The sequence below is a fragment of the Medicago truncatula genome, chromosome 4 (assembly GCF_003473485.1).
Source record: "Medicago truncatula cultivar Jemalong A17 chromosome 4, MtrunA17r5.0-ANR, whole genome shotgun sequence".
Classification (NCBI taxonomy): Eukaryota; Viridiplantae; Streptophyta; class Magnoliopsida; order Fabales; family Fabaceae; genus Medicago; species Medicago truncatula.
In genome coordinates this window covers 17,758,547-17,902,725 of record NC_053045.1, presented here as the reverse complement: position 1 = coordinate 17,902,725, position 144,179 = coordinate 17,758,547, and the positions used below count along the sequence as shown (strand labels likewise).

The 144,179-nt window shown below is 34.7% G+C and overlaps 13 protein-coding genes across 17 annotated transcripts; 3 read left to right on the top strand and 10 right to left on the bottom strand.

Moving 5' to 3' along the window:
* Positions 1-6,111: 6,111 nt before the first annotated feature.
* Positions 6,112-8,498, bottom strand: LOC25479436 (CASP-like protein 1C1). The gene is made up of 3 exons (XM_013588140.3): positions 8,198-8,498; positions 7,824-7,926; positions 6,112-6,792 (listed from the first exon to the last, which is right to left on the bottom strand). The coding sequence occupies exons 1-3, from the start codon at positions 8,350-8,352 to the stop codon at positions 6,559-6,561; spliced, it is 492 nt and encodes a 163-aa protein (XP_013443594.1). The 5' UTR covers positions 8,353-8,498; the 3' UTR covers positions 6,112-6,558.
* Positions 8,499-13,989: 5,491 nt separating this feature from the next.
* LOC25479437 (riboflavin synthase) lies at positions 13,990-15,006 on the top strand. The gene has a single exon (XM_013588141.3). It carries the CDS (start codon positions 14,014-14,016, stop codon positions 14,800-14,802), a length of 789 nt encoding a protein of 262 aa, XP_013443595.2. The 5' UTR covers positions 13,990-14,013; the 3' UTR covers positions 14,803-15,006.
* A 1,697-nt stretch (positions 15,007-16,703) lies between these two features.
* LOC25479438 (uncharacterized) lies at positions 16,704-19,021 on the top strand. Of its 3 annotated transcripts, none has more exons than XM_039833738.1 (4): positions 16,704-16,914; positions 17,037-17,238; positions 17,329-17,445; positions 18,089-19,021. In XM_039833738.1, the coding sequence occupies exons 2-4, from the start codon at positions 17,055-17,057 to the stop codon at positions 18,823-18,825; spliced, it is 1,038 nt and encodes a 345-aa protein (XP_039689672.1). In that variant the 5' UTR covers positions 16,704-16,914; positions 17,037-17,054; the 3' UTR covers positions 18,826-19,021. The 3 variants fall into 3 exon arrangements, with proteins under 3 accessions (XP_039689672.1, XP_024630623.1, XP_013443596.1); XM_024774855.2 differs by having other exon boundaries at positions 16,704-16,915; positions 17,034-17,238; XM_013588142.3 differs by having other exon boundaries at positions 16,704-16,915; positions 17,021-17,238.
* Positions 19,022-21,206: 2,185 nt separating this feature from the next.
* LOC25479439 (transcription factor SPT20 homolog) lies at positions 21,207-26,904 on the bottom strand. Its single transcript, XM_013588143.3, has 2 exons — positions 26,214-26,904; positions 21,207-22,192 (listed from the first exon to the last, which is right to left on the bottom strand). The coding sequence occupies exons 1-2, from the start codon at positions 26,639-26,641 to the stop codon at positions 21,556-21,558; spliced, it is 1,065 nt and encodes a 354-aa protein (XP_013443597.1). The 5' UTR covers positions 26,642-26,904; the 3' UTR covers positions 21,207-21,555.
* Positions 26,905-28,461: 1,557 nt separating this feature from the next.
* Positions 28,462-28,896, bottom strand: LOC120579912 (uncharacterized). The gene has a single exon (XM_039832673.1). The coding sequence runs from the start codon at positions 28,894-28,896 to the stop codon at positions 28,462-28,464; it is 435 nt and encodes a 144-aa protein (XP_039688607.1).
* Positions 28,897-29,897: 1,001 nt separating this feature from the next.
* Positions 29,898-30,788, bottom strand: LOC112418483 (glutathione S-transferase T3). The gene has a single exon (XM_024774860.2). It carries the CDS (start codon positions 30,786-30,788, stop codon positions 29,898-29,900), a length of 891 nt encoding a protein of 296 aa, XP_024630628.2.
* Positions 30,789-47,863: 17,075 nt separating this feature from the next.
* Positions 47,864-51,907, top strand: LOC25479443 (embryogenesis-associated protein EMB8). The gene is made up of 7 exons (XM_013588147.3): positions 47,864-48,391; positions 48,693-48,821; positions 48,899-49,173; positions 49,259-49,356; positions 49,458-49,552; positions 50,445-50,498; positions 51,386-51,907. The coding sequence occupies exons 1-7, from the start codon at positions 47,948-47,950 to the stop codon at positions 51,590-51,592; spliced, it is 1,302 nt and encodes a 433-aa protein (XP_013443601.1). The 5' UTR covers positions 47,864-47,947; the 3' UTR covers positions 51,593-51,907.
* A 19,013-nt stretch (positions 51,908-70,920) lies between these two features.
* LOC25480542 (DNA topoisomerase 1 alpha) lies at positions 70,921-78,266 on the bottom strand. Its single transcript, XM_013586996.3, has 16 exons — positions 78,101-78,266; positions 76,521-77,748; positions 76,180-76,374; positions 74,825-74,905; positions 74,332-74,391; positions 74,108-74,202; positions 73,828-73,984; positions 73,586-73,711; positions 73,139-73,219; positions 72,877-72,967; positions 72,668-72,801; positions 72,137-72,205; positions 71,961-72,050; positions 71,726-71,829; positions 71,471-71,639; positions 70,921-71,257 (listed from the first exon to the last, which is right to left on the bottom strand). Exons 2-16 carry the CDS (start codon positions 77,736-77,738, stop codon positions 71,189-71,191), a joined length of 2,739 nt encoding a protein of 912 aa, XP_013442450.1. The 5' UTR covers positions 77,739-77,748; positions 78,101-78,266; the 3' UTR covers positions 70,921-71,188.
* Positions 78,267-81,948: 3,682 nt separating this feature from the next.
* Positions 81,949-86,872, bottom strand: LOC25480543 (maltose excess protein 1, chloroplastic). Its single transcript, XM_013586997.3, has 9 exons — positions 86,541-86,872; positions 86,291-86,455; positions 85,323-85,613; positions 85,136-85,225; positions 83,974-84,075; positions 83,751-83,869; positions 83,181-83,243; positions 83,019-83,080; positions 81,949-82,394 (listed from the first exon to the last, which is right to left on the bottom strand). Exons 1-9 carry the CDS (start codon positions 86,772-86,774, stop codon positions 82,306-82,308), a joined length of 1,215 nt encoding a protein of 404 aa, XP_013442451.1. The 5' UTR covers positions 86,775-86,872; the 3' UTR covers positions 81,949-82,305.
* A 2,883-nt stretch (positions 86,873-89,755) lies between these two features.
* On the bottom strand, positions 89,756-94,872 carry LOC25480544 (RNA polymerase sigma factor sigA). Its single transcript, XM_013586998.3, has 10 exons — positions 94,533-94,872; positions 93,624-94,372; positions 92,717-92,915; positions 92,526-92,618; positions 91,950-92,078; positions 91,808-91,861; positions 91,631-91,708; positions 91,432-91,494; positions 90,749-90,861; positions 89,756-90,216 (listed from the first exon to the last, which is right to left on the bottom strand). The coding sequence occupies exons 2-10, from the start codon at positions 94,298-94,300 to the stop codon at positions 90,108-90,110; spliced, it is 1,515 nt and encodes a 504-aa protein (XP_013442452.1). The 5' UTR covers positions 94,301-94,372; positions 94,533-94,872; the 3' UTR covers positions 89,756-90,107.
* A 3,763-nt stretch (positions 94,873-98,635) lies between these two features.
* Positions 98,636-102,334, bottom strand: LOC25480545 (cell number regulator 6). 3 transcript variants are annotated; one of them, XM_013586999.3, is made up of 5 exons: positions 102,185-102,334; positions 101,968-102,081; positions 101,056-101,170; positions 100,671-100,948; positions 98,636-99,066 (listed from the first exon to the last, which is right to left on the bottom strand). In XM_013586999.3, the coding sequence occupies exons 2-5, from the start codon at positions 102,079-102,081 to the stop codon at positions 98,839-98,841; spliced, it is 735 nt and encodes a 244-aa protein (XP_013442453.1). In that variant the 5' UTR covers positions 102,185-102,334; the 3' UTR covers positions 98,636-98,838. The 3 variants fall into 3 exon arrangements, with proteins under 3 accessions (XP_013442453.1, XP_024630252.1, XP_039689683.1); XM_024774484.2 differs by having other exon boundaries at positions 102,180-102,332; XM_039833749.1 differs by having other exon boundaries at positions 102,175-102,282.
* Positions 102,335-104,966: 2,632 nt separating this feature from the next.
* LOC120579857 (uncharacterized) lies at positions 104,967-106,374 on the bottom strand. Its single transcript, XM_039832565.1, has 2 exons — positions 105,575-106,374; positions 104,967-105,257 (listed from the first exon to the last, which is right to left on the bottom strand). The coding sequence occupies exons 1-2, from the start codon at positions 106,203-106,205 to the stop codon at positions 105,223-105,225; spliced, it is 666 nt and encodes a 221-aa protein (XP_039688499.1). The 5' UTR covers positions 106,206-106,374; the 3' UTR covers positions 104,967-105,222.
* Positions 106,375-138,378: 32,004 nt separating this feature from the next.
* On the bottom strand, positions 138,379-139,270 carry LOC25479446 (peroxisomal membrane protein 11B). Its single transcript, XM_024774861.2, has one exon. It carries the CDS (start codon positions 139,159-139,161, stop codon positions 138,457-138,459), a length of 705 nt encoding a protein of 234 aa, XP_024630629.2. The 5' UTR covers positions 139,162-139,270; the 3' UTR covers positions 138,379-138,456.
* Positions 139,271-144,179: the final 4,909 nt, after the last annotated feature.

Genomic DNA, 144,179 nt, shown 5'->3' with positions numbered 1-144,179 from the left:
GAAGGACTACTCGCTATACAAAGTTATTAGACCTTTTATACAAAGTAAAGCAACACAAGGACTCATTAGACCCTTTATACAAAGTTATTTCTTTCATAAAAACACCCCTAGATGATTAGGATGAAGTCCCTACACTTGGAAATAAGTTTGGAAACAATTTGGTTTAAGAAAAATGCATTTTAAAAGTTTCTGGTCAGGCAAAATCGTAGCCCGATTTTTCCCCATCGTAGTACGAGTTTTTTCGTGCTGAAACACCCCAAAACCTGGTCAAAATCGTAGTCCGATTTCTGCCTGACAGACAACATCAGATTTTCCAATTTTCACGTTTTCGCGCGTAAAATCCAAACTGTTAACCCGTTTTCGATGCCGTTTTCGCCTACGCGCTCCTGACATTTAGCTCTATAATAATCTACAGAAAAATTCAAGTTTCAACCACCCAAAAATCGGTTTCCAGAACCTCACATAATCACTTATTTGCAAAAACGTTTAGACACCGACTTTTCAAGCAAAAATCCAAATTTTCATCAACCCAAACCCCAAAACTGATTGGAACATTGCGATATGAATAACCTATGATCTGAACACCAAATGTTCACAAATTCAATGGATTTTCTATTCTATTAACAACCAATTACAAAACCTAATTCCCAAATTCACAAATTTACAAACAACAACATGCTACACTCAATTTCAGAATTATACAACCTAAGATTAGAGAAAGTTAATCCCACCCTTACGTTAACTCAATAGTTTACCTACTCTTTCAACAATCAACTTTGCAAATTATCCCTAATTCTTATAACATCAAAACTAATAAAACAACAACATGTTAAACCCCTTTTTAGAATCATACAACCCATTATTGGAGAAAGCTAGTCCCACCCTTACCTTAGATTAGATGGTTTCAGACTCTACAAGCTTACTTCTCTTCTCTTTCTCTGACTTCTCACTTTCTCCATTTTCGCCCAAAAAAACAGTTTGCACGCATTCTAATTTTTCTAATTCTGACTCTCTCTCCTTTATATAAATCCTTAACCTACTTATTTTCCCTTAAAACTTATATTCTACACCCCCGACTCTACGTTATTTTATTTTGACTTCTCCCTTCATTTTAATTGAATTCTCATTTATTCCTCAATCATCATCAATATTCCATTTTCTCAATAACAAAACAATACTCAAGCATAAGCAACATCAATAATAGTATTAATGCAAACTTCGCCTAATGAATATCAATGAATTAAATAGAAATTGAAAGTTTGGGTGTTACACTTACATATGAAACCATTATATTTACATATCTAAAGTTTGGTATTTGGTGCAGAAAATTCAGGTTTACACGTCTTTGACTTCTTGGCCAATTCATCCTTAGAGAGGTTCTCTTTGCTATTCAGAAGGGAAAACCAGGTGCATTTTCTCCTCGAAGACCAGAGTTCTTGAAAAATTAGAAATCAAGCTTGGAGTTCTTGGCTTATCTAGAAGGTATAAGTTATATCTCCTTTCAACTAATCTCACTTTTCACCTTGAGAAACAGAAATAAAGAAGAATATGTGGCCTTAATGTGTCAAACAAATTTGTTAACTTAACAGTGTATTTTCTAGATTTATCGATACATGTCTAAAAGTAAATATTCACTAATATATGTCATTTAATTCCATGCAAGGCTACTGTACGTCCAGATCTGTTGTTGCTAAATTTTGATCTGAAGCAATCTATACCAAATTCATGAAGCAATGGAATTGGAAACTTCAAGAGTATTTTGCTTTGAGGTAATTCTTATCTTTAATATGGTCATAACTTTATAAGAATACGTGAATTATTAGTGATATGAATTTCATATCTTCAATTGCCTTAGGTTTCAGGAAATAGCAGGGTCTTTAGATTCTGTGCTGACAACATCTAGTCATGTCTCCGTTCAAAATTTAGATCCCGGTGAAGTAAATTATCAGGACTTAACGCTAAAATCAAGTGTAACTCTGTTGGAGAGTTTGAGATTGTGTTGGAGAGAAGAAAATGGTTGTGTAGTAGCTTACTGGCAGGACAGGTATTTCTTTTCAACAACAGCTTGGAGAGCTAGGAAGTAATTAAGACTAATTTTCAAGCAAGAAGAAGAAGAGAATATTATAAAGAAGAAAAATATGATATGAAGTGAAGAAATGATGGGTAGAGTTTTGAGGGTTTTAATTTTTCTTTTTGTTTTTCTTTGTTTGAAGAAAGAGTTTACGAATATGATACTGAGTATTCATTTCATCATTGTCAATTTAGAGATACTTTTATTTTCCTACTTGACTGTTGTAACACCCCGTTTTCTCAATATAAAAATTTCTAAACATTTTATCAGAGTATTCAACATAAACGGGATATCACATACAAAAAGTAGTCTAAAATTAGTTAAATAACAATTTAACTTTAACAAATATTTCAAACGTTGCAGCGGAATTTAGTTCGTAATCCATAAATCAGTTTGGCACGTAGGCCCCATCAAAATATCTCAAATGAGTTAAATCAACTTCACAAAACATCATAATTGTTCAACATCATAAAACATAAACATGATAGTCACGTAAGAGAATGAAGCATGTAAATAACCCCATCCCGTTACGTATCAGAGCGACCTAGACGAAACAGTGAAGACAAGGCCACTCACGACGACAACTGCACACTAAGCACGATCACCTGCAAGTTACCCATACGAAGGGCAACATTTTCAAGCAGAAGGGGTGAGATTTCATAACAAAATAATGTTAATCAAAGTAATTCGAATCATAATTAACATTAAGATCACAATCATTCATAAATAACTTTGCATATTCAAATGACAAGTATCACGTATTCACATTTCAATCGTCATCAACAACATGGCATTATGGACATGACAATGTGACAATGCTCTTAGACTCCTTATATGCATGTGGTACCAATCGTCATCATAAGTATTAATATACTTTAATCGTGCGGAGGACAAAGCTCCTATAAATCGTGCGGAGGACAAAGCTCCTAATAATCGTGGTGAGGACTAAGCTCAATGAAATGCTATGCATGGACTCTTATGAACAAATCACCGTAATCAACATATCAACATGCATCCAATAATTTGGAGCTAAACGTCATCATTTCATCGTATGAATACAATATGCACTTAGTTAAATAACAACAGCAGCATAATCAAGTCACATAACAGGATGATATCATTATATCAATAGCACATCAATTGCATCATAATTAAACCTTCATATCTTACATAATTGCACAATACATTAATCATACTCAATTAAATTTCAACATATCTTAAACAGTTTTGCAGACTGCATTAAACGTCATCATTAGGTCTCATTACCATAAGGGGGTTCACTCTTGGTCCAAACGTGCGACACAGATCGCACAAGCACTCAAGACACTCAAAGCTGGAAGTGCTCGCGAGGCGAGAGTTCTTACTCGCCATGGCGAGTACCAAACAATTCCCAAACTAAAGTTGTTCTGGGTCCAATCTTGCCCAACATTCATTCCTAATCACTACTAGGTATGTTCAGGCACTCAAAGGCACTCAAGGTCCAACTAAAAAGGTCGAAACACAAAATCTAACATGCTCTCTGCCTTAGCTCGCTATGGCGAGTAAGGTTGCTCGCTATGGCGAGCGATACCAAAGGAACTCGCGAGGCGAAGGGAAAGGGCTCGCGTGGCGAGCGATGAAGATCATCACTCGCGAGGCAAGGATCATAGCTCGTCGTGGCGAGCGATAAATGTCGCTACGGCCAGGCTTCCTATTTTCACAAAAATCCGACGATTCACATGGTTCTAAGCCTAGTATTGATTCCAAAGTTTGTCCTAAACATTATCTAAGGTCCATAAACACTTTCTACAGCAATCTAATCAATTCCTACCGTTTAATTATCAATTTTAGGGATTTGACCTAGTTTTCGTTTTCTCCAATTATATCCTAATTCTTGCTAACTAATCATCAGAATTACATTCAATTAACAATACTGGGTTATTAGTCTCACCCTTACCTTAATTTGCAGAAATCGCAGCTCTCTCCCTCTTGGTTTCTCTTCTCTTGGCTTTTTCTCCCTTTTCTCCAAAAACGTACGTACAACAATGTTTTTCTAAAGCTAGGTCTAACCCTTTTATATCTCCTCTTAATTACTTATCTTATCTCACTTTCTCCCCCAAAACTATCTAAAATATCAAAACAGCCCTCAACTAAATATTTTATATTATTTTCAAATCTTTATTTTATTTAATAATAAAATAAATCCCTTAATCTTATCAAATCTTCCGAAACTCATAACTTCCGAAACTCATAACTTATCACAACATCAACCAAACCATCGATATAGTCGTAAATCATTTCAAATCATATCATAATCATGCATATATTATATAAATATAATATAATCGCCTAAACTCGATTAAATAAACAATTAACGAAAGTGGGCGTTACAACTGCTACTCATTTTGTTCTTCCTGAACTCCTATACTCTAGCATGTATGGTACTTGAATGTATAATACTTTGAACTTACCCTTAACTCTAATCCAAAACTATCTTAACTTAGAAATGTTGTGTTGTGAAAGTGACTCAAAATTGGAGAAATTGAGTTTGCTGAAGCTGTCAAAATCGGAGCACGATCTGGCAAAATCGGAGCACGGTTTAGCGTAGTCAGAAAAATAAAACGTATTTTTGGGCCTGATTTTGTTCCAATTTATGAGGGATTCTTTTACTATAAATATAGTTTTTGTATCAGTGTAAACCTTGAGATAGAGGGGGCTGAAACAAGGGTTTAGAAAGACAACAATAAAACTAGGGTTTGTATAGAGTTTGTCTCTTTGGCAACAAAAATTAGGGTTTGAGGGTTGATTCACCTTGGGAAACACTATTAGGATTAAGTCTCTTGGTTACGGGAAGAGATTGGGGCTTTGGGTAGATTAGGCAGGAGACTTATTCCTGTAACTCATTGACATCTCTTTTGTAACGTTACTCATCATATAGTGAAACGGAGGGCTGCTCTCTCCCCCAGACTAGGTCAATTTGGATTGAACTGGGTCAACAAATTCTTTTGTGATCTCTCTTCCTTTTCTCTCGCTGTTGTTTTCTACTTTTGGCTTGTGTTTATAATTTTTCCATACACTTTGATTTTCGTTGCCTGATTATTACTTGCTCCACACATCAAGTTTGTTATTGGTGTGTTTTCTCATCGAATTCGCAACAATTGTCGCCCACCGTGGGGCAAGGGTCAAAGGATAATCAAGTACAATGGGTTCGAAGTGGGATATTGAGAAGTTTACCGGAGATAACGATTTTGGGTTATGGAAGGTAAAGGTGGAAGCGGTTTTAATACAGCAAAAGTGTGAGAAAGCTTTGAAGGGTGAAGGTTCGTTACTGGTCACCATGTCACGAGTGGAGATGACCGAGATGGTGGACAAGGCCATGAGTGTCATTGTCTTGTGCCTCGGGAATAAAGTTTAGAGAGAAGTAGCAAAGGAAACAACCGCGCCATCGATGTGGTCAAAGTTCGAATATTTGTATATGACAAAGTCTTTGGCTCACCGGCAAGTCCTAAAGCAACAACTTTACTCATTCAAGATGGTAAAGTCAAAGGCCATCATGGATCTTCTTGTGGAATTCAACAAAATCATTGGTGATTTGGAGAACATTGAGGTGCGTCTTGAGGATGTGGGTGCTCTGATGGTGTGGTGTTGTTTGGAGGATGAAGATGATGTGTCTCACCTTGGGATTGATGCCTAGTGGAGCGGTGGTCGTCTGGAGAGACGTTAAACACTCAACATCAGCCTAGAGAGGCGAGGGTAAGAATACTCATGATCAGTCTGGAGAGGCGGAGGCAACAATACTCTTTAATTTGCTCATTTCATGAATATATGCTCTTTTCATGAATCAAGACCTTGTAAGACTTTGATAAATATTTATAATGTTCGTGCAATATTCCTTAATTTGCTCATTTTTCCTTTGAAACAATAATTTTTACAACATATGTTATTCAAAGATAAGTTTATATAAGAAAGAGAAGTTTTGGTGTAACATTTATTCTTCCAAATTTACTTTTCACTTAAACTTTTTTACAATTTTATCCCTCCTTACAATAAAATAACATATGTTTTTAAATAATCGGATAAAATTTCACGACTTCTATTACTTTAATCACTTAAAGAGAAAAAACCGACACATTTATACTTGCTTTGACGTCTGATGCTTATAAAGGTATAATCAAAAAAGAAAATATTCACATCAAAATCTTCTATCTTCTTCATCTATAAATAGATATAAATATAGATAAAAAAAAATTGCAAAATATCACTTGAGTGATGAATGTGGCAACTACAAAATAGGTTGTAAGTCGGTATTGAAGGTGATTTTTCATCATCAAACGCTAAACACTGACCAAAGATTCAAGATTTTTTTTTTTTTTTAAGAAGTTAAACTAACTCCCTCAAATTGGCATCAGGGAGAATCGAATCTGAGACCTTGAGGAGGAGCACACTTCCAGATTCCAAACCAATATCACTAGACCAACCAAAGTGAGTTCAAAGGTCCAAGATGCTGCTCAAGTTTTTCTCAAAAGGAGAGGGTCAAGGACAGTATGAATGGAATGCAACAGAAGAATCAAATATATAATGACTCCGATGAAACTAGCGACTAAAGCTCCTGTCATGTGATTGCAAAATTTGGGAACTGAACCACAAATCGGTAGCCAAGCAGCATAATTGTTTCCATTCTTTGCCACTTGAGCTATAGCCAAAGCTGCAGAGATGCTTGAGATAAGTAACATTGTCAACACCTGCTCAGAAAAATCAATTAAAGCAATAAGTAATATTGTAGTTCCATAACCATAATTAGTATTTCTTTTTCGTTTTTTTCATTTCATTGGAGATGATATTTTTTTTAACACGTCAAACAATAAACTTGGATACATCTCTCAGCCAAAAAATCATACATTGGTTAGTCACACATTGGGAGTATAATCTTTTCCTATAGACTCAATCTCCATCGAGACATAACTAGTATTCTAATAGGTTTTTATTAGAATCATTATTTGATTATATGTATATCCCTCTATAATATTAACGATTTTCGATTTATTCTTCTGTAAAAAACATTGTTTAGATTCCAACCATGTAATTTGAAATTTTTTTGTTTTAGACCTTCATGAATTTTGACTGTACAAAATTGATAATATGACAAGAGGTAAACCAAAATATCGATGATATAGCAGGGGGTAAACCGAAATTCTCTCAAATTACATGGGGCGAAAGTACCTTAAATTTTGTAATTTGATATCATGAAGGTCCAAAATCAAACAATCTTTAAATTAAAGGGTTGAAATCTAAATAAATTTTTTTACGGGGATAAATCGGAAGTCGCTAATACTACATAGGAAAACATATATTAACCCTTTTATATGATCAAACATATATTTATTGATGAGAGGGTTTTATTTTTTAAAGATTTAAGGCCGGTGACGGAGTGAAGATGATGAATTTTTTTTTATTAGTTATTTTGGGTTTTTTAATAAAATAAAATAAAAACTAATTAAATTATATTTTTCTCAGTTGAACATACAACATACGACGTCAGCATTTAACAGCCATGTATGAACTCTTTAACATAGTTGGATGGAAAATACTAACTATGCGCAAATAATATATAACTTAAATGGTCAATTTGATTTAAAAAACACAAGGAACAAATATGTTTCAAATGTTTAAACTTAACATAGCGGATGATGGAAGTTACAAGTTTTAACGATTTCTGAAACAAAACTTGTACACAAAATCTTGCATGATAAAGAGGTTAACTTTATGACATTACCATATCCATGGCGACCACAAGTCGCCAGAGCAAGCTTTCTGCTGGAAGAAAGAGGACGAAAAATCCATAGACAGTTACAATAGAGTTTGCAATCACAAAGTACCTAGAAAGTAGGAATTGTTTGATCAGTTTAGAGATGAATTAAGGAAACAATTTTGTTGAACCAAAGAAATTAGTTAGTTACACATATATGCTATGGATACGGACACGGACACTGGACTAGACACGGACACTGACACGTCAACACAATTTAAAAAAATGACATAATTCAGTGTAATTACAAATGTCGGTGTCGTATTGATATCGGACACGTGTGTCGTGTCCGACACTCGTATCCAACACCGGGACACGCCTAATCCGAGGAGTTCACTTACTTGAAGGCAGGAGAGTTGGTATATTTTGCTTCAAAGGAAACAGTGAAAAAGCTAGCTTTTTCATGGCTAGAAACCATGACAACTACTGCAGACAAGGTGGCCGAGAAGGCCAAGAATCTTAGCAATAGGTGGCAGATTCTACCAGTCTTGGCCATGGATTTCACAAAATTGGTGCAAACAATGAATCCTTTGTTCAAGGAAAAGTTAAATATTTAAAAGATGAAATAATTGGAAAATTTTCAAGATGCTGAGGTAGATAAGATGTCTATTGGGACCAGGGTTAGTGTGTTAGGAAGGAAAATAAAGGATTGTGCCGTTAAATTAGTACATTTTTGTGTTGTGTTAGGTGAAATTCTGATGTCTATGCCACCGTCCAATAATGTTTTTCTTCTTTTTTTTTCCTTCTTGTTTCTTGCTGCTGTGTCAACTCCTTAATTGGAGTGTATGTAAGAAATACCATTTTAATCTTGAAAATGTTAGATTAGTTTCTTGTCCTTTTCAGTTGTATTTACTTCATTGTGGAAATTTGTTAAGATACTGGTAAAACATAAAGCGCAAACTTTACAACCTATATTACCTAAACTTCAGCTACCTTCTTAGAAAACTGTTGTTCACACTTGTTACAGGCTTGAAGAACACGTAAAATACTAAAATACCCCTTTTAAAGTTAAATGCTGAGGAAAAATAAAACCGACTGCAGTTAACTATCAAGGAAAATCTCTCAGCAGTTAACTGCCGAAACAATTTTTAAAAAGAAAACTCCTTCGGCACTTAAGTACTGAAGAGCATGAATATTGATTTTTTTCATAACTTTTCCAAACACACTCATATCGTAGCACAAAAAAAGGAACCGACGTTCCACCACTTCATATCTACGTGTGACTTCCCAATCATCTTAGTGATAGAACTTCATCTAGAATTGCATGTGGATGAAAAGCTACAGCTTCAAGAGATCTTTACCACTCGTGTGAGCAGTTTGGGCAAAATCCATCTGATTGTCATCAAGGTCGGTATCTGTAACGCCCTATTTCTATTAAAGCGATAAAATACGTGAATAATATAAATATTCAAAAATAGACGTTGCGTCGTCAAAAAAAACCAAATTGATATGCATATATAAAAATTCTCAAAAGTTGTAGCGGATATAAATCATACACCTCAAATGTATACACGCCATGAAATTAAGATACAACATCATAAAAGTTCTCCAAATCCCGACAAATGGGCAAATCTCCACAATGTAAATAAATTCAAAATAAACAATCTAGAATAATCATAAGACATCCTAGATCAGAGCTTATTCTAAGACTCTAAGGAAACGATAACGGAGATAGCTCCCGCTATCCAAGCAACTCACCAAAGCAACTAATCCTGCACTTCGTCTACCCATCCATACAGACGGGTAGGCGGTCAAAACCACTTAGGGTAAGCTTTACATCAATCATAATCCACATAAACAGTTTGACACAAATGAATCAAATCAAGTATCAATTCATTAATCATGAGCAATTAATTTCCAAATACACATTCATGCAACAATTCCAATTATCACAAGTATGTATTCATCAAACACACTTATCATCAACAGTCATCATTCACATGCAACAAATAAGACTCATGCCAATATGATATGAGCCTATTCCCGACACATATATGCATGTGGTACCAAATCACCTCAAGGTCGTCACCCATGATGCAACAAAAACATCATATGTAAGATTTCACACCCGTCTTACATTATCACCGAAGTAAAAGAGTATCCCTCCTTTACAACATCAAGACTCAACATGACTATGATGCATGGACATACAAGCAAAGACTCGACAATGCAAAATCACCTCATAATATTCACAGCAATATAAAGGATAACCTCCAAATATATTGATCACCTCAACAACAATTGCATTATCAAGTATTTACGTCCACACAACAATCAAGTTATAATTCAATTAAGAGTCATCATCACATTATCATCATAATCGTCAATATCATTCAACCTCACTACATAATATAGTTTCATCACTCCAAGTATTTCTCATATTCAAATTAAAGAGAAAATATAACAAGTCATGATAAATATCATATCCAACACCTAACAATTCATTCACACATCTTCATTTAGTCACATAAGGCTAATCACGAAAGATTTATAAGGTAATTGGCTTAAGGAACCATTTTTGATAAAGTTCGTATCAAGCGGCAAAACGGCCAACATTGATAATTTTCGAAACAAGGTAACCTATTTAAGTTTGAAAACTCACAAATCAATTTTAATCAATCATGTAGTCATGAGCTTAAGCCACTTACGAACTATTAAACATTAGTTCAAAGATTAGTTCAAGTTCGTATGAGAAAATCCCAAGTTCACATTTTCCACATTCCCACCCGAAAATCAAGTTTGACATGATTAAGACATAAAACCGACTTTACAAGCCTTGCCTAAGTCCACATGAACTGTAGACCAAACTTGTAATCCCTTTTAGTTCACAAAAGTTCATTTCCGACAAAATCCGAAATTATCAAAAATTCAAGTTTCAACCAAAATAAAAAATCCCAAATTTGAATGAGTAAATCATGTTCCAGTAGGTTTAGGAGTACAAACAGAGATTAAACAAGTTGAAAGAAATATTTTACAAAGCTCGGACTGGTCCCCTAAAGCCCGGAACGAAAAATTAAAAATTGCTGAAACTGGGCTTGTTCGCTTAAGCGACCATCCGTTCGCTTAAGCGACCAAGTTCCAGAAGCTTACAGTAGCTGTTCGCTTAAGCGACCGAGTTCCAGAACCTGTTGTGATTGTTCGCTTACGTGTTTGCTTAGCGTTCGCTTAAGCGAACAGTCATCAGTTCTGCAGAAAAACTTACGGGTTTCAACCCTTTTTCACCCAAAATTTCCAATTTTGATCTCCTCATGCCCAATCATGTTTCCAAAGTTTGTTTACAGGTCATAGCACTTATAATGGCTCTCAAGAACACATCAAACATGACAACAATTGCCATTTAAACATAATTCACCAAATCAACCCATTTTTACAAAACCAACAACAACAACTTACTTCACATCATCAAATCATGATTTATGAACACCCAAGCTATGAATCATCAACAACAATATCTCTTAACAACAAAAACATCAATTAAACATGATTATCATCACAATTGAACTATAACATAGCACAATTCAACATTTAGAGCACAATTCACAATATAACATTTTCACATACTATGAACATCCAATTTCACCAACAAAAATTCAATTATCACAAATTTCATGTACTCAAACATATCAACATAACAAGAGCACGGATTTCAACAACTAAGAGCAAAATAATCACTTATTCAATTAAGCACTTAAGCATGCAATTAGGGAAAATTACAACTAATTGATTATGATTGAAATCTAACCCCCTTACCTTAATTAGCAATAATCCTAACAAAAGTTTCAATTTAGCTCCTAGATTCTCTATCACATCTTGGATCTTCAAACTTTTCTCCCTTTTAACCATTTTTCTCTTCTCTTGAACTTTCTCTTTTTACCTCTCCCAAAATTCTTATGAAATGAAATGAAAACCTATTTTCTCTAAAAACAATGGTTTATATAGGCTCTTCTCAAATGGGCTTAACCCTAATGCCTTAGTGGGCTTAACTCACTCATCCACAATTCTAAAATGTTTATACTCACTTAACGGTAAAATAATAACAACGATCACTTACCGGCTCACAACTAATTACCACACTATTAACTTAGTGAAATAATGGTTCTCACTTGAAACATTAAAAATAATCCTCACCATGAATATACTAAATTACCCTTACTCACAAAATGACTAAATTACCCTTCAAACACGAAAACACATAAAAATGCATCCAACGATAAATAATCACACACAAACACATAAAAACACATTAAAACAATTAAAAATAATTCTAGCGAAAATCGGGAAGTTACAACTCTCCCCCTAAGTGGCACTCTCTCTCTGATTCTAGCGAAAATAATTCTACTCTCTGATTCCTAAGTGGCACTCTCTCTCTCTCTCTCTAGTCACTGAAACCATGTCTCACCTTGTAAGACATGTGGTTTTATGTGGCTAAAATTACAGTTTATTGTTGAAGACAAAAATTTTATTTGATATTTTAAAGTTACAAACATCTTATATTTGTTTTACATTATGAGAAATATTTCATTGAGAATGTTCATGATACAAAGAAGAAAGTTCTGATCTTACAAGTGAAGGAAATATCCTCATCAAAACAAAAGAGCAAAAAAACTGAAGATTAGAAAAACACAAGAAGATGGGTTGAATTGTGGTTTCTTTTTCTTCTCCTAAAACTGAAGTCACTGTTCAACCTGATAGAGTTCAGCTTCTGAAGTAGTGTTCAGAATTTAGTTGCAGCGGATAAGTAAAGAGGGAGGGAGGGAGGGAGGGAGGGGGGGGAGAGAGAGAGAGAGAGAGAGAGAGAGAGAGAGAGAGAGACACAAAGCAATTTATAGTGGTTCCTTCCACAATCCGGAAGTAGTTCACTCCCCCTTGCACTTCCAAGGAGAGTTCACTAAAATCAATATATGATTACAATTGCTCAAGCTCAAAAGCAGGAGACTTCAAACTACTCAAGCACAACTGCAAGAGGTTTCCTATGCTCAAGAACAAAATCAAGAGACTTCCTATGCTCAAGCGCAACTGCAAGAGACTTCTATTCAAATAGAATTACAGATAACAATGTTTGAGGTTAAACACTTGATATACAATCAGTGGTGTTCACAATACAAATCATATAAGACTCTTAAGACTCTAGAATTTATAAGATATGAAAGTTGTTAAGGAATTCTAAATGAACTTTGATGTGAAACAATTTCAGCAGAGGTTTGGCTCTTGTAAAATTGTGTGAGTCTCTCATTAAAATCTTTAAGTCTTCACTCATTTATATAGAGGTGTGAGAGGAACGTTGCAGATTGCGAGCACATCAAAAAGAGTCGTTGTTGAAGCTTGATAATCACCAAGGATTTGTTGATTGATTTGGATATTGTCCTAAGAGAGAACAATTTCAAATCCATTCATTGTATAGATAATTACCAGCGTAGTCACAATTGTTGTCTTGTACTGTTGTAGTCACAACTGTTGTGGTTGTACAATTGTACCATTGTCCTTTTCTAACGCTCTTCAATGGTTAAGCATCTAATGCCTTCAAGTTCATTAAATATTCGTCTATGTGAGCTTAGCTTAGTTGACAAGGACAATGCATAATATGTAAGGTCCGAAGTTCGAATCCCGGAAAAAAAAAAAAAAAGTTTATTAAATATCTATATTGGTGAACTGATTAAATTGTTTTTATATTTTAATTTGAGAAACTAATTTACTTTTCATGAATTTAAAAGACTAAATATAGAAAATTACTTTTAAGAAAAACTATTCAAAATTATTTTTCATTTGAATAAGTTTTTAGATTCTTTTTATGAATCTATAACAAATATATAAAAGCTTTAAAAAATATTTTTTTAATAGAATAAATAACGATTGTTTTTTGAAAACTTATACACATAAATGAATGAACATAGTTCAAATTTCAATTACGACATTTTTGTCGATTGAACTATGATTTATAAATGAAAATAAAAATATATTTTTAAATTTACACACACAAATAAATTTATATAACATTTTACCTAATAATTTCGACATTTTTATCCAGAAAATAGTGATTTTGTTTTTATAAAATGATCTTTATTTATTTTTTAATGGTAAAATAAGTGATATTTTCTTTAATGAAAATGTATTTTCCAATAATAATAAAATAAAAACGGTTACTCGTCGGGCACAGCACATGACAACAACACAAATGGCTGCTTCATCTTGTTCTCGTCTTACCTTAACCCACAGATTCCATAATTCCCAAATCACCCCTCATCTTCGATTCAAACCATCTCCTCTGCGCTTCTTCCTTCCATCATCATCTTCTACTCGAAAATCCATTCACCGTCCCATTCAATGTCTCTTTACCGGCCTCGTAGAAGAAATGGGTACCGTCAAGAAACTCGGAGCGGCCTCAAACGGCGGTTTCGACTTAAAGGTGGAGGCAAAGACGGTTCTTGACGGCGTCAGTCTCGGAGACAGCATCGCCGTCAACGGTACATGTCTCACCGTGACGGAATTCGACACAAAAGCTTCTGATTTTACAGTTGGGTTGGCTCCGGAGACACTAAGGAAGACTTCTCTGATTGAATTGGAACCGGGATCGCCAGTGAATCTTGAAAGATCAGTAACACCGGTTACTCGAATGGGTGGGCATTTCGTACAGGGTCACGTGGATGGCACGGGGGAGATTGTTTCTATGGTTCCTGAAAGGGATTCTTTGTGGATTAAGGTTAGGGTTAATAAGGTGGATTTGCTTAAGTATATTGTACCTAAAGGGTTCATTGCTGTGGATGGGACTAGTTTGACTGTGGTTGATGTTTTTGATGATGAAGCTTGTTTCAATTTCATGTTGGTTGCTTACACTCAGAGCAAGATTGTTATTCCTTTGAAGAATGTTGGACAAAAGGTTAATCTTGAAGTTGATATTCTTGGCAAGTATGTGGAGAGGCTTCTCCGAACTAATGCTTATGCTAGCTAGATGATTGATTGAGATCATGTTATGAACTATAATTGGAGATTCTCAAATGTATGGTTTTTGTTTATTACTAAATCTGGTTTTCATCTTTGTGATTCAATCTATCCTCTTTGTTTCATTTACTAGTTGTTTAACGTTAGAAATGGTAAAGCTTCAATAAGATTAGAAGCTGCTTTTGATGATTATAGTAATGTGTGATTGTTGAGATTACTTTGATCTTGAAGAGACTGAATACCCTCGTATAATTGTGGTTCCTTTCACTATCTTCTTTGTAGAAATAGAACTAAGCTCAATAAAACAAAAACAATACTTTTTATTGTTATAAGATAAAATAAAACTCAAACAATTTTTTTCGAGCTTTAGAGGTCGACGGTGATTAGGATTCTTCGAATCTCCTCGGTCTTCTTTGTCAGATTAATAATTGATAAAAGATGGGTTGATTTTGAAACCATTAAGCTATATTTGAATTGATGGAATAGAATAGTAACTAATTATATTCCATTGTTTAGATTTGTTAAAAATGAAGAGTGGAATGGTACGTAATAGAACTAATTATGCTCTAAGAAATGTAGTAAGTTACCTTCTAAGGATCATACATAGATAAGTCATTGGTCTTATTTCTATTTATAGTCTAATTAGATACAATTAGGGCTTATTTGTGCGTATGGGTCTAAAATTATTACGTTCGGAACAATTGAAATTTTTTTAAGACTTAAATCATAACTCAATAAAGAAATTGCATTAATAAATTCCAACAAATAAACATAGGTTCATCTTAGAACTTTAATAAGAGAGTGTTTATTATAGGTTCTTGTCATTTTTTTAAATGATTTTTTTATGGTTCTTAACTAAATTTACCATGATTTCCTTAAAGTTTGTAATATAAAAAAAAAAAAAAAAAGTATATCTTTATTAAAAAAACATACAAATACCACATAAAAAATGTACTAAGCTTTGTAAAGAGTTGTTGGTATCCACCCATTCAAGAGTGAATGTTACTCCACAATCCCATTATTTGCCAACACTAGTGACTTTTTGGACAAAGAAAGAAATATGCAGGCTAGTTAGAGGGCATTGAACATCACGTATGAATCCTCCATGTTAGTATTTTTTAAACTAAGATACCATCAAGAATTTTAGTTTAAAATTTTCTGCAACTTTGTTGTGATGTGGTTCCGGGGTTAATGAAGATATCAATCATCTCTTTTTGCATTGTAATTTTTTTGGATTAATTTGGCATATTGTTTTGCAATGGTTAGGTGTCGTTCATGCGAGTCCAACAATCATTACCGATCATTTTATGTCAATTTGGTCATTTATGAGGATTTTCTAAACATCACCTGTCAACTCTGCATCTCTTTTGATTATCTTGTGTTTGTGTAATTTGGAGTGATAGAAACAACCAGATTTTTAAGCATAAGAAGCACTCTTTATTTAAGGTGTTTGACAAAATTAAGTTTCAGACGTTTTGGTGATTGAAAGCGAAGTGTGCTACTTTCTCTTTTGATTACCATTCTTGGTGGTTTTGAAAACTATTAATTAGTTTGTATCTTCTTTCTCCTTTTGGTCCTTTTTTGAACTTTGTAACTTGTTGACTTATCCTTATTTCCTGACACACCTTGTGCTGGAAAATCTAGGCGTTTTGGTAAAAATAAATTGGTGTTCGAACCACGATTCTTGCATATATTATGCATTATCCTTAACAACTGAGCTAAGCTCACGGAGACGGCGTTTTAGTAATCTAATCTAATATCATTAGCTTCTTTAAAAAAAAAAAACTATTTTTTTTAGGGGAAATATAATATAATTTTTGTTTTGAGTGGAATATGTTGATTGAATTCAATTTTAGGAGCAATCGACATATGAATAAATTTTTTACCGGCTATACTAATTCATTTTATCCTTTTCATTTTGTCCTCTTTTTCTTTTTGCGAAATCCACCCCTCTCTCTCACACTTTCTCTCACTACCCACATTCAGATACCTTGACTCAGTTGGTTAGCCGCACATCACAAAAACCCTTTTCCGTTTTCCTCTATTGAACGAACATGCCTCCATCCACCACTCTCCACCACGCTTGCGCCACCGTGTATTCCTAGACCATCGCCGTTCTACAGGCACGTCATTTCTCTCTTTCTTCTAACTTTTATTACTTGTATCTTCTAACCCTTTTTTGATTTATTTATTTTGTAATGAAATTCAAGTGTTATCGTTTTAAATAGATTTTGTGTGTAGGTTGTTTTTGTGTGTAATAAAATGAAAATGAAAGCACAAAGCAGCAGCAATGGGTCTAGGGTTCATAAAAATGGAGAAGAAGGACCAACATGGATTATTATTGCTGCTGGTGCTTTGTTGAGTACATTGTCTATTCGTCTTGGTTACAAGTTGAAACAAGCTATTGACTCAAAGCCCCCTCCACCCAAGCATGAGAATCTCAAAGGTACCATTGGACTGTCTTAGTTATCTAAAAGCTAATTTGTTCTTTGTCTTGATTCTGAGATTAAATTAAATTAAATATTCCTAACTTCAGGAAATGGAAAATCCTCCAACATAAGGAAACCTTCACCTTCAGATTGCTTTAATGGATATTCCCAAATGCAAGATAATAGTAATAATAATAATCATGCCTTCTTCACTTGCAATTCAGGTCTGTTGTTGTTTAGTTTCTTTCTCTTATAATTTTTATTATCTACTGCGTTTTATAGTGATGTGATATCTCGGTAGTGGTTTGCAAATCAACTTATCTATCTGTACTCATAAAGTAGGGTGGTCGATGAGAATTCCAAATCGAATAATTGCAATGTGGTGGATGATAAAACGTTTTAACATGTCATCTCTTTTGTTTACCAACAAAGACATGCAAATATATGCATCTATGAAGCACGGATACGGACACTGACACGCCGACACCGCTAATAATTTGAGAAAATTACATAATTCAGTGTAATTACAAGTGTCAGTTTTGTGTTGGTGGGTGTCGGACACGACACATGTCGGACACCTGGACACGCCTAATCCGAGGAGTGTCCGTGCTTCATATGTATAGTATAGCGCATACATTTTAAGATGCTAACCTTGAATTTACTTATTCTTGAATGTGTATGAGATTGGTGTCTGATAAAACCCTGTCTACATTGTACTAGAGTTATTCACAGTTAATTAGTAAATTATTATATTTATTTTTAGAAATCATTGTTGATAGTAGTTTTTGTGGTCTGCATTTTATGTGACATATAATTTCATTACGGTGCCATTTTTCTGGCTTAGATTGTGTATGTGATGATGGACAGGAACTGGAGGTTCTATGGAACTAAAGCGTGCACAAAGTGAACAGATGTTGAGTGAATTCAATGGGGCACTCCCTTTGGTGACTGTTCCTCCTGCTGAGTTTAGCAAAGAAAATGGTGTTGTCTGGGCTTGCTCTCCTGATCGTCTTGAACTGCCTTCAAAGCCATTTCATCTTTCAAACTGCTCGGATTCACCATGTGTATCAGAATCTGGTTCTGATATTTTCAGTAAGCGGGAAGTCATACAGAAATTGCGCCAACAATTGAAGAGAAGAGATGATATGATACTAGAGATGCAAGATCAAATGGCTGAATTGCAAAATTCACTCAATGCCCAGCTCGGACTTTCTTCTCATTTGCAATTGCAGCTTGAAGCTGCAAACAGGGACTTATTTGACTCCGAGAGAGAGATCCAACGGCTAAGGAAAGCAATTGCAGATCACTGTGTTGGATATGTCCCCCATGACAAATCATCTACAGGAACAGCTTGGTCTGTTGACACTAGAAACGGCAATCCAAATGGGCATCTTGATGGGGATAATAATTTGGACACCCATGAAAAAACAAAGGATGAGGAAGAGCGAATTGAGATGCTGAAAAGGCAAGTGGGAGAATTGAAGGAGGCGATAGAAGGAAAGGAATACTTGCTCCAGAGCTACAAGGAGCAAAAGTCCGAACTCTCTCTGAAGGTCAAAGAATTGCAGCAGAGATTGGATTCTCAGCTGCCTAATATTTTGTAGAGTTTGTGAATACTTTTCGTTTTTAGTGTCTTCCCTCATTCTTTATTTTCTCACTGTAATTAGCTCAACTTTGATTGTTTGATATAATTTCAAAAGTTTGTGCGGTGTGGTGAACTTGAGGGCTGCATATTCAAAACGGCGAGATGAATGCGTATTGCTCCATGAAATAGAAAATGTTACTCCTATGACGTCCTAAGGACACTTGTTAGTATTTTCCTTTTCCTTAATATTTCTTAAGAGTAAATTATGCATGTCCCACACCTAAATTTAGACATTTTTCTAATCTTATACAAAATACAGTTAACCTGTTTACAAAACAAAATGAGCTTGTACCTTACTCGTTTGGTTTCTGTTAGTCCAAATCTTGGTAGAAGGGGTAAAACTAATGTGTATCCCATTTAAAGGAGTCAGTAAATGATATCATTTTACTACACATTGATTTATCTTTGGAAAAAAATAAACGCAGATTAAAATTTATCAATTTTCAATCATTATATTCCATGCTTTTTTTTTTTTTTTTTTTATAATCTAATGGTTATTTTTATTGGAGCGATTGTATAATCAGCAATTATCTCTAAATAACGAGGTTAAAATGTGAAGTTGTAAGTTTCTTTTTAAATTTTCATTAGTTTTGAACCTGACTAGGCCATCGTCAAAAGGCTTAAATGAAAAATTTGATAGTTTCTTCTATGCTAAATTGTCCTCATGTTGATACTATTTTGGTGACATTGACTTTGTAGTGGATGTGGGAGATGTTAAGTTACCTGTCTTGGAAATTTGATTGTTCCTGTTATGAATATTGGGATAGAGTTGAAGATAGACTTTGTATGAGAAATAGGTTTGATAGGTTGATGTAAAGGAACAATCATCATGTTCCATATTGAAATATTGAATAGAAGATAGTGAAATGAATCCAAGTGGTGCTCTTGTATACTCCATTAGGTCTCGAATGTAAGAAAAGATTCATTTTTAAGGTTCATTCAATAAATAATATATATGGTCTATAATATAAATCGAATGCATCATTTATTCAATGAATTTTTTTTTGGCTTTTGCACCGATTTCCGACCCACCAAATGGTGGGCGACTAATCCGGCTCATGCGTAAAGGCATGCGCACTGGTCAAACGTTGTTTCCTAGAAATCGAACCTGGTATTCCCCGGATACTTTCTTGGAAGGAGCTCCTTGCCATTGGAGCCCAAGCAACCTAATTATTTATTCAATAAATTTGTACAATGAATCTTTTCTTATATTCGAGACATGAGGAAATAGAGCTATCGGAGCATTAACTACTAACCATTTACCATTTAAAAAAAAAAAACTGTAATGCACATGTAGTGAATGATTGAGTGAGGAGGCTTATACAATAAGAGGTATCATGAGGTATCTCCTTTTTTTGGTACAATATGTAATGTATCTTTAACTATTACATCGCAGAATGTTATTTATCTTTAAATCTTTAATATATTCCCCTTTTGCCATCTAGAATCCCCAACCTCTCACGTGAAAATTAAGAGCGCATGAACATTTTATAGACATAAACTAATACTTGCACGCATCTTATCATGCTTTACACTGTTGAGCCTTACTTTACTGGGAAAGCAAACATTAATCTATAAACAAATTCTGCTTAAACTGCAATGTTATTGATAACCCCTAATGACACCTTTGCCAAGTAATAAACCACCGTTTTAATCCTTAAAAATGTAGACATTTGAGAAAGAATGATTGATTTAGTCCTGTAAATTATAAGTATCGATAGTTAATTACTTTTCCAAATTTGATGCAACAGTTTTAAAGGTTTTACGATCTAACTGCATTCAATAAATGATTGAATCCTTTGATTTTTTAAAAAGATTTTTTTAAGTGACAAAATTGACTGATATTCTTTTTAGAGATTATTAAATAATTTATATTTCATAAATCTTGAAGATTAAATTATCGACATTTTCTCCCTAAATAAGGCGTTTAGGAGTTACGAACCGATTGGATCAGGAGATAACTCTTGAATTTAGTTTAGGAGAAGAAATGCCACCGAAAACATACAATAGCCAAGTCTATTTCGGGTGCAGTTATGGTGCATAAGAAAATCCTTATGCACCCTGCATAAATCTAGAAATGGTTTTGGAGTACAAATCACAGAAACCATTTCCACAGCAAAATGGTTTTAGCATACTTTTATACAAAACATACTATGATATATGCAGGGTGCTGGAAACCATTAAGTACATCTAATGATTTTGAAATACAACTCACAGAAACCATTTCTAGATTTATGCAGGGATTTCCTTATGCACCATAACCGCAAGCCGTCAATTTCACCCTAGCGATCAAACAACTAAATCCCAACTAAATCCGCACCATCTATAGTTGATATAGCATTTTTACCAAAATAAATGGTGGTATAGAATGGTGAAAGTAGAGTTTCCCAGAAAAATTTAAGATGTACACTTTGACTGAATATTTGTGCTTATATAACACTGCTTTTGGACCTAATGATCCAATCCAACCATGTGAGTGCTAACACTAGGCTAATAGCATAAACTTGCTATTCATCCAATCTAATATTGGTTCAATAGATTTTACTTCAGCCCCTGTAAATTTAGAAATAGTAATCGCAAGAATATTAACTTGCAGATACACATGAAAATGCTTTTTTTTTTTTTTTTTATAAAGGATAGTGATCCTTACACATAATTCAAGCTATCCCGAATAGCTTATTCAAGCATCTCATCTAGCATTCAAATCAAATTCACCAACCTCACGCCAGCCATCGGGCGTGCCAGTGTCACCATTTTCAGCTTCGTCGTTCAAGAAATCCTCAGATGGCTCCTTCTCATCTCTCTGTGCATTGTTTCCCCATCCATTCATCATCTCACCGTGATCCTGATCTCCCATGTCATGGCCAACAATCCCAATATCACTCCCTTGGGATCCAAGTGCACTCCCTCTTATGGGGGCTCGAGACATCATTTCAGCATGAGACTGTGAATCAGCCCTTGCCTGCTGCTCTGCTTGATACATTGCTGCCATCCGTAGTTTAGCCTCGTGGGCTTCACGACCAGCCTTCTCCCTGGATTCTAATTCAGCTCTTAATTCGATCAGTGCCCGTTTTTCCTCTTGGAGAAGTGCCTGTTCAATCATTAGTCTCTCCTCAGACCGAAATTCTCCCAAACTTCTCTTTTGCGATATTATGTTGAAGGCAAGTGCTTGCTTCTCAAAAGTTGCGGTAAACTCAGCAATTTTAGCAGCAATATTATTATCCCACTGCTGGGACCTTGAAAGCATCTGGCCAGTTGTGTCGGAATCAAGTATCCTATCATCCTCTTCGGCTTCATAATCTGCCACAACATGATATGGCAATAATCTGCAGAAGGAAAATTTAGGCAAATAAATGTAAGAGCAAACTTCATTTGCATTAGACTCAACAAAGCAATATTTTGTTGTTTACAAATGATACACTCAGATTTGTAAGAGCATATTTCAATGAAACACAATCAGGATTAAAAAAAAAACAAAAAACATATACAGCTATAATGGAGATACATACATAACAGTTAATAAGAAGTTGCACATACCTAGAAAAAGAAATTCACAGGATGAATTAAATCACACAAAAGTTACCGATACACTAGTTTTTATAAGGAGCACAGCTCATTAATGTACTCACAAATGTGTGTGTGTGTGTGTGTGTGCGCACGCATACTTGTTATAAGCACATAAAGTCCCCCCTATGAAATCCATTGGGACAATGTACTAAAGTTTATGCACCACGCATTTGCAGTATATTGATAACCCAGTAGAATTCCAGATTGATTTATAATATGGAAAATGTCAGCAAGTGCCCAAGGGCATTGTTTAAGGATTCAAAAGAAGTAACTTTTACATAGATAATTGTGAATTATTACTTTTGTCTGTGTTTGACTTGTATTTCCAAGACAAAATTTGCTTTTATGGGTTGCTTAAACAATGCCCTTAGGGCACTTGTTAGCATCACCCTTATAATACATTACCTTAAATCATCTATTAGTCCCATTTCCATTGAGTGAAATAAATTAACACAGCAATTGCCATATTGTAGAGTAAGGATTATATTTGATAGAACATGATATTATAGGCATTGCAAAACTACATCTAAGTAAAGCAGATACACAAAGTAAAATTATGAGTAAGGACATGGGAACAGATAATAACTTCACGGCATGGTCCTCAAACATAAATATATAGAGAAATTTTCAATGTTACTAGAAACAGGGTTAATGACAAGGAAAGTACAGTTGGAACACTGGATAACATGTTTTAAACAATTCTAAAAGCAGAGGAAATAACATCACACTGTGTCGAACACACAAACCAAAGGCTCAACATTAAATATATAGGACGAAAAGGACAGCTTGTAATCACATAAAATGGGGAAAGCAACATACAAGAATTCTGCAAAGCAGATGCGTAGCAAATCCAAATAAGAAGCAGGTTTCAGTGAAAGAAACTGCCAGTGAAGAGATAGAATTTGTATTCGGTCCACAAAACTAACACTGAATAACATTTAGATGCATAGATCTGATTGGGATATAAGCATATAATAACAAAAACATCAACTGGGGGTGCTTTTTGTTTTTTTGAGGGGAACTAGGGGTGTATTTCGAATAGCTTATTTGAGCTTATCTAATGGCATAAGCACTTGTGCAAGAATTTACGAAAATAGCTTATGACATGTTCATAAGCTGTTTTCAACTTATTTCAATAAATTACTCATGATATGCAAAACTGAAAACATATACAACTTGCATAAAAACAGTTTTAACCACATTTCTTCTTTGATTATAGAGATAATTTATATATAAGCACTTATATGATAAAATGATAAATACTTGTTCAATAAACACTTAAGTTAGTTTCCCAATGCACCCTACATTTTTAATCTTCCATCTACTTATATAAATGATCAACATTACTTAAACTATCTTTGTTAATCTATGTTGTTACAAACGGCAAATAGCACTGTGTACCCACAAGTCTTGTCACGTAACAAAAACGAGTGGTGCTAACTATGCGGGAAGAAGACAAAAGAAAAAGTCCAAATTAAAATTGCTTGTTTCCTTGAATTCTGTTGGTATTTCCAAGTATGTTTGCTTAAGAGTTGTGACGTGACTATTATTTTTAATTATGAATATGTCATGAAATGAGAAAATTATTTCATTTTTCAGAAATTATGTGATATTAGTATTAATTTTATAGTAATTCCGAAATTTATCAAATAGTGGTCGTCCCGCTCCCAGCTATCCCGGTTTTGGGTTTGGCTGCTCTGTTCTGATATCCGGGATTGACAACATAGTTTCTAATCCTAGCTAAGGTTAAGAAGAACTACAAATAACATCTCACACAAAATCAATACGATGAAGTAAAAGTTTTCCTATTTGAAATTAATTCGCAGAAAAATAGTATCTTAGAATTTAAGTTGGGCCTAATTCAACCATAAAAAATCGGCTCATAAGGTGAGGGATGCCTCCCGCTTATAACTCAATTTCAGGCCTTATCTCATCCAATTTGGGACTCTTCACAATTCTCAATCAATATTTTTACTTGTTGGGACGGTGAAATCTATTTAGAAACGGGAATTTGACGATGCAAAGGTTGGTTTTGAACAAGCTGTAGTCACCAAATGACCAGTGTGAGACACCTGGCAACCAGCAGCTAGAGGTAGTCCAAATACTAATACTAATGAAATACAATTGACAGATTGACTTGCCTTTTACCCTCAAGAAGAAAACCATAACTAACTAAACATTGCATAAAACAACAACAAAAACAACAAAACCCTAAAAGAATTATTTGACAGAGAACAACAGGCGTGTCAAAGAAATGGGTCCATAACATGTATACAATGAAATCAATATTTCATTTGAGCACCCCACAAGACTGACAAACACTTATATTTTGCGCAACATATTTCATCTGATTCTCCCAAGGTTATTCCAGAAATTCAAAAAGCTTATCCTCATTGATCAGTGAAACATACTATTTACAACCCCTTATCTCAAAAAGGAAATAACAAAATGTAAAGTTTGATCAACAAAATTACTATAATATAATGAGTAATCCATACATTCAATTTTCTCACAATGGAAGTACAAAACAGTGATATCACTGGAAAAAATTTATCTACTAGGGGACAAAATATACTGTCCAAAGGACTTATTTATAATACACCACCAGTATGTGTCAAACAATCCTAATATTTGTATGATTCTGATAGATAATTAAAATTATATTGTTTAAAAAACGCTGTCTTCTGGCTTTTTACAAGGACGTGTAAAAAAGTTCCAATGTGCATCAACAACCACCGCTCCATTTACTCATCACAATGTGAGATGGCATGCATAGGTCATTCTGAATATTACTTATTTAAGTTTCACTCAAATATTAAACTGTAAACAAACTGATGCAGTGTTATTAATAGCTTCTTTCAATAGCAAGGGCATTCTTTCATTCAGAGACTATTAACTTGATGGAAATAGAATGAAAAAGCATCTTGAGAGAACTAAGTCTGAGTCTCAAAAAGAACATCAAAAAATGCTGCAACAAGCAAGTGATTGCAATGCCACGGACAAAATTTGAGGTAAATCACTAAGTTTATGTTTGGGAGTTGGGTTTTCGAGGGGAGGACTATGGAATAAGTTTATATTTTAGTATATAGTTGAAATATTAAAGAATTTAAAGAATAACATGATAAATAATCATATAACAATTCAATCACACTTAAATAATTTTTAGAAACAACATATAGTTTCCCTAATTTAAAAAGGAAAAATAAGCCCTCCCTCCCTCCCATCCAAAACCCACCATCATAAATGCCATATAAGGAAACATATATTATACGTCAATATAAAAACATCACAAAGACAATTAATTAAAAAAATTCATCTTTTATAAACAATATAATAAGCTTATTTATTTAAAGTTGTTTATATGGAGGGCTAATCTTCTTAACTCATAATAAAGTAGTTAGTTTCAGAGTGGTAGTATCAACCTATGAACTACGGATGTAGACATGGACACTTACAAGTCAACACCGATGATATTTTTTAAAAAATGACATAATTCAATGTAATTATATGTGTCTGACACCAGGACACACCTAATCTGAGAAGTGTAGAGGAAATTACTAATGACATAATTCAATGTAATTATATGTGTATGACACCAAACACGCCTAATCTGAGGAGTGATGAAAATAGTAATGACATAATTCAATGTAATTATATTTTACACCAGGAAACGCCTAATCTGAGGAGTGTAGATGAAATTACTGAATTCTAAGGTTAGCATAGATGTGACAATTTCATATTAATTAGGAAAAGTAAGCAAAAACATTAGTATAATATTACCTCTCGCAGGCATCTTCAAGAGAAGAAAAGGGTCGCTTGAAATCCGGGTGACAGACCCGCCAAGCGTCTTGATAAGCCATCTGGAGCTCCATTTGATTACCGGGTCGGATCATCTTTTGCTGTTGCTGCTGCTGGTGGTTTGAATTAGGGTTCTGGTGTAAATTAAGAATGGGATTGGAATTAGGGTTAGGGTTAGGGTTTTGTTGAAGATTGAGAGGCGGTCTTATGGGACGCAAGTGAGCGTCAATGTTGGATGGGAATCGAGAAATCGCAGCTGCTTGCTGTTGTTGTTGCTGCTGCTTTTGCAATTGCTGTAAGAGCATAAAATGTTGTTGTTGTTGTTGTCGCTGTTGTTCTTGAATCAATAGTTGTTGTTGTTGTTGCTGTTGTTGCTGCTGTTGCTGATGAAGTGCCTTTGCTTCTTCCATTTTTTTTCTAAATCTTGAGAAAATTCCGTGTGTGTGTGTTGCGATCCCCTTTTTCGAACGAATGAACCAAGAGATGGAGAGAGAGAGAGAGAGAGAGAGAGAGAGAGATGAAAAGACAATAAATGAGTGTTTTTGTCTGTCTCTTTCTCTACAAAATCAAATCTTTCTTGTTCCTCTCATCTCATCTCATCCTGCAATGCAATCAGCAGTCTATGTGTGTTACTGTTTTTCGCTAGTGCAAGAGGAACCAAATCACTCAGGTCGGACTCTTCAATAAGCGGGTGTATTAGATCATGATTCTAAGGGATTTTAAAAGACTTTTTTATTAAAAAAAGTTTTGTGTTATTCAATCAAGATTCTTTGTCATTTAAAAAAAGAGTCTTGTGGTATTCAATCAAGACTCTTAATCACTTAAAAAAAGTCTAGTGGTATTCAAAATCATTCAAATTTCGAAAGATTGTTTAATAAATCAGATTTTGATGGATTTTGTGGGATTTTCTAGTGAAATTTTAGCATGAAAAAGTCTTTCATAAAAATATGAGATTTCTTATGATTGTTTTTTTATTTTAAGATTTTACAATCTCTCCCTCTCTCTCCTCCCTTCTCTATTACTCTCTATTTTCCTCTCCTCTCTCTCTCTCTCTCTCTCTCTCTCTCTCTCTCTCTCCCCTTCCTTCTCTCTCTCTCTCTCTCTAACTCTCCCGTAAAAAACATCTCTCTAGCTCTCTCGTAAAAAACCTCTCTCTCTGATTCCTTCACTCTCTCTCTCTCTAGCTCTAGCTCTAGCTCTCCCGTAAAAAATAAAATAAAATAAATAAAAGAGTCTTTATTGAGATTTTGTGAAAGAGAGTGTGTTATGATATTTTTTTCAATTATTTCTTAAAATTCATAAAATCGGTTGAAATCTCTTGAAATCCATAAAATCATTTCAAATCCTTTAAAATCTTATGAATTAAATCCATTGAAATCCTTAATAATCTTTTAAAATCATCAAAGTCATCAGAATCTTGCAAAGTCTTTTAAAATCCTCAAGACTTTTTTAAACAAAAATTGTCCTTTAAAATCCTAATCCAATACACCCCCTAAGACCATGTACAATGGCAAAATATTTTCAATACCCTTCAACACCCACTTTTTCGATTCCCAACACTCCACATCATTTTCTCTCTCATAATACAATACCCATTCAATTTTTACCTCTCCACCTTTTATTCCTTATTCTTATTTAATTTTATATTTTTGTTTTTATAATTACCTAAAATTATCGATTATAATTAAATTAAAATAATACAATTAACTATTAATTTTTTAGTTTTTTTTTGGAAAAACAAAATTTTGTAAAATAATTTATTTTTATTTTCTTAACTTAAAATGCGACACACAAATAACTTAAAATGCAAGACAACAAACCAAACACGCGACACACAGATAACTTAAAATGGAAGACAACAAACTAAGCATACAACACACAAGTAATTTATTTAGTACGATACAAATCATCTTCAATCACTATACATTCCAAACTTTGTCCATATGTGCTTCACTAGATCTGCTTGCAATTCGTGATGAACATTTGGATCACGCAACTCGGATCTAGCACGCACATGATTTGCAAAAGTGGGTAACACCTCGGTGGAGTATGGTTGCGGTGTACTTGATTCACTTCCCTCAGATTGCTCAAAATCGGTCCAATGTTGAGCATATGTATCTCGTTCATCCTCAACAATCACATTATGTAATATGATGCATGACCTCATGATGATACCCAAATCGGCTATGTCCCACAAGCGAGCTGGTTCACGGATGATTTTAAATCGAGCTTAAAACACTCCAAAAGCACGTTCAATGTCCTTCCGACATGCCTCCTGATGTTTTGCAAATAACTTATCGGGTTCACTTTGAGGAAGTTGAATCGATTTGACGAAAGTTGGATAAGAAGGGTAGATACCATCAGCTAGATAGTATGTCATATTATAGGGACGTTGATTCACAAAGTAATTCACCCTTGGAGCCTTTCCCTGTTCCACATCATCAAACACTGGTGACCGGTCTAGAACGTTTATATCGTTCAACGTTCCCGGACATCCAAAAAAGGCATGCCAGATCCGTAGATCATGAGATGCAACTGCTTCAAGAATAACTGTGGTGGTTCCCTCATCCCCCCTGGTGAATTGACCTTCCCATCCTTTAGGACAATTTTTCCACTCCCAGTGCATGCAGTCAATACTCCCAATCATCCCTGGGAACCCCCGCATTTCACTAACATGTAGTATTTTTTGCAGGTCATCTTGGGTTGGTGCTCTCAAGTACACTTGCTCATACAGTCGTATGATTCCTTTGCAGAATCTAAGTAAGCACTCCAATGTTGTACTACTTCATATTTTGATGTATTCATCGACCGCATCTGCTGCCACACCATATGCTAACATTCGCATTGCTGTGGTACATTTTGCTAACGGTGATATACCTTCTTTATTGGCTGCATCAACTCGTTGGGTGAAGTAGTTATCACTACTTGAAAGGTCTCCAACGATTCGAAGGAAAACGTGTTTTTGCATCCGGTACCGACGACGAAACATTGCATCGTCGTATGTAGGCTCATTGGCAAAGTAGTCGTCAATTAGTCTTTGGTTTGCCGCTGCATAATCTCTATTAAAATATTTTCTAGTAAGAGATGCACTACCTTCCTCTAATTTTTTTCGACGCTGAATAAATCGGTTGACGATATAAGTGTCTTCAACATCACGTTTTTGGAAGTAGGTTTCGATATCAAAAGGGTCCATTGAGAGTTTTTTTTTGGAAGTAGATATGAATGAGATTTGTGAAATTGGAAGTAGATATGAATGAGATTTGTGAAATTAGAAGTAGATATAAGTCCCTATATATAAGTAAATTGTGTGGTGGAGACTGACGGATTTGAAATAAGTTATTGTATTGTATTAAAGCAAAAAGTGGAGATAATTATTAAAGCAAGCAAATAGTATGTGAAATAATGGGCACACAGTGGGCATAATTATTAAAGCAAATAATATGTCAAATAAGTCACGGGGGACTAGACAACACTAGGGGCTATCACTGAGGACTAGACAACACTGACATTTATTAAAGTAAACATTGGGGACTAGACAACACTAACACTTATTAAAGTAAACATTGGGGATTAGACAACACTGACAATTATTAAAATAAACATTGGGAACTAGACAACACTGACAATTTTGACCGAATACAAACAAATATTTGACTGAAATTAATTTCAAAACAGCTCACACTCCAACTCCTCCAACCGCGCTTTTTTCCGGTCATCAAGATGCTCTTCGGAACTTAACTTTACATACAGTTTCATTTTCTTCAATCTGTTTTTCTCCTGTTGATTCGAGTTGAACTCTTTCAATTGTTCAATCTCTTGCACCTTGATTTCTTTGAATTGAACCCACTCCTTTTCCACCTGCTCCAAGCCATCAGCGTCCTTACTTTTCTTTTTACCTTTTAATTTAGTTGCCTCCCTACCCATTGGACGAGCACTAGATCCTACAGAGTCCTCGTGAGATCTCTTAGATCCACTACTTCCTGACCCAACATTTCCTCCCATTTGACTACCATAACGTGGTTGATCACGGAGAGCGCGCCATTCTTCTTTTAAAGTAAATTGAACATTCTTCCCACATGCAAATAATTCCTGCACTTTTACCAAAACATCATCTTCCGACCAACCGCTTCCTTGCAAACGCTTAGCACTTTCATAAGCACCAATCCATTTATTTATTACTTTGCTCGTATAATTAAAACGGTTTCGGCAAGCAATTATATCACGCGGAGGATCGAATGAGCAATGCTCATTGCAATACTCAACAATTTTACCCCAATATGCTTCACTTGTCTGGTTTCTCCCGACAACGCTGCATGTTCCAAATTTTATCCATCCACTAATTAGCACCAGATTTTGTTCGGTGTTCCATCCTGGTTGCGGATTTCTCTTGCTCTTAGGAGTTGTATCCTCTGCAATTGGAATGACTTCATTAGCTCTTGTCATTCCACCACGATTTATTTGTGTTGAATATTCAGGATATTCACCAACACTTTGAAAATTTTCATTCATCATTGGCATATAACCATTAAATGGTGGTGTCTGAGATGGATATCCCATCATAGATCTCTGATATGGATTAAAGTTGTTGGGAAAAGAGGATGGGTGATTGAAATTTGATGCAAATCCAAAATTATGCATGTTTTGAGAATGTTGATTGGAAAATTGATTTGGATTTTGAGGATTTTGGTTGGGAAATTGATTTGGGTTTTGAAGATGTTGGTTGGGAAATTGATTTGGGTGTTGATAATTGTTGGGATTTTGATAGCCAAATGGGTAATCAGAAGAATTTTGGGTGTTAAATTGATTATTATTGGGATCCATTTCACTAAACAAAGACTAAAACTTCAAAAGAATGGCTAATTATAAGATTAAGAGAGTGAAAAATATGATTTTTTTTCTGTGTGCAAATCAAATGATCCAAGTCTCTATTTATAGAGAGAGAGAGAGAAAAATTACGAATTTTGGTGAAAAAAAAAATTCATTTGCAATGAAATAATTGAGTCCAAATTATTAAGAAGATAAAAATCCAGCCAGCCAATCAAAATGCACCACGTGTCCTGCATTATCCAAAAAAAGCTTCTCTCTCCGCGTCTTTCTTTCCGCGACGCGCCCTGTCGGCGCGTGTGCTGCACGCGCTCAACTTGGCAAATGAAAACGCGCCGCGTGGCCCCCTCCGTCAGATTTTCAACTAGTTGAAACATTTCATCACCTCTCTCCTCTTTCCTCATTTTCAATAGCCCCCTCCAATGGTTTCAACTACTTAAATTTGCTTTCAATACCCCCATTGGGGGTGGTCTAAGACAAACCCTCTTCCTTTTGTCTTGTGCACTAGTTAAGAAAATGAAATTTGCCGAGTAATATCTCAAATTCGTCCTTGAATTTACCAATCAGCCAAATTTGTCCATGAATTTTACGAAATATCTATTTAGTTTCCGAATTTACAAAATGTCAATCAAATCAGTCCCTCCGTTAAGTTGGTCTGTTGACGTGTACCGTTGACCTCTTACAAGGCTTACCACGTTAGATGTCACGCAAGCAGGGACCAAATTGATTGATTTACGTAAAATTGTCAAGGACCAAATTGATTGATTTTCATAAAATTGCCAAGGACCAAATTGATTGATTTTCAAAAAATTGTGAAATTCCCAGCGGCTCTTTCTCATTAACGACTCTTTCTTCCCAAATTATATAATTTCGAACCCTAATGTTATAATTTGTCACCTAGAGTTCAAAATCCTCAAAATTTCTTCCATGAATTGATGTCAAGTTCTTCCCCAATTCAAAAAACTTAAAACTCTAATTTTTTTTATTCCATTCGAAATTCAAAAATCAGTGGTCATTGTTGAACATTTGGTGTTTAGAAATGATGGGTGGTGGGCGTACGTGCAAAAACAGTTACAACAGTCGATCTTCATCTTCAAACTCAATGTACAATGATGATGTGAGAGAGCTTCAATGTTGGTGTCCTAAAATTTGTGTTGTAAGAAAATTCAACATTGTCAATAACCCAGGAAGGCCTTTCTATGCATGCCCTCTGCCAAAGGTTTGTTTAACAGTGGTTATGTGATGTGTGAATGGTTTGTTTAAATAGTACTGATTTTGTCTTTTGATTGTATAGGATGATGGTGAAAATTGTAAATTTTTTGTGTGGGTTGATGAAGTTGAAGAACTAGGTTAGTTTAAAACAATGGTGCTGGTCATGGAAGAAATGCAAGGTTGATGAAGAAGCCAAAGGATAGTGTCAGCGAAGAGGTTTTGAGGGCAAGGTTGATGGATAAAGTTGATTGTGTAGGAAGTGAGCTTAGGTTGATTAAGATATTGATAGGAGTAATTTGTTTGATTGAGTTGTTTAAAATGTTATTGTATTGTGCCAAGTTTGTGTAATGTAGTAATGAAAAAAGGTTGTCAATGAATGAATCAACCCTTCTGTCAAAAAATTTCAATCAAATTGGTCATTCTATTGTATGTCTATCCATCATATCGATCCCTAAATTAGTGAAAATACCATCAAATAAGTCCTTAAATTTTCACAATATAAATCACTGTGATCATTGGTGCATACATTTGCTGAACAAAGTAAAAAGTAAAAGACAGACACTTTGATTATAAAAAGACAGACATTTGCATACCATCATAAGTCATACATTTGATGTTCATATGTCATTACATAGCCAAAAAAATAACATTACATAGCCATCAAGTCATTTGATATTCTTAAGTCATTACATATCCAAAAAAACATAAATTAAACAAGTCCAAAAAGCATTAATGAAACTAATCCAAAAACATAATTTAAACAAGCATCACTACTTTGGAAATCTTGGAGTTGGGATAAACTCCATGTATTGGGGTTGTGTGGAAGTGGATGACCCGAAATTTGGATTTGGAACTCTAATAAATCCAGGAGCAGTTGGATTTTGTGGAGCAGGACCCCTCAGTGGTGTTTGTTTATGCCTGTCATTTAAAATCACTGGTCTTCTCATGCCATATTTCCTTGTACTCATTCCCTGAAATAAAATCAATCAAATCAGACCTTAAATTATAACGTTATCCATCAAATCAGACTATATTACGCGAAATTTGCCCTTGACACACTAAAGAAGGCTAAAACACACTAGTAAAAAGCCAAAATGCCCCTCGACAGTTACCTGCCACCAGTTTCATTTTCCTCGGCAATTAACTGTCGTCGGTTCCAATTTCCTCAGCACTTAAGTGTAACACCCCGTTTTTCCAACTTGAAAATCTTTGCATAAAATCAGAATAAACAACTAAAACAGGATGTCACACTACTTTCAAATATAAATAGAATAAAATTACTATTTATTCAAAACACTTCATGTCATCGATTTAAATCTCATTGCAGCGGAAAACATTAATTAAACATCGTAATGGCACAACGACCTCAACATAAATAACTTATTAAAATCCAATCCAAGTGAATCTTCAACATAAATTCATAGCAATTATGTAACACATGGAAAACAAGTAAGATCCTCATCCTGTTACGTATCAGAGGGATCCTAAGACGACGCGTGAGAGAGTCAACTCACTTCAACAACTATCCTTGGTTATCTGCATGTTACCCACGTAGAGGCAACATTCAAACAGAAGGGGTGAGATTTCACATTCAGTAATAATAAGCATATAATTCATCAAATGAATTTAACAACATAGACAACATCAATTAATAACATTAATTCTTTATATAGTTCTTCATTAACAACTCATTGATAAATGACAACTTAACAACAACGACAATGCGACAACAACGACTTCAACTCGACAATGCAACTACAACATATTAATCATGCATGTGGTACCAACCAGGGCATCAAGCCCTCAACATATAAATCATAAATATACTCACAGGGCATCAAGCCCCCTACTTATAGAGCAAATAGGCTCACAGGGCATCAAGCCCTCAACTTAAATGAGTATGCATGGACTCCGCAACCAACAACTTAAACGACATTCAACAACTTATACAACTCCAATATCTTGGGACAACAACTTACAACTTTGACCAACACTTGCAACTTAATGATATTAATAATCAACAACAACAAAAGACAGCAACATCAACAACTTACAACATACAACAACTGATAATAACAACTTGAATGATATGAACATTAATATCTCTACATCATACAATTTCCACATAATATATGTATCTCAAATTAACCAACAACATTAATCATTTTAATTCAGACTCTCTGTAAGGCTATACCTTTATAAACAACTTCCATTTCTACCCCAAAGGCCAACTCATAACATCACGTGTGACAAAGATCGCAAGAACCCTAAGTAAGGCTGACTGCCACTGAGTAACTCGCGAGGCGAGCCACTCTACTCGCTATGGCGAGTTCAACAAAAAGGCTACTCGCTATGGCGAACAAGGTTGCCGTGGCGAGCTAAAACTGATGGCTTTCGGGAGTTTGACATTTTTCACTAAAAAAAATTCCATTTTTAACTTCCCTATGCCCAAACATAATCCAAAAACTTGCCTAATCATTCCTAAACATGTTAAGGCAATCATCTAAAACTTGACCCAAAACGTTAATCCACAAAATCATGTTTTTCTCACTGGGTAACTCGCGAGGCGAGAGGAATTACTCGCTAGGCGAGTGATGAATGTCAGCTCTACGGGCAGAATGCAGTTTTCACAAAAACTCACCTATTTCCACAACCCTAACCTTAAAACTGATTCTAATCATTGTTCTATGAATAACCTAAGGTTTGGACATTATTTCTACATCAATTCAACAGATTCCTACTCTTAATTAATCAATTTCCAACTCCTAAACCTAATCCTCAAATCCCCAAAACTACAACCTACAACTTGTTAAATTCAATTTTCAGAATTATATCACTTAGAATTAGAGAAAGTTAGTCTCACCCTTACGTTAATTCAATGGTTTACCTACTCTTTCAATAATCAATTTTGCAAATAAACCCTAATTTCTATAACTTTTTTTTTTTTTATAAAGCTAGAATATTATAAAAGAAACAAGGAGAGGCCTGAACCTTAGTACATCAGAAAACAAAAGAAACAAACAGAAACAGCAAAAGAAAAACACCAAACGGAAAGGGCAATCAACTCAAGCTCATCCTAGCATTAGATAACCCTAAGTTGTCCCTAGTAAGTAAAGCATGAAGAAAAATAGGGGGGGAAGGCCACCATTGGGAGGAGAACAATGAAAGTCCTTGACCATTTTTAGCTAAAGCGTCTGCAACCATGTTCCCTTCTCTGTGAATATGCACCCAAGAACAGTTGATGTTGTTACAAAACGTCAAGCAATTTTGCCATCTAATTCTCATCTGCCAAGGAATCCCAACCTGCTTATGAAAAGCAGTTACCACCTTCAGAGAATCAGTTTCTAAACATATATCAGTTAAGCACATCTCCATAGCTTTCTCAATGGCTCTCATACAGGCACAAAATTCAGCTCAATAGCAGAAGCATGCCCAATATTACTAGAAATGGCTCCTAAAAAAGTCATGTTGGAGTCTCTGATCACCACCCCTATAGAACCACAGGGAATGGTACCTGCAGAAGAACCATCACAGTTAAATTTGACGGTGTCAGCCCCAGGAGGATTCCAAGCAATATCTTGCAAGTGTCTGACCCTTCTGGCTTTGATGGGAATATTAAAAAGTGTCGATATTTTGTAGTCTTGCATAGAGTAGGCACCATGAGCCAAACATAAATTGTAACTAAGCTTCACTTCTGCAAGCATTGTATTGAACATGGTTGTCACCGAAGTCTTCTTATTATGAAAATATCTTTGGTTTCTCTCCATCCAAATTATCCAGATTATGTGAATGATGGCTGAATTAATAACTTGTTGGACCATTTTGCTTCCCACCCCCAATCTACCCATTAGGAGAGTAGTACAATTGGAGTAGTTTAACTGTTGATCAGTCCCTTTACTAAGCCATTCCCATAGTTGAGAAGTAACAGAGCATTCTAAAAAGATGTGTTGAGAAGTTTCACATTGCTTCATACAAAAGTAACAAATGGAAACAATGTTAAACCCCTTTTTAGAATCATACAACCCATTATTAGAGAAAGCTAGCCCCACCCTTACCTTAGATTAATCGATCGAAAGCTTCTCCTCTCTGGTTCTCCTCTTCTCTTGGTTTTCTCCCTTTTTCTCTAAAAATAGGTTTCACGTGAAAAACTATCTGACCTTAGTTTCTCCTATTTATTTCCTCAACCTACTTTATCTTATTTCCACTTAATCCACTAAACTCTTCTAAATTCCAAAACAGCCCCTCAACTCAATATTATTTTATTTTCAAATCTTATTCTATTAAATAATAAAATAAGCCACTTAATAAAATAACAACACACCACATAATCATTTAAATCACATAAATCATATAAATAGACTCTAAACCTAATAAAATAATCAAATAATACATTAGCGCGTTACAACTCTTCCCAACTTATAGAATTTTCGTCCTAAAAAATGTACCTCATGCAAACAACTCTGGATAAGACTCCAGCATCTTACTTTCCAACTCCCACGTTAAACTTTCACCAGCCGCTCCTTCCCACACGACTTTCACAAGAGGTATCTCCTTGCCTCTCAACGTCTTCACTTCACGACCTTCAATTCTCACTGGTAAGGTCTCAACTGTAAGGTTATCTCTAACTTGCACATCATCTCTTGGGATCACATGAGATGGATCCGAAACATACTTCTGAAGTTGCGACACATGAAACACATCATGCAAATTCGAAAGATGCGGTGGTAAACCCACTCGATACGCCACCGTTCCAATTCTTTCTGATATCTGATACGGACCAATAAACCTGGGAGTCAACTTCTTTGACTTCAATGCACGTCCAACACCAGTCACAGGAGTGACTCTCAAAAATACATGGTCTCCTTCCTGAAACTCAAGGTCCTTCTTACGCTTATCATGATATCTCTTTTGTCGACTCTGTGATGCTATCATCTTTTCTTGGATCAACTTAACCTTCTCAATAGTTTGTTGAACGATATCTGGTCCCAAAACTACACTCTCTCCTGACTCGAACCAACACAACGGAGTTCTGCACCTCCGACCATACAGAGCTTCAAATGGTGTCATTTCAATACTAGAATGATAACTGTTATTGCATGTGAACTCTATCAACGGAAGATGACTATCCCAAGTTCCTCCTTGCTCAAGTACACAAACTCTCAACAAGTCCTCCAACGACTGAATCGTCCTTTTCGACTGACCATCTGTCTACGGATGATACGCCGAACTCAACTTCAACTTAGAACCTAAAGCCTCTTGCAAACTCTTCCAAAATCTAGAAGTAAACCTCAGATCTCTATCTGATACAATGCTTGGCGGAACACCATGTAGCTTCACAATATCGTGGATGTAAATATCCGCCAACTGAGATATAGGAAAACTGATATTAATCGGAATGAAATGAGCCCACTTCGTCAATCTTGTTGAACAAGTGACTGCAAACACACAAGAGGGGGTGAATTGTGTTCTTTAAGAAATGATTTAAAATAAGCACTTAAAAAAATATTTTAACCAAAAGAAATAAAGTGCATATAAAAGTTTATAATAAAGATGAAAAACTAGAAAAATTGTGCTAAAATAAATAACAAGTAAAGTAAAAGAGATAAAGGGATGAGAGAAAATGACACAAGAAGTTTATCCTAGTTCGGCCTAAAACACCAAGGCCTACGTCTAGTCCCCAAGGAAAAGTCCCTTGAGATTTTCACTAACCTAGCTTTTAAACGGGATAAGCTAGTAACCTTTATAAATAAGCGAGCACTCTTCAAACAAAACAATCCTTTGTAGAAGAGTCTCTTAACCCAAGAGATATCACCTCTCTTGAAACTTTGGGATCACACCCAATACAAAATAGAGTTACAATAATAAAGTAATACACCAAATGTGTAGATATAACAAATTGACGCACAATTACTACAACTCAACTATGTAGTATAAAATAGCTCTGAAGATAATAAATTAGCAAGAGATGTTAGTGCAACAATGGCTAGCTTATTCATTTTTGTCACACTAGCGTGAGATTTATCAAGATATGATATATGATTTTGAAACATTAATAAAGATGCTCAAATTGATGCAGGACATAATTGATTGTAAAAGTATAAATCACGGCTTTAGAAAAACATGATGAAATTGATTTTAAAAGTCATAATAAAATATGCAATTTTCAAAATCAAAGAGTTTTTCTAGTCAAAAATAATTTCATGCAAAATCATGTTAGATGAAAATTATTGTGACTGCGTGATTTATTTTCATGAGAGCTTTTTCTACTACTTACATAAAGTCCTAATATAAATAAAAATAAAATCCAAGACTAGAAAGCTTGAATCTTCTTTTCCGCTTTTTGCATCGCTGTTCTTCTAGGACTTCATTTGTCAATTATCAAAACTAAAGTGTTCCTGTCAAGGCATATATTCACATTCTCCCCCTTTTTGATGATGACAAACATCTCTTGAAGTAATTTTCTCAATAAAAGGGTTATATCAATAATAATCAATAATAAAATATATGACAGAGATAAGCGCAGATTTTGCTCCCCCTCACTATATGCAAACAATTAAAATCCACTACCCCTGAAACATGCAAATCACATAAATCTCCCCCTTTTGGCATTATCAAAAAGCGGGAAAGAAACAATCATTGCAAGGCATATATTCAAGAAAATTTAAAGCATAAGAAAAAAATAATTAAGTGAAAAGTGTAACCCATTTTTTCTTCTCTTGGAATTTGCAAATTTTTGAATAAGAGCTTTTGATAAAGTCACCGCATGATTCATAGCCAATCTTTTGGTGATAATAAGAACTATTTTTCCCCCCTTTCATGTGCTTTGAATAGCCTATATGTGTTACCAAGTTTTAGTTATTGGCCTTCAAGCACACCTACAAAACAAAATTAAGTTTTGACTTTTGGTACCAAAATCATTTTGGGTCCTTGAGAGTTAACATTAGGCAAAGTGCCATTTGAAATCCACTTCCTTTTATCATTCATACTATTGTTCTTTCTCAAATTACAAATAGAAGATGTATGACCTTCTCTTCCACAATAAAAACACTTAACAAAAGGAGAACATGAAGTTTTGTTTGGGCGAAAGAATTTTCTAAAAAGTTTTACATGATTTTTTGGATGATAGCCCAAACCGGCTTTATTATAAGTTCCCTTTTGATTTCCCAAAATGATGTTCAAGTTTTCTCTCCCCTTTGTGAATTTTGCAAGTGTGTTTTGCAAATCCTCAATTTCAATTTTCAAAATATTACAATCATCACACTTGAAAATATTTTCCTTTTTATTTTCACAAGAGGTGCAAGAAGAAACTTCACTAACAAAAATTTATTTCTCTTTATGAATTTCTATTTCCTTGTTTAAAATATCAATTTTTTATTCAAGAGTGGAAATAGTTTTCTTAGAGGTTGAAACAATTTTTCTAAGCTTAGTTGACTCATCATTTAATTCTTTACAAATAGTAAACAACTCATCATAAGTTAAGTCATATTCAGATTCAATAGAGTTTACCTCATCTTCATCATGGTTTGCCATGAAACATGAATATGCTACTTCATTTTCTGATTCATTGGATGAGTTTGTATATTTGTCATCCGAAGCGATATAAGCCCTCTTTCCTTTTGTATATCTCTTTTGACTTAGAAGAAAATTGGATGTTATGTGACCCTTTTCACCACACTTGTTGCAATTTGGATGGAAGGAAATTCTTTTGGAGTATTCGGCAAACTCGTCACAAAATCCATGGATATACTATCCCAGTTCCACTCTGGCACATGTAACACCCTGTTATCCCAAAGCAATTAATAAATAAATAATCATTAGAGTAATAACCCCAACGGGCATGTCACACTACTTTTCAAAATTTCTTAAATAGAATATAAACTATTTAATAAACAACAAACTTTATTAGTTTTATCAAAACCTTGCAGCGGAATATTTCATCAAAAACCATAACGTCAAATGTTAATTCTCCACTAATCAGTCTTGGCATAAAAGCCTCATCAAAATAAATTCATAATCAAATACAAGGGCTACATCAGCAAGTTTCAAAAATTGATACATAAGGAATGAAAAATAAATAATAAATTCTCATCCCGTACGTATCAGAGCCCTAGACACTTGAGTCACCACCTACTACTCAGGATCACCTGCAAGTTACCCATAGGAAGGACAACATTTTCAAGCAGAAGGGGTGAGATTCTCAAACAATAATAATAATATATAATAACATTCATTGAATCTAACACCCTAAATATCAATGATTATTCCATATGCATAAGTATTTCATAAATCAACAACATCCTCAAATATATAGCAATTCAACCAACAACAAAGACTCATGCAATGACATGACAACACCTCTAAGACTCCTCGACAATTGCAACTATGCATGTGGTACCATATTTAGGGCCGGAGCCCTCACCACTATCGAATGGTTAAAGCATTCTTTTCAGGACATAAGTCCTCACCGCTAAACACCGCTTTGAACAACGGGTGTTCCACCGCTTTGAACGACAAGGCGTTCCAGGGTCGAAGCCCTCCCGCTTTTATGCTTATGCAACAGACTCCACTGGTGTATATCTACATACAACCCGACAATACATATATGTATATATGACTTACGACTTCACAATTCACAACAACTCATCAAAACCAATTCAACCATTTCAGAAAATGTACAATTAATAATAATCAACCAATGCATCAAGTTCATTCAACATAGTATATGTTCACTTGATTTCATACTCAATCATCTCAAAATTCACTAAACTCAACTAATTCGATTACCAAGGTGTTTCAGTAGGATTCAGTGTGTATATAAAGGTTATACAGGTTGAAAGAAACATTTTAAAATACTCAAAAGGATCCCCTAGTGCACGAGGCAAAGTTCAAAAAATGGCTGACTAAGGTCATCTTCGCTTAAGCGACGGCTGGTTCGCTTAAGCGACCGGCTTACAGAGAGTTGGGATTTCGCTCGCTAACGGTTCGCTTGAGCGAACTTCTGACAGAATGAAAAATGATTTTTCGCTTACGGGTTCGCTTACAGTTCGCTTGGCGAACTCTTGGCAGAATGGAATTATATTTTCGCTTACAGGCTCACTCATAGTTCGCTTGAGCGAACGGCTAAAGATGATTTCTGGGTTGCTAACATGAGTGTTCGCTTAAGCGACCATTCATCTGGACTGTGCAAAAACCTACGGGTTTCAGACCCTTTCTCACTCCAAAACCCAATTTTAATCCCCTGATCACCCAAAATGTTTTCCAACAGATGTTTACAGGTCCAATACACAACTAGGCATCTAAAGGAACACAAAAACAGACATAACAATAACAATTCAGATTATTCTAGCAATTTCACCAAACTTCTCAATTTTCCAAACCAATTCTAATCTCCCTCAAATTCTGATCACAACAACATTATAGATTAAGAAATCATTCTGAACACGAAAACTAAACACATTAAACATGATTCTTACACCATTCCTTTCAAAATCAGCATCAACCCTAATTCTAAATTTTTATTTTCAAGAACAATTCAATTAGATCAATTTTCAGAAATTATATACTATGATTATTGAGAGATAGTCTCACCCTTACCTTAATTTAGAAGAAAACACACAACGATCGGATTCTCTGACTCCACTTGTTTTTCTCACCCTTGTTCTTGGTTTTCTCTCCCAAAACTTGTTTTCACGTAAAACTGCTTCTGACCTTTTCTTTTCCTAACTCTCAAAACTATAACTCCCCCTTTATTTCATTAAACTCCCCTTAATTCTATTAACTATTAATTAACTCCCCACACTCCAAAAAATCTCTATTTCTCATATTATTCTCATTATATTAAAATAAATCATATAATAAAATAATACACACCACATAAATCACAATATTATTTAAAAACACATAAAAGACTCTAAATAATTCTAAAATAAATAAAATAACGACTAGGGCGTTACAACTCTCCCCAACTTAGAGAATTTCGTCCTCGAAATCTTACCTCAATCAAACAACTCTGGATAAGACTCCCGCATCTTACTCTCCAGCTCCCAAGTCAAACTCTCACCAATTACTCCACCCCAAACAACCTTCACTAGAGGTATATCCTTGCCTCTCAACTTCTTCACCTCACGGTCTTCAATCCTCAACGATAAGGTCTCAACTGTAAGGTTGTCTCTAACCTGCATCATCTCTCGGAATAACATGCGAAGGATCCGCTACATACTTCCGAAGTTGCGACACATGAAACACATCATGCAAATTCGAAAGATGTGGTGGCAAACCAACTCTATATGCCACTGTTCCAACCCTCTCCGATATCTGATACGGACCAATGAACTTTGGAGTCAACTTCCTCGACTTCAATGCACGTCCCACACTCGTCATAGGAGTAACCCTCAGAAATACATGATCACCCTCCTGAAACTCAAGGGCCTTCCTACGCTTGTCATGATAACTCTTCTGTCGACTTTGTGACGCTTTCATCTTCTCTCTGATCATCTTGACTTTCTCCGTAGTATGATGAACCAAATCCGGTCCCAACACAACACTCTCTCCTGACTCAAACCAACATAAAGGAGTCTTACACCTCCGACCATACAAAGCTTCGAACGGTGCCATACCAATACTCGAATGGTAACTATTGTTGTATGTGAACTCTATCAACGGTAGGTGACTATTCCAAGCTCCACCTTGCTCAAGTACACACACTCTCAGCAAATCCTCTAATGATTGAATCGTTCTCTCCGACTGACCATCTGTTTGCGGATGATAAGCCGAACTCAACCTCAACTTAGAACCCAAGGCATCTTGCAAACTCTTCCAAAATCTTGAAGTGAACCTCGGATCTCTATCCGACACAATACTCGATGGTACACCATGTAGCTTCACAATATTATGAATATAAATCTCCGCCAACTGCGCTACCGGATAACTGATATTAATCGGAATAAAGTGCGCCGACTTCGTCAACCTGTCGACCACAACCCATATAGCATCATGCCCTCTCGGAGTGTTTGGTAAACTCGTCACAAAATCCATAGAAATGTTATCCCACTTCCACTCCGGCACATCCAACGGTGTCAACAACCCTGCAGGCTTCTGATGTTCAACCTTCACATTTTGAGATGACAATTCACAAATAAAACTCAAGTCTCTAAACTGTTCGAGCAGCTCCAACTCTTTGATCATCATAACGGACATATGTAGAGTTTTCCTACTTAAAGCATCTGCAACAACGTTAGCTTTACCTGGATGATAATTCAACCCAAAATCATAATCTTTCAACAATTCAAGCCACCTTCGTTGTCTCATATTCAATTCCTTCTGATCAAACAAATACTTCAGACTTTTATGATCACTGAACACTAATAATCTAGAACCATACAAATAATGTCTCCAAATCTTAAGCACAAAGACAACTGCAGCTAATTCAAGATCATGAGTAGGATAATTTCGTTCATGAATTCTCAACTGTCTCGATGCATACGCCACTACCTTGTTATCCTGCATAAGCACACCACCTATGTCTTCCACCATGATCAAGACTTGTGATTCATACACTATGATGATCAAAGAAACAAACATGTCTTTTGATTGTGAATGTCATAACTCCACTGATAATTGACGAAACTATTGGTTATTAGTAGCTTCTTTGATAACCGGCATAATTATTGATTATTACCATGCATTTATCCTAAATAATATTTTAGAAATAGAGTGATTGCATATCCTATAACAACTAATTAGTGACTATTAAAGAAATTAGGAGTTAAATTAGTTTTTATAGTTATTTAGTCATTTTGAACTAGTAATTCTCGTTTTGGTTGTTTTATGGAACATGATGAAGATTGGCTCTGGAGATCCTGGAAGATATAGTGTGGAAAGGAAGCTGGCGAAGTATGAAGATACAACGTTGGGAGAAATATTGATGTGGATCGCCCAGTACGTTCGTACAATTTTACAAACTATTAGGGGCACTAATTATCATTGCTTAAGAGCTATGTTTTATGAGCTAGAGCCAATGATTGTAGTATGAGGAATAGAGGAATATGACATGTACTAAACAAATAAGATAAGGACACCTCATAGGGGAAATTATAAAAAGGGCACAATTTGTAGAAGTTGGACTTGTACTATAAAATGAGAGTCACATGTTAATGCCAAAGTTCCGAATTTCTCTAGATAGAAATGAGCGGCCAATTTCCAGCCAGGGTTAGCAACCCCTAGAGTTCTCACTCCATCTCATCTTCCTCATAAATGAGCATTAATGCTAGTTCTTAGTGAATTAGAGTTCAGATTAATTTTGTGATGCTTAAGCTCAACTCTTTCTTTTGTGGAGTGTTATCTATTTCTAACTCTTCTTTATCTATTAATTCAAATTTTCACGTTTTCATTTATTTATTCTTTATTTTATGCTTTCATGGTTAAACTCATCATGAGCTAAACCCTGTAGTGGTTTAGACATGATGATGTTATGAGATTCTTTGCTTAAGATTCGAGAGCTACAACTTCGCACTTCTTTTATACAAATTATTTGAATGCTAAACTTTGAAAGTAAAACTTGATCACTTTTGTTTGTTTTCAATGCCAAATTCTCTGAGACTTAAAGGATATGGGAATGGAAATATTTGTTTCATATGAGTTACATTCCTAAGTGCCGAAAGGAGACGAGAAAAAGAAAGACTACTTGAACTTAAAAAAAGATATTTGCAAAGCCTATAGATGCACAAAGATCTATCTAAGATTCTTATCATAGTTCACGGCCTAGCCTATCCCTAGATGGAGAGTTATTAATGACCTAACTTAGTAATGTTGCGTGTTAAGTATTGTGATTGAACTTTGAACAGTGTGTCTTCCCATGTTTGACATGATGGTTGATTTAAAAGACCCCAAAGGCCAGTAGGTTGCCAGGAAGCCATAAAAAGCTTTACATATCTATATCTTAGCTAAATCATTGTCTAAACCACACTTTCATCTTTGAGAACTTTTAAGCGTTTTTACTTGCTTTTCTAAATTGTTGTTGTTTTGAATATTTATTTTTATTGGCGTGACACCAATGATTTATTTTATTTTCTTGCAAACAAGTTTATCGCTGAAAAGCTATAGAAAGTTAGTGCCCCCAATCCATGTGTGTTCGATCGTTTTATACTATTACTTAAGACAATGTATACTTGTACTAAGTAAGACTCCTGAAAATACAATGTTTTAGTAGTTACCATCCACCAGGATAAAAAAAATGGCAACGAAGATACCATGGAGATCAAGGTGCTAAAAAAGATTTGCAGCAAAAAGAGAAATATTGAAAATATCCATCAAATTCACTACTTCTTCCTTGAATTTTTGCAATTTTTGTCTACCTTCGCCTCTTAATTCAACATATCAAGGTTCTCCAAAGAATACAAATATCGAGAATCACCAGAAATAATATCACAATTTACGTTTTGTACTTCATTTTGCTAGATTAGATTGGATCAAAATCGTGTAAAATCGACATATCAAAGAGGATAATGTCGTCTTTAAGCTTTAAATTCTTGAAAAATGAAGAACGCATATGCCTAGAAGATCAACGATGGTGAACAAAACTTGTTTCAAGATATAAAAGAAGTGTCTCACCAACATGTCTCCATATTCTCATGGTTATCATGCTGGTTTAACCTAGGCTATTCTCATGATTCAAACATTTTTTCTAGCTTTATATTTCCCGAAATCTTCCTTCATTGTCATTTATTGGAAGATTTGTTAAGTTTTGATTAAGCACGATAAAGCTAGAATTCCTAAACAAAATAAAGTAATTATGATTATGAAAAGTATGTTATAGGGCCACTTTCTATGATCCCAAGACTAAAGAATACTACTCAATCATCATAATAATGAGCTACCTATACAAAATAATGAAAATAAACAAGTATAAGAGCTCTTTGATGGTAAGTGGTGTCAAATCAAAGCAATGTGAAGCCTATTAAAAGGCGAGACATTGCAAGAATTCGTGCTCAATCCAGTAGTTACAGATATAAGAGTTTATTTATACAGTGATCATTGAAGTGCCAAAATAAAAACCACCAAATTGAAGTCATTAAGGTGTTACAGACGTAGCACTCACTATGGCTGGTCGTAACAACCTCAACTTTGAAGATTTGATATTTGACTTCGCCCATCATTTGGTGACGGTTTTGGATCTAAATTGTTGTTGGGTTAACATTCACATTTTGATCATTGAAAGCGGTACGGATTGACTCTTGTCTTAGTTATAATATGGGTTTTTGCTAGAAGCCACTCATGAAGGTGTTTTTTAGCAATCCATATTTCAAGGTGTGATTTCCACTTTTTAGTTATAATTTTGCTAAAAGACTCATTCATAAAAATTAATTGGTGTCTTTTAGCAAATGCTCATAGAATAACTTGTTAAAAGACACCTTCATAAAATGTGTTTTATAGCAAAACTCTATATATATATATTATAATGCATTGTCCTTGACAACTTAAATATGTTTGTGAAAATTGAAAGAATCTACTTTCCCTTTTCTTTTGGGACAAAAACAAAGAGAAAAAAAATGGAGAGAGTAAGGACACACACAGATATGGTGATGAAGTTGTCTTAGAAAATATGATTATACAAATATTACTCTCTTCGTCTCAAATTAAGTAGGTCATTTGATTATTTCACATATATATTAAGAAAAGTGAAGAAAGAAAATAGTGAAAAAATGGTTTTAAGTGCCCTTGTCACGTATTAATGCATTTATCATTATCATAAATGTAAAATGAATTAAGATATTTAATTAGAAGTGAAGAAAATAATATTAATTAGAAAAAGTAATGCATATTAAACGAGTCATAAAAATAATATTAATTAGAAAAAAGTAATGCATATTAAACGAGTCATACTAACTCGTGCCCCACAGATTGATGAAGCAAAGAGAAAATTTTAATTTGTAAATGTCACTTTTTAAACTTTTGATATATTGATTGCGCAACTTTCAATACAAATACAAATACTAATATATTTGATTCCGTAATCAGGTTAGCATTTTTCATAGTGAAATAGGTAAATTATTGTGACAATTTTTTTAGGTAGTGTTAACTTGTGTCCTTGGAACACATGTTAAAAAATCTAAAAGAATAAACTTTATCTTAAATTATGTGCATTCAATTGATTAAAAAATTAAAGATTAAATGTAATACATACGTTCCAATAAAATATTTTTATATTTGATTCATTAACTTGTGCCTGCAATTTATTTATTTGTCAAATAGTTCAGTGGTTAGAATTCATCTTCTTAAAGGTGAATAAATGGTGTGTCCAAATTCAAATTTCACCCTGTATATAACAATGCATATTCTTACCAACTGAGTTATACTTACGGAAACTTGGCTGCAAATTTTCTATATCTATGCGCGTGCAAGTTAACATTTTTTTTGTTTTTTTCATACTTGGTGTGTATCGAAAATGTGATGGAAATCGTATGACTCGAAGTCTGTACAAGTTAAATTGTGATTACTTGATTTGGAACATAATCGGTGTTGTTTGTTGTTGAGTAATGAATAACTGGCCTAATCCCATCCCAAGTCTAACATTTGACCCACTCTGTGAATTGTTTCATGTACATGTACTGTAAATGTGATGCGTTGAATTGAATTTAAATATACACCAAGCAAAGTAATAGCATGTGGGTGAGTTGTAGGGAATGGCAACAGCAAGGTCATTGGTGGGTTCCACACCATTTCTTCTTACCTCTCTCCCATACAAGAAGAAGAAGAAGTTGATGAAGAACAATAATGCACTAATCAAATCATTCCACTTGTCATCATCATCATCTTCTTCCGTCCAAGTAACAATGTCCACGGACAACCTCATCCAACAACCTCATCCATCCTTCGAAATACTCGGAGGCGCACGTGACCGTTTCCTCCCATCTCTCACTCACGTGACACGCCCCTACAACCCTTTCCCCTTCATCACTTGGAACCGCCACGTCGAAACCATCTTCGCTTCCTTTTTCCGATCAACCCCTGACGTCACCCTCCGCCGTCACTGCCTCAGAACTCAAGATGGCGGGTCAGTCGCTCTCGACTGGGTTTCCGGTGACGACCGTCGCTTGCCTCCTGACGCTCCACTCCTCATTTTACTGGTTCGTAGTTTAAACTTATTTTTAAGTCAACCAAAGTAAAATTCTATCTATCTGTCGGGGGGCCTGAGTTTGAACTCTGGATTCTCCAATTCGTGACTCTAACTACTAGATAGAGTATGAAGCACGGATACACTACACTGACACGCCAACACAGCTAATAATTTAAAAAAAGAATCACATAATTCAGTGTAATTACAAGTGTCGGTGTCTTAACATCAGGACACGCCTAATCCGAGGAGTATCTATGCTTCATAAGAGTACTAAAAAGTAAAATATAAATTTTTTGTTTGTTTATATGCAGCCAGGCTTAACTGGAGGTAGTGGTGATTCTTATGTTAGACACATGTTAATCAGAGCTCGAAATAAAGGATGGCGTGTTGTTGTGTTCAATAGTCGTGGCTGTGGAGGTAGCCCTGTTACTACTCCTCAGGTGAATCATTTTCTTCTAAATTGCATCTTCGGTGGTCCACTGTGATTTTACTGACACTTCCCTTTGTGCTTGTGCAGTTCTATTCAGCATCGTTTTTAGGAGATATGCATGAGGTTGTTTCCCATGTCTCTGATAGATACCCCGATGCTAATTTATATGGCGTTGGTTGGTCACTTGGGGCAAATATTCTTGTTCGGTACTTGGGGCAGGAATCACACAACTGTCCTCTTTCTGGTGCTGTATCTTTGTGCAATCCATTCGATTTGGTTGTGTCAGATGAGGACTTCCGAAAAGGCTTTAACAAAATTTATGACAAGGCTCTTTCCTCAGCTCTCTCCAAGATTTTCAACAAGTGCGACAAATTTATATGTTATTGATGTAATGTTATTCTAACTACATATGACAACCATTTTATTTTATTTTATTTTTGGGTGCAGACATGCTTTACTCTTTGAAGATATTGGTGGTGAATATAACATTCCACTAGTTGCCAATGCCAAGTCTGTTAGAGACTTTGATGATGGACTCACTCGTGGTAGGTCATACTAACTTGTAAAAGTTGGATAGATAGATAGATCAAAATTGCCAAGTATTATTATCTGCTCTGCTGAGATACTCTTCTATGAGGCTTTGCAGTTTCTTTTGGATTCAAGTCTGTGGATGATTACTACTCAAACTCAAGCAGTTCAGATTCCATAAAACACGTTCAAACACCTTTGCTGTGCATCCAGGTAGGAAATTTTGACTCTATAAAGCTGTTACCCTTGTTTCTCTTAGATATGTAGTTGCATAAAGTTGAAAAGATATAAACAACTGTCTGCATTGTTATCCACTATCAAATGTGATTTGCACAATCTCCATTTATTGATTCAATTATAATAAGCAAGGGTTATATGTGATTTTAAGAAACATAAATAGTGTTTGTTTGGACGAAATAGGTCTGAAAGAGATCACTTTACCCCATCCTGTTATCATGAAAAACTCACTGTATGAGATGATGCCAGTTGATGACTCACAGCATTCTCCTTTTGAGTGCTTCATATTGAAAATTCACTTGTTGTGCATGTATACCTGCCACTCCTGATTGAGAGATTTAATAAGGCAACAAGTGAATTTTCAATATGAAGCATGATTCCTAAAGTGTGTGTGTTTGACAAAAGCTGATGTTAGTATAAGTTACAGCAAATTATTTACTTAAATTTCATCAAAAGCTGATAATGATAATAGCATGATTCCTAAAGTGTGTGTGTTTGACATTTTCCATTTAAAAAGATTGGCAATGAATTTGTTCTTATATTATATAGAGTTTATGCTATTTTGTGTTGCAAAAGAGTGAAATTTAAACGGGCTAATGGAAGAACAAAGTGTATTGGAATTATGAAGTTAATTTCCAAATGGGACTTATCATTTATTTAATTTTAGATTAAGCTATCCAGCTTGTAAGTTGTTACTGCTAATAGCCTTAATCTCTGGAACTGGTTAGAATTTTGCATCTTCAAACAACAACAACCAAGCCTAGTCCCACTAAGTGGTGTCAGCTAATAGCCTTAATCTCTGGCACTGGTTAGAATTTTGCATCTTCCATCGTATAAAAAACAATATATGATGACTTTCTTTTTCCAGGCAGCGAATGATCCGATTGCTCCTTCTAGGGGAATTCCTCGTGAAGATATCAAGGTATGCAATTTTGTTTTGAATTACGCAATATAGTGTTATCTTTGTTGACTAAAAATGTATTCGGTAACTGTGTAAAAGAGATCGAGAATAGGAAAAGAACAAATAGAGATTAAATTATTATAATGTTTCGATTTCATTTGTTGATGAATGGTATGGATAAGATGATACATGTAATGACTTTAAAAGAAATTTTATCTGTATTCTTATCGTGTGTTGATATCGTATTTATCTTTCTCCAGAATTTTATAACAAAATTTCCATTTATGGAATTCAAATGCCGACGACGCTATTTTAACTACATTTCTCATACTGTTTTCTTTTACTTCACCCTCTGTTATATACCAAGCATGTTGTGATCCTTTTTTTCAACCATCACATTTTCATATGTACCAATGGGCAATGACACTCTTCAGGTTGGTCATTGTGATTTCATCACTGACAACTGATTCAGTGGATTATTTTATGGTATACGTCACTTGGTTGTTAAGATATGTTTGGGTTCACTGCAATCATGTTAGGATGAAGTCACTGCAGTTATAATCTTGTAATTGTTGGATGAAGATCAAATGACCCATATTAAGCAACAGCCAATGATATTTAATACACAGAATCTGAATGTGAGCTGTCCGATCTTCATATAACAATTCTTATCATATGAAGATAGTTGTTATAACCAACAGTTTTTCTTCTGTAAAAGATGAATACCATTTATATTAAGTAGGGTTAGTCTTTATTTTGGGAAAGACAAATATTAGTGTGTTAGTCGTTATGCTAGTCTTTTCTCCAACTCCTTTAACCCTTAGCCCAACCATCTTCAGGGTTAGTCTTTTATTAACATGTTTAATTTTATTGCTCCATATTGAAGAATGATCGTTTTATGTTGTCAGGAAAATCCAAACTGCTTGTTAGTAGTGACATCTAAAGGTGGTCACTTGGGGTGGGTTGCTGGTGATGAAGCTCCACTTGGTGCCCCTTGGACCGATCCTTTGGTCATTGATTTCCTTCAATATCTGGAGACAGAAGCAGCCAAAGCTTCACAAACTGGCAGCAATCCTGGAGTTAATAAAGAGACATTCCACCATCTTCAAGTGTAGTGTGAGTGTGTGACAGTTTGTTACATTTTTCGTCGTTCATTCATCAAGTACATTCACAAACGGAACATTCTGGAATACTCTTAGTCGTGGATGTGCTAACATGTGGAAGCAACTACATTCTTGTTCCTCCTCCAGCAAAGCATGGTGAATATTATTTATGATAAAGTATATAATTTCATTTAATGAATGGTTATAGAAAATATAGATAGAATAAAATAATTAATTTGTACTGTAATTCTTTAAACATTCATGACTGTAATTTATTTTGAACTTTTAGAAGTTTATCATCGATTTCATTGTTATTTTATTGCTACACTTCTAAAACGATTCCATTCTTCCTATATATTATATAATGTGAAAGGTTACTTGGCCAAACATTGCAGCAGTTTATTTAGTATAATAAAATAGAATTAATAAAAACTATCATGAAAACATGAAAATTATGATGGAAAAAAGTATACCTAATCTTAAGCTGAGGGAGAATTGTGTTAAGTGACAGATAATTGGTACCGATAATAGCTTAAGAAAATTGCTTTTCTGACAAAGAATACTTCCTATCGACACAAGTAAATGACCAAATTACCCCCAGCGGTAGTTAACTGCCTCTGGCATATGTGCCGGCAGTTAACTGCCGCTGGCTTTGCTGCTTTTTATTATGATTCTACGCGTTTCGGTAGAAAAATCAAAATAAATCGAAAGTTATTCAGAATTCTACAAAACTTTACATACACCTCTATAAAAATACATATAGATGATGTGAAAAGTTTTGTAACATTCCGAATAAGTCTCGATTTATTTTATTTTTTCGACCGAAATGCGCAAAATCGCAATTGAAAAAATAAAAAAAAACGAAACTTATTTGGAATGTTACGAAACTTTGCACATCATCTATATGTATTTATATAGAGGTGTCTCTAAAGTTTCGTAGCAATTCGACTAAGTCTCGATTTATTTTGATTTTTCAACCGAACCATGCAAAATCGCAATTTTTTTCAAGTGCGAGTCCGAAAAAGTGTCCTAAAGGTTGAACTTTTTTACGCTTTTTTGCACTCATGTTTAGAACAAAAAAAATAACATCTCCCACAAAAAATTTGAATTTTTCGACAAAGGACGGATTAAATATGAATTTTTAACGCGTCTAAAATTTAAGACACGAAAACATCAACCTAAAAATTGAATTTTGAGCTGTTTTTTTTTTTTTTTTTTTGCAGACACCTCTATAAAAATACATATAGAGGATCTGCAACTTTTCTTAGTATTTCGAGTATTCCTCAATTTATTTTGATTTTTTTACTGAAACGCGTAAAATTACAATATTTTTCTAACTGCGCGTCCAGAAAAGTTATATAGAGGTTGAATTTTTTCATTATTTTTTGTACACATATTAAGAACATAAAAAAAAAAAAAAAAATTCCCGCAAAAAATTAAAATTTTTCGACAACGGATGGATTAAGTATGAATTTTTAATGCGCCAATAACTTAAGAAACCATAACATCAAAACGTCGACCTAGAAATTGAATTTTGATCTGGTTTTTTGCAGACAGCTCTAAAAAAATATATATAGAGGGTCTGTAAAGTTTCGTAGAATTCTGAATAAGTTTCGATTTATTTTGATTTTTGGACCGAAACGCGTAAAATCATAATAAAAAGCAGCAAATCCAGCGGCAGTTAACTGCCTCTGTAACGCCATAGTCATTATTTTATTTATTTATGATTTATTTAGAGTCTTTTATATGATTTTAAATAATATTTGTTGATTATGTGGTGTGTTATATTTTATTAAATGATTTATTTTTTGTATTTATTAGAATAATGAGAGAAATAGAATTAGTATGGAGTTTTGGGGGTTATATTTTAATTAAAGGAATTAAGTGGAGTTAATTAGAATTAAGGGGGAGTTAAGTAAGGAGTTGGAGAAGTCAGAAAAACTATTTTACGTACAAGCAGTTTGGGGAAAACAAGAGATAAAGCTAGGAGAAATGAAGATTCTGAATTTTGTAGAGTTTGATCTTCAATTAAGGTAAGGGTGAGGCTAACCCTCGATGATCATAATATATAATTTCTGAAAATTGATTTAACATGAACGTTCCTGAAATAGGAATTGGGGAATTAGGGTTCTAATACCGATTTTGAGTTGAAAAGTGTAGGAGACATGTTAATTATGCTTAGAATCATGTTCAGATCGTTTTTAGGATTCTGTAACATTGCTGTAATCAGAATTGGGAAGGTTGGGATTGTTGGAGAGAATTTGAGAGATTATGCAAGATTGTTGGAATGAGCTGAATTGTTGTTGTTGATGTATGTTTTATGTTCCTTTAGATGCCTAGTTGTATATTGAACCTGTAAACATCTGTTGGAAAACGTTTTGGGTGATCAGGGGATTAAAATTGGGTTTTGGAATGAGAGAGAGTTTGAAACCTGTAAGTTTTTGCACTGCTCAGATGAATAATCGCTTAAGCGAACGACCCGTCGCTTAAGCGAGCATTCAAGTAAGCAACCCAGAATTCTGAATGTCAGTTCGCTTAAGCGAACCCGTAAGCGAAAAATTAATTCCTCTCTGCCAGAAGTTCGCTTAAGCGAACCGTTAGCGAGCGGAACCCCAACTTTCTGTGAGCCGGTCGCTTAAGCGAGCCAGCCGTCGCTTAAGCGAAGAAGGTCTTAGTCAGCCACTTTTTGAATTTTGCTTCGTGCACTAGGGGATCCTTTTGAGCATTTTTGAAATGTTTCCTTCAACTTGTATAACCTTTGTATATGCAATGAATCCTACTAAAACTCTTTGGTAATCGAATTAGTTGAATCTTGTGAATTTTGGATATGATTGAATATGAAACTATGGGAATATTTATACTATGTTGATGAATCTTGCTATTAAGAGTCGTTGTGTCATAGTTGACTAAGAGGTGGAGTATGTCATAATTAATTATGTACATTTTGTTGTCGTCGTTGTCGTTGTTGAGTTGTATGTAGATATACACAAGTGGAGTCAGTTGCATAAGCATATAAAGCGGGAGGGCTCTTGCTCTGGAACGCCTTGTCGTTCAAAGCGGGAGGACTCATGCCCTGGAACACTTTGTTGTTCAAAACGGTGAGGGCTTATGCCCTGATGAATGCTTTAACCATTCAATATCCGGTGAGGGCTTCTGCCCTGTAAATTGGTACCACATGCATAGTCGCATTTGTTGAGGAGTCTTAGAGGTGTTGTCATGTCATTGCATGAGTCGTCGTTGTCGTTGCTCGAATTGCCATATTATTGATGATGTTGTTGATTATGAGAAACATATGTATATTGGATATTCATTGATATTTTAGGGTGTTAGATTCAATTGATGATATTATATATTATTGTTATTGTTTGTGAATCTCACCCCTTCTACTTGGAAATGTTGCCCTTCCTATGGGTAACTTGCAGGTGATCCTGAGTAGTAGGTGGTGGCTCAATGTCTAGGGCTCTGATACATACGGGATGAGATTTATTTGCTTATTTTCATTCCTATGTATCAATTTTGGAACATGCTGATGTAGCCCTTGTATTTGATTATGGATTTATTTTGATGAGGCTTTTATGCCAAGACTGTTTAGTGGAGAATCAAACATTTGATGTTGTTGTTTTTAATGAAAATATTCCGCTGCAAAGTTTTGATGAAACTGTTTAAGTTGTTGTTTATTAAATAGTTTTATATTCCATTTAAGAAATATTGAAAAGTAGTGTGACATGCCCGTTGGGGATATACTCTGATGTATTATTTATTATTTAATTGCTTTGGGATAACAGGGTGTTACAGCCTCTGGAGGAACCAGCGGCAGTTAACTGCTGGCGCATATGCTAGAGACAGTTAACTACCGCTAGGAGTAATTTGGTCATTTACTTGTGTCAATAGGAAGTATTCTATGTCAAAAAAGCAATTTTCATAGCTTAAATTTAGGTGTTAAATGGACTTTTAAATGGTTCTTCATGATTTGTTGAGAATTGCTCTTCTCCCGTATGTTTTTACTCATTTCCGTCTTACGTGAGTTAACTCACACTGAAAAATACACCTGCGTGAGTTAACTCACGTTCGGTTATTTGACGGGAATGAACAAAAACAGATTGGAGGGGAGCAATTATCTGATTTGTTAGCTGCAGCTTTTCAGAAAGACCAACCTCATTTCCATCCAACTGTTTTCCACTAAAAATTCGAGTAAATAGTCAATTTCCCTCTGAAATTGTAAGTTTCGTCAATTACCCCCCTGAAATTAACAAAACTTCAATTACCCCATGAAATTGCATAACGTTAATCAATTTACCCCCTCCGTCAAATTTTTCTGTTAACTGTTTACAGTTATGATCAAATACCCCCCTGAAATTTTGCACTTATGTGCATAATGCCCCCTAAACTTAAAAATTTATATTTTTTTTTTTATCCTTGACTCAAAAGATATTAAAGGCAAACAAATTAACAATTATTGGTCATATAAATATGTATGGAATGTATGTTTATGCAGCTATTGGTCATATAAATCTTTATGGAAGATATGTTACTCTCATGTGTTTTAAATATATGCATATATAGAAGACTTTGTTTTACACAAGTTGGTAATTATATTAGAGTATGCAGTCATAAAGTACACAAGTTTTTTATAATTGTGTGCCCATATGTTAATATCTGCAGAAGGAAGAAGAAACAAGACTTGTTGATAAATACGAAATATGAATGAAAATGCTGCACATGACAAAAACATGATTTCTTTGGCATATATTCATTCATTTTCTTGTGAATAGAATTTTTATGACAATAGGTATAATATACTACTTGGATAACTAAATGTATGATTTTTGGTAAGAAAAAAAATCTAAATTTTTAAGTTTAGGGGGCATTTTGCACATAAGTGCAAAATTTCAGAGGGGGTATTTAATCATAACCGTAAACAGTTAACATAAAAATTTGACGGAGGGGTAAATTGATTAACGTTATGCAATTTCAGTGGGGGTAATTGAAGTTTTGTTAATTTCGAGGTGATAATTGACGAAACTTACAATTTTAGGAGAGAAATTGACTAATTACTCCTAAAAGTTCCAAACAAAATTTACTTCGAAGTATTCAAGTGTAGAAAAATAAATTTTTGTTTCTTCAAAAAAAGTGTAGAAAAATAAAGCTTATAACAAGCTAATAAGACGGTGCGCGTTCAGCAAGGATTACAATTTTCCAAAGAATACCAAGTCAAAATTAACTTAGCAAAAAATAAATGCACATGTGGGTTAAAGATATACACAATAGTATAAAGATAAAAATAAATCAGATAAATAATAGTAATTTCTCGGAAAATATTTTTTCATATTTCTCACTTAAAAAATGAGACCCAATTTATTGAAAATTTTGGAATATACACAAATTTTACACACTAACTCATAGCTGGGACACATTTTCCTCTCTGTCCCAAAAGACACCATCTTTATCTCTTTACTTGTCAACATCTTTCAAATAAGCATAAGTAAGCACCAAAAAGAATTGCTCTATTCTTCTCTCAAGTTACTCAATTTTTTTTAGGATTTATCGGATCGTAACTCCCATTTACATAAATATACGGGGAATTACGACCCGGTCGTTTTTTTTTATTTGTTTTTTGATTATATTAAATCATAACTGTTGAGGCAAAATCCCTAATTAATTTTAAAGATAATAAACCAATATGATTAAAGAATTAATGGACTTTGATTAATTCCTTGGTATTTAACTTGTGCTCTTGAGTGTTTTACTAAGATAGAAACAAGGTTTAGATAATACCAAGAATCAAGAAATCAAAGGACATTTGAATTCATGATCTAACACTGAGGTCAGAAAGTTAGATCAGAATGTTGCTTGAAGATCAGAATGTTCAAGCAGAGATCAGAAGGTTGTTCTTAAACAAGCCAAGAGTCTCAAGAACTTTGATCAAAGGTCATGCAAGGCACATGTGACATGGGTATATGTCCAGAAAAGTACATTTGCATGGATCAATCAAGCAATAAAGGCATATACAAGGATTATGTCAAAGAAGGCATTCAATGTTCATTTAAGACTATGAACATTGATGTACTAGGAATATTTCACAAAGGAATATCATCCTAGATGTTATTATCACTGCTCTTCATTATTGTTTCACTATTAGGATTTGATTACATCAAATGATAGTCTTACAAATCATCCTAAGTGAAACAGATGGAACATTCTGATGATCAGAATGTTCAAGCTCAGCTCATGCTTACTTTATGAACAGTATAGTAGGTGAAAAGCAAAAAGCAAAAGCAAAGCAAATCTGTCATCTTCAACAAGAGATAGACACGTCTGAGAGTTGGTACTGAACAAGGACAACACAATCTCTCAAAGCATGGGCATGAAGATGCAGAATCCCACTAAATCCTCCTGCACCGGTTCCAAGACAAAATCTGGGAAAGGAACATTCTGATGTATGAAGAAAAGTCCATACATTGGTTATTGTCCAGAAATTCATATGAAAAACATATGCATAGCCCAGAACTTTATGTGTTCATTCATACATGATGAACTCAGATGAAGAACATGATGAACCCAGATGAAGATCATCATGAACATAACAACATTCTGATGTTCATCAGAGATCAGAATGTTTGCCCAGAATTTCAAGTGAAAGCTTGTGGGATCCAGGACACATGGCATAACACCATTGGACATCCTACAATGGCTATATGAGCCCAAAGACTCTATAAATAGAGATCAAGGCATTAGCAAAACTTGCACCATTGCAAAGCATACAAGAAAACAACAAAGGTTGTTTGAAGCTCTTGCAAAACTGAAATTGATCAATCTCTAAGGCTTTCGTTTACTTAGTGCAAATCAATACTCCTTGTTATCTGAAAGATAACTTCTTCCTTCTCTTCTTTTCTGTTTGATTCAACAAACATTCAACCTCCATACAAATTGTAACAAAGTCTCATCTAACTTTAGGGGTACTAAAGTGTTAGTTTGAGCAAAGGTTGTAAAAGTTTAAGTGGTTAACTTAGCAACAAGGTGCAAGCCTGCTGAGGCTTAGAGAATACAGAGTTGTAATTGTTCAGGTGAACAAAGATTGTAAGGTGCAGGACTTGAGAGGTTATCTCAAGCACCATAGTGGAAACTCTCACAAGATTGTGAGGAGTGGACTAGCCCACGTTGGGTGAACCACTATAATTCTCTATGTGTTCTTTCCTTCTTCTCTATACTCTTTAATTATAGTATACACAACACACACTTGCACATTGACTTTATTAAACTGTTTCTGTGTATGAACTTCAGAACGTTCTGAAGTCAGAAAGTTAACTTAACTATTCCAAGTAAACTACTTGAGAATCACTTTTAAGTTTCAAGATAATTTTTAAAGGGTCACAATTCAAACCCCCCCTTCCTTGTGACTATTTTATCTGCTTCAATTGGTATCAGAGCTAGGCTCTAAGGGTTTGAACACTTAAACAAGTGTTAGAGAAAAGATTCAGGAAGCATGTCTAAAGTCAAGTACATAGCTGAAGGAGGATCATCAAATAGACCACCACTCTTTGATGGATCAAACTACTACTTCTGGAAAGGCAAGATGGAACTCTTTCTCAGATCTCAAGACAATGATATGTGGACAGTCATTACAGATGGAGACTTTGTTCCAACAACCAAAGAAGGAGCTGTCAAAGCAAAAAGTGCATGGTCAACAGATGAAAAAGCTCAGGTATTACTAAACTCTAAAGCTAGACTCTTTTTATCATGTGCACTAACCATGGAAGAAAGTGAAAGAGTTGATGAATGTACAAATGCTAAAGAGGTATGGGATACCTTGAAAATACATCATGAGGGTACATCTCATGTCAAAGAAACTAGAATTGACATTGGAGTCAGAAAATTTGAAGTCTTTGAAATGAGTGAAAATGAAACCATTGATGAGATGTATGCCAGATTTACTACAATAGTAAATGAAATAAGATCTCTTGGAAAGGCATATTCTACTCATGATAGAATTAGAAAAATACTGAGATGTCTTCCAAGTATGTGGAGACCTATGGTCACTGCAATCACTCAGGCCAAAGATTTAAAATCTATGAACCTGGAAGATCTCATTGGTTCACTGAGAGCTCATAAAGTTGTACTTCAAGGAGACAAACCAGTAAAGAAGGTAAAAACACTTGCCTTAAAAGCATCTCAACCAAGCTCATCAGCTGCTGATGATGATGTGCAAGAATCACAAGAGTTAGAAGAAGTTCATGAAGAAGAAGCTGAAGATGAACTTGCACTAATCTCTAAAAGAATTCAAAGAATGATGTTGAGAAGAAATCAGATCAGAAAGAAGTTTCCAAACATCAACATGAGCACCAAAACTGAAGTTGACAAAAGTCAAGTTACCTGCTTTGGATGCAACAAAACTGGACACTACAAAAGTGAATGTCCTGACATCAAGAAAGTTCAAAGAAAACCTCCATTCAAGAAGAAGGCAATGATCACTTGGGATGACATGGAAGAATTAGATCCTCAAGAAGATGCAGATACAGACATGGGACTAATGGCTCAGTCAGATGATGAAGAAGAGGTAATTATCTATAAAAATGATTCTTTATATAAAGATCTTGAAAATAAAATTGATAGTCTCTTATATGACTCAAACTTCTTAACTAATAGATGTCATTCTTTAATCAAAGAACTTTCTGAGATAAAAGAAGAAAAAGAAATACTTCAAAACAAGTATGATGAGTCTAGAAAGACCATAAAAATTCTGCAAGATTCTCATTTTGAAATGTCAGAAAAACAAAGAGAACTAAACATAAAACAAAAAGGCATTATGTCTGTACCTTCTGAAGAACAAAAGGAAAACATACTTTTGAAAAAGGAAGTTGAAACATTAAAAAAGGATCTGACAGGGTTTATAAAATCTACATAAACTTTTCAAAACATAGTAGGATCTCAAAATGAAAGTGCTAAAAAATCTGGCTTAGGCTTTAAGGATCCAAGCAAAATTATTGAAAGTTTTGTACCTAAAGATAAAATGAGAATTAAATGTTATTTCTGTGATAAGTATGGACATGATGAATCAGTATGTCATGTTAAGAAAAAATTTATCAAACAAAATAATTTAAATCTTAGTTCAGAACGTTCTCATCTCAATAGATCAGAAAGCTCACAAAAGGCTGGAAAGGCTAAGAAGACATGTCTCTACTGTAACAAATCTGATCATAAAAGACAGAATGTTACTTTTTGAAAAGATCTCTTAGAAGAACTAACCCTCAAGGACCCAACATTACATGGGTACCTAAAATTTTTATCTTGTCAAATGTAGGTCCTGCCTCAGGGTGCAAGAACAAAACCATGGTACCTGGATAGTGGTTGTTCTAGGCACATGACAGGTGACAGGAATTGCTTTCTAACCTTTGAAAAGAAGGATGGAGGACTAGTGACATTTGGAAACAATGACAAAGGTAAAATCAGAGGTAAAGGTACTATAGGTAATCTTAACTCTGCTAAAATAGAAAATGTTCAGTATGTGGAAGGTTTAAAACATAATCTACTTAGCATAAGTCAATTGTGTGATAGTGGATTTGAAGTTATCTTTAAACCTAACATATGTGAAGTCATACAAACCTCCTCTAACAAATTGTTTTTCTCTGGTTCAAGAAGAAAGAACTTATATGTTTTAGAACTGAATGATATGCCTGCTGAATCTTGTTTTATGTCTCTTGAAAAAGACAAATGGATCTGGCACAAAAGGGCTGATCATATAAGCATGAAAACCATTGCTAAACTTTCTCAACTTGATCTAGTTAGAGGTTTGCCTAAGATTAGCTTTGAAAAGGACAAGATCTGTGAAGCATGTGTTAAAGGTAAACAAGTAAAAAGTAGCTTTAAAACTATTGAGTTTATTTCAACTCAGAAACCTTTAGAGCTTCTTCATATTGATCTCTTTGGTCCAGTTCAAACTGCAAGTCTAACTGGCAAAAGATATGGATTTGTTATTGTTGATGATTTCTCCATATTTACATGGGTTCTATTTTTAAAACATAAAGATGAATCTTTTGAAGCATTTCAAAACTTTTGCAAAAGAGTTCAGAATGAAAAAGGTTATAATATCATCACAGTTAGGAGTGATCATGGAGGAGAATTTGAAAATGCATCCTTCAAAACATTCTTTGATGAAAATGGTATTAAGCATAATTTTTCTTGTGCAAGAACTCCACAACAAAATGGAGTTGTTGAAAGAAAAAATAGAACCTTGCAAGAAATGGCAAGAACAATGTTAAATGAATCAAATGTTGAAAATTACTTTTGTGCAGAAGCCATTAACACATCTTGTTACATTTTGAATAGAGTTTCTATAAGAAAGGTTCTTAACAAAACCCCATATGAACTCTGGAAAAATATTAAACCTAGCATATCCTACTTTCACATATTTGGCTGCTATTGTTACATACTGAACAATAAAGAAAAATTGGGTAAGTTTGATCCTAAATCAGATAAAGCTATCTTTTTAGGATACTCTACAACTTCTAAAGGTTATAGAGTGTACAATCTAAAAACCCAGACAGTTGAAATTAGTATGCATATCATATTTGATGAATATGATGAACATTCTCAACCTAAAGAGAATGAAGACACTGAAGTATCAACACTTCAGAATGTTCCCACTCAAAATACTGTGAATACAGTAAAGAAAGAAGATGATCAGAATGTTCAGGATCAATCTCTTCAAAGTCCACCTAGAAGCTGGAGAATGGTAGGAGATCATCCTGCTGATCAAATCATTGGAAGTACAACTGATGGTATAAGAACCAGATTGTCCTTTCAAGATAACAACATGGCAATGATCTCTCAAATGGAACCCAAGTCAATCAATGAAGCTATTATTGATGACTCTTGGATTGAGGCCATGAAGGAAGAACTTTCTCAGTTTGAAAGAAACAAAGTTTGGAACCTAGTTCCAAATAATCAAGACAAAACCATCATTGGAACAAGATGGGTTTTCAGAAACAAACTTGATGAAGAAGGTAAGGTTGTCAGAAACAAAGCAAGGTTAGTTGCTCAAGGCTACAACCAATAAGAAGGTATTGATTATGATGAGACCTTTGCACCAGTTGCAAGGTTAGAAGCCATCAGAATTCTTCTTGCATATGCTGCACATAAAAGCATTAAACTTTTTCAAATGGATGTGAAAAGTTCATTTTTAAATGGCTTTCTGAATGAAGAAGTTTATGTAAGTCAACCACCTGGATTCATAGACAAAGAAAAACCAAATCATGTTTTCAAATTAACAAAAACTCTTTATGGTCTTAAACAAGCTCCTAGAGCTTGGTATGACAGACTTAGCACATTTTTAATTGAAAATGGTTTTTCAAGAGGAAAAATTGATACCACACTTTTTAGAAAAACACATAATACTGACTTGCTTATTGTTCAAGTATATGTGGATGACATCATTTTTGGTGCTACTAAAATAAAAATGTGTGAAGAATTTTCCAACCTTATGCAAAGTGAATTTGAGATGAGCATGATGGGTGAACTTGGTTTTTTCCTTGGTTTACAAATCAAACAACATTCAAATGGAATTTTCATAAGTCAAGAAAAGTATGTCAAAGACATTCTTAAGAAATATAAAATGAATGAGGCAAAAATCATGAGTACTCCTATGCATCCATCTTCAAGTTTAAATAAGGATGAGAATGGAAAATCTATTTCTGAAAAAGAATATAGAGGCATGATAGGTTCATTATTATATTTGACTGCTAGCAGACCTGATATAGTGTTTGCAGTAGGCTTATGTGCTAGATTTCAAACATGTGCAAAAGAATCTCACTTAACTGCAGTTAAAAGAATCTTTAGATATCTAGTAGGTACTACTGATCTTGGCCTTTGGTATAGAAAAGGTTCTAGTTTTGATCTTGTAGCCTATTGTGATGCTGATTATGCTGGAGACAAAGTTGAGAGGAAGAGCACAAGTGGATCTTGTCAATTCTTGGGACAAGCATTGATTGGATGGTCTTGCAGAAAGCAAAACACCATTGCACTCTCTACAACTGAAGCTGAGTATGTATCTGCAGCCAGTTGCTGCTCTCAAATTTTATGGGTAAGAAATCAGCTGGAAGACTACTCTCTAAGGTACACAAGTGTTCCTATTTATTGTGACAATACAAGTGCAATTAATCTTTCTAAGAATCCTATTCAGCATTCTAGGTCTAAGCATATTGAAATAAAACATCATTTCATTAGAGACCATGTTCAGAAAAAGAATATTGCATTAAACTTTGTTGATACTGAAAATCAATTGGCTGACATTTTCACAAAACCCCTTGTTGAGGATAGATTCAATTTTCTTAAAGAAAAATTGTTAATCATGAGAAATCCCAATAAAAATTGATTACTGATCACTAAGGGCCTTAAACTAAACCCCTTGATGTCATCTGATACAAATCAGATAGATCCATCTCAATCTCACACTCATCAGAATGTTCCTGAGTTCAGAATGTTCATCAGGTCAGAATGTTCAAATGATCAGAATGTTCATTGTAATATTCATACGATCAGAACATTCACAAGTTTGTTCATCTGAGTTTATACATTCATGATGTTCATGAAACTCATTTTTGTTCAGAACTTAAATTCTGGGTCAAACAATCTCATGCGTGAAATCTCGTTTTTGACTTGTTCAAAAAAATCCCTCCATAATCTTAAGCATTTAATGCTTGGTTATAAGAAGTCATGTTTAAGGTTTAACCACCATGTAATGGCTTAACCATCAAATCATCCAAAATCCATTCATCTTCCCAAACGGCTACTTTTTCCTTTCTCTCTCCTAGGCGTGGCTTTTTGGCAGTTTTTCATCTTTCCCAATGCTAACTATCATCATATCACTACTACCTTTTTCCTCTCTTGCACGTTTTGTCTATATAATCAGTTACCAACTCTGATTATTTCACTTCCATCTTATTTCCTAACCTCTCATATCTCTCTTCGCAAAAATTCAAACTGCTCTGTTCTTCGTTTTCTGAAAAATGGCTAGAACCAAAACCACCTCAAAACTTTCTGAAGAACATTCTCAACCACCACCATCCAACACCGCTGCTGATCAATCCTCTGATCAACCCTTGAATGAAACTCCCTTACGCACCACTCTTAAGGACGAAATCATCCCTGCAACCAAAACTCAAAAATCCTCAAAACCTGGATCTTCTAAATTCATTAGACCTAGAACCAATCCTACCAGACGATCAACAAGGATGAAGAAACCTTTGAAGAAACCAAAGGTATCCCACGTGAATCTAGTCTCTGACGAAGAGAAGAAAGATTCAAGTATTGATGAAGATTCTGAGGAAGTAACAGAGGAAGACCCAGAGGAAGATGAAGAAGAAGACTCTGAGCAAACTCTCTCTGAAATGATAAAATCAGTGAGAACATCTTCAAAGAAAGGAAAGAAGGTTGCTACTCCCTCTCCTTCCAAAGAAAGCTCATCTTCTCAGGAAGAGAGTGATGAAAATGGTGAATCTGAAGAAAGCTCTCCAAATGAAGAAAAGAAAGTTTCTTCAAAGAAAAGTGGTAATGGAAAGGAGATGGCCAAAGCTGCAGAAAAGATTTATCAAAGGAGAAAGAAGATTGAAAGTGAAGCTTTCTCTATGTCTGAGGAGGAAGATGAACCTGAAGTGGAAAAAGGTTCATCAAAGAAGCATGGAAAAGGTAAGGACATTGTTGTCTTAAAAACATCTAGGGCTGAGAAAATTGCTCTCAGACCTATGAGCAGAACCAAGTATTTCAACCTTGAAAGTCTGGAAACCAAGGCATGGAATATGAAGGAGTTCACTGAACCTCAAGGATGGACCAACTTCATAACTCTTCAAGAACACACCTATGAAGACTTGGTCAGAGAGTTCTACACCAACCTATCAGTTCAGGAAAAGAAGAATCGAAATGAGAAGTTTCTCATCTCATCAGTCAAAGGTGTAAATATCAAGATGACTCAGGAATTTGTCTCTGAAGCATTTAAGATTCCTAATGAAGGTAATCAGCTATACTCTAGTTTTTGGTTTGATGAGTCTAGAGTTAACCGTAACAAACTCATAGTCAAATACACCAAAGAAAATCACACCTTTAACTCCACAAACTTGGAAGATACTCCTAAAATCCTTCACAACATGATTAGGCATTGTCTTTTACCTAGATGTGGATCTTTTGAACTTGTCTCTGATATAGACCTTTGCTTCATCTACCATCTCAGGAAAAAGATTAAGTTAAATCTTTGCTTTATCATCATTCAACACATGATTGATTCATGCCTAGCCATAAAACAAACATCTGCTGGACTACCCTATGGAATGCATCTCACTTCCATTTTCCAAAAGGCAAAAGTGCCTCTTGAAGGAGAGAAACGTAAGCTGGATTTTATGACCTTTTCTTCCAAGACCTTAGGTCAACTCCACATTACTTCATCCAACATGCCAGTCTCCAAAACTTCTGGACCCTCTGGATCTGGTAAAAGAATTTCTAATCAGAATGTTCAGAAAGCTGTGAAGAAAAGAAGGGTTGAAGAGATTACAGATACCAAAACTCCCTCTCCACCAGCAGAAAATCTGTTTTCTGAAGTCTCCAAGCTTGCAAAGGAGATTGTTAAACAAGGAAGCTCACAGTTTAAAGCCTTGATTGGAGAATCTATGACTAAAGAGGATGCTCAAAAGATTGATGATGCATCTCCTCAAGAAGAAGCTGAGAAAGTTAATGAAGCTGAGGAAAGTGAAGAAATCCCTCAAGATGCTGTTCCCAATTCGGTTGATCAAGATCAAAGAGTTGAAGAAAATACTGAGAAGAATACTCAGAATTTTGATGAAGATACTCAGGAAGTGGCTGAGCTCTTGGCTTCAAACATGAATATTGAAGAAGATGTTCAAGATGAACATATGGAATTCTCAACTGGATTTGATCTCAATATTGAAGATATCAACACTGACTTCAACAATGAAGTATTTCAAGATGGACAAGAAACAGCTCAGGAAACAACTACAGCTCATAATGTTGAAGGTTCTGCTCAGAATGTTGCAGTTCCTGCTGCCCAGAATGTTGAAGATATTCCTGTCATGTCTAATCAGGATGTTCAAGAATTTGATGATCAGAATGCATCAAATGAACCTCTTCTAGATGGCCAGCTGTCAGTTGATCCAATGCCTTTGGCATCAGGATCTCTGCCCTCTGAGAAGGTACAGCTCATGGCCCAAAATGGTCAGAATGTTAACCCATCATCCTCCACCATGGGATCTGTTGCAGGTGCTAACAACTTCTTGGTCTCTGACCTCCCTACTCCACACTTCATTCCTTCATCCACTCCTCCACCACCACAAATGAAAACCACCACAACAAGCAAGCTTCCAAACATGGCTGCTTTATTTGACTCTCTCAATACCTTTGTGTCTGCAAACAAAGAGAAACCTGAAGCGCCTCTGGTCCTGCTGAACCTGCTAAGCCTTCAAGAGCAGAGAAGATAGCCTCAAAGGCACTTAGGGTCTCCACCAAGACCCACAAAATTTCTTGTGTGCTGGCTGACTGGACTGTCAAAGTTCATGCTCCTGGTTTGGCCATTTCACCTCCAGTTTTTGATGACCCCTCCATCTTTGAAGCAGAACCATCTTCTGATTCTGGAGACTCCACTCCATGAATCTTTTCAGAATTCCTCCCTATCCTTTTTGCAGATGACAAAAGGGGGAGAAGCTTTAGGATTCAAAGTCTTTAAGTTTTTTTTTAGTTATAGGCCATAAGTAGGCCTAGGTGATCAATTGTTATTGGGTTTTACAAACTCCATCTTTTGCTTTTGCTTGATCACATGCACTTTGAATTTCTTTTTTGTTTTTGAACCAAATGTATCATGTAATGTACTTCATGTCTTATATCAATGAATGAATATTGATTTTGGTTCAATCTTGCATATTTTTATATTATGCAATTGAGAGGGAGTTTTTTAAAGTTTTTAAAAACTCTGCATAATGGATTATAAAAATGAGGGGGAGCATTAAAATAAATTTTTAAGCTCTGTTATTCTTCATATATATAATCAAAATCCTTAATCCTAAATCATAAGTTTATCATCTTCAAAAAGGGGGAGATTGTTGAGGCAAAATCCCTAATTAATTTTAAAGATAATAAACCAATATGATTAAAGAATTAATGGACTTTGATTAATTCTTTGGTATTTAGCTTGTGCTCTTGAGTGTTTTACTAAGACAGGAACAAGGTTTAGATCATACCAAGAATCAAGAAATCAAAGGACATTTGAATTCATGATCTAACACTGAGGTCAGAAAGTTAGATCAGAATGTTGCTTGAAGATCAGAATGTTCAAGCAGAGATCAGAAGGTTGTTCTTAAACAAGCCAAGAGTCTCAAGAACTTTGATCAAAGGTCATGCAAGACACATGTGACATGGGTATATGTCCAGAAAAGTACATTTGCATGGATCAATCAAGTAATAAAGGCATATACAAGGATTATGTCAAAGAAGGCATTCAATGTTCATTTAAGACTATGAACATTGATGTACTAGGAATATTTCACAAAGGAATATCATCCTAGATGTTATTATCACTGCTCTTCATTATTGTTTCACTATTAGGATTTGATTACATCAAATGATAGTCTTACAAATCATCCTAAGTGAAACAGATGGAACATTCTGGAACATTCTGATGATCAGAATGTTCAAGCTCAGCTTATGCTTACTTTATGAACAGTATAGTAGGTGAAAAGCAAAAAGCAAAAGCAAAGCAAATCTGTCATCTTCAACAAGAGATAGACACGTCTGAGAGTTGGTACTGAACAAGGACAACACAATCTCTCAAAGCATGGGCATGAAGATGCAGAATCCCACTAAATCCTCCTGCACCGGTTCCAAGACAAAATCTGGGAAAGGAACATTCTGATGTATGAAGAAAAGTCCATACATTGGTTATTGTCCAGAAATTCATATGAAAAACATATGCATAGCCCAGAACTTCATGTGTTCATTCATACATGATGAACTCAGATGAAGAACATGATAAACCCAGATGAAGATCATCATGAACACAACAACATTCTGATGTTCATCAGAGATCAGAATGTTTGCCCAAAATTTCAAGTTAGAGCTTGTGGGACCCAGGACACATGGCATAACACCATTGGACATCCTACAACGGCTATATGAGCCCAAAGACTCTATAAATAGAGATCAAGGCATTATCAAAACTTGCACCATTGCAAAGCATACAAGAAAACAACAAAGATTGTTTGAAGCTCTTGCAAAACTGAAATTGATCAATCTCTAAGGCTTTCGTTTACTTAGTGCAAATCAATACTCCTTGTTATCTGAAAGATAACTTCTTCCTTCTCTTCTCTTCTGTTTGATTCAACAAACATTCAACCTCCATACAAATTGTAACAAAGTCTCATCTAGCTTTAGGGGTACTAAAGTGTTAGTTTGAGCAAAGGTTGTAAAAGTCTAAGTGGTTAACTTAGCAACAAGGTGCAAGCCTGCTGAGGCTTAGAGAATACAGAGTTGTAATTGTTCAGGTGAACAAAGATTGTAAGGTGCAGGATTTGAGAGGTTATCTCAAGCACCATAGTGGAAACTCTCACAAGATTGTGAGGAGTGGACTAGCCCACGTTGGGTGAACCACTATAATTCTCTGTGTGTTCTTTCCTTCTTCTCTATACTCTTTAATTATAGTATACACAACACACTTGCACATTGACTTTATTAAACTGTTTCTGTGTATGAGCTTCAGAACGTTCTGAAGTCAGAAAGTTAACTTAACTATTCCAAGTAAACTACTTGAGAATCACTTTTAAGTTTCAGGATAATTTTTAAATGGTCACAATTCAAACCCCCCCTTTCTTGTGACTATTTTATCTACTTCAATAACTTCCAATTAGTTACTTCGAGTCTGAGCATCATTATATAAGTAGCCACATAGTGTAATGGTGGGTGTCACCGGTCCTTAACCCCTCCAAAATCACAACTCTAAGATATGACACTTTTTCAAATGTTCCTCTCTTATTTCCCTTTCCTCATCATCACCAACTACTCTAATATCCTCCACAAATATTTCTTGAATACCTTGATACTTCACCAAATTTTCCATGATCCATCCTAGTGCAATTGAAGTTGTATCTATCTATATTCCAACATTTAGAAACTCATAACATATAACGAAATTTTACCATCATCCAACTTGTTTCTTTTTCCTTTCTCCAACAATGTCGACCATATAGCCAGTTAGCATTGGTTGTTATATATATATTTATATACTTTTCATTAGAGTTCAGTGAATAAACATATATAGATGCTTATCTTAGCTAATTAGACTCATTGACACTATTATATAAACAGTTTCAATTTTACAAAATGTTTCTTTGGTATAATTTTATTTTTTGTAAAATGTTTTAAAATTCATAAGTTGATAAAAACAATTTCATATAATTTTTTTAAAAAAACTCATTGACACTACTAAATAAACAAATTCAGTTTTTCTAAAAATTACGAGTAACTAAATAATTCTATTTATGTTAGATAAGCTAAATAAAGTATTATACATATAACATGTAAACGACAAAACAAAAATATATTTAATTTGATTTATATTTTTAATTTTTAATAATTATTTAATTTTAAAATATTTCATGTTAATAGCTTTAAATTTTTATATTAATATTGTTTTATAAATTAAAACCTATTAAATTGGAATATTTATAAAAAATTATCAAAAAAAAAAAAATTGAGGAAAAAAATATCAATTTAAAAAGATTAATTCTAATTTTTTTTTAATACATTGCAGACTTTCATGAGTTGGATTAGAATCCAGCATGAATTTTAAACTAATGAGGCATGATACAATTATCATATCCTTCTGTGTCATCAAATTCTAGATTATCGTATCATGTATCTTATCTTACACACTAAACAAAAATGACGAAAATGCTAGATCAGACAAAATGAAAGGAATAACTATAGAATTGAACCTAGACCTAAATAGATTGCGGATTAATTTGTGCTGCAAGCCGGTTGAATTACGTTGTACCATAGTTTTTTTTTTTTTTTTTTTTCTGAAGAAGAATTACGTTGTTCTATAGTTGTTCAGCTAGTTTTATTTTTTGCATTTATTAGTTTTTTTTTTTAATATTTGTAAATTTAATTTATTTGTTATCCAATTCATCCATAATTGAAGTGATTAAACCAACTAAAAGTATAACTCAAGAGGTCTCACCTATTCAATCACCAATTTGATACTGTATTTAAAACATTAAAACAAAGTCGTGTGCTAAAGTGCGTGAATTAAGAACAGATACCAAATTTCATAAAAAGGGAAGGAAAAAGAAAAATGACAACACAAAACTTGACCTCATTTTCCACATTTGGCAATGGGTATGGCATTAAAATTGTAACTATGAATTGTTGACTGTTTAGGCAGTAAACAGTTCAAAGGAAAGGGGTCAACTTGCCCCTTAATTAGATTAGATCAACTTACAACATTGATTTCTGCTAGACTCCACAAAACAGGGAACAATTAATTTTGTTTATAGAAAGTTAGTCAAAAAAAAAAAAAACTTTTGCAACCCATCTTCTCAGCATGCCACCATTCTACAGATCTCAGAATCTAAAGTCAGGGTCCACGTCCATTGCCCAAGCAAATTTTGCCAGCAGAGATTTGGTGAACATCTGAAATTTCAGGTAATTAGAAGCACATATAAGTAACAAGTAGTAAACAAATATCAGTGGCAAGTTGTGATTCAGGTTCAAAACAGGCACAACGATTCATATCGATTGGGTTCAGTTTTGATTCAAATTGGGATAGTTTGCATGTAACGTAAGATACTGATAACCATATCGATAAAAGAATAAGTTAATCTGAACAAGTGAAGCAGCCAGCACCTTTTCAATGGGAACCTCGTGCCGCTTGCACCAGGCAACTGTAATCCTGGGGTCGAGGTAGTTTATCTTGGATGTGCCTAATGCTACAGTTTTAAGATCTTCTTTTGTCCTCATATCACGTTGCATTTTCTCAATTTTTGCATTGGTTTGAGTTATCTTTTTCTCTAACCTGTATATTGGATAAACCACAATCATCATGAATCATATTCAAATTCAAACATGCAATGGTTAAAGATGTTGAGAAAGCTAAATTACGCTTCGGGAGTTAAGTTCCGTTTGCTTTTTCCATCTGAACTCTTTGTAGGGGGTTTTCCTTTCCTTGCCCTGTCCAAATCTACTTTCAGCTCCTTCAGATCAGCCTACAAGTGAAGATTAAGGCAGCTCCGATTATGTGTTCATGGCCCAGAAAAGCCAAATCTATATAATTCAAACATATTGATTAAGAAATATCATACAGTCCCAGGTTCACGATCTCATATATTCTAATTACCTGAAGTTCGTCGATTTTCTCATTTAATTTTGTCATTTGTTGACTGTGAGATTTTGAAACACTCCGTTGATGATTACAGATAATTGCAACCTGTTAGAGAAAAAGACAGACTGTTACAACATAAATGAGAGCAATTGAAATCAAAATACTAAACCAATATTTTCATCCTAATTCACCTCTTTATTTGCATGATTATAAACAACAATCTTTTCTGCAACATCACCATCTTTAGTGTCCTTATTCAACTGTTGTCACACAATTCAAGGAAAATTAAATATCAGCTAATATATAACCTAACACAAGAAATCATCACATAACATGACAAGCTATACATGCTTGAATAAGGATATATGCAATTTTGTATATTTTGATCCAAGGTTGGGTATAGGGATGCGTGGATGGTGATCTGGGTATTTTTATCAAAGATGGGAATTAATGTTGGAAAAGAAAAAGCAGTGAAGAGGAAATTACCATGTAAGTTTAAGTTATTAAAAGGCCTTTTTAGTCTCAGGTATCTACTTTGATGTAAGGGCTACATATATAAAATTGTTGATGTAGCTCGACCGTGTAATACTTAGACGTAAGGCTACAACTTCAACATTGATCTTAACCAGCTTTTCTTTGGGGTGTGTCATGTGTGTGTGTTGGGGGGGGACCAATTTCGTAAATAATATTTTTAAGTCTATTTTCATTTAAACCTATTTTACCTTATCATCTAATGTGATAGATGCATTGAATGTACGGAAGACTTTTGCTGTTAAGCCGGGCATGAGTTCCTTCAGATGAGTATTTAATTTATTTGTATCCAGCATATCAAAGAGACTTTCACCAGGGCTTTTATCTGAAAAGAGAGAAAAACACTTGAGGGCTTTATCTCAAACTATAAACATATTAAAAAGAAGAATTAGTTTCTCACCTTTTTGGAACTTCAAAATTGCATTATAAACAGGAAGTTCAACCTCAACTGTATTTTCATACTTGATTGAATCTTTACCAAGGAAGTTAAACTGCATTAAAACAGATAATGAACAAGGTCACAGAAGAATAATCAGTACGGGAACAGGTATTTGGAGAAATCTAAGAGATCGATAACTCCACTTAGAAAACCCCTAAAGGATCCTAAATTAATCAAACCCAACCAGAAGAACAAAGGTGAAAATAATCTAAAACTTCAATACCATCAATTTGTTGGGGGCTTCTCTTGTCACATTCTCTACTTTTAATGTGCAGCAGCCAACAGTATCAGCTTCATCGTCATCCTGAGAAAATGCAATTAATAAATAAATAATGAGCAGAAATCAAGATAAACCGTCTGATAATGAAGGCACTAAACACAATAGGAAAGTTTACAATAAATTCAAAGAACAGAATACTTTTGTAGATTTATTGGAAAGGCCGTGGCTACACAGTCAAATATTCTATGTCAAATAAAGTTCAATTAAACAAACCTATTTTAAAAGCGGATTTTTATACGGAGTAAGCCAGGAACAAACAATACCTACTTCAATTATACAAACCTATACATTCGTGTCTTTGGCCTCTTGTATGTAATTGTGTTTTAGTGAAGGGGGTAACTTGTATATAGCACAGAAAAGATTTAGCAAGTGCACATATAAACATAATACCTTCTCATTACCAGCCCTCAGAGCCAGTTTATCAATAAGATAAGTAGCAACAGCTATCTGCTGCTTTGTAATATCCTTACTCGTAAAATCTTTCGTGTAGGCAGCCCTGATGTTCTCTATATAATCCTGCACCAGGAAATTAAAATATATGGCAATTAGTAGTTTTTTAAAGGTAAACTAAATATATATCATGTGAGAAATATGGAATTCGATAAAAGCTAACAAAGAAAGCATGAAAGCACCTTCAACAACCTAGCCTTCTCGTACTTTTCCTTGTCACTTTGACCCTTCAAGGAACTACTAGCTGCCAGAAACACATACTTGAATAGCTTTGAATTAATTGGGTCATTCCAATAGCATAACCATGTAACTGTATTGTCGTGTCTTATATCCTTCCAGCTGCCAAGGTTATATAACTTAATCATATTAACAAAACAAAAAATAAAGCTTTCGACTTGGTGGTAAATACAATATTCTTTTGCATTTAAATTTATTCTCCAAAAAGATTAGGTAAAATAATACCATTCACCCGGAATGGGACATTCAGGAATTGGTGCATCCTTTCCAATATTAATTGTGATGTCACTTGGATGAATGCGTTTTTTCAATTTTCCCATCTAATAAACATAAACTTCCGTCAGTAAGTAAATACTATAAACTTTAGAAGCCAGTCAAAATTCTGAGGATGAAATCATTATATCTGAAATTCTACATGTATCTAGTTCCAGTAATAACTAGCATAATACCTTGGGATGCTCTCCACGGCCACGGAACAATCCTGGAGGTTCAACTCTGAAATTTCCAACCTAAAGAAGATTTAATAAACAATAGTCATAAGCTAAAATTTTAATTCATGAGTAAATTTGAAATCAACAACTTGCGATATGAAGATACATCTAAAAATTCAATAGAAAAAGGTCACACAATTTAATAGGAGAAATAACGTGCAAATTCACCGGTGCATAACTCCCTTAGAAACAACCATTTTCTGAACACTGTTTAAAAAAATCTTTGAAAAGAATGATATATCATTCCTTACAATGCCACAAATTCAGCAAAATGAATTGTAATAATATGGCCAAAGATAAAATCATATCCACAAGAAATATCAAGAATAAAGGCTAAGTCAAGAGAAGATCGTGTAACATTTTTCTGCTTGCAAAACATAATGGTCAATTACAGGTCATAAAAGTTAAGAATTAGGAGAAAATAACAGGAAAAGAGAGAGCAAGATATAACCTTCTCTTTAACACCATCGACAATAGCCCACGTGTATTTCTCCTCTTGCTTCATCTTTTCTTCTTTCAGAGCTTTCTTCTCCTGCGTAAAGGGAAAAACAAAAGGGGTCAATAATTAAACAATAGATGACATGAACTACAACCTTTCAGGTTAACATGGTACAAACTTGCCACAACTCACCCACATAGTACATACTATAAGAGACATGGAAATCAGAATAAGGTATACAATATTTCTGAATTTTACTAATAATACACTTTCATTGACTTAAAATATGATCAGCATCAGCCCCAAAAGTAATTAATTACATGTAACTCCTCTCTAAATAAAGAACAGGACAGTGAAAACATATAGACATTATGATCGGAAACACAAACAAAACTGCAGCTCTTCAAGAGTCTGGAATCCTCCTTCCAACCCCAAAGAATTCACTTCCCCCTCCCCAATTTTGCCATGCATGAATTCTGTTATTCATGTACTGGGAATTCTGGGGTTGTTACTAGCGACTAACACCAGACAAGGCTGGACCTCTCCATCATCTTTTATTTCCCTTTCTAGTGTACAACTTAATTAGGACTCAAAATTGTCTAATACACACACACACAGAGAGAGACGAACATAATCTATAACATCACACCCACATCTCTGCTCCTCCCAAAACTCAAAAATAAAAGGCCCATGAAGGGGTAAAAAATTGGGTAGAAACTTCATACACTGCCCGAAGTTTCTTCTTTGTTGCCTTTTAAAAGTAGTTAACAAATCAACAAACTTATAAGTATGTTTCATAACATCAATGAAATCAGTGTTAAGGTTATCAAATTATCAACAACCAAGCTAATTTTAAATAGTGAATTTCAAATTGTATTAAATTGTGAGATTGCAGGATTCAAGAACATTAATTAAAAAAGCTGCACAGATATAATATACATGAAAACAAAAGGGTATCATTTAGTCGGGCTCCTTCAGTAGAATATTCCAATAGGGTATCGTTTAGTAGTGCTCCTTCGGTTCTTTTTCATTCAACAAATTTAGATAATTTGATTTTCAATTGCTGGTGAGAATTTGTGAGAAAACAAATAAAGAAAAAACGTCATTTGCGATAGGAAATAATGGCTTGACAAGTTGTACCAAATCATGTGATTCAAATAATCACATAGTGCAGTACTCTATTGTAAAGAATATATAAATATACCAGCTAAAATCAAAATTAAATTAAATTTTCATATTAACCAATTGGTGTGTACATATTGGAAACAGACAAAAAAATCCACTCAAAAAAGTAATGTTCCAGAATGTATCAATTTCTATTTCTATTATTGAGAAATGAAATTACGTATAAGCAGTTACCAACTTACTTCTGTAGTCATTTGTTTCTTCTTTTCCTTTTCAATTTCGTGCCAGTCATAGATTGGGGTGAAGTCACAATCTTTCAAGTTCTGAATTACATGCTTTCTTCCTAGCACCTCTCGCCAGTCATTCCAGAAATTCTCCTTGAACTTATCTTTCTGCATGTAATCTGTATCTCGCATAACTGCATACATTGTAGCAACCTGCAAAGCATATTTAAAGGCCACAATACAGTCAAAAACTCAGAAGAGACTTGAGAATTACAGAAACATTTACACCAAAGTATTTAAGTAAACACAATTCATTAAAAAATGGAACAAAAGCATAGTTTTTAGATATTATATCGCACCTCCTCTTGCTCAGGAGTCAAATCAACAGGCTTCCCCTTATAAAGAATTTTTACTCCATGGGGCTGGTAAGGAGGAGGGAAAATGACACCATTGTGAACCAACGTAGTCCATTTTTTCTGCCCATCACCAGAGCTAGGAAGAAGTGTTGAAGATATGGAATATTCCGAGTCTCTGCCTGATCGTTTAGACTTGTTCTTGGTCTGTTTGCTCTTGGTCTGTTTCTTAAAAGATGTTGAACCAGACTTATTCACTTTAGTAACTTTTGTCGATATCTTCTTAGTGGAAGATGGTTTATCGGTTAATTTTGGTGACTTCTTGAATCTGTGGGAAATGGGAAGTTCATCATCATCGTCATCTTCTTCCTCCTTAGCCTTAATCTCACACTTGACAGAGACTTGCTTAGTTTTGATTGAACCAGCTGAATCTGAGACCTTTGGCTTCTTAACTGAAGAGTGGGAAATGGGAAGTTTATCATCATCGTCATCTTCTTCCTCCTTAGCCTTAAGCTCACACTTGACAGAAACTTGCTTAGTTTTGATTGAAGCAGCTGAATCCGAGACCTTTGATTTCTTAACCGAAGAGTGCACGGAATCACAATTTTCTAGTTCTCTCTTAACTGGTAGTGTAGATGACTTTTGCTGTTTACTACTAGTGCTGGAACCATTTTGCCGCTCTTTCTGAACTTTTGAAACAGGCTTCTTATCGGATGTTCTCGAATTAGGTTTCCGTAAGAACTTTGCTGACAGAGGGACATCATCATCATCATCATCCGAGTCTTGAGAAGATTTCTTGATAACAACAGGAGCTACAACTTTGTTATCATGATTAGATTTGATCTTCCACTTAGAACTCAATGGTTTATCATCATCGTCATCCTCTGAATCTTCACAATAACCTTTACTAGAGTGTTCGATAGGTTTCGTTTCATTCTTCACATTAACAATATTTGGTTTATCCCCTAATGAAGGCGAATTCGATTGTTTTGCGATTCCTGCACAAGGTTTCATGGGTGACGGCTTAGAAGTTTGGCCATTTGAAGAATGGACATCAGTAATCTTTCCATTTGACTGTCCTCCATGACTGTTAGAAGTTGCTTTCTTTACTTCAGAATGCAACGGACTCTTCTTAGCGAATCTTTTGAAAGTTATCGGCTGATCATCATCATCATCGTCGTCGTCGTAGTCATCAAATTTTTTAGACAAGTTTGGTTGAGCCATTGTTCAAAATCTGGGCATGTCAATCACACACACACATACATACACAAAATCTGGGTAAGAAATCAATCATGAGGAATTGAAAAAATCAGCAAGAAAATATCATTTTAACAACACATTCGACAGTAGCAATGGAAAACAAAAACAAAAATATGAGCTTGAATATGTTTCCCCAATTTATCTATCACACACTAACACTAGATAGAATGAAATAGAACCGCCTTGGCGCGCAATATTAGAATCACAGTGCGCTGCATTTTATTGCCGCCGCCGCGGGTCGCAGCGGAATCGCATTCTGGCGCGGGAAATAGGAAGGAAAATCGGAAATGGAACGAAAAAGGAAAAAAGATGGGCGGAATTTCTACCTGTTTCCGGCGACTGACGACGGAAACTGGTCAGTGGTGCGACTCCAAGTTCTTGTCTCTGATACAATAACGGCAAAACGGCACCACCAGCATTCAGCTTCAAAGCTCGCTCTACCTCTGGTCTTGTTTGCTAGGGATTGTGGTTTCTACGACATTCACCTTCGATTACGTGTCTTTTATTACAGTGAAATGATATTTGTACAACTATTTTAGTACAATTTTCTCTCTTATAGTTTTTTATTCTTTCACTTATTTTTTCTCTCTCCAGTATGTTTGACCAAAAAAGAAGAACATCAAAATTGTCCTAAAAATTATAACAAAAGAGTTGTTCAAATATCATTACTCTTTGTTCTATGTTATGTAATCTTAGGGCTTCAACACAACACACAATTGATGTACTTTGTTTATTTGGGCCTAATTTTTTATAAATATTAAGATTTAATAACAGATTTAGCCCCTAAAGTATTTAGAAGTTGCGATTTTGGCCCACAAATAAAATAAAATACAATTCAGCCCCTTAAGTATCGCCCTTTTGCAATTTTGTTTCACAGACCAATTTTGATCAAGTCAATGCTGACGTGGACGCCACGTGTTTTTTTTTTAATTATTAAAAAAAAAATTATTTTTTAATTATATTTAAAAAATAAAAAAATGATTAAAAATTTATAAAAAAAAAAATACACACGTGGCGACCATGTTAGCGTTGACTTGGTCAAAATTCGCCTATGAGCCAAAAGTGCAAAATGGGCAATACTTAGAGGGCTAGATTGTATTTTATTTTATTAGGGGTCAAAATCGCAACTTCCTAATATTAAGGGGGTCAAAACTGCTATTAAGCCAAATAATAAAGTTCGTTTTTATTATCGGCCCGATTTTTCCCGCCCATATGTAGTGTCTAAAAATGAGATGACTTGACTCAAACTTGGATTAGTTTAACTAGATGAGATGAGATAATTGATTGATGTCCACTGTGAACCTTTCTTTGTTCTTTATTGAACTTGTCTGAATTCAAACTCTCAAACAATCTGTTCAGCTTGATAAGTTGAATGAAATGAACAAAAAGAAAAAAAAAATTAATGGAAAATGTGTGCTCTTTAACTTTAAGCTCAAATTTAAAAACTAAGGCCCCGTTTGGATTGACTTATTTTGAGCTTATATGGGTTTATCTACTCTCATAAGCCTTCTTAAAGGTGTTTGGGTAAATAAATAAAAATAGTTTATCATAGTTTCATAAGCTGCTTATACCATATTTTAATAAGCCTAAATTTTCAGCTTACCCTCCAGCTTAACAAGGAGCTTATGAATTTATGTAACCTCCTTCGATTCTCTCTGGATCCACATTTTCAAAACATATATTTTATTTTAATTTTTTGTTTTTAGAAGAAAAAAAATATATTTTAATTATAATGTTAGTTATCTTTGGCGGTGCATGAGTAACAAAATTACTATATTCTTATCTTACTAAAGTAACACATGTAACTAAGATTTTTTTTATTTTTTTAAGGAAGATTTTTATTATGTTTTTGTTACGTAACAAAATAAAACTGAATAAAAAAATACTTAACTTGTCTTTTTTCGGTAACAAACTGTACAAATATTTATATATATGGTAAGTTTACAATCATAATTTCTCAAGTTTATTTATGCAGAGTGTTTACGCAGCATACACCTAGGTAACTTTGATATTGTTTTAAGGACGAAGATTGATTATAAAAAAAATCTTGATAATTGTGGTTCTATTCTTTGATTTTTTTTGTTAAATTAAAAATATTTAAAATTTCGATAATTACTTATGAAATGTCACATCCAAACACTTCAATTTATGTAAGTACTTTTTAGTGTACATATCCAAACATAAATAGCTTATCAAATATAAGAGTTTACGATGTAATCTCTAATATTATAAGCTCTAATGCTATAAGCATCTATATATAAGTTGTTTATCCAAACGGAGCCTAAATAAATAACTAAGCAGTGTAAACTGTATTAAGCCCAATGAAAAAAAAATTAGAAGGTTACTTGTCCCGCCCCTGTATTTCTCAAAGCACGCGATTTGTCAAAATTAATTAACCTATTTAGACGTTATATCCATAATGAGTTAAATGTTATTAAATTTATTTATGAAAGAAAGACGAATGAAAGAAAGTAAGACGAGTGCTAGAAAGAAGAAAGAAAACATGAGAAGAAAGAATCATATTTATAAATTACATAAATCTCATTATGATAAAAATAAATGCATAAAGTGGGTGTTCGAAATTCAAAATCCGATCCATATATAAATAATTTACAATTCGTTGTCACTACCAGTTGAGATAGACTCACGAAAACAAATGCTTCTTAATATTATCTTATCTAAATCGTAATTTAATCTTAATAATCTTAATTTTAATCTTAATAATTTACCTAAAGAGAACACTTTCAACGATTTTTTTTTTAATATAGTCAATAATACAATTTGTTATAATATATACTCCCTCTATTTCTAAATATAAGCCAAATTTACTTTTTAGGTTCATTCAATTAATGATGTATGTGGTCCATATTATAGACCACATACATCATTAATTGAATGAACCTAAAAAGTAAATTTGGCTTATATTTAGAAACGGAGGGAGTATAGAGTTAAATATGTTTTTGTTCAATATAAATATGTCAACTTTTCGTTTTAATCTCTCAAAAAAATTTCTTCAACTTTTAGTCACCCAAAAGTTTTTATCTTCACTTTTGGTGCCTCTTTTAAAGTTAACTAATATGTTAGAATTCATATTTTTGAATAAAAATTTATAATATTATAAGAATCTCTCAAAAAATAGAATTTTTTTAACAAAATATGAATTTTTATATTTTTGACGGTTAAAAATTCATATTTAATTTATGTTTTGTAAAAAAATTCTAATTTTTTGGAAGAGACTTTTACATTATTTTGCACAATTTTATTAAAAAAATACAAAAGTTAACTTAAAAATAAGGACCAAAAACATAAAGTTAACTTAAAAATAGGGACTAAAAGTTAAGGAAAATTTTTATACGGATTAAAACATAAAGTTAGTATATTTATAGGGACCAAAAACATATATATATTTTTTTGGTACAAGGACCAAAAACATATTTAATCATGATATATATTGTTGCGTTATATAGAAATTGCGCATTCATGTAATTCAAGATATTTCTTCTTGTTTTATAGCATAGTTTGTTTTATAGTATAGTTTTGTTTTGTTTTTCTTAAGAATAGTATAGTATAGTTTTTTGTTTCAAAAATAAAAAAGGTATAGTATAGGTTTTTTTTTTTTTAAGGAAATATAGTTTTGTTATTAAGCATTATACATGTATATCAACATTTTCTCTCAAAAAAAAAAAAAGTATATCAACAATTAAAAAAAACATTTTAAGCCAGATATTTACAAAAGTCTACCTAAAGGATTTGATTACAAGTCCCTCAAAAAAACAAAAACAGAAAAAACTTCATGGTAACTTGATTATCGAAACTTTTAAGATGTTTATAAATTTTCAGCCAACCTAAAACATGTTACTTTTAAGTCGGCTGCAAAACCATCATAAAGTGTTTCACATACTAATTTTCAGCTTTGGATCCAGTTTTTGCACTAATGTCAGAACATTTAAGATCATCGATTTTAGACCAACTTGGCTCCAACGATAAAATGAAGCTTCACAATATCAGAGAATAAATAATGTGGACCTTAATGGATCCATCACATACAATGATCTTTTAGGCAAGTGTAGTTCTTGAAAAGGAAAAAGAAAGTGAAGGAAAGTTAAAGAAATGTAAGAAGATTAAGAGAAACATGCAATACAAGCGGATAAGAGATGACAGAAAAAAGAAAAACTAAGCAACACAAACAATACTTACAATAAATATAATGAAACTTAAGATATTCTAAAACATAAAGAACAGACAAGACTTTGAAAAAGTGACTAAAGAATGAAAGAGATAAATTTCACTTTAAACATTACAACTTGTACTGTATCATCCTGTAAAACGCTAATTAATTACAACATACCGATCTCAATGACTCGATCCCAAGATGGGAGAAGACTGGTGTTGATTATGATTTCCCCATACTATACACATAATTGAAAACTCAGTGGCCTGTGTACTGTAGATGCAATGCAGTGTGGATCAAGCATGATTACTTCAGTAGAGGACCAGATGTCTAAACTTCATCAGTCCGGCATCACAAACTTTAAACTTGAGATCCAAAAACCAAGTCACGTAAGGAAGCCAAAGGTGAACTGTAACCATGCACTACACTGTCTCTCCAGAAAGCGACTCCTGTCATAATTTCATAAAAATGTTATGGCTCTTGCTAATGAGTGCCCTAAGGGCACTCTTTAAAGATTCCTAATTAAGAAACTATTCATTGAAAAAGTCTAATACTTCAATTTCCGATGCTTTGAATGCACAAGTTTCCATAAAAACCTACTATCTCAAGTCTTTAAAGAGTGCCCTTAAGGCACTCGTTAGCATTTTCCAAATGTTATATACTACTTTTATCAGACAGCCATTTCAGCAGTATTTTATTAATAATATAAAGGCAGATTGTGCAATTTCGTGTATAACATCTTTGAGATTTGAGTTTCACATACTCAACGCAAAAGCTAGCCTAAGAGGCGAGAATCGCCAAACCCTTATAAGGACTATTTTGACAAACATCTCTACTCTGGTTGATGTGCGATCTCAGTATTCCTACAAATTGATTGTGAAGACAAAAAATGTATCCAATTCAAAATACCTCTTAGGTCAGCTATTGATTTGCCAAATCAAATATTCAACAGAAATAAGTATTTCGTATATAAATTAGATAATATGATTGCTCAAGAGGATTATTCAAAACCGACATTTCGGTGGGTTAATTTGGATTATCAAAAAATAAAAAAGATTGCTCAAGAGGATAACCTATCCATGAGACCAAAGCGACAGTTGCTGCCAAGAAGAATTCCTTGCTGATAATGTTCAAACTGGAACGAAAACACAACATCAGTTTAGAGATGATTCTAAATTTTGCTAGAGAGCACCAGACCCAAAATGCAGATGAAAACTGGACTTGTGTTCACTTACAGGAATAGGCATGCAAGATTCCCATATCCATAGAATATGGTAGCCCACGATGAACCAGTGAACCTACAATCATAGTTAAATCGGTAACGTATTAGAAACAATTTCAGAAAATTGCAACACAACATTTAGAAATAGAAAACAATGCAACAGAAAACATGAGTATACGCACACACACATATACACACAATAAAACAATATTTATTTAAAAAATAATGCCATATATTTTTTAAATTGAACCACCACCCACCATGACAATTTGAGTAACACCTCATTTTCTACATGTTACTGTGACCAAACTATTCTACAACAAACTTATTCAAAAAAAATAAAAAAATTATTCTGCAACAAACATGCCAAAAAAAAAAAAAAAACTAATCTACAACAAGGATTTAACCATAACGGGTGTTGTAAGTAACTCAGGAAATTTTCATGCGAATGGCAAAAACAACAACTTGCGTGAATAATGTGACGAATTTGCAACAGTCAAAGGCTACACTATAACACTGCTTTGAGATTTAATGAAAATTTGGTATTGCTGTCATTTTTTATCAATAGAAGAAAGTGAATTACCACATGAAATCTCGAATGAATAAAGCACGTGGAAGCATGAGTCCATTTCCAAGCATTGCAAGCAACATAGAAAAAGCAGACAAGCCTTTCATGTTCTCAGGATTGAGAAAATTTGTCCACTAGAAAACAAAAAATGGGTCATAAGAAAAAAATGCATAGGGGATAAAAGATGAATTACACTGCTCTTAAAGCCACAAAATCATTCATCATATATAACGTTTACCATCTGAGAAACAGGCATCCACATGAAGAGTAACGTAGCAGTCCATCCAGATATTCCACCAACAAATTTAACACCTTTCTCAGAAAGTTTTCCAGTTCTTGCCTGTAAGTAAACGAAAATGAAAGTGAAAACCTATTTCTCTGCTTCAATTCCATCCGACCTAATCTAGAAACAAGACATGGAATCCAAATTTCTTGGTTTAGTTAACAAATACACATTAAAATATAGTGTGTGTTTGGTTGTGCGGTGACGAAAATTGATTTTGATAGAATTGATTTTGTCAAATTGATTTTGGTTAAAAGTGAGTTGAATATAAAGTGATTTATGTTTGGATACTTCAAAACATAAGTGATTTTTATGAAAACTGGTGTTTGAATATTTTGCATTAGAATTGCTTTTGGATGTGTGAAAGACTAAAATGGGTTTTAACATGTGTGTGAAAATAAAAGTTATGAGCTATGTGCAATTAAATTCAAGGGCAAAAGAGAAAAATTGATTGAAGCAAAAATCCACGGTGAGAGAATTGATTTCAACAAGCTAGGAATTTGAGCTTCTTCAAAATTGATTCTGAAAAGTAAAATACATGCTGGCTGCACAGAAGTGTAGAAGAACCAAACACCATAAAATTGATTTTGAAAGAGTAGACTCACGTTTTGGCTGTTGCACCGGGCAACCAAACATATACATAATAGTTAATCGCATATTATCATCATCCTCTTTTGCATAAGTTGTTGAATTAAGTACTTTTTTTAAGAAGCTAAATTAGCCCACCCAAATTGGCACCGCGGAGAATCAAACTTGAGACCTTGAGGAGGAGCATACTCCAAAATCCCAAGCCAATACCACCAGGCCAACTTAAGTGGGTTTGGTGAATTAAGTACTTAAATGAAAATTCAGGAAATATATTAAGTTATGTGTTTAATATTGGTACGATAGGGCTAATAAGATATAACAATTTGAAGGTGGGAAATATGAATTCATTGACATTTTTGAGGTTTGTCAAATGCGACAAACAAATATAGTTTCGTTATAATTTTCTTCCACTGATTCACAACGGGTACAGTATTTGTAATGGGTATGAATACATGTCCATTTTATCATGCAACCCGGACTAAGTTCTGAGAAATAATCAAATATAACCCAAAGGAAATAAGAAGATTACCATGGTAACAGCCAAGACAGCTATGACAAAGGAAATGGTACCAGGCAAGATGCTGTTAGGTAGATAGGGGACAAATGTAGACCACATTATCTGTATGCAGAATGAAAATTGGGAAATGCGAGTTAGGAAATCGGTAACAACGTCTAATTTTACTAATACTAGACTGGGAGAAGGAAAGCACTATTACTTGAGGAAGCACCGATAAACCCCCAACTGTAATGAAATCTTCCCAAAAGCGCCAGATTCCAGCATTTAGTAAGCCAAAGTAATTCATGAAATTCAGAAAAAGACCTGACACTACAACAACTGAAGTTGCTAAAAAGTATGGCAAAGGCATGGATTCCGCTAAAGCCAACTGAACAATGACCACATATGTTGAAATTACACCAAGTGTCTGCACTACCATTGCTTCCTTTTCTCTCTTCTTGGCAAAGTATGAAAGTAGTGACAGGTTTCCAAGCAAACTAGTAAGCATTCCCTGCATTGACACAATCATGTCACTAACGGTCAACCACATTAGGATATAAGAGCAACGCCATGCCATGCATGTTTGATTAAAGTACATAACAAAGAAAAACTAAAAAATTTACACTTTATTATTATGCAAGAGCTTTTGAAACAACAACTCTCATTCAAATGAAGTAAAAATACCATGTGACATCACATTCAAGGTTCTCAAACTAGAGGATCAGCTATTTTTTCAGAGGAACTCAAAAGATCTTGTTAAGATCATGTAATCTCCATAGACACAACTCATAGACTTGTACAAAAAATGAGTTCAAAAGCATCTATCATATCATAATATGTATCTAAACACAATTTAATGAGAAATGATATTTGTACAACCATTTTACTACAACTTTTTGACAACTTTCTCTCTCATACTCACATGATGTTATTATTCTCTCTCTTCTTTTTTCTCTCTCCATTGTTTTTGACCAATCAGAAGAGAGAGAAACAAAGTTGTCACCAAAGTTGTCATTAAATGGATGTACAAATATCATTGCTCCAATTTAATAATCTGCGTAGTAAATATTTTATCAGAAACAAGACAACACCATCAGACCACATCACGTTTTTAAAATGGATGAACAAATCAACTCAATCACAAAACAGGTTCACAACTCATAATAGCAAAAATAAAAAAGAAATTACCAGCCATGGAATAGCAAAAAGAGCAGTGTTATTTCCAGCAATGAGATTTCTGGCATTAAGTAAAATTTGAGGCATTTGAAGTAACAGGAAAGGGAGATTGGCTGCTCCAGAGAATTTTGATGTAAGTGAATCCCATTGCTCATAGTCATATCTTCTTTCATTTCCCTTCAAACAAAACAAAACAAAATGTGATTAAATTCTTCAATTATTGTGAGTGTGAGTGTGAGTGTGAGTGAGTGTAGGTACGTACCTGGTGAGGTGGATCAGAATGAAGAGCATTGAGAATAAAATTGGGTCGGCGTAAGAGACGGTATTGCGTCGGGAGAGAAATGTGATTTTGATTTTGATGAAGGCGAGTTGAAGAAGAAGAAGAAGTGGGATATTTGTGTGGTAATAGAAGATTACGGTGTTGATGTTGACTCAAGTGTTGATGAATTTGAAGATGAGGAGGAGAAGAAGCATAGCAGGACTTGGCCATGACCATGACTATCAGTGGGTTATTATTAATTGCATTGAATTCAATGGATGCTGTTTGTTATTTGTGGAGTTGAGTGCGACTGTCGAGAACAGCAATTGGATTGGACGGTGGTAAATGTGCGTATCCCCCATAGTACACGTGGTTTGGATTCACTCTTGATATTTGCATCCTTTACCGCTCCATTTCCTCCTTCAAAACGTTAACTCCCACATGGACACACCTTATGATTCAAGGAATCATTTTTTTTACTCTTCACATTAACCGATGTTCCGGAACAGTGTCTTAAAGATATAAACTGTCATTAGTATCTCCGTGCTTAATTATAAAACTTTTTTGAGAATTTTTTTGTCACCTTTTACTATTTTCAACTACATTAATTATTTTTTTATATAGATGTCACTATTTATTACTCCCTCCGTTCCAAATTGTATAATGTTTTGGACATTTCACACATATTAAGAAATGTAATTAATATTGTGTGGGAAAGTGATATTATTCGTTGTTTTACAAAATTATCCTCAATAAATGATATGGAAAAGATAAATGAAGGAATTGAAAGAAAAGAGGGTAATAAATAGTTAAGGATATAATAGGAAAAGTAACATTAATTTTTCATTGATATTGTAAAGCGACATATAATTTGGGACAAATATTTTTTCCAAAGTGACATATAATTTGGGACGGAGGGAGTATATATTTTTTTCTTCAATCAGCAATAAAAAACATGTTGAAAACATAAACAAACCCCCTCTCTTAAAGGATAAAATTGTAAAAACAATAATAATTACAAACATATTTAATATAAATATTCACTATCTTAATTCCCGTTATTTTTTCCAAAAAGACCTATAATTAGGGCAGAGCTAGGTAGTACATTACTCTTTCCATTTTTTATCATTTGATGTTTCAACTCTTATATTTGTCTGTTTTAGACTAAAAGATTTTTATTTGTTATAATTAAATTCAGATGTAATAAATCAAATGTTACAACTCATTTAATAATTTTGTGGTGTGTTTTTTAACGAGAGTAAACTTGAAAAAAAATATTAAAACATCAAATATTTTGAAATATATTTGAAGTTTTAAGGGAGTATTTTTTAATAAAAACTTACTTAATCAATCCCGCATGTCATCAAAACTATTTTATTAACATGCTAAAGAATATCCTTCAACTAAAATAAATTAAAGATTTTGAGATCGAATTCAACTCAAAAATACAACAACATTAAATATTTTGAGTTTTGAAAAAAGAAATATTTGGAGTGAGAGTTTTATGTTTATTGTTGTCCCACTTTGCTAGAGGATTAATCTTGTATTATTTATATTTATATTTATTTTGAGGGTGTTCATTGTGGGTGAGTAGTGATGAGCGGTGGTAGATACCGTGTTTACAGTATTTTTTTTTTTTTTTTTGAGTCTGTTTTAGGTGGTGATGTATTTTGGTGGGTTTATCTTCAGATTTTTTTTAGGTGGGTTATGGTGTACCGTCTATATGCGGCACCATTTGTATCTTGTTTCGTCCATACCATGCGTCTTGCGAGGATGACGTTTAATAATATTTGCCGATAAAAAAAAAAAAAAAAACTTAAGTAGGTCATCTTATACCTACCATTCTTTTTAAGGTTGTACTAACAAGTGTCCTAAGGACATTGTTTAAGGATTCCACTCCAAGAAATTTTATCTTGAAAACATAAGTCAAACACATGTAAAAGTAATAATTACACAAGTTTTTATACAAAAAAAAAAAAAAAAAATACTTTCTCCGTCCATTAATACTTGACACAGTTGACCTTATTACGAATGTCAATGCATAATTTTGAGCTTAAATATCTTGAATAATATATTAGGAAAAATTATGAAAATTTGATATTTTGAAAATACTCATCGAGACGAATCTAACGACATCTTATATGATGTTATTTATCTTTGTATATTAGTTGAAAAATACTGTCAAAGTCAATTAGGTCAAAATTAAAAATATTCCAAATGGATCAGGTATTAAGGGACGGAGGGAGTACTATTTTTGGTTGTTTAAACAATGTTCAAGTACATTTGTTAGCATTTCCCTTCTTTTTAAAGCATGTACCTGACCGTTTGATCTAAATAAGCTTATATAAAACCATAGAATTCTCACTAATGAGTCTCTCTCTCTCCTTAAACGCTTCTGCTTGCATCTTTGCTCTCTACACAATTGTCTCCATCTAACCATCACCGTTCAACGATGTCGACGATTCTCCGACGTTTCGCTCCCTTCATGAATCTTTTCTCACATGCGATACTGTAATAATTTTATTATTAATGATTTTGAATGTGATTTTGGTTACCGTTGAATGATTTTCAATTTATTATAGTTTATTTATTTCAGGACCCTAAAGGTGGTTTGATGTGTTACAAGCATACTCTTGGACGAGGATGTTGTTCTTCCCAAGAAACTGTTCCATACGATTGTATTATTATCCATTCTTGCTACAACCACATGTCAACTATAGTGGCTCGCTTTTCTGCTTCATGATCTTAGAGTTACTACCCGATTCAAAAGATGTTGAGATATGCCAAGTGTTAATTAAAGTCTCACATTAGATAGAAGAGTTGAGGTTGAGAAGACCCATATGATTGCTCTTAGTACGATATTATGATCAAACCTAGTGAGGCTCCACTCATGGTCCAACAATAAATGGTATGCATGCTTCAAATGTAAAATAGTTGCCTTCCACACCTTGCGAGGGGTGATAAGCTTGTAGTAGGGATAAGTGTGGCTCAAATGAAGTTTCCAATTAGTAGAGATAGTTAGATTTATAACTAACTCATCCTAGCTATAATCATTACTTGCCTCTATGTATAAGGCATCGTGTAACGACTAATACGTAAATTCCAAAATTCCACTTCTACACACAAACTATGTTTCTTTTCTTCTTCTCCAGAAAAACTCATAATAATGAGAAGAAAAAGGAAGCAGTCTATTGAGAAGTTCATAGATATTTAACACCTAACACCTCAAAGTGATACTTTAGTAGATAGACATAAAAGTAAATGTTAAATGCTATTCATACTATAAACATAATTGTATCTAGCTCATGAAACTCCTCTTGATACAAGTCTTCCTAGGAAACAGACGCCTCATAATTTTGGAATAGAAAGTTGAGATCTATAAAATTAATCCTTCAACATTTTTGATAAAACATAATTACTCCAAAAGACAATATTTTCAGGGGGTTTATGAACTTCAATCTTCCCTTATATAGTCTTCTCTCGTCTATTTTCATCAGGAAGTCAAATTTCTAGGTACATACTTCCTTTCTGTTCTGTATATATACATGTCTCTATGATGAGTCCATCATATCAATATTTCAAAAGCATGGCTTCCATCTCCCTCTTCCTTGCGGCATGTTTTAGTTTCTCCAATGCAACAAGTCCAACTTGCCTTACTCTTTCTCTCGACAAACCTATCCTGTAGGAATAACATAAGAGTCAACACAGAATTTGAATGAAAACTAGTGCAGTTAGTGTGACACTTTCAAGCTTAATAAGTGCAATATCAATTTGTGAAGAAAACTAGACTACTCCATCAAATGTACATTCTGAACACGTGAGGTATGTAAAAAGTTATGCTATGGATGAATCAGATAAGGTCCTAGTGAATCGCCAATTTAGTATTTGAAATTCTAGGTGACAATTTAGTCTTATGAAATTAACGAAATTCTAAAATGATCTCTAAAATAAAATTAAAAAATCTCTATCACGTTAGTTTCTCTAACATAATATCAAGGACTAAATTGGCACCTAAGTAAAAGAAAATTTCCAATTTCATGAATCATTTTGAAATTTCGTTAATTTTATGACCAAATAAAAAAATTGTCTAACACTTACAATTTCATGGATAAAATTGGCAATTCACCCAATAAGATGATGTATTGTCGTATAATTTTACTTGGCAAGGACATTGTATAAAAGAAGTAACAAAATGTCACGGTTGAACTCACCGTTTACTAATGTCTTCCCATGTAAGACATTCTTTATCCAATCCATAATAAAGACGAATAATTTCTCTCTCTCGTTCCACAAGGGTCAGATTAATGAGTCTGTTCACTTCTTCCTGTAAATATTTACAAATGGTATTAATATTTATGCAAGTTTAGAACATAAAATGCTGCAATTTAAATTTCGTGACTCATAAAACAGTTAAGTTGTTATATCAACATTATTATTTTGGTGTAGGTGTACAATATATTATTATGCTGCCTTTTTTGCTCATTCAGCATTTTTCATATTATTTGGCACTCTCACGAGAAGAATCCTCTCATGGTTTCAGGAATCAACAACAACAACCAAGTCTTCTCTCACCAAGTGATATTGATTATATGCACGTATCAATGCCATAAAGTTCAGCTATGTATCAGGCCTGATTGTTTTTATAAAACAAAAGTATGTTTAATATAATTTGTGGCTTCAAAATCACCCATTTCTAATACATCAACTTTGATGTTTATTATCATCAAGATGTCATAACATACTTCACCGTTAAATTTACACACATAATTAGAGAAGGTTTGATATAAAGAGCATTGCAAGATAAAAGGCATTCAAACAATCTTCTGCTTTTCAGCAATGAAATGTTTATGCTTTGCAATCAAGACATGTTTAATTCAGATATTTTGCTTATTACCTTTAGAGCCCACTCATCTACTACATTCCATGGGATGTTCTCATTTTGTTTATCTGCAATAAACTGTGAGCAAAAAGATGAAAAGAATGAGACAGTTGATATTTTTGGGAAAAATACAAAGGAAAAGGCAAAGAAGAAAGATGTAAATCCAATGATCTTCCTTGATGGACTTGTAGAAAAAGTATTAAGCAAAACTTACGCTATGATGAGTGTCTCCTGGAAGACCATTCAGAGAGGGGAATGCTTCCCTATCTAAGGAGAAAACTTTGCTTGTAGCCTGCAATATGTATATAAACACTTTAAATAAATGAAGAATAGTCAATAAGATATTACATTAAGTGTAAGTGGATTGTGTAACTCTCATTGATTTTGTTACCTCAGTAGCATTTCTGACTTTCCTTTGAGACATATTAAGGCTTTTTGCAATTCTCTACAAAATAAGGGAACAGGCGAATCATTTTTTTGAAACAGTGATACAGATTGCAGTTGCTTTATTGTTATACATTTAGCTGACTTACATCAATAGTTGGAGTGATGCCTCTCTCTTCGAGTTTATACTCTGCATTGCGGATCAGAGATAACCTCTCATGCAAATGAGCGGGCAATCTTAATGTTCTTGAATTCTCAACTAGAGCTCTTGAAACACCCTGTCAGCATAATTATTTAGTGACGGTGGTTTGACAAATTTGAATTGCAAAATACCCTTGCACAGATTTCTGAAAACACAATTATGTAGTATTCCGAAACTAATGAAAACAAAAACAAGAAAAAATGGTGCACAAAGTTCATTCTCTTCATCTAAAATTATTACTACAGAAAAATTATTTATGAGTAAAAGTGAGTTACTGATTTATTGAAGAAATTATAGCTCAAAATGGACTGCAATGATGATTATAAAATAGAAGCTATATGGTAAAAAATTGAAACAAAAGTATTTTAAAGAAACTATTTTAGGAGATTTCGCGAAAGTATTTTCCCGTCCATTGGTGAATTTACGACAATTAATGTTTAAAAGAGCACCAGTAGAAGGATGTCTGATCACAAGCCATACAAAAACCAGGTTTGGAAAATTCTTATAGAACTGTAAACCTTACCTGTCGTATCCACCAATAAACATAAGTTGAAATCTTGAACCCTTTTGAAGAATCAAACTTCTCAATCCCACGAAGTAGTCCAATCAAGCCACCCTATAGAAAAAGCAATGTGAGTGCGGAGTGTTTGTCAACAGAGGAAGAAACAAAGTTAAGAAGATATGAAGTTAAAACAAGGATATCTTTATAATCACCTGAACAAGGTCACCCATTTCAGCACCCATATTATCATATCTTTGAGCAATCGACAAAACTAAGCGAACATTGCTCATAGTTAACTTTTCTCTTGCTAAAGAGCACTCTATTATTTTAGCTCGTAGATCAGCTCGAGAAATCTTCAACGAAGTTGCAACTTGATCATCGGAAGGTTCACTTCCTAATCTTTCCTTCAGTCTGAAATTCAAGTAATAAGATTTACAAATAGTGTGATTCAGCTACTGTTCTCTTCAATGTAAAACCACAAGAAAAGAAGTCAATTTACAAAATTATCTGGCGGAATTCCCTCAAACGATATAAGATACATAAAGTAACATGGAGAATGTGATTTTTCATTATAAAAGACAACTATTTTGTTGAAATTTATATGAAGTGTAATAAATGCTTAATTATTTTTATAACTTTTTCCCCATATTACATCCTAATGCAATTATTTCATTGTCTACCACCAGCAATATATTTTTGGAATGAAGGCTAAAACCAATGTGAGACAAATATTTGATTTCATTATTTAAACACAGTGAAATATATTTAAATTAGTTGCTCATTATATTATCCATAAACTAAAAAAGAAAACTACGTCTTCAACATTGACTTTCGAGGAGCAGTAGAGTCGTAAAATCAGCGAAGAAATTGCAAAGAAAAGTTGTTCTTGCTGAGAATGATAGAACCCTTGTTTACTTATGATAATAATAATGATTAATCTAATTCCTCATTCAGTTGTAGGATTAATAGACATGATTGATCATTCACGTGTAATGCTTTAGTAACAAAATTTCTTTTCAAATAATCCAAAGATTGCTTAACTTAATGCATTCTTTCAAGTATATTCATCATTCTTATGAATCACAATTATGAAAACCAACAATGCAGGCAATTAATTACCTGGATTTATGCTCATCTAAAGAAAGGCCAGCTTTAATTTTCTCCGATAGCTTTACAACTTCAGCATGAGAGAGCAATTCGTCACACACGACACCTTTCACATATCCCTTCAAACGGTTTTGAATAAGTTCGGGACTGATTGTAGACCTCAGCTGCATCACTGCAGAACCACTTTTAGCAGCAACCTTCCTCTTGGTTGTCATTCTTCTTTGCCTTGCAGACACTCCAGAACAAGTCACCGATACCTTCCTCCGGATCTTTTCTCTCCTCGAATTCTCACTCAACACTTTCCTTTCAAACGAAAGACTCCATTGCTTTTCCAACATTGACTTCTGCAGCAAAAGAAGTGAATCCAATGAATAATCCATGTCAGAGCTTTCAACCTCAAAGTCATTAGAATTGTATCCCTGAAACCATTGTTCCGAATCAGCTTGCGCGCTATCGACAACGTGTTCCTTAAGTGCCTTGATAGACTGATTCTTCCTTTCTGGTGGAAAAGTTGGAGTGTATTTTGATGATTTCTTTGCAACTATTACAGATTTTGAAGGAGGAAGTTGATACTGTGTGGAACCAAAGTCACATGCATGAGAAAACTTTTCTATAATATCTGAATAATGATAAGATGAACTCAATAGCCTCTTTCCTCCACTTAATCCAATAACTGCTGCAGTAGCCATTATTATACCATCAATTTTTCCTATTATACTATAAATCAACTGAACCTATTTCTTTCAGAAACTTCCCAAGTTCTGATAAACAAAAAGCAAAGAAATTATTAATAAAATTAACAATTATTAAAAATACAACAAGAGGGTTTTAGCTAAAGTTTCAAATTTTAATTGAAAGAAGTACAAAAGCTAAAAACAAAGCAAATGGTATATGATATTGCTTGCTGTGGGTGGAACATACCTTAAAAAATTGCAACTATGCAAAAATGTATAGTTTAGAACTTTTAGAACCACTGAATAAGCTATCCAGCTGCACACTGGAAAAAACCTTCTTGCTGCTAGCTATTACTAGATTTTATTTTTTTTATTTTTTTTCTGCTTTTTATTATTTATTATTAATATAGAGTGGAAGTTAAATTTGGTTAGGGGAAAGAAGAGATGAAAGGAAAAATTAAATTAAATAGAAAAGGAGAAAAATGAATAGATAAAGATATGGAAAGAAGAGATGTTATTGGTTGAAACAGATATGGGGACCGGAGTTGAGTGGTGTGTGATGCATAGTGTTTCTCTGCTCTCTTTGTTCCACGTTCCCTTTGGATTCCACATTATTCTTTTATGTTTCATATAACTGTTTTTTTTTTTTTTTTTTAATAATGAATTAATGCTTTCTTTTTTAGGGTGGGTAATCCCTATTTTTGTTTATTCTATGGGATAGATCATAGATTATTTTTCTTTTAGGAAATGCTAACTTTGCCCTTAAGATATAAGATAAAGATATTAAAATAGAATTAAATGATAAATATTACTACCTCTGTTCGTTTTTAATTGTCATATTTTGACATTTTACATAAACCAAGACAATCAACAATTGATATTACTTTTGATGCAATAAGCTATACTTTTATTATAATGACCTTATTCATTTAATATTCAATTTCATATATTTCTCTCTCCGCAATAAATAACTAAGGACAATATTGGTAAAACAACATTTAATGTTGCATTGAACTTTAAAAGTGACAATTAAATAGAAACAAATTTTTTCTCCAAAAGTGACACTTAAAAAGGAACGGAAGGAATATATTGATAATATAAATTTTTAATCTTTTAAGGTTATGAATGCACAATTTTCGAGGTTAAATTTTTACGTTTAATTTCTTATCTTATGTCCTTAAGGGACAAGATCCTTTTTCTTTTGTGTGTGGAAAACTTATTTCAAATCTTATGTCATTTTATCTATCTATCGAGAAAATATTATGTTAGCATTTATTTTAATTTATTTTCTTACTCGGAGATAGCATTTAGTTATAGAAGATTTGAATTCTATATATTTTTTAAAATAATATTCGATAATCATAATTAGACAAAAACAAAATTAACAATCTATTTTTGAATAACAAAGGAATATTATTAATCAAAAAGAGTATGGGTATTGGGTCACAACAAGATCACAAAAAGGAGTTGGAATTTGGATGCATGACGTAATCTGTCTTTCTCGTGCACCCTCTAAAATACTTTTTTTTTTCTTTTTAAAAACCACCCTTCAAAATACAAGTTTTATATCTGATCGGATTGTATAATACAATCATTTGTATACTATTTCGGATTATATAATACGAATCCCCTAAAAACTCATAAGATCGTGTGTTTTGCCATTAGAATTACTATGAGCCTCGACAACTTCTATCATGTAATCTACCCAAAACATAAGCCTTTGATGAAGTGTGGAGGGGACACATTCACTTATGTATATCTAATCTCTGTCGAGGATGACAAAATACGAAAGCATTCAGTCTATTGCAAAGAAAGCATATATCACCTCCTTTATAGCTACTAATACATCAGTTATTAGCATCCATATTACGTTAAATATCACACCCATGAAGCTAGCCATTTTCATATTAGTAGGGACTAAGTCTTCCATGTTTTTACCCAGCTTCTTAAGAGTTGTAAGTGACACATTCACAAAGACTCGACTAAACATATTACGATTGATGGAAGCCTTGATGAATAAAAGCTTAAGATGTTTAGTTCTTCGAACATCATACCTTATGATGTCCTGTCTTTTTTGGCCTAGGTGGCTCATTCAACATCCTAACCAAACACGTCGATTCCAACTCCTTTAATTATAGATTATGTCCTTAGAATTCGAAATGACTTATTCCAATGATGTCAATATCTGCCATGATGCTATCAATATCATCATTGAACGGTATATCTAGCACTAAATATTGTATCTAATTTGGATGCATGTCATATTTTTCCTCCCACGACTCTAGAAAGTTAGTTGATGCAATCATTGTTTCGTACTCAACTATCTCCAGAGAAGTTGCCAATGTAATCGTCTTCGACAATTGATTATGTCTCTGGTTTATGACTGCCTATATTTTTTAAGCCAACAACCCTATATGCGATTGGTGAGATAGTTTCTCCTAGTTTTTCAGTAAGAACAACCTTTCATGTAGGGAAGCTTTAAAAATGTCTAGAAAAGCTTCATCTAAGGCTTTAGATACTTCAGGTGATGAAACTTCTTTCTTTCCCACATCTTGGACTATAGTTATTAATCGTATCACCTGTTGCATTTTCAACATAGAATGTTTCCTCTGTTGTCTTCTCCTTTGTATCCTGGTGAGATTTGTTGTCTTGCTATCTCCTATTTTTCATGAAGGATCATCTTTTAGGGATATCATCTCCCCATTATCCTTGACCGTAATCTTCAAGGAGGTTAGGCTTTCTTACATGTGGTCTTAGTCGGCCTTTCTTCCTCCCATTAGGAAAAACATCCTCACTTATATGAGGTAAGATCAGCTCTCAATTTCTCATTGAATCAACCTAACTTTTCCCCTGGTCTTAATGGACGAATCGAGAATCTGAATAGTGATGTACTCTTCTACCGAATCATGGGTAACTTACCCTATCAGGCTATCACCGACCTGCCCCCTTAGTAAGGGGAGTTTTATAACGAACATCTAAGATATCTCTTAGGTCCATTATGCCTCAGAAGGGTAAAACAGTATAAATACCAAGCTAGATAAAACCCCAACCTATCACTTCCACAAATTATTGTAGCTAAGATCTTAGCTCATAAATAGTTGACATGGTTTATACTATTGTCCTCATTGCAAATACACTCTTTACTCAACATCTCAATGTTACTATTGTTTAAAGAACCCACGAAAACAAATTTTGTTTTAAAAAATATAAGTCAAACACATGTAAAAATTATAATTACGCAATTTTTCTATGTAAAATGATCATTTTTAATTGTTTAAACTATACTCTAAAAACACTTCTTAGTATTTTCCTTAAATTATACTACCTCTTATTTTTTTGAATTTTGTTTGGAACTCAATTCCTTAAATGAGATGATAACGATACCTTCATTGTTTTTTTTTTTTCTTCGCAAAATTGCAGTTTTTGTCCTTTAACTTAATTTCATATAACATTTTCATCCTTTATTTTCTTTTTCTCGATCTGTCCTTTATGTTATAATCAGGTAACACCTTCGTCATTAATATTTTTTTCCCGATTTAATCCTTGATATTATTAAATGTCAACATTGTATAATTTTATGGGATTTTTCAATGAAATCTCGGTTTCTATCTTTGTATGATAAATATTTAGGTTTGTTTATGAGTTTGATGAATTTTTTATAAGTTTTATTTTTAGTTTTGTGATATGATTTTTATAGAAAAAAATAGCAACTATGTTGACATTTTCTAACATAAAAGATTAAGTCAAGGTAAAAAGGAAAAAAAAAAAAAAAAACGCAAATGTTACTTAACTATAACATAAATGATTAAATCGGAAAAAAAAAAGATGACAAAAGTGTTACTGAAACTAAAAGTGTATTTAATTTGATAAACAGTATGTACCCGACATGACAACACGAAATATAACAACACACACAAAGCAGAACAACGTATCAAATGTATTTTGTAGTTAATGGACGAAAATTACAATTTTGTCTTGGCTTTTCTTTCTTTATGAGGGATACCTTACCTTCGGCTCTCTGTTGACCCTTTTTGTTGCTCAATCATTTTCTTTGTTATTGCATATATCAACCTTTGTTCTCTTGTTTCCCACGAATTATGAAGGAAATAAAATGAGAAATAATTTTTGGAAGAAAAATTAAAAATTTTGCAATATGTTTTTATATTATAGTATTGTAATATCTGATATAATAATAGTATTCAAATTAATTTGCATGGTTTTATATAAGGTTTATAATAATAGTATTCAAATTAATTTTTCAATGCACGTAACCTCTGCTTTTAGTATTGACAGTAAGAAAAACAAATGCAGAACATAAAGCAAAATAAAGGAATGACACTCAGACACGTGTTAAAGTTAGAAGCCAAAAAATAAATTTCAAAAATGAGGATTTTATATAATCTGGCTCCATAAAACAGATACGATGAGTTGTGTGTATGTGACTTATATGTCAATTGCAGCAAGAAGAACTGAAGCCAAAGGTCTAAGGGTAAATTATTGTTTTTCTGTCACTACTAAGTATTAACAATGGTGTATGCCATATGCCTTATGCCTTAGATAGCCTGCATCTCCAAAGTAATGTGCTCATTGTTGTCAGCTGAGGATGTTTCAGGGATTTCCTTTTCGTCATTAGACTTCATCTCTTGAATGGGAGGAGGATTTACAATGGTCATTTCTGAAAAAACGTTGTCTGAGAGTCGTCCCTTCATCTCCCTGTGCTCCTGACACAAGGCGCACCAGTGCAAGCAGCAGTGCACACAACATGCATTACAAGGTGAATTCTGCAATCATAACAAGGTTCAAGAATAAAAAATCATGTATAAATGTTGTTTTACATGAACAGAATTTAACCCTTTTGTAGCATTCTCTATTCCAATTATGGCCATTGCCCAGGTTGGTAGGTTCCACCTTAAAATGGGAAGAATGAAACCACTTTTTTTCCGTCTAATAGTCATGTATTGATGCAAAGTATTCACTGTTGTTCAACAATGACTAATGTCTGCCAGGAAATTGGACAGCATACAAGGTGGGTAACCCCCTCCCAATCATTAAAAGTAGTCGGGATTCAAACCCTTAACTAGAATGAAACCTCTCGCACAGCATAGATGGACCCATACTCAGAAACCGATTCAATGAAATCATCAATGAAGTTTAAGAGTTTCATACGAAAAAAGGAAAGAACAGCCAGGCAATTACATTAGATAATAGCGAAGATGTAATGTAACACAAAGTTAGCACTAGTCTTAAAACGTTGGTAGAAAATGAAAACACCAAATTTTGTTCAGGATTTTATAGTAAGATAATAAGATTACAGACCAGCAAGCCACCATTGTTTCCTTCATAGTAGTCAATCCCGGATATTGGTTCGTAGCAGCCGACCCCAAAACTGGGATAGCGGGATAGGGTATAGCAGTATGACAAACAGCGGTCACCGATATTTGATCATTTTTTGGACAAATTATATGAATAATTCCATAAAGCATAAACAAACTTATATATTTCTCAACAAAAATAAACTTATATTTAATATAAAATTAAATATAACACTCAAATCTCATGAGACATTCATAAATCAAAACACCGAAAAGCAAAAGACTGAGGAACAAATAAAAAAATAATAAAACAAGAGAAACCATAAGATAGAAGATAGAAGAGTGTATTTCGCGGCACAGGTGAGAAGAGAGAAAAAGTTGAAAAATGTTGGCGTTTACGAAATCCTCAAAATGTCCTAAAAAATGTTTTAAAAATACGGTCAATTTGAAAATTTCCTACTAAAATCAAATAACGGCTGAAGTGGCCGCTATTTGATTATGCGCCGCTACGACGATTACCGTAGCGGTTCGTCGCCGCTACGCTACGCACGGCCACTATTGACTACTATGGTTTCCTTTATAATTAAAAAATTAGTTCGAAAAATGCACACATAATTTCCAATTAAAAAATGTCTTGTCACCACATAATTTTCGTCAGACAGAAAATAAAAGTACATTTGGAGTAGAACAGGATCCTGCAGGACACAAATTTTAAAATCAACCAATTCTATACTCTTAATCTGAAGCATATATTTTTCAGTAGAGGGGTATCTTTTTTTTTTAACAGCCAAATATATATAAAGAACTGAAATCCACTCAAGACGAAACGAACGGGATAACGTAACCGTTACAATACAAACACAACCAACGCACAGCCGTAGCCAAGTGCTCCCAAACAACAACAAAAGGCATAACCCAAGCACCAAAAACAACATAAAAACCCTCGCAAAAGATCACCAAGGTACTCTAACTAAGCATTCTCTAGGATTCCAACACCATTCATTAGAGGGGTATCTGATTCCATCTTTAATGCAACTACTTGTCATAATGAAAACAATTTAAAGCACATGTACCTTTAAGTGATATTTCTTCTGTAAGGATTGCCGAACTTGACCAGTGTGAATGCCACACATCCACCACGTAAAAAATAAACCCTCACAAATGAGGCATGTTGTCCCTGGGTCAATGCCAGAGATGAAGGAAGTTGCAATTACAGTTGCTATAGCCACAGAAATGCCACCTTCAACAAAAATGGCATGACAAATGCATGGTGTAGTCCAAGGAGTGTTCTCCCTCAAGCTCTCTACATTGCGCCCAAATAATACACAAGGACAAAACAGTCCAGTCAAGCCTGCAATGAAAGATGAAAGAATGTAAAAGGATGCAATATTCTACTGTAGTATGTACAATGTCACTGCAATATATAAATCAAGTACAATATGTGAGCTATTAACATACAGCTTTCACGGTCTTCTACACATGCAAAGATACCAGTCATCCAAGGTTCATCTGCAGGAGGTGCATAGCTTTCAGGTAATGGTTGCCTACATTCAGCGCACTTGCGGACAGCCAACTGCAAAGTATCAAAGTTCATAATCAAAGACTTATCTGTTAGCGCATACTTACAATCTATCAAAATCTCAAATATGTAACCAAGGTTTTATATTGCTTTGGTTCATTAAGTGAGGTTTTTACATTGAAGAGAGAACAAAAGTAAACAATGATTCTATGTTAACTTGAATCATTAAGTGAATTTCTAGGTGTACATACTAACTAAGCACGGATTTCCTCTCTTTATTCTTCCGTGCAAGTTTTAGAAGCAACCATATCAACTAGTAATGAAACCAAAATCTGTCTTCCTACGAATATCCTAAGCATAAAAAATTTGATAAGAAAAAGGGACAAAAACAACAGTCAAGATGATCAATGAACTTGACCGTGTGCTCTATCTAGAATGGCACAAACTTGTTCAACACTCTCCCTAAATGATGAATTTCAGAGTAGCAATCAAATTGAGAGGCCACAAATGCATTTCTGCAGTCACGTAGTTGAGTGATATAGAAGACAATTTGTTTGATTCATCCAAGTACCGCGTGCGTGACTGACAGACAGCATTTGAAGAAGCTAAATTAGCCCAACCAAATTGACACTGTGTTAATCAAACTTAAAACCTTGAGGAGGAGCGCACCCCCAGATCCTCAGCCAATACCACCAGGCCAACCCAAGTGGGTTTCCACGTTCACATTGTATTCATAAAAAATAAAAAACAATCTTGATACAATTATTCAACCAATTGAATTTTCAATGTCAACAACCAGCCAGTAAGAGAGAGAGAGATCTGGGAAATAAAAGAAGAGAAATTAAGCATACCTGAGGAACATCAATAGGTTGATTGAGTTCACCGGGAATGATATCTTCTTGAACAGTGGTTTGATGATCTTTGGTTAGCTTCACGTAACGCGATTGATTATTGTTTTCTTCCATCTAACAAACAACAACAACAAAGATTTACGATAATGAAATGACTCAGTGAGAGAAAGAAAAGATAAAGACAAGATCGAGAGGATATACGGTCACCTCACCTCACCTTAGTTGACGACGTTGAAATCAGATTGTATCGGAAATTTAGGAGAAAGCCAAAATGTGAGTGAGTGTGACAAAGAAATGAAATGAGAAAGAAAGGAAGCAATGTTTGTTTCTTACCAGTCAACAGTCAACTTTATTATGCTTACGTCACTACGTGCAAGGATTTCGGGTTGCTGGGTGACCCATTTAACACTTCATTTTAAATTTTCATCATTAGTATTTTAATTTATTTGTCCCCTGTTTTTGTCAAGTAGTCTAGTGGTTAGAATCCACCTTTTTTTAAGGTGAATAAATGGGGTGTTTGAGTTCGAACCCTAACCTTTGCATATGCATGTCCCTGCCAACGGAATTATGCTCACGGGGACCTATTTATTAATTAGTTTATGTATTTATCATAATTTTTGTATGAGGTTTTATCATTGATAAATAAATAAAAAATGAAACAATTATTTGTCAATAATAAAATCTGATCGTACCTGATCAGAAGGTGACTGCAGTAACGTGAAACTCATCAACTCTAAAATAAACAATAAATAACCTTCTCTTTGAATTTCCAAAATAGTAAATTTTACATCAAAAATATACTATTCCTAATAGCAAGGCTCTTGGCTTTTTTTCTACCTAAGACTACACCTAGCTGGTCAAAGTTCTGGATGCTTGTGAAAAGTTTTCTCAACAAGGCTGATACCAGTGTCGGAATATATCAAGCCTCCGAATATGCGCCACCGTTTTACTTGCGTCTTCATCTACTAAATCACTTTGCCTCCCCGACGTCACTACCAAGGAGGAAAGACGGATTGACGGTCATCTGTCCAAAAGTAAGGGTCATCTCCAACTAACAAACATAGTACAAATATGCATGCATATATAAATTTACAAAAAAAAAGATAACCAAATAAATAAATAGACCGTACAAGACACATTACTCAGTTCCATAATCACCACACCTCGCCTTAAGTTACAACCTGACTAAAATGCGTTAATTCTTATTGGTCAGTCTATATGTAAATGCTCATGATCCGGATTTCACCTCTAAACGGAGCCAAATGTCCCACCATTGGACAATATACCCCACGATTGGACAATACCCCACCATTGGATAATAACTCCTAAAAATTCGATGTTCAGTATCCCACCATTGGGCATTATTCTGAATCACCTAATGCATATGAATCGCCACTACCCGACCGTTGGGTAGTAACTCCTAAAACTCGATGGTCAGTGCCCCATCATTGCGCATTTGTCTGAGTCATCTAATGCATGAATGTCTCCTTAAATACCCCACCGTTGGATAATCTCCTTAAAAACAAAAGTCTAGTATCCCACCTTTGGATATAGTTTTGAATCACCATTATAGTTACTTGTTATTCACCCATAAAAAAAAATAGTATTCATGTTAAAACAACACAACACAATAATAACACATGATATTCATGCCAAAACAACACCACCAAAATAATTATCACAACACAAATATAAAACACATAATCCTTCATTTCAAAATAGCACCACCAAAATAATTATCACAACACAGTTATATATACATATACACGTACGGAAACGCGTGGAGTGATGCCCTTACCTTTACAACAACAATCCTTAAACTCCTCAAACAACGGTTTTTGTTCCACTACATCCATACTTTCACAATTAAATGTTTACTAGGTTAGTTTTAAATCTCAGTTACGCCCTAATTATCACTCAAGGCTTAGATTCTACTAAAGAATAACTCACTACAACTTACTTATTTCCTTTTTGACACGACACAGTTTCAACTTATTTTAACATGTATAATTCATTTTCCTCTAGTCGAACATGAACCTCTTCCATATGTTTCTAGTAATTTCTAATAGTTAAGAAAATAAATTCAACTCATTTGAATACTTGATTTTATGTTTTCAGGCTACATTAAATTGGTTCACGGCACTAGTGTACGTATCACCCTATATACTATATATTGATCAAAATCCTATCATTTCTACCACAAGAATATCTTCTCTATGTTGCAAGATCCTAAATAAAATAACTTCTAGAACTTAACACTTTATATCGATCAATAAGGTTTGCTTCTACTATTAAGAAACTTTGAAAGAGTGAAAAGATTCATTCACTTGAAAATGTGTTACAGCAATGTATTTATACAATAGAGAATTGTACTTGCTAATATGAATTGTACTACAAGAAAGTACACGTTGTACTACACTATCTAAGTTGCTTGTACCAAAAACTTTGAAGGAATTTATGTCAGGTAAAGAATCATAAAGAAGTTGATAAGGAGATTTTTGTTTAAGAAGAGGGGTAGGCACTCTATTTATTAAGAAAACAGCATGAATAACAGCATATGACCAAATTTTTTTTGGAAGTTTAGATTGGAAAAGTAAAGCTCTAGCAACATTAAGGATATGTTGATGCTTTCTTTCAACTCTACCATTTTGTTGGGGAGTTTCAACACATGATTTTTGGTGTATGATTCCCTTAGAAGCATAAAATTCAGGGATTAAAAACTCAGGACCATTGTCAGATCTTATGTACTTGGGAGTAATTTGATAATGAGTATGGATCAATGTGACAAATTTTTTGACATGATTTGAGACTTCTGATTTATTTTTGAGCAGAATGACCCATAAAAATCTACTAAAATCATCAACAATGGTGAGAAAATATTTGTGTCCATGAACACTAGTAACATAAAGAGGACCCCAAATATCAAAATGCAATAGTTCAAATTTAGATGAAGCAATAGAGGTACTCAAATTGTAGGGTAATTTTCTTTGTTTGGCAAAATGACAAATGTCACAAACAGCTTTATTATCAATAGTAATTGAGGAGTACAAACTATGCATCATGGACAATCTTTGATTAGACAAATGTCCTAATCTAAAGTGCCAGATTGCATTAGAAGGAATACTAGAAACATTATTATTGGAAGAAACAGAATTACAAGACATTTTATTAGTAGGAGAAACAGCAGAAGAAATGAAGTGAGCCTGAGGTGAAGCAGGAGCAAAAGGATGCAATCTATAAAGACCATCACAGAGATTACCCAAACCAATCATCTTCTGTGTTTTCACATCCTGTATCACACATGTATTGGGCAAAAAATGAACATGATAAGGTAATGATTGACAAATTTTAGAAACTGATATGAGATTAACTTTGAAGGAAGGAGAATATAAGACATGTGTGATGTGAAAATGAGGTGAAAAGACAACAGTGCCAACATATTGAACAATAACAGATGAACCATTTGGCAAATTTACACAGATAGGTTTAATTCTATAATAAGAATGAAATAAATGTAATGAGGAAGAAATATGTTCATTAGCTCCAGAATCAATTAGCCAATGATCAGAAGGAACATGCAGAGAGCAAGAAAAAATGGTGTTTATACCTGAAGTGAAATCAATTGAAGAAGGGAAGGATGTAGCAACATGATTGGTGCTGGCAGGGTTAGGAGAAGTTGCTGAAGGCACCAAAGATGATTGCTGTAGCAAGGATACAAGATGAACATATTGCTCTTGTGTCAAACCAATTTGAGAAGAAGAAGAAGTTCCTTCACTAGAGGTATAAGAATCCACAGCATGCTCAGAAGTAACAACATTTGAAGAAGCAGTAGGTTTATTTGCATTAGGAAAACCATGCTTGAGATAGCAATACTCCACAGTATGATTGTTTCTGTGACAAAAGGTACAATACCTAGAATTGTTTTTGGATTGAGATGTACCAGAAGATTTACCACGCAGAAATGGCTTTCTTGCATCTGAAGCATTAACCAAAATACTAGAATCTTCATTTGAAGCTAGTGAAGTAGGTGGGATAATGTTGCTTTCTTCTTGAATCACCATAGAATATACTTTGTTGATAGAAGGAAGAGGATCCATAAGAAGAACTTGAGTTTTTACAACTGAAAAGCTATCATTCAAACCAGTAAGAAATTGAATAACTTGATCTTCCATTCTGAAATCACGAGCAGCACGCATGGATTCACAACGGCAAGGATAAGGACAAGTACACATAGGCATAGGACAATGAGAATTAAGTTCCTCCCAAAGAGATTTTATCTCTGTGAAGTAATCAAGAACAGATTTATCACCTTGTTTCAAATTATTAATGGAAGAACGTAGTGAAGCAACACGAATACGATCAACCTTAGAAAAACGCTCTTGTCATTCAATCCAGACATCAATGGCGTATTCATGGAATACAATAGTTTGAGCAATTTGAGGAGAAACAAAATTAATAATCCAAGAAAGAATGAGATTATTACAACGTTCCCAAGCAGTACGATTCAAGTCATCCATTGGAGGAATTGGAACAGATCCATCGATGAAAACGAATTTGTTCTTCGTCCAAGAGCACGTTTCATAGAACGATTCCATGCAAGATAATTTGGACCAGTGAGAAGTGGTGTAACCGTAACCGAGTTTGGTCCTTCACTAGGATGAACATAGTAAATGGAATCAGTGTTAGGTTGTTGATGAATAATAGGAGCTGCACGAGGTGGCATGGTGAAAAACCAGAAAATTGCAACGAAGAAGATGAAGTGAAAACAGAGTATGAGATGAGAAAAAGCAGAAATCAATCAATTCGCTAAGAAAGCGAAGAAAAGAAGAATCAAGAACAAGAAAAACGAGAAGATCGAGAAGAAGAAGAGAAGAATCACGAAGGATTCAATAAGAAATCAAGGAAAATTGAAGAAAAGTAGAAAGCTTGAAGAACAAGCAACAATGGCGGAAGCAATGAAAACGGATCGTAACTAACTCTCTCATGAAAAGGAGAGAGAAAGAAAAACTGATACCATATTAAGAAACTTTGAAAGAGTGAAAAGATTCATTCACTTGAAAATGTGTTACAGCAATGTATTTATACAATAGAGAATTGTACTTGCTAATATGAATTGTACTACAAGAAAGTACACATTGTACTACACTATCTAAGTTGCTTGTACCATAAGCTTTGTATTTCTATGCCTTTGATCATCAGAATCTGGATTGTGTAATATCTACAACTTAAATTCATCAAGCTAAACATTTTAATAGATCAAAGGTTTACTTTTCTCCGGCCCAATATTTTTCTAGTGAAAGAAGGAAAAAGAATCTAAACTTGAAATGGAATTGTAAAGATTGAGAAAAGAGTGGAATATCTCTTACTTGGTGATGATGAATTTTTTAAAGTGGACTTTAATCTCTCTCGACCCTTCTTCCATCTTCCAAATTGTTCTTCCTGTTGTGAATTCGTTGAGAAAACCACACCAATAAAACTTGATGCCTGGAGCAAATTAATACCAAGTAATCAAATCAAGCAAAAAATAAACAGCAAGAGATAAAAGGAAAAGAGAGAGAAAGAACATAAGAATTTGTTTACCCAGTTCGGTCTAATGATGACCTAGTCTGGGGGAGAGAGCAGCTCTCCAATCCACTATAATGATATGAGTTTCTTTACAAAGAGATACTGACTTACAAGAATCAGTCTTCAAACCTAATTCTACCGAAGTCCCAGCCTCTTCCCGTGACCAGGAGACTCAATCCTAATAATGCTTTGTTCAAGGTGAATCAAAACAATCCCAACCCTAGTGTTGTTGCCAAGAGAAATTCTCTATAAACCCTAGTTTGTATGTTGGTTTCTAAACCCTGTTTTTCTACACACTTTATCATCTGATACAAGGCTTATATTTATAGTGGAAAGTAAACCCTTAAAAAACTGAAACAAATCTATGCTGAAAATACGTTTTATTTTTATCTTCAGCGATGCCATCGTGCCACGATACGGGGCCATCGTGGCACGAAATTTCCAGTAGTTTCCTCAGAATCTTGCTTCAACAATCGTGGCGCGATGCTTCTCCATCGTGGCACGATTCTTCAGATTTCTGATTTTAAGTTAACTCTCACAATTCTCCACCTTGACTTCAAATCAGTGATGATGCCAATTTAACCATCAATCACTTTGCTGCTCTCTCCAATCCTTCATCTATGCTTCAATGAAGTTAATCAAGTCCAAGCAATGCTTGAACCTTGATCTTGGTAATGATTTGGTGAACATGTCTGCTGGATTTTCTTCCGATGCCACTTTCTCCACCATGATCTCCTTTGTCTCAATCATGTCTCTGACGAAGTGCAAACGAATGTCAATGTGTTTTGTTCTTTCATGATATACCTGATGATTTGCCAAATGAATGGCACTTTGGCTATCACAATGTATCTTCACACACCCTTGACTAATCCCCATTTCTCCAATCATACCTTTCAACCATATGGCTTCCTTGACCCCTTCAACAAGGGCTATGTACTCTACTTGAGTTGTTGAAAGAGCTACAACTGATTGTTGATTTGCCTTCCAAGTTACTGTTGTACCGAACAATGTAAACAAAAAACCTGACAAAGATTTTCTAGTGTCTACATTACCTGCATAGTCCGCATCCACATATCCCTCCAAAGCATCCCTACCTGATTGTGACCTTGTATACCTTAGACCACCTTTCAAAGATCCATTCAAATATCTCAGAACCCACTTCAAAGCTTGCCAGTGCACTTGACCCGGATTTGCCATAAACCGACTTATCACACTAATTGCGTAGGATAAGTCTGGTCTACTACAAACCATACCATACATGATGCTTCCAACCCCACTTGCATAGGGAGTACCCTCCATCTTGCTTTTCTCTTCATCGGATTGAGGACACTGCTTTATTGATAGCTTTGTGTGGTGACCAAGAGGAGTGCTAACGACTTTAGAATCTTTCATTCTGAACCGCTCCACCACTTTCCTCAAGTACCCCTGCTGAGATAAGAACAACTCACCTTTGTTTCGGTCCCTCATGATATCCATACCAAGTATCTTCTTTGCATTACCAAGATCCTTCATCTCAAATTCATCATTCAATCTTTCCTTAAGCTTCTGAATCTCTTGCCTGTGAGAACTTGCCATAAGAATATCATCTACATAAAGGAGAAGATAGAGAATTACTTTCTCATTCCTTCTCATCATGTAAACACAACTATCATAGTTGCTTCTCACAAAACCAGCCTTTACTAGGAACTCATCAAATCGACGATACCACTGCCTTGGACTTTGCTTCAACCCATACAAAGATTTCTTCAACAAACACACTTTTGTATTGTCTTCTACGAAACCTTCTGGTTGTTGCATATAGATAGTTTCTTCCAACTCTCCATGTAGAAATGCGGTCTTCACATCCATCTGTTCTAACTCAAGATCATACATGTTAACAATCGCCATAAGTACCCTTATAGAACAATGTTTTACCACCGGTGAAAAGATTTCATTGTAATCAATCCCTTCCACCTGAGTAAAACCCTTTGCTACAAGTCTTGCCTTATACCTTGGTGCTTCGACCCCTGGTATACCTTCTTTCTTCTTAAACACCCACTTGCTTCCCACTACCCTTGGATTCTTAGGTAATGAAACAAGTTTCCAAGTCTGGTTCTTCTCCAATGAAAGCATTTCCTCATTCATTGCCTTCAGCCAGTCATTGTTTTCATTGCTTTCTAATGCTTCCCTGAAGTTCTTTGGTTCCAAGTCTTGCAATTCTTCAGCTGCATTCAAAGCATAATAAATAAGGTCAGCATAACCGTATCGATCAGGTGGATTAATTTGTCTCCTCGTCCTATCTCTTGCTAGCTGATAGTCAGGATTAATTATCTCTTGGCCTTCACTCTCATCAGGTACTGGAGTCTGATCCTCCTCTTCCCTTTCATCAGTGGTAGGCTCCACCTCAAACTGAATTTTCTCTATCCCCGTTTCCGAGCTTGTATCCAGGTCTTTGCCCTTCATCCCCATGCGGGTCTCATCAAAAGTAACATCCCTGCTTATAATAAATTTTGATCCTCCAGGTTCCATCTTCCACAGTCTGTAACCTTTCACACCTTCAGGATAACCCATGAAAATACACTTCACAGCTCTAGCATCAAGTTTGTCTTAACTGACATGAGCAAACGCTAAAGGTCCGAAAACTTTCAAGTTAGAGTAGTCTACCGGTCTCCCACTCCAAACCTCCATAGGTGTCTTGAGATCTATCCCTGTTGATGGACATCTGTTAATCAAATATGCTGCAGCACTAACTCTTTCTGCAAGACCATTATGTTGAGGTGTGTATGCCACAGTTCTATGCCTCTTTATACCTTTCTTCCTGCAAAACTCATTAAACTGCTCTAAAACAAACTCCAGGCCATTGTCAGTTCTCAACACTTTCAGTTTAGTTCCAATCTGATTTTCTATAAGCATATCCCATTCTTTGAATTTTTCAAAAGGATCACTTTTATTCTTCAGAATGTAAACCCATACTCTTCTAGAATAATCATCAATGATAGACATGAAATATGAACCTCCCCCATGAGTCTTAACTGATGATGGACCCCAAAGATCCGAATGAACATACTCAAAAGGCCTACTAGATTTATGCACACCCACTCCAAACTTCACCTTGTGTTGTTTGCCTAATGTGCAGTTATCACATAAATCCAGTTTGTTCAATTTTTCATTCCCTAGCAAACCTTGTTTAGCTAGCTCCACCAAACCCCTCTCATTGACATGACCTAACCTCAAATGCCATAGTTTAGTTATGTCCAGAGTGTCAACACTAGCAACCGATGCATGAGCTATGACGGTGGAACCTTCTAAAATATATAAGCCATGTATTTTAGACCCTTTAGCTATAACTAATGCACCATGAGAAATTCTCATCACACCACGTTCAATTCTAGTGCAATAGCCTAGACCATCAAACATGCTTATGGATATTAAATTTCTCCTAAGTTCAGGAATATACCTCACATCCTTCAAAAGGAAATCACGATCATCAAACATTTTGAGACGAATAGTGCCAATACCTTGAATTTTACAAGCCTTATTATTGCCAAGGCGAACTACTCCACCTTCTTCCAGCTCTAACGTTTCAAATGACTCCTTTCTCGGACAGATGTGATAAGAGCACCCAGAGTCCAAGACCCAGCCCTTTTCAGGTTCCCAACTTGTCACAGTTAGTGCTCCAGCACTCTCATAACCTTCCTCTTTACTTGCAATCTGAACGGATGGATTACCACCTCCATTGTCTTTTCTCTTCGGACAATCCTTCTTGAAGTGACCTGGATTGTGACAAATAAAACATTTGTACTGTGTTTTATTGCCATCACCCTTCGACCTAGACTTTGACCTGGAATTCTTGCCTTTCCCTTTTCCTCTGTTTTGACTTCTCCCCCTTGAGACATTCAAGCCTTCTCCACTATCATCAAACTTCAACTCTTTGAACTTGGTTAACTCTTTGGTTCTCAAAGCTGCTTGAACTTCCTCCAAAGTGATAGTACCCTCTTTGCCATAAAGCATAATATCCTTGAAATTCTCAAAGGACCTAGGTGAAGCACACAGTAGGTGTAAGGCTTTATCCTCGTCTTCCAGATTAACATCTATGTTCGCCAAATCATCAATAATCTTATTGAACTCCGTCAGTTGCTCCATTATAGGTTTTGACTCCACCATTCGATAAAAGTAGAGTTGTTGTTTCAGACACTGTCTATGTGCCAAAGACTTGGTCATGTATAATGAATCAAGTTTATTCCACATAGACACAGCAGTAGTCTCCCTTGATACTTCTCTCAACACCTTATCCCCAAGACACAGAATGATAGCGCTGACCGCTTTATCATTCATCTCCGTCTTCTCAACAGGTGTCAGATGTGCAGACATCTGTGCTTCTCCATTCAATGCTTCAACACACTTTTGTTGAATTAGAATTGCCCTCATCTTTACCTTCCATAACCCGAAGTTGTTACTACCGGTAAAATTTTCAATATCCCACTTCGAACCCATGATACCTGGTTATTGATTTGACCTTTGCCCCACGATGGGCACCAGTTGTTGTGAATTCGTTGAGAAAACCACACCAATAAAACTTGATGCGTGGAGCAAATTAATACCAAGTAATCAAATCAAGCGGGTAGCAAATAATCCAAACAAAAATAAACAACAAGAGATAAAAGGAAGAGAGAGAGAAAGAACATAAGAATTTGTTTACCCAGTTCGGTCTAATGATGACCTAGTCTGGGGGAGAGAGCAGCTCTCCGATCCACTATAATGATATGAGTTTCTTTACAAAGAGATATTGAGTTACAAGAATCAGTCTTCAAACCTAATTCTACCCAAGTCCCAGCCTCTTCCCGTGACCAAGAGACTCAATCCTAATAGTGTTTTGTTCAAGGTGAATCAAAACAATCCCAACCCTAGTGTTGTTGCCAAGAGAAATTCTCTATAAACCCTAGTTTGTATGTTGGTTTCTAAACCCTGTTTTTCTACACACTTTATCATCTGATACAAGGCTTATATTTATAGTGGAAAGTAAACCCTTAAAAAACTGAAACAAATCTATGCTGAAAATACGTTTTATTTTTATCTTCAGCGATGCCATCGTGGCACGAAATTTCTAGTAGTTTCCTCATAATCTTGCTTCAACAATCGTGGCGCGATGCTTCTCCATCGTAGCACGATTCTCCAGATTTCTAATTTTAAGTTAACTCTCACACTTCCTTTTTCACTCTCTTCTCTTTATCTTTCTCTCTATCTTTCTCTATTTATTTCTATATCTAGGCAGTTGAAACAAAGCAAAAGTACTTGTGTTCCCTCTATGATATACGATAAAATAGGGAATGATTCTGGTTCATCATTAATAATTAAAATGAAGATTTATAATGATGATAGGATTCTTACTTGTCTCCCTAAAGTGAATGTTTGTTTTCTCTCCTTCCTCCTTTAGACCCCCTTTCCCGTTCCCTTTCTCTTTCTCCCTATGTATTTTGTTTTTGTTTTGTTCTTCAAAGTATAGAATGGGTATGTGTGAAAAACAATAGGAACCATTATTATAATAACTCTCTCACTCACTAAAGTGTGATTTCAAACTGTTCATTAATTGGAACTGGTCACTTGAAACAAGATAAAAAGTAAACTCAAGCGTCCGTTGGTGGACTTGGTGACTTGAAACAAGATAAAAAGTAAACTCAAGCGTCCGTTGGTGGACTTGGTGACTTGAAACTGACGGGTGACATCTCTGGACCAGACACACTAGGGATGACACTTTGATGATAAGAAGGTAAATGGAAGATGTTCATTTGTAGAAACTTACTGCTTGACACAATGGTAAGTTAAGACCGAACCAAAGAGACACAAGATTCTGGATGACTGATGCAATTATGTGTGGATTGATGTTGTGCATATGTTGTATACGCATGAACGTATGAATATGTGAAAATATTTGATGAATGCATGATTGTATGAATGTATGGATGTGTGAATGTATGAATGTGTGAATATGCGAATGTCCAACTGCATGACTGTATAGACTGTATATGACGTGTGACTCAATGAAACCGAGACAAGACAGGTAAGATGGGAGGCGGACTGACATCGCAATACAAACACTCGGCAAACTTCCTTGGAGATGATACCATTGTGAACAAATCGAGCCGTTGACAGTGTAAGAACCTGTCACAAGGTAGTAACTCATGCCTCCTGGGGTAAGCCCATTGTTGATAAAAAGTTTGGAAGAAGTCGCCATTTGTAAACTGGCGCAAAGTGTTCTTCCATTGGTATGCTTTAGCAGTCATGCTTTTTTTTGTTTTATTTTTCTTTGAAAATCCCTAACTTTTTCCTGGACCGCCCTTTCGGGTTTTCAGTCCACCGGGACGCTCTCTATTGCCCAAGCCGCCTTTTCAGGTTTTCAACTTAGCGAGCTTTGATTTTTTTTGTATTTTTTTTTTTTTGTATTTTCGGACTATGACAGTATCTTGCTCAAGGCAGAGGTCCTTTCCATAATGCTTAGCCCTGTTTCTCTTCTGGAGTGTAACCGTTCTCGAGGAAAATGTTGATGTACGCTTCACCTACTCACGAGTTCGTAGAGAGTGTATTTGTTGTTCACACGTAGAGAGTGTGTTTGTTGTTCACACTTTTCAAAAGATGTAAAAATTTTTTTTTTTGTATTTTTGCTTTAAGTATTGCCATAAAAAATAGAAGAAATTTTGCAAATAGAATAAGTGAGAGCTCCAAATAAATGAGCACAGACTCAAATTTGATGAATTGAGTGGTGACCTGCCAAAGGCATGGCTCCACGGATATTTTGAAAATTTTGGAAAAATGGTAAATGTAATGGGAAGGGTACATTGAACACAATAACCGTTATTCTCCCTAACAACTTTGAATGCCCCTGTTCTGAGTCTTTGATCTGCAAATGCTTCGAATCAGAGGTCTTTTGATAGCTGGATGCCCCAGCATGTGGATTGTGCCCGACCAAATGTAGTTACTTTGTCTTTTGATCCTTAATTTTTGCATCGATCACCCTTTCGGGTTTTCAATCTATCAGGATAACATTTTTGTTCATGTCTCTAATTTTTTCCTGGATCGCCCTTTTGGGTTTTCAGTCCACCGAGTCGCTCATTTTTGTCTAAGCCGCCTTTTCCGGTTTGCGACTTATCGAGCTTTTATTTTTGACAGAGTATTTCTTGACTGCACCGGTATTCATAGGAAGTGCAAGTTTGTGACCATCCGTAGTTGTAAAAGTCATTGCACATTAGCCTTCATAGTTAGGCGTCCACTTGCTTCTGAAGTCTGGTTGGAAATGTACTATCTTCTTGGGCACAAAATCTCTTTCTTGAATTTCACGAGGATGAACCTACTTGTTGGAAGTTTGTTTCAACCTCTTTTGACATGGTTGTACAAGGTCGTCGTGCACTTTAAGTTCAATCAAGCTTGGACTTCGGCAGAACTCCTATTGTTAGGACTTCGACCTCCATAGGAAGCACGACCTTCATGTTATATACTTGAGGGAAGGAGGGGGGTTGCCCCTGTTGAAATGTGTACTGAAGCATGATATCCGAGCAAAGCGAATGGTAGCACCTCGAGCCAGTCTTTGTAAGCGATTGCCGTCTTCTGGACTATCTTCATGATTTTTGTTTGAAACTTGGACGGCTATGATGCCCCGGTATGTGAGAGATCTCATCGGGTGCCTCTTCACTTTCCTCTTCTGCTTCGGATACATGGAACTCAAAGTTGGAAGAGAGTACATGGTTAATGTGTTCAACGGGTTTATCGATGCATGATTTGATTATTGATTTTGACAAGTAAGTATAGATTATGATTATGCATATATTTGAGAATGATTAAAGAAAGATTTTTTTTTTTGTTTTTTGTTTTACCATTTTTCCAAGAAAAAGCACAAAATAAAAACAAAGTCGGGGTCAAAACGACCTTTTTATTAATGATGACAATGCTTAAAGCAAAAAGTTCTACACAAGTTCACTTTCGTCTCGGGCGGGACAAAATGATATTTTTTTTTGACAAGATAGTAAACAAACAAACATATCACTGAAAACAATCGAGTAGCAGAAGAAGACATAAACGTCGACCCAATTGCAGCTACACCCTCGGAATCAAATTCTTGAAAGGCAAGACATCGTCGTCGATCAGCTTCTGGACTTCAATCTTCAAGGAGAAACAGTGCTCAACGTCATGACCTTGTGCCCCTCGATGGAAGGTACAAAAGAGGTCAGGTCTCCACCTAGCCGGCAATTTCTTAGGTATCGGCGGAGGTGGTCTGGTCTGGACAAGGTTCCTCTCAAGCAAAGTAGGAAGCAGCTCCGCATATTTCATAGGAATCGGATCATACTGCGGTGTTTTCTGAGCCTGATGCTGAGCAATAAACTATTGAGGAGCTTGTTGTCGAGGTTGTTGTGGGCATAGCGGCTGATCTTGCGTAGCCATTAGTAACGATACCAAGTTATTTAACTTCTCTACCTCGGCCTGAAGTGTAGTCACCTCCTCGGGAAGCTCGTGGACCTCTTCTCCAAGTTGATCCATACTTTGTGTTTGCATGAGTGTTTGCATATGCGAGCTGAAGTGGAATGAAGATATCAGACCGCTTTTGACCTTTGATGGAAAAGAAAATTCGGTGAGACTTGGATTTGAAATTATGAAATGTGGGATGATGCATGATGTTATGTTTATGCAAAAATAGACACATTTTTTTTTTGAAGGACTTGTCAAAGTAATTGTAAACTTGATAAGGAATATTGTTTTATTTGAAAATTGTGAAGATGTTGCAATTTGTTCCCTTTTCAAAAGTAAGAACGAAACCAAGGAAAAAGTTCTTAACAAAAGCTAAAGCTTAGTTAAGATTTTTGAAGTTGCATTTCTTGGTGTTCTTTCTTACAAGGTCCGTTCATATGTGATGTTTGGAAAAAAACTTGTCTAAATCCTTCGATCTTTGATGCAAAAAGTTGTTTATGAATGAATGCATGTATGCATGATTATGCTAAAGAACTTAGAATACATGGTGAGGTTAAATCCACAATGTTGGAGTTTAAGGGTAAAGACGCCATTTGGGTAAGGACTATGGTTTCAATTGCACTTGTAACAAAGGTTCTACCAAGTTCCCAAATTACAACTTCCCTTATGAATATATCGGTGTATAGGAATGCTCATAGTCCAATAAAATCCATAAGTAAGTCTAGTTTGAGTGTAGTATTGCGTGTCGACCAAAGTCAAGAATGCTCTTGGTTTAGCCACCGCACTACGTCCTAAAAAGGCCAAGATGGGTTAAGGGTTACTGTAATAACCCGATTTTTAGCTAGATTTATTTTGAATACTTTTATTATGTGTTTATATGTGTTTGTGTGTGATTAATCATCATTGGGTGCATTTTCATGGGTTTCCGTGTTAGAAGGGTATTTTAGTCATTTTAGACTTAAGGGTATTTTGGTCATTTTGTGAGAACGGGTAAAATTATAATTTTTGGCGGGAATTACTTTTAGTGATTAGTGAGAATAGTTATTTCATTAAGTTACTAGAGTAAATTGAGATTTTACCGTTTAGTGACCGTTAGTGACATTTTACCGTTATTAGTTAATTATCGTTTGAAGTGTAGAAATATTTTTAGTTGAATAGAAATGGGTTAAGCCCACTAGAAACTAGGTTAGGCCCATTGAGGGTTATACCTAATGAGTTGTCTTAGGAAATATCACTTCATTCATTTCATAAGATATTTTCTAGAGAGAGGTAGAGAGAGAAAGTGGGAGAAGAGAAGAACAAGGGTTAGAGAGAAGAGGGAGAGCTTGAAGAATTAAGATTGGAGTGAGCTTAGGAGCTAAAGTGAAGCCTAAGTTGGGATTAATCTTCATTTAAGGTAAGGGGGTTAGTCTTTATCATAATCATTTGGTTAATTCTTTTTCTCTTGTTCTATGCATAATTGATTATGAGAATAAGTGATTATCATGAACCCAATCATTGAAATTCGTGCAGAGATATGTTTGAATATGTTAATTTGATGTTAAATGAATTGTTGATGATGAAATTGCAAGTTCATGATGTATGAAAATGGGTAGTTTGTAAATTATGCTCAATTGGTGAATTATGCATGGTTGTTGATTATTGTGATATGTTTCATGATCAATAGATGTTGTTGTTGTTAAGTGATGTTATGGATGCTAATTCATGGCTTGGGTATGCATGATTCATAATTTTGTTGTTGCGAAATAAGTTGTTGTTGTTGGTTTCGTGAAAATGGATACTTATGTGTTTTGCTCAATTGTTGGATTGGGATATTGTGTTGTTGAATTATGGTTGAATTCATGTCTAAATGAAGTGTTGTTGAAGTAGATATCTTGTTGTTGTTGAATGATATCATAAGTATTCCATTTTATGAAATAAGTTGTTTGTATTGGTGGAGTTGTGCTAGATGTTCATGTGAAGAACCCAAAGTGGAATTTGATATACAAAGTTGTTGACTGAGTTGTCTATGTGGTTGGATGAGTTAAACTTGATGGAATTTCTGTTTTTATGTTGTGGTTATGATAGTCGAGTCGTTTTGGGAGAAAACGGGAGTTTCGTTTGAAAATTCATATGTTAACCGTTTTGGAAAATGAGTGTTTGTGTGAGATTTGTAAAATGAATTTGAGGTTGTTGAAATTGGGATTTTTCTGTGCATTATGATAGTGCTAAATGTTAGGAACACGTATGTGAAAACTGTAACACCCCATTTTTCCAATATAAAAATTTCTAAACATTTTATCAGAGTATTCAGCATAAACGGGATATCACATACAAACATAATCCAAAATCAGTTAAATAACAATTTAACTTCAACAATTATTTCAAACGTTGCAGCGGAATTTAGTTCGTAATCCATAAAACAGTTTGGCACGTAGGCCCCATCAAAATATCTCAAATGAGTTAAATCAACTTCACAAACATCATAATTGTTCAACATCATAAAACATAAACATGATAGTCACGTAAGAGAATGAAGCATGCAAATAACCCCATCCCGTTACGTATCAGAGCGACCTAGACGACACAGTGAAGGCAAGGCCACTCACGACGGCAACTGCACACTAAGCACGATCACCTGCAAGTTACCCATACGAAGGGCAACATTTTCAAGCAGAAAGGGTGAGATTTCATAACAAAATAATGTTAATCAAAGTAATTCGAATCATAATTAACATCAACAGCATAATCATTCTTAAATAACTTTGCATATTCAAATAACAAGTATCACGTATTCACATTTCAATCGTCATCAACAACATAGCATTATGGACATGACAATGTGACAATGCTCTTAGACTCCTTATATGCATGTGGTACCAATCGTCATCATAAGTATTAATATACTTTAATCGTGCGGAGGACAAAGCTCCTATAAATCGTGCGGAGGACAAAGCTCCTAATAATCGTGGTGAGGACTAAGCTCAATGAAATGCTATGCATGGACTCATATGAACAAATCACCGTAATCAACATATCAACATGCATCCAATAATTTGGAGCTAAACGTCATCATTTCATCATGTATATATACACTATGCACTTAGTTAAATAACAGCAGCAACATAATCAGGTCACATAACAGGATGATATCATTATATCAATAGCACATCAATTGTATCATAATTAAACTTTCATATCTTACATAATTGTAGAATACATTAATCATACTCAATTAATATCAACATATCTTAAACAGCTTTACATACTGCATTAAACGTCATCATTAGGTCTCATTATCATAAGGGGGTTCACTCTTGATCCAAACATGCGACACATATCGCACAAACACTCAAGACACTCAAAGCTGGAAGTGCTCGCGAGGCGAGGGTTCTTACTCGCCGTGGCGAGTACCAAACAATTCCCAAACTAAAGTTGTTCTGGGTCTAATCTTGCCCTACATTCATTCCTAATCATTACTAGGTATGTTCAGGCACTCAAGGCGCTCAAGGTCCAACTAAAGGGTCAAAAATACAAAATCCTACATGCTCTCTGCCTTAGCTCGCTATGGCGAGTAAGGTTGCTCGCTATGGCGAGCAATACCAAAGGAACTCGCGAGGCGAAGGGAAAGACTCGCGTGGCGAGCGATGAAGATCATCACTCGCGAGGCGAGGATCGTAGCTCGCCGTGGCGAGCGATGAATGTCGCTACGGCCAGGCTTCCTATTTTCACAAAAATCCGACGATTCACATGGTTCTAAGCCTAGTATTGATTGCAAAGTTTGTCCTAAACATTATCTAAGGTCCAGGAACACTTTCTACAGCAATCTAATCAATTCCTACCGTTAAATTATCAATTTTAGGGATTTGACCTAATTTCAAAACTTCTCTAAATCAATCCTAACTTTGTCAATTAATCATCAGAATTACCATAACTAACATTACTGAGTTATTAGTCTCACCCTTACCTTGTTTTGCAGAAATCGCAGCCCTCTCTCTTGGTTTCTCTTCTCTTGGCTTTTTCTCCAAAAACGTACGTACAACAAATGTTTTTCTAAAACTAGGTCTAACTCTTTTATATCTCCTCTTAATTACTTATCTTATCTCACTTTCTCCCCCAAAACTATCTAAAATATCAAAACAGGCCTCAACTAAATATTTTATATTATTTTCAAATCTTTATTTTATTTTACAATAAAATAAATCTCATATCCTTATCAAAGCCTTCAAAATTCATAACTTATCACGTCATCAATCAAATCACCAAAATCATCGTAAATCATCAAAACATATCAAAATCATGCATATATTATATAATTATAATATAATCGCCTAAACTCGATTAAGTAAACGATTAAACGAAAGTGGGCGTTACAAAAACGGCATCGAAAACGGATTAACGGTTTGATTTTTACACGCGAAAACGTGAAATTGGAAAATCTGGTGTTGTCTGTCAAACCAGGATCGTGCCATGATTTGGACCAGGTTTTCAGTCTTTCTGATGCTGGAAAAATCGTGCCACGATGGGAAGCCAACGTGCCACGATGCTGTCTTTTCAAAAACCCTAAAAATGCAATTTTCTTTGATCCAATTGTTTCCAAACTTATTTCTAAGTATAGGGACTTTATCCTAATCATCTAGGGATGTTTTTATGGAAGAAATAGCTTTGTATTAAGGGCTTAGTGAGTCCTTGTGTTTTCTTGACTTTGATGAAACATTTGTGATATGAATCTTTGCAAAACTTGAATTTAAGCGAGTTGGCCTATGAAACGTTGATGTATACACTACTGCACTCATATATGACTTGTGTATATACATGGTTGAGGTCCTAGAGTTTATTTATTTGGTTTTAGTTCATTTGTTCTAATCATGTAAAAGGTGATATTTCGGGTGGGAATGTGAAAAGTTGTGTGAAATGGGGTTTTTCATACGAACTTAAGTTGTTCTTGGATTAATGTTTAATGGTCCAGAGGCAACTTAAATTCATGAATACATGATTGGTTAAGGTTGTTTGAGAACTCTCAACTTGTCTATGTTGTTTTGTGTTGGGAATTGTCAATGTTGGTCGTTTGCCACTTGACACAGTCTTTGGTCGGAAATGTTTCTTGAACTAATTGTCTTATGAATTATGGTGACTATTCTTGTATGACTAAGTGAAGTTGTATGAATTAGTGATTATATTTTGGATATGATGTTTATCATGAGATATGTATGCTATCTTACTTAGAATGTAAGGATTGCTTGGATGGTGAAATTATATGTGATAGTTGATGTTGAATGGTTATATGTTGAATATGATATTTATCATGAGATGTTGTTTTCCCTATTACTTGGAATATGAGAATGCTTGAAATGGTGAAACTATATGTGATAGTTGATGTTGAATGACATTGTTGATTATTGATGATCATGTTGATGTGGTGATGATGAATGCTATGATTTAATTGTGTGTGGACATATTTTCTTAATAATGCAAATGATGTGGAGATGAACAATATAATTGGGTGTTGTCCTATATATTGTGGAGAAAATTGTGATTGTTGTCGCATTATCGAGTCTTGTTACATGTCCATGTATCATAGTTGTGTAGTTGTAAAAGGGTTGAGCTCTTTTACTTCAGAGATTATGTAAGGCGGGTGTGAACCCTTACATACGATGTCTTTTATCATCGAAGGTGACGACCTTTTGGAGATTTGGTACCACATGTATTTATGTGTCAATAAGTGCATATCATGACATGAGTCTTATTTGATATATGTGATTGTTCATGAAATGTGATTAATGATTATCCATGATAAATGTGATTGGTGATTGTGAACGAATATTTGTGAATCGATAATTGTTCATATAATTGATGAGTATTGATGTGAAATATCGGGGTGTGATGTAAGTATTAATGTGTGACTATTATTGATCAAATGCATGATGATTAACTGAAATATCCATGTTAACTGCTATTTGGATGTAATACTTACCCCCAGTGGTTTTAACCGCCTACTTACCTGTATGGGTGAGTAGACGTTGTGCAGGAGTAGTGCTTGGTGAGTTTGTGCTTGGGATATCGGGAGCTTTCTCCGATATCGGTGTTGAGTCGGCTCTGATCTAGGCTTGTTGTGTCGGTCTAGATTAGGTTATCTTTTGTTTTGGATTATTTGTTATGATCGGAGATTTACCCGTATGTTGGGATTTTGAGATTCATCTATGTGGATGTAATAATTGATTCATGACATGTATATTTGGATTACTATGGTTTATATTCCGCTGCGACTGTTGAGGTTTATATACATGTTTATTGGTTTTTGAATTTTTCTATTTCTTGAATAAATGTATTATTTGCATGTTTAATTGCTTTAATAGAAATAGGAGTGTTACAGTTACTAAGGTCCACGGCTTCGACGGACGCTCACATTGAAAGTAATAACGTTGACATGAATGCTCATGACAACAAGAGTACTACCTTCCGTGAGGCCTCCACCGAGTAGGGTTATCACATGTAAACATCACTCAAGAATGCTCTTGGTATGTCACTATGATTGTACCCCGTCCTATCTTATATTTCCCTCAAGTCCGAGTTAGGACTTATCTGACCACTCACGTTAAGAAAGAAGAAAAAAGAAGGTAGTTTATGATGTTGATTATGATGTTATTATGATGATGTTTATGATGTTGATTATGAAATTGTTATGATGTTATATGATGTTTACGATGTTGTTATGATTTGTTTATGATTTTGATTATGATGTTATTATGATGTTGTCTATGATGTTGATTATGAAGTTGTTATGATGATTACATGATGTTGTTTAGGAGTTGTTAAAGAAGTATTATATGAAGAATTATTATTACTAATTGATGAAGTTTAAGTTGTTAAATGCATTTGATGAATTAAATGCTTATTATTATTGTTTGTGAAATCTCACCCCTTCTGCTTGGAAATGTTGTCTCTATACATGGGTAACTTGCAAGTAACCAAGAATAGTCGCGGTCGTGAGTGGGTTTCTCTCACGTGTGTCTTAGGTGCTCTGATACGTAACGGGATGAGAATTTTGTTGTTGCTTTCTATTCCTTACGTATTATTTTATGAATTATCGTGAACATGTTGTTGGAATAACTTTAAGAGATTTTATGTTGAGGCCCTTATGCCAAAGATGCTTAAATGTTGAATAAATTCCGCTGCGAAGTATTAAATAATATGTTGTTGAATTTTGAAGGATAAATAGTTATTTTATTCCATTATTATTTTATGAAAAGAAGTGTGACATTCCGTTTACGTTGAACTAATCTGATTTATATGTGAAATTTTTATGTTTGGAAAACGGGGTGTTACAGTTCGGGGTAGAAATTGACGTTTGATTGGTTATGTGTTTTTTATTAGTTTTGAAAAAGGTTTTAAAATGAAAAGCCAAGTGGCAAATAAGAATTTGTTTGTATTTTTTTTAAAAGAAAAGAGACTCAAAGCAGAATTAAATTGATTAATATTTGATTAAGAAAATAAAAATAAAAAGGGGAATCACTTGATTGAAGAATCAAGGTTTATTATGAACATATTTTTGTGATTTTTGTTATTTGAATGATAAATAAAACCTAAAGCTAAAGCATGAGAATTTTGTAGTGAGGTTGAATCATCACAAAATCTCTTAACATAATCTAATTTTTTGCATTTTTTATAACATAAGAGCAAAATAAAAAAAATAAATACCTTGAAATCGAAAGAGACAGAAAGGAGTAGAAAAAGAAGAAAGACTCGTCAACACAAGTCGAAGAAGGGAGAAGAGAGGAAAAGCACAGGAATCATCAACTGTGAATTTCGGTCCAGAATGCATTGTGTGAGCTCTCTATTTATAGAGAAACTTCGCAACTAATAGGTGAGAAACATTGGGGACAAGTAATTCATGTAGTACAAAAATATCCTAATTGAGTACTAAAATATATTATATTGAGTACAAAAATATATTATGCAGTACATAAATATGTTATTCAGTACATAAATATATTATTGTGTATCAAAATATATTTCAGGTCAAATACTAAAATATATTAGATTGCCTACCAAAATATTTCGGATTGTGTTTCAAAATATTCTAGATTGCGTTCTAAAATATTCTAGCAAAACATGGGGACAAAGAAAAGCACTTTTTAAATAATGATTAAATTAAATATTTAACATCTCATTTCCAAATAATATTTTTCTAGTGCTTACTTCATTCACACAATTATGTACCCCCATCATATAATCTTAGGTCAAAAATTGGGGTATGACAAAGGTTATGAGTGAGCGGAGGAACAAAGGTCAGCAAGGTCTTCCGAAGCCCGACATTGCTCTTGCTGACAAAGGGAAGTAAAGATTGAATGATGAGAGGAGACCTAAGAGAAGAGACGTTCCTGTTGAGATTGTTTGCTACAAGTGTGGTGAGAAGGGCCACAAGAGTAATGTTTGCAATGGTGATGAGAAGAAGTGCTTCCGATGTGGGAAGAAAGGGCATACGATAGCGGAATGCAAGCGTGGTGATATTGTTTGCTTCAATTGTGACGAAGAAGGTCATCTTAGTTCGCAGTGCAAGAAGCCTAAGAGGGTTCAGGCAGGTGGAAAGGTGACTGGTACGCAGACGGTTAATGAGGACCGACTTATCAGAGGTACTTGTTTCTTTAATAGTACTCCTTTAATTGCTATTATTGATACTAGTGCTACACATTGTTTCATTGTTGTTGATTGTGCATATAAGTTGGGTCTGGTTATGTCAAGTATGAGTGGAGAAATGGTTGTTGAAACTCCAGCTAAGGGTTCAGTAACTACTTCTCTCGTTTGTTTGATTTGTCTGTTGTCTATGTTTGGTAGAGATTTTGAAGTTGATCTAGTATGTTTGCCGTTGACGGGTATGGATGTAATCTTTGGGTTGAACTGGTTGGAGTATAACCATGTTCATATCAATTGTTTTAGTAAGACGGTGCATTTTTCTTCTGCGGAGGAAGAGAGTAAAGTTGAGTTCTTGACTACTAAACAGCTGAAGTAGTTAGAACGTGATGGGATCTTAATGTTTTCTTTAATGGCATACTTGTCTGTAGAGAACCAGGTTGTGATTGATAGGTTGCCAATTGTGTGTGAATTTCCAGAAGTTTTTCATGATGAAATTCCTGATGTGCCGCCAGAGAGGGAAGTTGAGTTTTCAATCGATCTTGTTCCGGGTACAAAGCCTGTGTCGATGGCGCCTTACCGTATGTCAGCGTCTGAGTTATCAGAGTTGAAGAAACAGTTGGTGGATTTACCTGATAAGAATTTTGTAAGACCGAGTGTTTCACCTTGGGGAGCGCCGGTGTTGTTGGTTAAGAAGAAAGATGGTAGCATGAGGTTGTGTATAGATTACCGTCAGTTGAATAAAGTGACGATAAATAATAGGTATCCACTTCCGAGAATTGATGATTTAATGGATCAGTTAGTGGGTACACGCGTGTTTAGCAAGATTGATTTGAGGTCGGGTTACCATCAGATTAAAGTAAAAGATGAAGATATGCAGAAAACGGCCTTTAGGACACGATATGGACATTACGAATATTCAGTGATGCCTTTCGGTGTTACTAACACGCCGGGTGTGTTTATGGAGTACATGAATAGAATTTTCCATGCTTATTTGGATCGGTTTGTGGTTGTGTTTATTGATGATATTTTGATATACTCTAAGACTGAAGAAGAACATGCAGAACATTTGAAGGTTGTGTTGCAAGTGTTGAAGGAAAAGAAGCTGTATGCCAAATGGTCCAAATGTGAATTCTGGTTAAGTGAAGTAAATTTTCTTGGCCATATTATTTCTGGTAGTGGTATTGCAGTAGACTCGTCAAAAGTTGATGCAGTATCACAATGGGAGACTCCGAAGTCAGTTACAGAGATTAGAAGTTTTATGGGTTTGGCTGGTTATTACCGCAGATTTATAGAAGGATTTTCGAAGTTGGCACTTCCATTGACTCATTTGACCTGCAAAGGTAAAGCTTTTGTGTGGGATGCTCAGTGCGAGAATAGTTTCAATGAGTTGAAGCAACGGTTGACGACGACTCCAATTTTAATTTTACCGAAGCCAGATGAACCTTTTGTTGTATATTGTGATGCGTCCAAGTTGGGCTTATGTGGTGTGCTTATGCAAGATGGCAAGGTGGTAGCTTATGCTTCGAGACAGTTGAGAATTCATGAGCGGAATTACCCTACGCATGATTTAGAGTTGGCTGCTGTGGTTTTTGTGTTGAAAATTTGGAGGCATTATTTGTACGGCTCCAGATTTTAGGTGTTTAGTGATCACAGGAGTTTGAAATATTTATTTGATCAAAAGGAATTGAATATGAGGCAGCGAAGGTGGCTTGAATTGTTGAAGGACTATGATTTTGGTTTGAATTATCATCCAGGTAAAGCAAATGTTGTTGCAGATGCTTTGAGCAGGAAGACATTGCATATGTCAGCTATGATGGTTAAAGAGTTTGAGTTGCTTGAACATTTTAGAGACTTGAGTCTAGTTTGTGAGTTGTCGCCTCAGAGTGTGAAGTTGGGTATGTTGAAGATCAACAGTGAGTTCTTGAACAATATTAAAGAAGTGCAGAAAGTTGATGTTAAGTTTGTGGACTTGTTGGTTGCTAAAAATCAAACTGAAGATGGTGACTTCAAGGTTGATGATCAAGGTGTGTTGAGATTCCGCGGTAGAATTTGTATTCCTGATAATGATGAGTTAAAAAAGTTGATTTTAGAAGAAAGTCACAGAAGTAGCTTAAGTATTCATCAGGGAGCTACAAAGATGTATCATGACTTGAAGAAATTGTTTTGGTGGTCCGCATTCAAACGTAATGTTGCACAGTTTGTATATGAATGTTTGATTTGTCAGAAATCTAAAGTTGAACATCAGAAGCCTGCTGGGTTGTTGACATCGTTAGATGTGCCGGAGTGGAAATAGGATAGCATATCCATGGATTTTGTAACAAGTTTACCGAATACTCCGAGAGGGCATGATACCATTTGGGTGGTTGTTGATAGATTGACGAAGTCGGCACACTTTATTCCAATCAATATTAGTTTTCCAGTGGCTCAGTTGGCAGAAATTTATATTCGTGATATTGTGAAGCTACATGGTGTTCCGTCGAGCATTGTGTCAAATAGAGATCCAAGATTTACTTGTAGATTTTGGAAAAGTTTGCAAGAGGCGTTGGGTTCTAAGTTGAGGTTGAGTTCGGCTTATCATCCGCAAACAGATGGTCAGTCGGAGAGGACGATTCTGCCATTAGAGGATTTGTTGAGAGTTTGTGTACTTGAGCAAGGTGGGACTTGGGATAGTCATCTACCGCTGATAGAGTTCACGTACAACAAAAGTTACCATTCTAGTATAGGAATGGCACCATTCAAAGCTTTGTATGGTCGGAGGTGCAGAACTCTGTTATGTTGGTTTGAGTCGGGTGAGAGTGTAGTGTTGGGACCGAATATTGTTCACCAGACTACATAAAAGGTTAAGCTAATAAGAGAAAATATGAAAGCGTCGCAGAGTCGACAGAAGATTTATCACGATAAGCGCAGGAAAGACCTTGAATTTCAAGAAGGAGACCATGTGTTTCTAAGAGTCACTCTTGTGACAGGTGCTGGCCGTGCTTTGAAGCCAAAGAAGTTGACGCCGAGGTTTATTGGTCCGTATCAGATATCTAAAAGAGTTGGAACAGTGGCATATAGAGTGGGTTTGCCACCACATCTTTCGAACTTGCACGATGTGTTTCATGTGTCGCAACTTCGGAAGTATGTATTGGATCCATCGCATGTGATTCCGAGGGATGATGTGCAAGTTAGAGATAATCTTACGATAGAGACCTTACCATTGAGAATTGAAGGTCGCGAAGTGAATAAGTTGAGAGGCAAGGAGATACCTCTAGTGAAAGTTGTTTGGGGAGGAGCAACTGGTGAGAGTTTGACGTGGGAGTTGGAGAGTAAGATGCTGGAGTCTTATCCAGAGTTGTTTGATTGAGGTATGTTTTCGAGGACGAAAATTCTTAAGTTGGGGAGAGTTGTAACACCCTATTTATTCATTTAAATATTTTGGTTGATTTAAAGTCTTTTATATGACTTATATGAATTACGTTGATTTTGTGGTGTGTTGTATTTTATTAAATGTTATATTTTTATTATTTATTAGAATATGTGAGAATTAGAAATAAGGAGAGTTGTGTGGGGTTAATTAAAACAAATGGGAGCTAAGTTAAGGAGTTAAGAAATTGAGAAGTCAGAAAAACATTTCACGTGAAAACAAGCATTGGGGGAGAAAAAGGGCGAAGAGCCAAGTGAAGAACCGGAGAGATCGTAGAGCTTCGTTCGTCTGAATTAAGGTAAGGGTGAGGCTAACTCCCAATAATCATAGTGTATGTGAATTCTGAAATTGATTTAACATGGTTTAGGTTGAAGTTTAGAAGTTGGAATTAGGGTTAAAAGTTATAATTTGATGATTAGATAATGGAAACATGTAGAATTGGTGCAAAAATGGTGTACAGACCTTAGATGATTCATGGGATGATGTTTAGAATCAGTTTTAAGGTTAGAACCATGGGTTTGGGTGAATTTTTGAGAAAAACTGCAATCTGCCCGTACTGACATTCATCGCTCACCTCCGCGAGTAGCTCGTCTCGCCTCGCGAGTGAGCAATATTCATCGCTCGCCTAGCGAGCAAGATCGCTCGCCATAGCGAGTACCAGAGAGAGAAACCTTGATTTTTAAAATGTTGTTTTAGGTCGTGTGTTGGATGGTTTTGAGTGCCTGGACATGTACAGAGAGGACTGGGCAAGTTTTTGGATCAAAAAGGGGATTAAGGAGCTTAAAAATGAGGATTTAGTGTGAAAAATGTCAAAACTTCCGAGAGCAGCTATTTTTTGCTCGCCACGGCGAGTGACTTACTCGCCATAGCGAGTTGCCCATTTTCTTGAGCTCGCCATAGCGAGCAGTGCACTCACCTGGCGAGTTGCACAATGGCTGAAGCCAGATCCGGTGTTTTGTGTTCCTTGTAGTGTGTATTGTTGGGTAGGATTCTTTGGGCTATAATACTGATTATATGTGACTGCATTGTTTACCAAGAACATGACTGCTTATTGATTGATGTATTATATATATATATATATATATATATATATATATATATATATATATATATAGTCATGTGAATATGTGCTATGTTGATGAATCTCGTTTTTAATAGTCGTTGTGTCATAGTTGACCAAGTTGTACAGTAAGTCATAATTATTTATGCACAGATGTTGTTGTCGTTGATGTTGTTGAGTTGTATGTTGATATACACAAATTTTGAGTCCATTGCATACTCATAAATTGTTGAGGGCTTATGCCCTGTGAATGCCTTGTCATTCAAATTGTTGAGGGCTCATGCCCTGTGAATGTTTAATCATTCAAATTGTTGAGGGCTCATGCCCTGTGAATGCTAGTTCATTCAAATTGTTGAGGGCTTATGCCCTGTGAATGCTCGTTCATTCAAACGCGTTAAAATGGTACCACATGCATGTGCATTGTCGCATTTGTCGTTGTGTCGTTGCATAGTCGTTGTTGTTGGTTGAGTTGTTGTCGTTGTTGTTGGTTGAGTTTGTAGGTGTTGTTAATGTTGATGAAGTATGAAACAAGACTGTTGACTTATCCCTTGTTAATTAGGTTGTTAAATACAGTTGATGATTTATATACCTATTATTATTGATTGTAAATCTCACCCATTCTACTTGGAAATGTTGCCCTTCGTATGGGTAACATGCAGGTGATGCATAATAGTAGCTGTTAGTTGCTGTCGTGAGTGGACTTTCCCTCACAGGTGTCTTAGGTGCTCTGATACGTAACGGGATGGGAATTTGTTATTGCTTTCTGTTCCTTACGTATTATTTATGAAGTTTAAGAACATGTTGTTGGAACAATTTTATGAGATTTTATGTAGAGGCCTGTGTGCCAAAGATGTTTAAATGTTGAATAAATTCCGCTGCGATGTAATAAATGATATGTTGTTGAATTAGAAGGATAGATAGTTATTTTATTCTGTTTATGATTTATGAAAAGAAGTGTGACATTCCGTTTATGTTGAAAATGCTCTGATTTTATATGTGATTATATGTGAAATTTTTAAGTTGGGAAAACGGGGTGTTACAATTCTTCTCTGGGAAATTTAGAATATATCTCATTTTCATCTTCAGAGTCTGAATCAGAATCTGCTTCTGAAGTCACTATAGCCACTAACCCAACAGCTACTTTAGCATCTTCTTCATAATCCTCCTTTTCATAATCTGATTCACTGTTTAAATCCTCTCATGTTGCCATTAAGCTCCTTTAATCTACTTCCTGAATTTCCTTGTATTGAAGCTAGATTTCTTTGACTTGTCCTTTGATTTTTCCTTATGAAGATCAGGGCAATTCGCAATGAAGTGTCCAGGCTTCTTACAGTTAAGCATCCCTTCTGATCTTCTTTCTTGGAGTTCTTGTAGCCATTTTTCTTCATCAGAAACTTCCTATTCTTCTTTGCCAGATACTCCAGCTTGTTTGAGAGCATAGCCATCTTCTCAGTAGGATCTTCATCAGAATCTCCATCAGGTGATTCTTCTTCAGATTCCACAACCTTTAAAGCTTTTGATGACTTTCCTCTTGATGGTAGAGCAATGGATTTGCTTTTCTTGAAAGATTCATGTTCATTAAGACTTATCTCATGAACTTTGAGAGAGCTGACAAGATCCTCAACACTTAAAGTGTTTAAATCTTTGGCTTCCTCAATAGCAGTCACCTTTGGTCTCCACCTAGCAGGTAAGCTTCTAAGTATCTTGCTCACATGATCAGAAGCTACATAGCTTTTCTCAGTATTTGAAGTCCAGAAACTAGAGCCTGAAATCTTGAGTACATTTGCTCAATGCTTTCATCATCTTTCATTTTGAACAGCTCATAATGATGAACAAGCATAAGAGCCTTTGCTTCTCTGACTTTCTTACTGCCTTCATAGTAAGCACAGAGAGAAGCAAACATTGATCTAGCAGTGGATTTGTCACTCATCTTCATATACTCTGCTTTAGGTATAGCTTTGACAAGTGCTCCTCTGATTATGTGATGCTTCTTGTAGAGTTTCTTCTGATCAGGAGTATGCTTTCTCCTATCAATAGCAGCTCCTTCTTCATCAACGACCAAGTCACCAATACCATCTTCTAGTATGTCCCATAGCTTTTCATCTAAACCCATGACATGACTGTAGAAGTTGGTTTTCCACCAGGAAAATTCTTCAAGATCTCCGTTGAACTTTGGAACTTTTCCATAGTCAGATTTCTTGTTGCTACCATAGTCATATGGAATAGCACTACTTCTCGTACTGGATTCAGGTTCTGCACTGGCACCAGACATGTTTTTCTTAGATCTTTCTCTATTACACTGTTAAGTGTTTGACAACAGACCAAGGCTCTAGATACCAATTGAAGGGGGGGGGGGGGGGGGGGGGGGGAGAGAGGTTGAATTGTGTTGCCTTTTTCTTCCTTTTCTCCTAACTGAAAACACAGATCAGAAGCAGATAGAGTTCTACTTCTGAAGAGATGTTCAGAAATAATTGCAGCGGAAAAAACAGAGAGAGAGAGAGAGAGAGAGAGAAGAAAGACACAAGCAATTTATACAGGTTTCTTCCACAAACCGGAAATCAGTCATGTCCCCCTTGCACTTCCAAGGAGAGTTCACTATGTAATATCTGATTACAATTGCTCACTACTAAACTTAGTAAGAGACTTCAAATGCTCAAGCACAACTGCAAGAGACTTCCTATGCTCCTGAACACAATCAAGAGACTTCTATTGCTCAAGCACAACTGCAAGAGACTTCTTAATTCAAACAGAATTACAAGAAAAATGTTTGAGGTTGAACACTTGATATACAATTAGTGGTGTTCACAATACAAATCAGATACAAACTCTAAAGACTCTAGAATTTATAAGATATAAGCTTTGATGAGAAATTCTAAGTGAACTTTGAATGCAAAACAATTTCAGCAGAGTTTTGGCTCAGTTAATTTTTGGTATTGTTCTTCTAACACTCTGAGTCTTCACTCCTTTATATAGAGGTGTGAAAGAGACGTTGAATTGCCAGCACATTCAAAATAGAGTCGTTTGAAGCTTTTGATCAATCACCAATGATCATTTTCCTGATATGGTTATTGTCCTAATAAGGATAAATTTCAAATGCATTCCCATTGAAGGAACATCATTGCAGGCAGAGCTGTTTTTCTTGTCTTGTAGCAGAGACAAAAACAGAGTAGTGGAGGTAGTAGTTGTATACTTCGTACAAACGTACTATGTCAACGCTCTTTGAAGAATAAGCATCCAATGCCTTTCAATCCTTCCAAAATAGTCGTTGCTATACTTTTCCAGTCTTCTGCAATCTTTAGACGAGTTTGAATCCGTTAAACAACTTTTGAAGCTTTAAGCTGCATCTCCTGATGAGCTACAGCTTCTGATAAACTTGCTTCTGATGAACTTGCGTCTGAGGACCTTGCTTCTAATGACGTCATCACTTCAGGAGCACTTTGTCTTCAGGAGCGCTTTATCTTCAAGAGCAGTTTTCTTCAGACTCTTTAAGCTTCCCTTTTTGTTGATGTATTTGCTCTTCAAAGACCCTTTTAAGATGTCAAATTTTTGTCTATAGTCATGTACACTAGAACAAATATTAGTATATCCAATTGACAATTTTTTAATACTTTGTTATCATCAAAACTCTTAAGGGTTATTGGTTTTTTAAAAGACCCTTTGGTTTTTTAAAACAAGTTTGGTTGCCGAAAATTAACATTAATAAGAAAGTGAAAAAGTACTACATCATTGATAGATTTATGTGTATTGGTTTGTTATTTTTAGTCAGAGAAAATTTCAACAACAATAGTGAGAAACAAACGAAATAGATAATAAGTTCTTACAAATAACCTATTGTTTACATTGAAAAGACATTAGTAATCTTTTATTAAACAATCAATTATGAATAAAATTGACTTCTTAAAACATGTTTTGTCCATAATTATTGTGATTTTTTTTATGAATCAATTAAGTTTCAAATTTAATTTATTTTTAGTATCTACAATACTCACAATTTTGAAGTTAAGTTTCTAAGATTTTTGTTTAATTTTAGTCCTTAATTTATTGTTATAGAGATTAATGCAAGACTAGATACACTTTTTTTTTTTAGTAAAATTTTAAATGATGAGACAAAAATTGAATAAATTTTTTGTAAGGATTAAACCTATAAAATTATAATTTATGGGACAAAAAATATATTTTATCCTTAAATTTCATATGCTGGTTTTAAAAATAATTTTTTTTTGTTTATGGCCCGCGCGTAGAATTTTCTCTAGCTTCGTCGCTGCATGGGTTAATAGTGTTTTACCCCCTGTAATATAGGTCATTTTCGATTTTACCCCGTGTAAAATATTTTATTTGGATTTCGTCCTTGTAATTTGAAGATTTTTGGTTTTGGACCTTCATGAATTTTGACTGTACAAAATCGAAGATATGGCAGGGGGTAAATCAAAATTTGCTCAAATTAACAGGGGGTAAAGCGAAATTTGCTCAAATTACAGGGGTGAAATTTTCCATAAAGGTCAAAAACCAAAAAATCTTCAAATTGCAAAGATGAAATTCAAAAAAAAATATTTTACAGGGGAAAAACCAGAAATGACCTATATTACAGGGGGTGTAAAACACTATTACCCCATGATTCTTTGAGGGGAAGATGGAGGTTAACTGGATTTTATGGTATGCCGAAGGAGGGAGACGGAGAGAGTCTTGGAATTTACTTCGACATTTATCCAATCTTTCTCAGCTTCCTTGGTGTATTGTTGGAGATTTTAATGATGTATTAGCAACAAATGAAAAGAAAGGAAGGTCAGATCGTCAACCTTGGCTCATTCAAGGTTTCAGACAGGCTGTCTTGGACGCTGGACTTGCTGATATTCATATGGATGGAGAAATTGGATAGAGCCGTGGCTAATGATAGTTGGTTTGATAAATTCCAGAGTGCAAAACTTGGATGCCTTACTACCACTTCATCTAATCACTACCCCCCTCTTACTTGACTTTGCCCCACAACCCTCTACTATTGGTGGCTAACGTCGTTTTCGTTTTGAAAATGCTTGGTTAGATGAACCTGAGTTTGGACCATTTGTTTCTCAAAGATGGAAGGGTAATGGTCAACGACCTCTTGTTCATAAACTTAATCAATGTGCTTTGGATCTCTCTAAGTGGAGCAAGAATGTTAATCAAAATACAAGGCAAGAAATTTGTAAGACTCAACGCAAGCTCGTACACATGTGGATGGTTCCAATGTGAGTTATTTTAACATATTACGACATAAATTGGATAAATTGTTGATTAAAGATGATGTCTTTTGGAAACAGAGAGCAAAAACGTTTTGGTATAAAGATGGGGACCTTAATACAAATTTTTTCCATGTGACAGTCACTACAAGGAGAAAGTTGAATAGAATTGATCATTTAGAGGATGGAAATGGCTTTGAATGCTGGTATGAAGATGGTCTGAAGCATATTGCACGTGATTATTTCATGCAGCTATATCAAAAATCAAATGGCTCTCGTGCCAATGTTATTAGTTTAGTTCCTGCCACGATCACCATAGAAGATAATGATATGTTAACTGCTCCCTTTACTTTAGAAGAGTTCAAACAAGCAGCTTTTTCTATGCAAGCAGATAAATGTCCAGGGCTGGATGGTTTTAATCAACATTTTTGGGATACTTGTGATCATGAAGTATATCAAACAGGTTTTAAATGGTTAGAGAACGGTGGTTTCCCACCCGAATGTCAATTCTACTAATATTACACTTATACCAAAAGGTGATTCTCAGACTTCAATGAAGGATTGGCGACATATTGCACTATGTAATGTTGTGTATAAAATTGTAGCCAAGGTGCTTGCTAATAGGCTCAAACAGGTGCTTGATAAATGCATTTCTATTAATCAGTCAGGTTTTGTCCCAGGTCGATCCATTTTAGACAATGCCATGGTGGCTATTGAAATTGTTCATTATATGAAGGCAAAGGCTAAAGGAAAGAGTGGGGATGTTGCACTTAAATTGGACATCAGTAAAGCTTATGATAGACTAGATTGGGATTATCTACGAGATATCATGCTTCAAATGGGTTTCTCATCTCGATGGATTAGCTGGATTATGCTTTGTGTTGAGGCAGTTGATTACTCGGTCTTGGTTAATGGAGCATCGGTGGATCCTATTCTACCAGGACACGGCCTTCGTCAGGGTGATCCCCTTTCACCTTATTTGTTCATCATTTGTGCTGAAGGTTTTTCCTCCCTTATTCGTGAAGCTGAACGTCGTAATGACATTAGAGTTACTATGATATGCACATATGCACCCGTTATTTCTCATCTTCTCTTTGTAGACGATTTCTTTCTTTTCTTTAGAGCTTGTGAACGTGAGGATGTTTGTATGAAGAATATTTTGGCTACTTATGAAGAAGCTTTGGGGCAGGCCATTAATCTCCAAAAGTCGGAATTATTTTGTAGTCGCAATACTCCAGATGATTTGAAGAATCTCATTGCTACTAGTCTCGGTGTTCGTCAAGTGTTGGGAACAGGTAAATATCTTGGGCTACCATCTATGATTTGACGTAGTAAACATGCAACTTTTAAATTTATTAAGGATCGTATATGGAATAAAATCAACTCCTGGAGTAGTAGATGTCTCTCGCAGGCTGGAAGGGAGGTTCTCATTAAGTCTATTTTGCAATCTATTCCTTCCTATATGATGAGTGTTTTCCTTCTTCCGGAATCCCTCATTAATGAGATAGAGAAAATGTTGAACTCCTTCTGGTGGGGTCATAATTCAGTGAATTCTCGAGGTTTGCACTGGCTATCTTGGGAACGCCTTTCAATTCCTAAGGTGTTTGGAGCTATGGGTTTTAAGGGACTTAAGGATTTTAATATGGCTATGGTTGGCAAGCAGGCTTGGAAGTTGGTTTCTGATCCAGAGTCTCTAATCACTCGTTTACTCGAAGCTAAATATTTTCCTCAAAGTGACTATTTTGGAGCTAGCATAGGTCATAATCCTAGTTATGTTTGGCGTAGCATATGGAGTGCCAAAGACGTGATTCGTCGTGGTTTTCAGTGGAGTATAGGCACAGGAGAACACATTCCAGTTTGGGATCACCCATGGCTCAGTAATACTGCACGAATTTTACTGTTTACTCATCATCATTTGGAATGACCATCTATCACGGTTTCTGACTTGTTGGTTACACCCCGAAAACAATGGAATATGGAGCTAATTAATGTTTTTTTTTTTACAATTCTACTGCTAGAAATATTTTTATTACTCCGTTATTCCCTTCGGTAACTCATGATGTTCCTCTTTGAAAGTTCGAGAAGGATGGTGCCTGTTCAGTTAAAAGTGCTTACAAGGATATTATGAATCATGATATGGAAGTTTTACAACACCGTGTGTCAGGTAACTCGAGTTGTATTTGGAGATTAAAATTTCCCTCGAAGTTCAAGAATTTCCTATGGAGAGCTTGTCGTAATTGTTTGCCCACAAGAATCCGATTGCAATCAAAAGGAGTTCAGTGTATTGATAGGTGTGCAGTGTGTGATGATTTTGGCGAGGATGGTGCCCATTTGTTCTTTATGTGTGATAAAATCAAGATTTTTTGGCAGCGGAGTGGATTATGGAGTCTTTTGATGACTGTTTTTGATTTTGATGCAAGCTTTCCAACCAATGTGTTTGCTACCTTACAACACCTGGACCAGCAGCAAAAGCAAGTTTTCAGTGTGATCCTTTAGAGTAAATGGAAGCATCGAAACAATAAAGTATGGAACAATATTACTGAAATAGCTCAAACTATTTGTTCTCGGGCATGATCTCTTCTTACTAGTTGGAGGAATGCTCAGTCAATTCGTCATCCTATCCCTCAACATCCCGCTAACCCGAATGACTTGAAGTGGATTAAACCAAGTCCCGGCAGATTTAAATGTAATGTTGATGCGTTTTCTCAAGCTCGAAATTGGGTTGACATTTGTGTGTGCATTCAAGATGATTAAGGATGTTATGTTTTGGCCAAGACTCAATGGATGTCTCCGCTCCTTGATGTGGATTTGGGTGAGGCTTTAGGTTTATTATCTGCCATGTACTGGGTTCGCGATCTACAGCTAGGTATTGTGGACTTTGAGCTTGATTCTAAAATTGTGGTAGATAGTCTTTATGGCAGTAAAAATGGCATCTTTAATTTTAGCGCAATAATCAATGACTGTAGACGCATGTTAGATTCTGATTTAGTAACCTTTGATGTTAGGTTTATTCGGAGACAAGCCAACGAAGTCGCTCATTCCTTTGCTAGAGTGGCTTTGCGCCATGCTAGTTTTCATATTCATATTAGGATTCCATCTAATATCTCTACTATTATTACTAGTGTATTTACCCGGTGTTGCGCGAGTTAGACATATTCAAGAAGATAAAAAAATTATAAGTATGATATTCGCAAATAAAATTTATCACGGATTGGAATTGGATGAATATCTTAATAAATACATACAAATATAACAAAATATACCATATTATAAATACTCGTAAATTTATAGATGCACATACAAATAAAATTAATTGGATTTAGTAAAAATATTACATATATATAATAAAATTAACTTTTAGGAATTTGTGTTATTTTTGTTGAGATATTTCTGTTACATAAAATATTAGGAATTCAATGAAAAAGTTAAGTAAAATATTTAATAGATAAGATCAAAAGTTTGTTGAGATATTTATGTCAAATCAATATTGGTTTTAAAAAATAGAAAAATAATAAAAATATTGCGAATATACGTGGAAGTGACACGTGGCATAAAAAACCTTACTTTATATATATATATATATATATATATATATATATATATATATATATATATATATATATATATATATATATATATATATATATATATTATTGATTGATAGATTGATGATTTATAGTTGAAGGGTATCATATGTAATTTGTTGAGATATTTCTATTACATACAATATTAGGAATTCAAAAAAAAAAGTTGAGTAAAATATTTAATAGATAAAATCAAAAGTTTGTTGAGATATTTATGTCAAATTAAATATTAATTTTAAAAAATAATAAATAATAAAAATATTACGAATAAACGTGAAAGTGATACGTGACATAAAAAACCTTACTTTAGCCATAATCAAAGTGTTATAACTACACATTACACTTTGATTCGACTTAAGTTTCACCTCAAACTAATGTAATGTTATAACTACACTTTACACTGATTCGACTTAAGTTTCTCTTTATTTTAAGTATCTTTATGTTTAAGCTGACCTTAAATAACTATGCTATTTTTGTGTAATCTCAATCAAAGGTTGAAACTGATTACGATGTAGATTATACCAACAAAAAGAAGAGTTCATTGGCAAGACAATTAAGCATTCAATTAATTGAAAAGTAAAACATTACATAGTGTGCATTTAGAATTAATTGACTTTAAGAAGGCCAATTTCTATACCAACCAGCCCATGCAGAAACCAATCCACTAATACCAAGAGAAATAGTGTGATTGCAGAAAGGGTTTGGCTCAATTTCAGCCAGTGCTATAATCAAATCTGCAACATTAGCAGCAACAGCCATAAGCCTCATTATTCTATCACTTTTTAATTTCTGAATCTCTTTCTCATTATCTTTTCCCTCTGAACTTCTAAGCTTTTTCTCAGCCTTCAATCCTTCATTCAATAAAATGAAATCAGCTATAATGAAGAAAACATATCCCACAGCCTCACCAAAAGCTGATATGAAACTCATCTTCTTTGCCAAGTTTGCATCCACAGTTCCAATTCTTGATAACCAAAGAAAATGGTCAAAGAAGAAATAGACCATTTCTCCTGAATTAGAAAGCACTGCTAGTAACCTTAAAGTGAGAGTAGAACCAGGATTTCTTCTAAGAGCATTGAATCCAGTGAGAAACCTTCCAGTTCTGAATGCTTTTCTGCTGAGACCAGAAGCTACTTCCCAATTTTTGAACCTCTTGGATATATCAGGGTGAGTGACTTCCACACGCCAGTTTGCAAGCTTGGAAACATATTGGAATGTCTTCACAAGCTTGTCTATGCCATCTCTTTTTGCTAGGAAGATCACCAATTTGTCCACTGTGTCATTCATGGTAGAAATATGGATGTGGTTGGTCTTGTTCATGTAGAGGATAGGATCATTGTGTTCTTTCTAAGTTGTAAGTGCCATATAAAATTTTGATGAGTTAAATTAGAGTCACAAGAACTGGTTTTTTGGATAAGTGAAGTTTGTGGTTACATTTTATTTTCCTTATATGACCATTCAATTTCTTTCTTTTTTTCTTTTTTCATTGGAATTTCGTGCATTTTTAATATTAGGACACTTGGTTTTGTTGTATTCTTCATCTACTGCCTCTAGCTATACGTATAGATCTAACCATCTATGATTCACTTGATTAGGCTTTAATTTGATCAAGTGGTATATATGTTCTAATTTTTTGGACTTTGAATATAATATATTATAGGTCAAATGCATCTAAAGGTCTTTAAGTTTTTTGTTTTTCCCAAAGTCGTCCTTTAAGTTTCAAAAGTTCCATTTGTTCAAAAAAAAGTTTCAAAAGTTTCAAAGTGGTCCTTTAAGTTTCAAAAGTCTCAAACAAGTCATTTTAGTTTTTGAATCGTTTCAAACAAGTCATTTTAGAGGATGATAGTAATGATTCAGATGATAGCAACAAAGAGCATTATCCACCATTTGTCATGCCTAAAAAGATGACTAATTTTAAGTGGGGTGTTAGGAGCCAGATTTGGTATCAAAGATGAGTTCAAGGAAGCAATTACCAACTATGCTATCTACAATAGGACTTGTTTGAAACGATTCGAAAATTAAAAGGACTTGTTTGGGACTTTTGAAACTTAAAAGACCACTTTAAGAAAAATGAAAAACTTAAAGGACCTTTAGATGCATTTGATCTATATTATATATATTTTTATATCTATTCTGTTAAAAAGATTATCTTTGATTTTTTTATGCATCTAGTGCAGTTTTGTAGGGAAATTAGACATTGGGTGCGGCTTTAATTTATTATTTATTTTTTTTACATATTTTGTAAAAATAATTGCATGTTAGTGTAGGTGGTGATTGTGAAGTTGCAGATGTGATCCACAATTTTTAACGATGAAAATTATTACTATTGGAAAAGTGTATGAGTGTACACATTTAATGAGTCGACATGAATGTTTGGGATACCGTTGTCAACGAGCGTTTTAAAAAATAAGTTGAAGTGTTTGAAGGTGAGAAAAATATAAGAAAGGGGGTTGAATTGTGTTACTTTTTTTTTCGTTTTCTCCTAAGCTGAAAACACTGATCAGAACAGATAGAGTTCCACTTCTGAAGTGATATTCATGATCTAAACGCAGCGGATAAAAACAGAGAGAGAGAGAGAGAAGAAAGACACAAAGCAATTATACAGGTTTCTTCCACAAATCGGAAGTAGTCATGTCCCCCTTGCACTTTCAAGGAGAGTTCACTAAAATGTAATATCTGATTACAACCGCTCACTGCTAAACCTAGCAAGAGACTTCAAACTACTCAAGCACAACTGCAAGAGATTTCCTATGCTCCTGAACACAATCAAGAGACTTCTTATGTTCAAGCACAACTGCAAGAGACTTCTATTCAAACAGAATTACAAAGAAATTTGTGTGAGGTTGAACACTTGATATACAATCAGCGGTGTTCACAATACAAATCAGATACAGACTCTTAAGACTCTAGAATTTCTAAGATATGAACTTTGATAAGAAATTCTAAGTGAACTTTTGATGCAGAACAATTTCAGCAGAGTTTCGGTGCTTTTAAATTGTTGTAGAGTCTTGCCATTCTCTAAGTCTTCACTCCTTTATATAGAGGTGTGAAAGAGATGTTGTGAATTGCCAGCAAATCAAAATAGAGTCAATTGAAGCTTTGATCAATCATCAATGATCTTTTGCCTGTTATGGTTATTGTCCTATGATGGATCAATTTCAAATCCATTCCAAGTATGAAGGAACATTGTTGCAGGCATAGCTGTTATCCTTGTCTTTTAGCAGAGGCACAAACTGAGTAGTGGAGGTAGTGGTTATACACTTCGTACAATTGTACTTTGTCAACGCTCTTCAAATAACAAGCATCCAATGCTTCAAATTCATTTGAATTAGCCGTTGCTTCACTCTCCTGGTCTTCTGCAATGCTTAGACGAGATTAAAACCAATGAACAGCCTTTGAAGCTTTAAGTCTCTCATCTCCTGATGAACTTCAGCTTCTGGTGATCTTCAGCTTCTGATGAGGTGCTTCTGATGAACTTGCTTCTGATGACGTCATTACTTCAGGAGCACTTGACTTCAGGAGCACTTTTCTTCAGACGCTTCAAGGTTCCTTTTTGTTGATTCCATAGCTCTCAATTTGTTCTTTCAGAACCTACAAATATACTTAACCTTGTATATGGTCCTACACACTTAAACAAATACTAGCATATCCAATTGACAATTTTAATACCTTGTTATCATCAAAACTCTCAAAGGGTAATGTTAAACACATTTTGTTCGAACAATGTTGAAGTTGAGGGTGTCATGCAAAACAAACCTAAGGCCAATTGGACCGATGATGATAATAAAAAGGTACAATACGATTTCAGAGCAAGAAACATACTCATTCCTGCCCTTGGTGTGAATGAGTATCACTCAGTTTTATAATGTAAAACTGCTAAGGCAATGTACTACGCCTTGGAAACTCTCCATGAAGGTACCGATGAAGTTAATCAATCAAAAATCAATACTCTCCTCCAACAAGGTGTTAAGGTGTATGACTAGAGATTAGCAGTCTAAAGTCACTGCTATAAAGGAATCTCAAGACCTTAATACTCTTGGAATCACCACTTTTTTCGGTAAACTCAAAAATCATGAACACAAGATCTTAAGGCCGAAAGCTAATGAGGAAGATGTCAAGAAGAAGAAAAAGAAGTCCATCACATTGAAAGCCTCCACGTCCATGGCTACTTCTGCGTCACGATGAGAGTGACTCTGATGAAGATTCACTCAACAAAGAAGAAATTGGGTTGTTCGTGAGACGATACAATCGCTACATTAAGAGAAATGGTCTAAAATATAATGACAAAAACTCAGTCAACTTTAGAAAGGGAATCACTCAAAGGAAATGAATAGGAAAAAGAAGAGAAAGTAGGAAGTTGTTATGGATGTGGAAAAGTTGGTCACTACAAAAGCGAATGTTTGGAGTTAGCTAAAGACAAAGGAAAATCCAACTCAAATCGAAGCTCAAGAGGAAGAAGAGCGTACATTGCTTCGGAAGAGGATGACACAACATCTTTACTTAGCAACACCGAAAATGATGAAGTTGCAAAAAAAAAAATTCATGGGTCATGTCAAAAAGAAGAAAAATGAGGTAACTTACTCCAACTCTGAATCCAAATTTAATCCTTCTTATGAGGAATTACAACAAGCTCTATAATAAATGCATGGTGAAGCTATGAATACTTTTGAAAAATTAATTGCTCAAAAGAAAACAATTTTAAAATTGAAAGTTGAGCTTTCACAACTCAAAAATGATTTTGAATGTTTAAAAGAACAACATGCATCTCTAGTAAACAAAAAACTTGTAATTCCTTGCCTTGAGCCACCTAAAGCAAATCCACCAAAATATGATTCAATGGATGGACTTTGCAAGTTGCAAAACTTGTCCTAGTTTACATAAGGAGATTGAATTCCTAACTCTTAAACTAGCTCAAGTCTCCAAAGGTGAAATGAAGTTTACCATGAAATCAAAAGACAAGAAAAACTCATTTAAGAGACCTTACAAAAAGTACTCTTTTGTCAATAAAAAAGAGGATGGTAAACTTCACATTCACAACGTTGGATGTCATTATTGTGAAAGGCTTGGTCACACCACATTCACACATTAGGAATGTTGAAGTTCCTAAGGGTGTGATGATGTGGGTGCCAAATAACGTAAAGTGTCTCAAAAATCCTAAGGACTCAACTTTCTTTAAGTGCCTAAAGGCTCCAAATTGATTAGTGTTAAAAGTGCCTTACAATTTTAAAAGTGTCTTCTTGGATTGTTCAAGACATTCATTGGTAGATGTATCCTCTAATTTCCTATCTTAAAAGAAAGGGGCACATCTCAAGACTACTTTTCAATTTAGAGATATTTTTTTTGCACTTACTCCCACAAGTTGGGAATGGTTTGTTTGTTTTTATTGTGTTATAGCTACGTTGTTCATTAGCCAAGTCGAGGATGACACTTCACAATAAGCTTCTTGTCGTGCAAGGACATCAAGAGAAAAAGTGTGTTGAAGGCGTATACAAGGATGTCAAACATTTAACCTCAACATTATCCTTATCACATTTGTTTTTGCTTTGCATGCTTACTTGTAATTCAATTGTGATTGTATAATTATGCCTTGTTTGTGGGTTGCCTATAAAATCTTATTTGTTTACATGCACAAAATAATGCACTGCATGTGTTTAACAGATTAGTGCTTACTCATTTGATTCTAAAGCCAATAACATTTTTAAAAGTTTTTAATTTTGAAAAACCTTCCTTTTGAATCGATTCAAATAGATTCAATACGAAAACTGAATTGAATCATCTAAATCAAATCACTTTATTGCATCATGACCATTCATTTAAAACCAAACTTTCCCACCCCTCTCTCACTCAGTTACGAAAAAGAAAACCTCTCAAACCTCCATAAAAAATATTCAATCCATAACATCTTCCTTTCACTCAAATTTTCATACCCATTCTCAAAATCTTTCATCCTTCACTTCAACAAACAAAAATTTCAACATGGGTCTGAAATTGACTGTGAAATGTGGTGGTAAAAAGGGAGGAAAAGGGAAGAGGAATGGAAACACCTCTGCTGCTGCTGCTCCAGTGGGTGCCATTCAAGTCCAAGATATGCTTTATGAGGAAGATTTTGAAAGGTACTTAGATAAATTCTATATAAATTTATGGGTAGTCAGTTCAACCACGTCGTGAGACATATTGCTCAAATGAATTTCAGATTTCATGAATTACTTGAATTTCTAAAATTAGGAAGATTTGTTAGCCTTAAAGACACATATGATGAGCAACAAATCAAATCCTTCTATTGTAATGCTAAAAGGGAAGATGATGGAAGAATGTTGTAGTGTCACTTATCCAGACCC

Bases quoted from the DNA above. Each gene is read 5' to 3' on its own strand.
- LOC120579857 (XM_039832565.1), bottom strand. From the start codon at position 106,205: ATGCCTATGTGTACTTGTCCTTATCCTTGCCGTTGTGAATCCATGCGT. The intron at 105,258-105,574 runs GTATAAACACCA...TGTGTGATACAG, and splicing joins TTCAATTGATTTCACTTCAG to GATGTGAAAACACAGAAGAT.
- LOC25479436 (XM_013588140.3), bottom strand. From the start codon at position 8,352: ATGGCCAAGACTGGTAGAATCTGCCACCTATTGCTAAGATTCTTGGCC. The intron at 7,927-8,197 runs GTAAGTGAACTC...CCTACTTTCTAG, and splicing joins ACCAACTCTCCTGCCTTCAA to GTACTTTGTGATTGCAAACT. The intron at 6,793-7,823 runs GTAATGTCATAA...TTTTCTGAGCAG, and splicing joins TTGTGGTCGCCATGGATATG to GTGTTGACAATGTTACTTAT.
- LOC25479437 (XM_013588141.3), top strand. From the start codon at position 14,014: ATGACAACAACACAAATGGCTGCTTCATCTTGTTCTCGTCTTACCTTA.
- LOC25479438 (XM_039833738.1), top strand. From the start codon at position 17,055: ATGAAAATGAAAGCACAAAGCAGCAGCAATGGGTCTAGGGTTCATAAA. The intron at 17,239-17,328 runs GTACCATTGGAC...TCCTAACTTCAG, and splicing joins CAAGCATGAGAATCTCAAAG to GAAATGGAAAATCCTCCAAC. The intron at 17,446-18,088 runs GTCTGTTGTTGT...GATGATGGACAG, and splicing joins CTTCTTCACTTGCAATTCAG to GAACTGGAGGTTCTATGGAA.
- LOC25479443 (XM_013588147.3), top strand. From the start codon at position 47,948: ATGGCAACAGCAAGGTCATTGGTGGGTTCCACACCATTTCTTCTTACC. The intron at 49,174-49,258 runs GTGCGACAAATT...TTTTGGGTGCAG, and splicing joins CTCTCCAAGATTTTCAACAA to ACATGCTTTACTCTTTGAAG. The intron at 50,499-51,385 runs GTATGCAATTTT...TTATGTTGTCAG, and splicing joins TTCCTCGTGAAGATATCAAG to GAAAATCCAAACTGCTTGTT.
- LOC25480542 (XM_013586996.3), bottom strand. From the start codon at position 77,738: ATGGCTCAACCAAACTTGTCTAAAAAATTTGATGACTACGACGACGAC. The intron at 74,906-76,179 runs GTAAGTTGGTAA...CCCTTTACGCAG, and splicing joins AGAAACAAATGACTACAGAA to GAGAAGAAAGCTCTGAAAGA. The intron at 71,830-71,960 runs GTAATTAGAATA...CTTCACTTGTAG, and splicing joins AGAAAATCGACGAACTTCAG to GCTGATCTGAAGGAGCTGAA.
- LOC25479446 (XM_024774861.2), bottom strand. From the start codon at position 139,161: ATGAACAAGACCAACCACATCCATATTTCTACCATGAATGACACAGTG.
- LOC112418483 (XM_024774860.2), bottom strand. From the start codon at position 30,788: ATGGGATATCCATCTCAGACACCACCATTTAATGGTTATATGCCAATG.
- LOC25480544 (XM_013586998.3), bottom strand. From the start codon at position 94,300: ATGGCTACTGCAGCAGTTATTGGATTAAGTGGAGGAAAGAGGCTATTG. The intron at 92,619-92,716 runs GTGATTATAAAG...CTTTTTCTATAG, and splicing joins AAATGGGTGACCTTGTTCAG to GGTGGCTTGATTGGACTACT. The intron at 90,217-90,748 runs GTGAGTTCAACC...TTATTCCTACAG, and splicing joins TGGGAAGACATTAGTAAACG to GATAGGTTTGTCGAGAGAAA.
- LOC120579912 (XM_039832673.1), bottom strand. From the start codon at position 28,896: ATGCGGGGGTTCCCAGGGATGATTGGGAGTATTGACTGCATGCACTGG.
- LOC25480545 (XM_013586999.3), bottom strand. From the start codon at position 102,081: ATGGAAGAAAACAATAATCAATCGCGTTACGTGAAGCTAACCAAAGAT. The intron at 100,949-101,055 runs GTATGTTAATAG...CTTTCATTGCAG, and splicing joins TGTAGAAGACCGTGAAAGCT to GCTTGACTGGACTGTTTTGT. The intron at 99,067-100,670 runs GTACATGTGCTT...TTATGATTGCAG, and splicing joins AGAAGAAATATCACTTAAAG to AATTCACCTTGTAATGCATG.
- LOC25480543 (XM_013586997.3), bottom strand. From the start codon at position 86,774: ATGGTCATGGCCAAGTCCTGCTATGCTTCTTCTCCTCCTCATCTTCAA. The intron at 85,614-86,290 runs GTAATTTCTTTT...GTGTCAATGCAG, and splicing joins TTTTTGCTATTCCATGGCTG to GGAATGCTTACTAGTTTGCT. The intron at 83,244-83,750 runs GTAATTCACTTT...CTATGATTGTAG, and splicing joins TTCATTCGAGATTTCATGTG to GTTCACTGGTTCATCGTGGG.
- LOC25479439 (XM_013588143.3), bottom strand. From the start codon at position 26,641: ATGGAAGAAGCAAAGGCACTTCATCAGCAACAGCAGCAACAACAGCAA. The intron at 22,193-26,213 runs GTAATATTATAC...TTCCTTCTGCAG, and splicing joins CTTGAAGATGCCTGCGAGAG to ATTATTGCCATATCATGTTG.